A 143,354-nucleotide genomic window follows, 5' to 3' on the forward strand; every position below is an offset into this window, starting at 1 on the left:
TATTACAAAAATATGTGGCTACAGTGGTAATTGAGGTGAAGTGTGTGGAACTAGGTGTGGGTAGGAGGGTGGCTGTGAGGAGGGAAGGAAGCGGCAAAGCAGACTGCCAGGGTGGTGGGGGATCTCCTGAGGATAACCAAGGTCCATAAAATGGGTGGGACATGGCATGTTTTGAAATGTTCATTATCATGTAATTGTAGCTGCACAGGCAGGGAAGAGAAAGGGTAGGAAGAGGAAGGAAGCAGAGAAAAAGAAACAAGGAAAAAAATGGAGAAAAAAGAAAAAAAAAAGAACTGTTTCCTCAGTCCACACGGGAGACACGCCCCGGGATCAGCAGTTCAACGGGCCGCAGGGTTGGACCCGCCATCACCCGGAGCAGCTCTGGGAGGCCCCGCGGACAGGCGGGCCCAGGGGCTCCCCCTCGGCCTCAGCCTGGCCGCCGGGGCAGCCGGCCGCCTCCGCGCAGCCTCGCCCTTCGCTGCCAGGGGCCTGCGGTGGCGGCGGGAGGAAGAGAAGGCGCGGAGGGGGGACGGGCGGCGGGGACACCCGTGTGGGGCCCGGCCGTGCCGCGGGGCGGCCGAACTACATTTCCCGGCGTGCCCCTGGCGGCCTCGGGGCGGTGCGAGGGCAGGGGACGGGCGCCGCTGCGGAGGCACAACATGGGCGCCTGAAGCCGGGGCGAAGGTAGGGGTGGGTGTTGGCCGGGCTGGGGGCGTCGTGGGCCGCGCTCGGCCTGCGGGGCCTGGCTGGTCCGAGGTGCTGGGCGGGCTGGGCCCGGCCCGGCCCTGCCGGAGGGGGAGGGCCGGGGGATCGGGGCGGGGGCCGGGCCGGGCGCGGCAGGGGCCGGGCACCCCGCCCCGCTGCCGCCGGGGGCTGGGTTCGTATGGCCCGGCGCCTCTGAGCCCCTCTCCCGTGCAGTCGGCTGCAGGCGCTGCGAGGAGGGAGGCTGAGCTGAGCCCGCCCCGCCGGACGCGGCCCGGCGGCCGAGCAGCAGGCGGCGGGCGGTGAGGGGACGGGACGGGGACATGGCGGAGACCGGCTCCGTGCACGCCACCAGGTTCGAGGCGGCCGTGAAGGTGATCCAGAGCCTGCCCAAAAACGGTAAGTGCGGCCGGAGGCGTCGGCCGGGGGATGGCCGGGGGCATCGGTGCGGGGCCTGGCCGCCCGCCTGGCACCTGCGAGGCGGGCAGGGCCCCGGGGGAGGCGAGGCCCCGCTCCTGCCGGCGGCCGCTTCCTCCGGAGCAAGCGGTGCCGGGGCAGGGGCGGCGGCGCGGCCCGCCGGGTGGCTCGGGGCAGGGCAGTGGGGCCGCCCTCCCTCAGCCCGCGACGGCTGGAGAACCGCTTGGAAACCTCGGTCTTGGTGCTGCCGTCCGCCTCGCCTGAGAGGCGCCGGCTCGGGGGCTTCCTCGGGCAGGCGCCGGGAGGGGAGGCCGGTCCGCCGCCCGCGGCGCGGGAAGGGCCTCTGCCTCCCCGGAACCCTGAGGTTGGTTTGACGGCTTCGGAGCTGTTGCCATGAGTTCCCTGTGCTGAAAAAGTTAACAGAACGGAAAAGCAAAAAAATCAGAATGCATTTTTTCAATAAGAGTAACAGGGGAAAAAAAAAAAGTTGGTTATTACATACATCGTTAATTCTGGTGTAAGTAAAACTGGGTTTGTTGAGGTACTAAGATAAAGGTCACTATAAACTTTTCCTAATGATGAGAATTGAACCTCAAAGTATTTGATTTAATGGATTGGTTATGAATCTTCCCTGCTAGCTGTTACAGTTTTGTATTCACATTTCCTACCCCTACAAAAGTGTGTTCCACAAAGGAAGAAGAGAAAACAAAAACAGGAGAAACAGTGAAACTTATTGAAAGTGCTGTCAAATATCCAAAGTAAACAAAAACACTGGGTTTGTTATGTGTTGTTTTTTTGTTTTTTGGTTTTTTTTTTTAGTTTTGGGGTCTTTCAGTAAATTACTGTTTGTAACAGTAAAGTGACTTGCAAGATATGTTGTTTACTGGGAGCTAAACCTGTCCCTTTAAACTGAGTGAAAGGACACTTGGTTTATGTTACTTATTATTCTTTTCTTTTTTAATTCTAATTGTGGAATCTGACCTTAGGAGTAGTAAAGGTTATAGTCCCTTAAACTCAATCTGAAACTTGCTGTTTGTAAAGTAAATATTGTCAGTGGTGCTGGTTCATGGTAGATGAAGTAAAGATGTTCTCTGTTGACTTAAATTGTACTGCTGTCAATCAGGCTGTAACAAAATGGAGGCTATTTTCTCACAGAAATACTAAGCTTATGTTAATATTCTTGATTACAATTTAATTGTATTCTAAAATGCTTTCACTAGGTTCATTCCAGCCAACGAATGAAATGATGCTCAAGTTCTATAGCTTTTATAAGCAAGCAACCCAAGGACCCTGTAACATTCCACGACCTGGATTTTGGGATCCGATTGGTAGATATAAATGGTACCTTTGCATGATCTGTTGTTGTGGGGTTTTGGTTTTTTTGTTTTGTTTTGGTTTTTTTTTTTTTTAATGCTTGGAGTGGAGATGTTTAGAAGAGTGGCTCTTGGAGAAAGAGTTTAGTGAGTTTATTTCTCTCTTAAAAAAAGAACATTCACAACCTTTGATGTTTGAATTTATTTTCTGTCTTGTGTTCCAGCTTTCTAGCTCAGATAATTTATAACTTCTCAGAGTTGCAGGTGAAAACATTCCCTCAGGTTCTGCAGGTGGGCAGGTTTTTCTTGGGCAAGCACCACCGTGGTACCTCTGCAGTGTTTATCCCATGTTGTAGAATGAAATTGTAGGTGCTCTGCAGAATGAGTGATGTGAATGAGTGTCTGGAACTCTTCCTTCTCAAGTTTTTATGTATGATGTGAGCCTGAAGTAAACAAGTGCTCATTGACAGCCGTTGATACAGCTTCAAGCTTTTGGGGGGAGGTCTGGTTTATGTATCTTTCTGGTTTGTCTGCTCAGTGGCAGGACTTCCCACTGTCTGTATTTTCATTGTGCTGGGAAGACTTCTGATTCACCAAATTGCCAAGATCTGTCTGAAAAGCCATGTGAATGCTTTGTTTATTATATTTTAATAATGATTTGTCCTGAAGAACAAGTATTATTGGTGTCTTTATGGTCATGGTTGTCTTGGGATCTGTGAAATGATTCCTTTAACTTCCCCCCTCCCCAGTCTCCCCAAGTCAGGGTGAAGGGGGTGTCTTTGCAGAGGACTAGGGCAGTAAGCTTTTACCCACCTGGTTGGTTGTAGCTCCCACCAGCCTTGGGGTTTTGCTGTAAGTAGGACAAACACTCTGGCAAGGGGAAGGGACAGTGTCAAATCAAGTGCAAAACTGAGTAAGGAAATGTCTTACTCCAGTCTGTGTTCTGACAGATTCCTTGTGCAATACTAATAAATTTGATTGAGTTTTGTCTTGCAGAGTTGGAGAGGGTGAGATTTTTCTTTTTTTTTAGGTGTTTTTTTTTTTTTAGCTGCTGTGGTAACTGAGGGCAATGATTAAACTATTTGCTTACTAGACTGATGTGTCTTTCCCCAGTTGCTGAACTCAAAAAGGACAGATTTTTCTTGTAGCCTGTTCTAACTTGCTGGCGACTGTTTGTAAGTGCTGGCTGAAGTGTCTGTGCCTGTTCTTTTTCTGCAGCAGAGGGTCTTAAAAAAAAAAAAAAAATCAGCCTAATCAAAAGTGAAATGAGTGTGTCTTATATCTGGTCTTGTTAACAACTTACCAGGTACAAGATCATAGCTGGTCAGTGGGGAACTCTTCAGTCCCCAGGCTGTTCAGTTTGTTGCTTCTTTGTTGATGTACCACTATGTTGTTATCCTAGCAAATTATATATTTGGATTTAAAAAAAAAAAAAATTGTGAAGTGTTGTTGCGTTTTATTTGCATCAGAGAAACTGTGGGCATTACATAACTGACCTACTTAAGGCCAGGCTGAAAAAATCCAGTAGGCCCTGAAGAGACTGAAGATGTGTGCGGCTTTCTTTCCTAGGGATGCCTGGAGTGCCTTGGGAGACATGTCCAAAGAAGAAGCCATGATAGCCTATGTTGAAGAAATGAAAAAGGTAAGTTTACTAATGAGTGGAAGGGATCTTCTAGAACAAACGTTCCAGAAATAAATTAGGGAACATGAGGAGATTCTTGTTGACTACTACGGCCAAAGCTCCAAATGAGGTATTCCCTATGTGAACTGTTATATTTCAGTACGATACTGTGGGGAGAAGAAAATTATGTAGTTCCTTCCAAAGCTATAGAATTTGGATTGTTCTCAGAGAAATATGAGAGCTCTAGCTGCTATGAAGCTTAAATGACAGAGCTAAAAAACCTGAAGTATTGAAATCATGGTAAAGGGAGCAGTGGGAAAAACAGTGGAACTTAAAGTACAACAAAAGAAAAGCTGATTTACTGCAAACTGCCTCAGTTCTCAGAGTTGAGAGAGGGAGGTGATCCTTATCTTGGAAAGGAAAAAAAGAACCCTCCAGAGGGACTTCAGGAGCAAGTCTCACTCTCATGACTGGAGACATGAATATAATCAAATATGTAAACTTAATTGTCTTTGATTTTTCAAGAAGAACTCAGCAACCTGAATTTTCTGTACTTGTCATGAAAATATTCCTTGTATATTATAGTTGCAGTCAAACAGTTAGAAGTGAGTAATTTGGTCTGTCTTTTTTGGAATAGATGTGTAACTTGTAGACAGTCATAGTTACTATATTAAGCAGGAATTGCAGCATTAACTAAAGTAAACATTCAGAATTAAAGTTTCTTGTCTTTTTATTAACAAACCCTTTTCACTGCAGTCTTTTCACTGAAGGTCTTCTAGGTGGCCTTTCCAGTTTAAAGATTATTTATTGTCAATCTGGATAAAAGTATAACTGTAATCTATTATTATAATGAGATTAGCATCAAGGAGAGAAATTCTACTCTGAATATACCTGCTTTTTTTCCTAGGCCACTACCTTGACATTGAACTCTTAACATGTTTAATGATTGATACAACAAAAACTTACTAGGCAAGGAGCTGGATTCTGACTACTGTTCTTTTTCCTACCTGTAATTTTGGTAATTTAGTTCCTGCTGGTATTACTGTAGCTGCTTTAAAATGAAAAATAAACAACTCCAGAAAATGCAGAAGGCCAAATATTATTCATTTGGTCAAAAATCCCACTAAATTTTAATAATTCCTTTTGAATGCATGCAGCAAGGTTTAGTGCTTCATTTCAAATCCTGGATTCAAAAATGTGTTAATACTTCAGTAGAGAACCTAGTTTTTTTAATGCAGTTATTGGTTTGGTCAGGACAGTAAAACTAAGTGAAACTGCAATGTTTGTTCTAAAAAAAAAAACCCAAGTAAGCTTCCTGCGAGGAAGTCTATTTACTTGACCCTAATGAAGCACAAATATTCCGCCTCTGTACAGATTATATGTAGGGATTGGAGAGCAAATGACTTCTTGCCTTGCTTTAAAACCGGGGAATCTGTTTACCTTGCTTTGGTGCTGTTTCAGCTCTCACATTTGAAATACTAGCTTCAGCTTTTCCAACCCGATTGGTTCTACTTGAAATGTCAATGGAAGTGCATTTCAAATGGATCCACTGGGTTGTTCTATCAGCACATACTGCACTAATCCTTGTGGTGTTATTGTGGGCATTCTGCTGTTGCTGCATAGGTATCCCTGTCTAAGGGGGTAAAAACACTTGTATACTGGTAACAGAACTGTGTTTAAGGATGTCTAAGATTGCCATATTCCCCTCCTGCCCCTGGGGCGTGTCCCTAGCATTTGTGCTAGGGATACATTGTGTATACATGCAACAGATAACCCTGTCAAAAAAGACTTTTATTGTAAACTTGTTTGGTGTGCTTTTTTGCTTCATGTGGTAGCCTTGAAAATTGCAGCTGTTGAGGAATGTGTCTGGGTGAGGTTTTGAGGTGCTGGTGGGAGATGACAAAACATGTCTTGGTCTTAGCTAAGATGAATCTGAACTGAGCTCGGGTGCATTTTGTTTAAGGTTAATTTATCTTCCAAGTAGCATTTCTGAAATTTTACATTGCAATACTGTTTAAGCTAATTTATTTATACTTCAGATATATTGTTTTGTTATATATTAGAAATGAGTGATATCTTAGCATAAAGAAGTGTTGACACTGTATGCTGTTGTAATTTAAAACAAGAGTCTTAATATATGAATTGTCTGACATCCAAAGAAAACGGTAATTCAGGATACATAATAACTTATTTTGCACTTTCAAATTTTAAGATTGCATATTCTGCCTAGTGGCTATATAAGTAAGTAATTGATTTTGTTTGTGGAAGTATTTGCTCTCTTCTTTCTCACGTAAAAGCTAGCAGTTACAAACCTCTTACTTTAACAGAAACTGTGCAGTAAAATTCTAAGAATTGCTCCAAGTTGCAGAGAGTATTTTGCGGTCTGTTTAGAATAGATGAAGAGCAGTTATGTGTAGACATCATAGAAATGAATGTATGAAACAATTTACAGTGCAGCCTATAGAAGTAAATACATAGCAAATACAAGTGTTATTCTAGAATAGGTTTCTTGTTTCTATCAATGCTACTGGAGTTAAAAATAAAAAAAAAAAAAAATCACAAAACTTTCCTGTCACTGGTTCATATCCAGCTCCGTATCTGAGCACTGAGCATTCCTCTCTTAACAGACATGGAATGAATTATATACACTGAATAGATCAGAGAAGTGGCAATGAAACTGCAGTTTGATAGGATCATTGTCCCTTGGTATCCTTGATTGGCTTGCAAGTGTTGACTTATTACCCCCTAGCCTGCCTGGAGCTCCTGCTTTGTGAAGTAATGCTGTAGCTTTTGCTTGTACTGCTTAGTGATGTGCTTGGTGCTTTTGTGCAGCATGTTCTGTGGCAACTTGTACCTTCATCTGTTGCTTTCTTGGTGCTCTTCTGGAGGAGGAGGTGTACTGTAGCTGTTAGTTAGCTTCTACCAGAGTCTTTTCCTATAGCTATTGACTGTTTCAAAAAATAATTTAAAAAGTAGAGGATGAAAGAAGAACAAAGCTATTGGCAAAAAGCTTAGTTGAAAGGACTTAAACTAGAATGGGACAATAATATCATATGCTTTTAAAATAATAATCAATTATTGAATTTCTTCTGTTTAATCTATTTTAGATTTAAGATTTTACATTCCTATCAGATGATCAAAGGTATTGGTTTTGTAACTTAAAATGAAGAAATGTTTGTCAAAGAAAGAGCTCCAAATGACTTCAAGAGCAGAACTTCATTCTAGTTTGCTTTTCTTTTAAGTATGTCTTTGTACTTTCCCAGTTTTGCTGTATTCTGTCCATTTTGTTGTTTGAGTTTAGATGGACCCGGTAGGGCACTTTTGATCTGTTCCTTACATTCCGTTGAAGATGGAAGGGTTTGACAAATACGAAGAATGCTCTAAGAAAAAAGTCTTTCAGTTTCATCTTCTCTGTGGGAAGACTTGTCTATAAAATAAATTGCACTAGATAGCAGCAGCCTGTTAAACTTTGAGTTGGTTGAGTTTGAAATTGCTGAAATAATGGATACCAAGGTCGTCTAATAACATGCTGGGGCTGTCCTTTAGTGTTGGCAAATGCATTAGCTCTCCCATCTTCACCTAAAAAAAGTTAATACAACTAGTTAAGATTCTTGTTTGGTAAATTAGTTTTATGTTGTTTTCCTTTAATTTAAAAAAAGTAAAAAAAAAAAATCAGAATAACGTGTTAAGTGACTTAGTGAAATGTTGCTGAGTTTTACAATGACCAGCAGTTTCTAAAATCAGTTGAAATGAATGAGTCATTGAAATGCTGTTTCATAAGATGCTTCGTATTTTGGACTTGTGCAGATTCTTGAGAGTATGCCAATGACGGACAAAGTTGAAGAGTTACTACAAGTAATAGGCCCGTTCTATGAAATAGTAGAAGATAAAAAGAACAGAGGATCTGACCTAACCTCAGGTTCGGACAAATAACTTCCTTTATACTACTAATAATCACAACTCCAGATTCTTTTGGCCTTGTTTTCTGTAAATGATTTTAAAGCTAAACATTGCATCTTTCTGTTCATTCTCTTTACGCTATGGCAGTTCGAATGGAGAAAGTCTCTAAGTACTTGGAAGGTAGGAATAATAAATTATGTATAAGTCCATCTTTTCCATTGTTTTGGTGCTGTAGTAACTTCCTGCTAACACTTGTGACTTCTGGGCTTGCCACCTCATTAGGCTGGGTTTTGTTTTATTGTGCTTTTGAGGTACAAAACAAAGTTAAACCCAGGAAGCTGCATGTTTAGTACTTGTCTACAGGCTTTTTGAGCTGCTGAAGGAACCCTCTTCGTGAAAAAAGGAGAGTATTTAAAAGAAACAAACAACCTTCCCAACCAAATCTACTTTCTGCCTTTCCATTAATAAAGGGAACAGCTAATGTGTACTGATAGATCCTAATGTAGCTGTGGACTATTGCACTGCATGCAGAGTTGGTAATCCAGCTCTGTCATCTGATCTACAATTAAAAAAAAAAATCCACAATTAAAACCCATGCTTTTTTAATCATGGTTTCTCTAATACATACAGAATATAAGATGGGTTTGTGAATCTTTCAAGTTAAGTTTTCTGAGGCTCAAGTTCATGAAGGGAATATCTATTTAAACATTTTAAGTCTCTGACAAGTGGCAAACCTAGTGGTGTCATAGCTGCATAAAAATCCATGTGGTGATTTTTGTTTAGCAATACTATTGTGAGAATGTTTTGATAATAACAGTTATGTTACAGGTAATGTGTTTATTAGGTTGTAATAAAGGCTTACAGTTGTTTAAATCTGGCTTAAGGTTACAGTTAAAAATTGAAATGTGACAGGGCAAAACTTGAAATAGTTTTTAAAAAACAAACCATTGCACAAATTAATTGGTTTAATGTGTTTAAGAAGTAGGAATCAGCTGGTTAAGTTGCCTTTTTTGTGTGGCTTTTTTTCCCCTACCTTAAAGGAACATAGTTTTGATTTTCGTTTTGGTATCAAGTCTCAGAGAAACAAAGTGGGTTTTTTTGTTTGTTTGTTTGTTTTTGTTGTTTTGTTTTGTTTTTTTTTGAGGAAGGGTAATGGAAGAAGTTTTTAAATGGCCATTTTGAAAGCTGTGTGACTTTTTCTCAACTAAAATTCTGTATGCTTCATGTCTGGGATTTAATGAGCTTGTCTGACAGCTGGATTGACAAGCAAGATTGTTAGAGTATCAGTAGATTCAAGTCAGTGATCTGTGTAATAAGGATTTACTGGGACTCGGTGTCTATTGGCACAGTGCCAAAAGGCACTTCTTAAAAAAGTGACTTATCTAGGCAAACAGAGAATCATGGAAGTTAAACCATACCTGTTTCAATAACAAATCTAGCATACTTGTTTTTTAAAGAGGCAGCTTAAACATAAGGCAGTGTAAGTAAAACACAATAGCAAATTTCAGCTTTATCTTGTTGTGTCAGTGTTGCAATAAATCTGGTGATATGTCATCATTCCTACGGTTTAAAGCTCCAACATCTAATTATGCCACAATGAATTAAGACAGAATTTCAACAAAGTCAGTTGTATGTTATAACTTTACAATTGCATTTAAGACTTTGAAACCCTTTCTTCAGCACTCTTACTACTTGCCTGATTAAAAGTGAAGCTGAAAATGATTGTTATTGTTTACAGTACAGGTCTCAAAATATTTCACAGAACTATGGAGGCCTAGTACCTTCAATCTTCCAGATACATGCTAAAGAATAGAACCAATCTGCCCAAGTCTGTGTTTGAGATAGTGTAGACACTGGTGACAGTACTGTTAAAAATTGATAGCTGGTTATGTTTTGATTGTGTTAGTTCCTCCAGTCCTTTTTCTTCGCCTGCCCCCAAGCCCCTGCTCTCTGTAGTTTCTGGCGTGGAAGGTGTTTTTTCATAGGCAGGCAATTGGTGTGTTCCAGAAACTGGGGCCCTTCTCTTGAGGCTCTTACTTCACACTGTACTCCCCCCATCTTCTGGCCCATTCTGTTTTGAGTTTGCCTTCCATTCTTCTTCCATCAGATTTTAATCTGTATGAAGATAATTATCTAATTGTTTAAGAATTGCATGCTGCTTCCTCAAAATCAACAGTGTTCTTGAATTAGTTGAAGAGACTGTCTGGGAGTTCAGCGTGCATCAGCTATGGCTGGTGTATCATCTCTAGCAGATTGGCCTCAACAGAAAAGTGTAGCCTTTTAAAATTGAATTTCTACTCCTTGTGGTTTCATTGAAAATGTTAAATACAAACCATTGAAATACTGTCTTCCTGAATCAATAGAGCTTGTGGCTCTCCTTAATGAAGAACACTGAAGGCTGACATGCCAGCATTAAAATGGCTTTTAACATCTACTAGACAACTAGGACAAACTTGCTGGATCCATGGGTTACAAATATCCAGACTTGGATGCATTGGTAAAGAAAGGAAAATAGAGAATTCCCTCCAATAGGCTGAGCAAATCTGAGGGGTATTTCAAAAGCATGTAACCTGGGAGTGTTTTGAAAGCTCATCCTGCAGCTGTGTGACAAGCTTAGGTTCTCTGGCAAGTTCAGTGAGCAGTCTCTTTCTGACAGGTATGGAGTAGTTCTTTACAGAGAAAATTATTGACAAATTATTGTCAGGTACTTAAAATACTAGACATCAAAGAAGAAAGTGGGCTCTTAGTCATCGTAGCGCTGCAGAAGAGAATAGGTAACTTGCAGTATTACAGAAGGACCATTTTGTTTGCAGCTGCTGGAAGGGTAGGGGAAGACTGTCAGGTAAGGGGGGGCCTGCTTTAGAAGAGCAACCTTTTAACTTATTGCACTTGCTAATAAATGCATAAGAAATCTGATGTCCAAGTCAATGCTAAAAAGACAAAGAAGCTTCAAAATACTATTGCTCAGTGAGTTTGAAATTTTCAGAATGGGCTTTCCAGCTTTCTTGTTCTTATACCTGAAGAAGCCGAAGGTGGGCTAGAATTGGCACCCTACTGATCTGACACTGGGTGAAAAATACCAAGAGTTTTGGAGCCAACTCATCCTTCTGAATGTTTCCTTGAGAATGTTTGTGGATGTTTTCTTTTTTCTGAATGTGAGTAAATCCAAAGAGGGGCAAGAAAATCCTTACCTGACAGGCCTGCACTAAGTTATCTCGACAACTAAGCAAAATACCTGGAAATTGTTTGCAAGTTCTTCAGTAGAATTTTCCTGTGTACTCTTTCTGCTTTGTGACAAAGCATTTGATCTGTTTTAAAATCCTACTAAATAAAGATGACCCTTCACCTTTATGCCGAATGGTAGTAGTCTTTGTAAGCCTTTGTGAAGACTAAATGTTGCCTCCAGTAATGACAAGTTATGCACTGCAGAGGCTGTGGAAAGTTTCAGCATTATAATACTCCTAAACTTAGTCATCCTAATGAGCGTTTCTCTCCTGAAAACTTTGCTGCCAGCTGTATTGCAGTTGCACCAGATGAAGCCCTGTTGAAGCAAGGTGTCTTGTGCTGCTGCACATGCTGGCTTTGGGCGGTGCTGATGGCAGCATGGCATGTTTACACTAGGAGCCCATACAGGGCACTGCTTCAGTAGCAGCTTGTGTGAATGGGACAAGTTGGCCTGGCTCACAGGCAGACACAGCTATTTAACAATTTGCTCAGTGTCTTCCTGCACTGAGTATGGGAACTAAGTTTAAAAGATGATACTCACAGGTCTGTGTGCTTTTAGAACAAGCAAATACATGTAACCACTTCTATTTCAAAGGCAGTAGTTAGTACAGGACATAAGTAAGCTTGGAGGAGAGGATTGTACTTGAAAAAAGTGAGTCTGTTCTTAGTTATTACTTTCCAGGTAGAAACACTTATTCTAATTCTTAAAATGCAATATATTTTCCAACTGTGCTTCTGTAGATTGCATATGATTAGTTTGTCTTTTCAAATATTTTTATTTTCTCAAAGAGCTTCTCGTGTTATTTTCAACATCTTTGCTTTGTAATGGAGCATTTGGTGGCATGCTCTTCCTGCTTGTGTGTGGGCCTCTTCTGTGAAACACCCTCAGTTTGCTTCATAAGCTCACTTTTTTGTTTATGTTTGACTTCAGATATACTTGCTAAACTGATTTCCTTCCTTCTCCTTCCTCTCTTCCTCACTACGAGTTTTAAGGAACTCAATGGCTGTGAATCTTCTTAATGCTTTGTAATAAGGGGAAAAAGAGCTAAAATCCTTGCTACCCTGAAATTGCTGTGCTTTAGTAGGATATGTTGAATGGGTGGCAGCACCACAGCTGAGGTGCATTAAGGCAGGGCAAGCATGGGGCAGGAGGAGCTGGTGGGTGGGTGAGAGAGGTTATTAAAATTCTGTCCTTTAAACTTTTTCTCTTCTTCTAATTTCCGATGGTAGGTTAACAGCTATGATCAAGGTTACTGATTATATTCAGGGAAGCTAGTGTGAAACTTACTGTACAAATATTTTTGTTAATATCTCAGTAGTTTAATAGTTGACCTTCAGAAGCATCTAGAACATTATTTGCTGTAGAATGGGATTATTATAGGATTAAGGGCTGGGCCAGCAAGTGCAGAAGTCAGTGGAGAGTCTCAATGAGATGTGGATCAGTGTCTCAACAAGCTGTGGCTTGTCCTGTTGCAATATATACCTGCTTCAGGCTTTCCAGTTCAAATCTGAGCCTACTTTGATTCTACTTCAAACTGATGGTTTTATGCCAGTGCTGCCTAATGATGTTGGAAATTAGGGCAGAGCATCAGTGTAGCTCAAGCCTGAGGGTATCAACAGCTCCTCACTCATACAGAGTAATAGAGAAAATACCACCACAGGGTGAGCAGCAGAGTATCCAAATGTGAAAATGTAAGAATAAAAATTGTTTCTTTCAAAGTGGAGGGAGCTAAGAGAAGCTTTCTTCCATGAAAAGAAAAGCCTGTCTGTATTCGGTTTCATGCTGGATTGAATCAACAGTAACAGTTTTTGTGCGTAATTGGTCATCGGACCTGTATTTTTTTTTCCTCCAGCCAGGCAACAGTTCCCTGCAAAAGGGAAAATAAGTTGTCAAAAGCTCTTTAGGTTTTGAGAATCTAGCGGATGTACCCACTTGCGATAAATTGTTGGGAATCCTTGGGAAGACAAACGCCATTGCTCTGAATGTCTCCCCTTCCCCTTCTTCCCCCAGCTTTATATGCCGAGCATGGCGTCATACAGTATGGAATATCCCTTTGGTCAGTTGGAGTCAGCTGTCCCAGCCATGTCCCCTCCCAACTTCTTGTGCACCCCCGGCCTACTCGCTGGTGGGGTGGTGTGAGAAGCAGAAAAGGCCTTGTCTCTGTGTAAGCACTGCTCAGCAGTAACTAAAACATCCCTCTGTTATCAACACTGTTTCCAGCACAAATCTAAAACAGAGCCCCATACTGGCTACTATGAAGAAAATTAACTCTATCCCAGCCGCAACCAGCACAATATCTTACATTTTAGAAGTGTCACTTGTAGTTAAGATCTTGTGATGAGAAAACTGAAATATGGATTTCTTGCAGCTCTGCTCTACAAAGAAGAAGTAGTAGACAGAGGTGTATGGGAGGCTGAGGAAGAACAGATGTAGGTAGTTGTATCTTGATTGCTCTCAGAAAAGTGCCCAGTGAGCATGGGCAGGTGTGTCATGCATGACTTTGTTACAGCAAAAATAATTACTTTAATCGTAGCCTCTAAGATGTGTGGAAAAGCCATCTGTGAGGCTGTGTTTAATATGGGCATTGTAAAAGGCTGTTCAGCTGGTAGGCTTGTAATAGGTGGCAGGAGAATATAATCTTAATGTTATTTCCTGTTTATTTTTTTTCTTGTACAGGGCAAAACAATTTTTGAATCAGGCTATGTTGTTATAGACCAGAATTTCTGGACTATAGGTGACTCAGCAATATGGTTTTCTATTGCTTTCAAGCGTAATTCAGTTTTCTTTATGGGGTTCTGAGTTCACTGTGTTCATGTACTGTATTTTCTGGGACAAAACTCAAGAGTGTAATGCTCCTCTCTACTTGCTATGCAAAATAAAAGTTCCAAATGTTGACTCTATCTCTTCCACACACAAGAGCGCTTAGCAAGTCCTGCTCATTCTCCCAGAGGGAAGTAGGACCAGACATGGGGACATCCTGGATCCTGGAATGATCTTACTATTCTTGCAAGTTACTGTAAATATCTAACAGCAGCTATTCTTTGTGTTCATTCTCACACATGATCATTGGCTAAGATGTTGACAGTAAGTTGGCAAAGCCTGGATCCATTGGTCTCTCTGCACATGCACCATGTAACTGAGCTGCCCGTGCTTGGTGGCCCTGTACTCTGGATGTCCAGTGGCCTTCGTGGAACTTGGTGCCAGTGCTGGGAATGCCTGTGGTGAAGCTGCTGTCTGGGCTGCTCCCTGTCAGGAAATCCCAGGCAGGTTGTCTCTACTGGCAGAAGGCCCAGGGGTGGCAGGGAGTAGTATGTATCTAAGTCAGTGCAAAAGCTTCGTAACCTTATTTATATGGAAAGTATCCTGACAAATCAAGGGAACAGGTACTGGTGATATGGATGGAGATGAGAAACTCTGTAGATACTGGAAAGTGTAAAGGTCCAGGATGGCTGGTCAGTAATCCTAAATACCATACTTACAAGTTAATATAAATGTCTAAGAAGCTGCTATTGTCTGTGTTTGTTCTTATCCACAAACTATTGTTTTGATGCTTATAAATGGTAAAGACAGACATGGATATTGTTGATTAAATTGTTTTTTGAAATACAGTGGCATCTCCTTGAGTGTAACAGCTTGAAAAGCACAAGAGCAGAGAGAGGAATGCTGACAAAACAAGGCTGTAGTCTTTTGGAGTGTATTAAAAGAAAAATAAAAAGGAGGAGAAGCTGCTTTTTCTCTGTTATAGTAAAGTTCAGGAAGACTAAACAACAAAAAAGGAAAACTCTATAGAGGAAGATCTGGCTGCTACGATCTGTGTGCTTAGGGAATACATTTTTCAGAGAGCTTACACTTAATGCACTTAAAAGTGATAAAACAGTGGTAGTTAAAGTAAGGAATTTTATATTTTTCTGTCTCTATTTCTGACAGACCTTTCTAATATCTCTTTTTATTTGTGATGGCAGCTCATTTGAGTATTGTAGAACAGATGTTACAGAGCAGGCTGGGCCCCTGGAAATTTTCTTTGTAGTGTGCTATATTAAAAAGAATGAAAGGAAATGAGGGTATAGAAACTCTTGTTCTTCTAGTTGAAGAACTTATTGCTCCCAGATGCTTGCATGTACCCCTCCTTTCTCACTGCAGTCACTCCTCCTAGTGGACTCCTTGCAGTATAGGGATACATCAGTTTCCAAAAGGAGGTGGACATTTGTGTAAATAAGTGCATTGGAAATGGCAGAATGTGGTTACATAGACTTTGAATTGAAGCAGGGAGCCTACTTGGATCAGGAACAAGCATGAAACATCAGGTTGTGATGGCAAGAAAAGAATTCTAGTTACCTGATTATCAAAACAATTTTGTACAGCATATAGGTCTCTCTGAGACTTAAAAATTTTGACAGAGCTTCAGTCTAAAATGTAGGAGTGCAAAGAGATCCCTATATAAGGTGATAGAAGTGTAGGTCATGGAAATAATCCTTTAGTGGCTAAGGTTTTGCTGCTATTAAGCAGATAGTAAAGTTATGGTATTTTACAAAAGTGTATAACTTCTATTCAATGGTGAGGGCATACACAGCTAGTTAAATGTTTTATGATGTGTTTCACCTGCTCTTGTAGACTGTTTCCTGATCACTGGTATTTGCAAAGAATGAAAGAGGCTGTGGGACTTGTGTGAGGATACTGTGTTGTTGTGGAGCTAAGCATCAGGACAGCTCCAGCAGTACGTGTTAATTTTATGTAAGAATTATGTGCCTGTTCAGAAAACCAAAAATATAAGGCATTTGAGAAAAACCTGCTAGGCTAGGTTTTCTTTGTAAAATGACCCTGGAGCTGGGGCAGATCCACAGAGGCGTTTCATAGAATCGTAGAATGGTTTGGGTTGGAAGGGACCTTAAAGATCATCTGGTTCCAACCCTCCTGCCATGGGCAGGGACACCTTCCACTAGACCAGGTTGCTCAAAGCCCCATCCAAGCTGGCCTTGAACACTTCCAGGGATGGGGCATCCACAGCTTCTCTGGGCAACCTGTTCCAGTGCCTCACCACCCTCATAGTGAAGAACTTCTTCCTTACATCTAATCTAAATCTGCCCTCTTTCAGTAAGCCACTACCCCTTGTCCTATCACTACCTGCCCTTGTGAAAAGTCCCTCTCCTTTTTTGTAGGCCCCCTTCAGGTATTGGAAGGCTGCTAGAAGGTCTCCCTGGAGCCTTCTCTTCTCCAGGCTGAACAACCCCAACTCTCTCTCAGCCTATCTTCCTAGGAGAGGTGTTCCAGCCTGCTGATCATCTTTGTGGCCTTCCTCTGGACTTGCTCCAAGAGGTCCATGTCTGTCTTATGTTGGGGGCCCCAGAGCTGAATGCAGTACTCCAGGTGGGGTGTCATGAGAGCAGAGTAGAGGGGGAGAATCACCTCCCTTGACCTGCTGCAGTCTGGGGATATGGTTGACTTCCTGGGCTGCAAGCGCAGATTGCTGGGTTGTGTCGATCTTCTCATCAACCAACACCCCCAAGTCCTTCTCCTCAGGGCTGCTCTCAATCCATTCTCTGCCCAGCCTGTATTTGTGCTTGGGATTGCCCTGACCCATGTGCAGGACCTTGCACTTGGCCTTGTTGAACTTCAGGAGGTTTGCACAGGCCCACCTCTCCAGTCTGTCAAGGTCCCTCTGAATGGCATCCCTTCCTTCCATTGTGTCGACCACACCACACGGCTTGGTATTGTCAGCAAACTTGCTGAGGGTGCACTCAATCCCACTGTCCATGTTGCCGACGAAGATGTTAAACAGTGCTAGTCCCAATACTGACCGCTGAGGAATGCCACTCGTCTCTAGTCTCCACTTGGACATTGAGCTGTTGACTGCAACTCTTTTGAGTGCAACCATCCAGCCAATTCCTTATCCACTGAGTGGTCCCGCTGTTAAATCCACATCTCTCCAATTTAGAGACAAGGATGTCATGTGGGACAGTGTCAAATGCTTTGCACAAGTCCAGGTAGATGACATCAGTCGCTCTTCCCTTATCTACCAACACTGTAACCCCATTGTAGAAGGCCACCAAATTTGTCAGGCACAATTTGCCCTTAGTGAAGCCATGTTGGCTGTCACCAATCACCTCCTTATTTTCCATGTGCCTTAGCATAGTTTCCAGGAGGATCTGCTCCATGATCTTGCAGGGCACAGAGGTGAGACTGACTGGCCTGTAGTTCCCTGGGTATTCCTTTTTTCCCTTTTAAAAAGAAGTGGGAGTTATGTTTCCCCTTTTCCAGTCAGTGGGAACTTCACTGGACTGCCACGACTTCTCAAATACGATGGATGGTGACTTAGCAACTTCATCCGCCAGTTCCCTCAGGACCTGTGGAGGCATCTCATCAGGTCCCATGGACTTGTGCACCTTCAGGTTCCTTAGATGGTCTTGAACCTGATCTTTTCCTACAGTGGGTGGTTCTTCATTCTCACGGTCCCTGCCTTTGCCTTCTGTGACTTCAGTGACGTGTCTAGAGCACTTCCTCGTGAAGACTGAGGCAAAAAAGTCATCGAGTACCTCAGCCTTCACCATATCCTGGGCAACCAGGTCTCCTGTTTCCTTCCAGAGAGGGCCCACATTTGACCTAGTCTTCCTTTTATTTAAGCTCCTAACTCCCATCTGGGTAACAAAAATTGCCTTGAAATATGTGGGAAGTTAGAAATCAAATACATATTTTTGAGAAACTTGGCCCTGTTATACAGGTCATTGAGAAGAATTGTAGTGCTGCCTTTAAAGAAACGTATTTAAAATTGCTCTTAGGAAATCTCTTAATAGAGCTGACAGAAGAAAATAAACATCTAGTGAAAGCTTGTAGAGAGGCTGTGTGGCTGTTCTTCACATCCTTTCCATCTTGCTATTTTCTTTTGTTAAATTCCTTCTGTTTGCATGTTGTTACTGTTACACAGCTCTTACTATATAGCATTAAAAAAACCCCAACAAACAATTGAGGCTTTTACAGTAGAATACAGGCTTGGGGAGGAGTGGCTGGAGAGCTGCCTGGCAGAAAAGGACCTGGGGGTGCTGGTCAACAGCCGCCTGAACATGAGCCAGCAGTGTGCTCAGGTGGCCAAGAAGGCCAATGGCATCCTGGCTTGGATCAGGAATAGTGTGGCCAGCAGGACCAGGGAGGTGACAGTGCCCCTGTACTCGGCACTGGTGAGGCCGCACCTCAAGTACTGTGTTCAGTTTTGGGCCCCTCACTACAAGAAGGACATGGAGGTGCTGGAGCGTGTTCAGAGAAGGGCAACGAAGCTGGTGAAGGGTCTGGAGCACAAGTCTTATGAGGAGCGGCTGAGGGAGCTGGGGTTGTTTAGTTTGGAGAAGAGGAGGCTGAGGGGAGACCTTACTGCTCTCTACAACTACCTGAAAGGAGGCTGTAGCCAGGTGGGGGTCGGTCTCTTTTCCTCAGTAAGAAGCGATAGGACGAGAGGAAATGGCCTCAAGCTGCACCAGGGGAGGTTTAGGTTGGATATTAGGAAAAACTTCTTCACCGAAAGGGCAGTCAGGCACTGGAACAGGCTGCCCAGGGAAGTGGTTGAGTCTCCATCCCTGGAGGTATTTAAAAGACGGGCAGATGTGGTGCTTAGGGACATGGTTTAGTGGTGGACTTAGCAGTGATAGGTTAACGGTTGGATTTGATGATCTTAAGGGTCTTTTCCAACCTAAACAATTCTATGATTCTATGATAATATAACTCCTTGTACGGCTACAGAGCACTACAGCTTTGATTTAGAAAACTGTCACAAATCTCACAGTTTGGAGTGGTAGGCAGCGAGATTAAAATAATAAACCAAGAGGGATTCTATAGTATCTAAGTGAGGGCAACAGAAAAAGCTGCTAACGTTTTGCGTGCAGTTGAAGTGGATAAACAGAAAGAATGAAGGGGTGGGTGGATGGGTGGGATTAGCATAAAGCAAATAAGGTTTTAAAAGCTTGCTTGACTCTTAATGATATTAAAAGATACATTCCTCAGCAAGTAGCCATTAACCTACCAACAGGGACTGTAGAAGTCACTACTAGTTGGGGCTCTGTTTAGTCTAACCCTATCACCCCCAGTATTAGTCATCGTTGCTGGTTTCTTAGGAGGTACTCGGAGTAACAAGGAGGATGACAGCAACCTTTGGTTTTACCATGTAGTAAAAGCGATTGGGGGTGGACCTGATGAACATAGCAGTGTAAGGGTTCTGAGGAAAAGTACACAATTAAGTGTGGTCTTTCAAGTGGCCAAAACTCTGTACAGTGCTATGTTCTTCAGAGTCTGCATCAAAGTGATGCCTCTTTATGGTCTTTAGGAACACTGTTGCTGAGAATGACTTTGTGGAAGAAACGTGACCCTGATGGATTTCAGTTATTCAGGTGTCCCATGGCATGGTACCATAAATCTGTTACTGTTGATACTTTCTATCAGTTCCACCTCTTTAAATATATGTGATGTATCACTTAGAAGTTTCCCCAAATGAATGATCTCCTTACTGAAATTAAGAGAGAACATGCTTGAATATTCAAAGACCTTCCCTTCAAAAAGAAAAAAATTAAATCTTAAGAAAAAAGCTTATGGTATACCTGGAGCTTTTACAATATCTTTGGTAGGGTGAGGAGGTTTACAGTTTTAATTCACCTTGCTTCGCAGCTAGTGAAGTTAGTTAGGAGCTAAATGTTCCTCCTAGTCTTGTCTTTCCTGTTTACTCCCACGACTGGGTAGGACACATGGATGATTGTGCCCCCACCCTCTTTGTTTCAAAGGGAAGGGTGATGCCTGCCTTACTATGCCAAGGGAGCTGTGTTTGTGCTTAATGCTCATGGTGTGAGGACTTAACCTGCTACCTTATCCTCCTCACACTGCTGCTTCTTAGAAAAACATCTCAGGAACTGGGTTTCACAATAAATAAAACATGCTTATGAGAAATAAACTGGCAATATGTTGGGATTTTTCTTTTGTGAAACAAATTTCCTTGCAAATAAGAAGTGTTCTTCAGTGAGGAGAAAATAAGCATATGATTGCTTATATTCTTGTAGTCTACAGGACAGACAATAGCTTTTCCAGTTCTCTTTTTACAATAAAGAATCATTTTCTTTAATCTTCAGGTAACAGTTGGATTAAATCAATCCAAAACAGTGATGCAGGGTGCTTATAGAAACCTTGCCTTGTGGTAAAACTAAGGTGAACAAGATATTTAGCATATTCATTATTTCTATGTAAAAAGTTAAGTTATTTTGCCCCCTTTTTTTTTAAAGCACTATGGATAAGCTTTGAAACTAGAAGAATGTGGGAAGGCTCTTCATTGCAAGATTAAAGCAGAAAACCCTTAGCTCTAAATTACCATGCAGCAAAGAAAGTAGGAGAGCTGGTTTGGCAACTCCAGTATAATTAGATATTATTTTGCTGTTAATGTTAAGCCTAAACGTAAGAATTAATCTTTCAAGGTTCTGACAAGGGAATGTAGAAATTATGCAAATGAAATGCTGTGGTGATAATTAAAACAGACAGAATTCAGCCTTGGAGTCAACATGTAAACTGTGCAAGTGTCTCACAGAAACTGTCCCCTCTTTGTACCTTAATCACTCTGTCCTAACACAGGAGGCTTAAATGATCATAAGGATGTATTTAACCATATCTTTTTTACAGCAGGTGGTAGAATTGGCCCTTAAATTCTCCATATTTTTTGAGAATGTCTACCTTGCAATTCTTTGTACAGTTAGAGTAAATTGTTTGTGATCCTTTGAGTGATCAAAGATGTGGAAAACAAGGATTTAGCAGTTACTTTGTCTATTTCAAGATTTGTTTTTTAAATATTTATGTAATTAGACATGCAAACAAATGCTCAGTGTATTTATTTCATCGTCTTTTTCATGGCAATCAGAGAATTTATTTCCATATGCCCTTTGCTAGATAAAGATCTGTATAAACTTGAGTCTTCTTACCACATTTTGCATCTGCTTAAATTGCTCCAGGAGAAGATGCATGGGATATTGTATTTACCTTCTTCAGAATCCTGTGGCTCACATAATTGAATAGAATGTTTCAAAATTTGCCTTTGAATTGAGAGCAATTTTGAGGCATTTCAGCCCAAAAGGAAACTTCTATAAAAACGCTGACTTCCAGGTTTAAAAGAACATGGCCACATCTGTCCTAGATAAAACGTTACTGTAGGTATACCGTAAATATGGGTAATAGACTTGGTCTGAGACTCAGTAGTGAAAATGGCCTGCTGTCTCTTTCCAGTAGGCTTCCTCAGAATTATTGAGAGTAGTCAGCCACTCTCTGGTGAGCCACAAAAGAGAAGCATTAAACCGATTAAGGAAGTGCTTACAGAAATAAAGCTGGCATTATTTGGTACATCATCTAATATGGAAATACTTTTGTAGAACTAAGACTAATAGTTGGGGGGGTGGTTGTATGCTGGTTTCTTTTAAAATGCATCTTTTTTTCCCTCTCTGAATTTTTTCTTAGACCTTAGTAATGTCATGAATTCCACTCCAAATATAAAGGCTGTGAATGGAAAAGCTGAAAGTAGTGATAGCGGAGCAGAATCAGAAGAAGAAGGGCTTCATGAAGAGGAGGAAAAAGAACTGCAGCTAAATGGAAAGGGTATGTTTTCTGCACTTGGACCATTGTCCCTTCCAAAGTTATTCTTAACCACCTAAGCAGTAGAAAATCCCAAGGGATCATGAATGCTGTACTTCTTCAGGAGAATTAGATGCAAATACATGTGGATGCATGGGTGAAGAATGGCAGTGTCTCAACCTGGGTTATAAGACTTAGAACTAGTACAAATTTGTGAGCTATGCCATACAATTTTTGACTCGGCTAGGAGGTTCTGTTGGTAGGCTAGCTAAAAGTCTATACCCTGTATTGTTTTGGTTTTTGTTGCCAGTGCTGTTTGTAAGAGCTGTGAATGGCTACCTGGGCTGTAACAGTAGAATTGAAAATCACTTTTTTTCCTTCAGAGAAAATAAAACAGAACTTTCAGTGAGATTCGTTTATGGGGACCATAAAGAGTTTTGAGAAATACCAGGATCAAGTGAAAACCAAATGAAATTACATATTTAGAATTCTATACATGTTTTCTCCTCCAAGGACATGAGGATAATTCTTTAATTTATGAGACACACCTACGTTTGATTTGCTTAGTTATGTTTTAAATATCATCTGCTCTTAATGCAAATTAAATTTTATATTTACACTTTTTACAAAAACAGAACAATCCCTGCGAATGTGAATCTAGGAGCATTTACATATTTTGTTCTGCAGATACATTATGCTTACAGTCCATTAGAAAGTTAGCTACTTGAAGAAATAGGTTTTGAGCTATTGGGTGCATAGCTTTCTCTTTGCAAGGTTTTCTTGTTCTTTTACAGACTATAAGAATGTGAAACCAGAATCAGCAGCTGCTAGGGATTTGGAAAGTATTGTTACTAACGGCTGTTACAAGGACAACTTTGTCCCAGATATGCAGAATGGCATCCAGACTAAATCTGCCCTGAATGGCTTGAACCCGGAGGAAGAAATAAAGAAAACGGAGCCAAGCCTAGAAGTAGCTAATAATAGTGCTCACCAAGGTATTGTTCTTGCAAGACCATATTTTGATTTGCACATATTTTTCTTGGAAAATATTTCTTTTTTTGAAGCTTAATCCTGGGATTCAGAGACTAGCAATGCTGTCTTTCAGTTGTAGAAACCTGAAGAAAGAATACTCTAAAAAAAATCAAATTTAATACCAGTTTAAAGTAAGGCTTCTTTTTTAGGATCTCTTACAGAGAGAGAGATGAATTCAGAGACAGAGAGGCCCAAACCCACAGAAATACAATTGTTTTCTTTTAAAAACATTATACTACCTATGCAAATACTATTTGCCTTTGAAAGCCAATTCGTAGTGAAATGAAAATCACTAATTTCTTATTTGTCTTTCTCAAAGGCTGAACATATTATAAATGCTAGTTTGTTGAAATTGATGTCTAAATATATAATTTTAAAACTAACAGATAACTTTAGGCAAAACTACTTTCTACTGAGCTTAGGAAGAAGACTGGAATGAATAAGGTAAAATTAAAATTATCAACTTATAATGCAGAAATGCCAGCATGAGGTATAGTTTTCCCATTAGTAGAAGTTTTATATAATTCCTATATTAATATAACCTCTTTATTCAGAATCTAACTTTAGGATGACAATGGTAGATAAAAGGGGCATGAGTTGAAGCTCACCTAGACATTTTAACTCATTGCTTTACCCTTTGCCAGGGTTGGCTTGCATTTACAAAGCATGTGTGCCTCTCTCCTTCCCATACAGGTGTAAATGAAGAGAGTACTGAGGAGGTCTCAGCAACTCAGCACTTAACCAGTGATTCAGACAGTGAAGTTTATTGTGACTCTATGGAGCAACTTGGACTAGAAGAGGTAGGGGTTTAGTATTCCTAGGTGTGTTTTGAAACTGGTATGCTTATTTTTAAATAGGTTCCTGTCAGGTGAACCGGGACATGCAGAGGTGAATGAAGTAACTCATGCATACCTTTCTGCTAATTGGACTATCAGTTTTTCGTTCTTTTTATTGTCAGTCTTTTACAACTTGGTTACTACTGATCTAGAAGCCTTGAAATTTTTGCCTCCAGAGAATTTATGTGAGGGGAAGGTATCAAAAACACTACAAACAAACAACTGTCAAGAACAACGGCACAAAGAAACAACTGTCAAAAACAACGGTACAGAGAAACTAAGGGCTGTGTCCACAAATGAATTTAAGGTCTCCTACCATATGTAGGGACCAGAATCCAGCTATCTCTAAGAAGCAGGGAGTGTCTTTCTAACAATGAGCTTTTTGCATGCTCTTTTTCTGGCCTGATGAATCCTGCATTTGTTTATTAGAATGAATAAAGAGTAAGCCTTAGCAGGGGGCCTGTAGGCCAGTGCCTGAAAGCGGCCTAGGTCTAAAGAAGTGCGAGATGACAATGATTTCCTGGTTCTCTTATACTCTCTTCAGCCATAATGTACATCTCTGACTTTGATATAAAAGGTGGGCACCAACGGTGCTGGCTTAGTTTTGATGCTCCTGTTCATTGTATTAACTGTAGTCTTACTTGACTTATTGGCTTGGACCTCCTTCAGAGGTCCAGTTTAAGTGTGGACTTTGTAGACTGTACTCAAACACCTAGTTTCCTGATTCTGGGGAGGAATATATGAATGATGCATGGGATCAGAAAGACCAGTAAGCACTCTAATGTTGCATCATTCTCTTGTCTAGCAGTTTCCTGAGGATCTAGAGAATTCCTTTTAGCAAATCAAAATTTTACCTAGTAATGAAGCACATTGGGAAAGACGATTAGGTAGCAGTGCTGCAAGCTCTCTTATCTACATAATTTCTCAATCACCTTGTGTATTGTTCAAGCTTGTTTGAGATTCTTTAATTGAAGTGGGTGGATAATTTGTCAGAATTTCCCAACCTGCATGAGAAAAGTTCTAGTTTTGAACAAATTAACAAATGTTCAGGTATATGTAAACAAATATACAAGTAGAACTACAGATGGATCAATTCAAACTAGAAGAGGTTCATTTAAAGAATTAAATACAGCTTTTTATTGTATTATTATTACTCTGTCCTTCAGTTTGGATGATATAGGTTTATGAACTGCTATTTGACAAATGGGATTTTGGCAGCAGTTTCCATTTCTTTGCCCCTTCTTTTGGTTATTTTGGCTTTTTCATGGAGTTATTTTCCAGCTAGCTGAGGTCCTCAGTCTGCTTCAGTGTATATTTGTGCAAGTGCTTGTCCTTGCACTGAACAAAGGGTTGCTTGAACCACCTTAAGGCAGTCCTGTTGCAGAACACGTAATTGTGACCTGATCAACGCGTGTGTCATCCATTTTTAATATCTTCCTACAGTACCACAGATTTTGAGTGAGAAGTTGATAGAATACCGTGCCTTCCTTTTGTTTGGTGCGAGGCACAGGGTGCAGCCAAGCTGTCTTGAACAGGTTGATAATAAACAACTCTTTGCTGTGAGTGTAAACACTGCCTACTCAAGGTTGCTAACAGCATGTGACTTTTGACAGTGTGGCTCACGAATCCAAGTTAGGATACCACTTCACTGTCTAGGAAGCAAAGCCAATTTTACAAGGGAAAAATGAACATTTTCAGATCTTAATGTTCTATTTTAGTGATTACTGAGTATTACTATATGTTAGAAATGTCTAAAGTAATTCCAAGTGGTATCACTGTTTTGAGAATATTTGCCTCAAATGCCTTTTCAATATGAAAAGGACGTTTAGACAATAGCAAGCACAAGGAAAACAACTGCTCCTGTTAAAAGAAAAGTCTTAATTCTGGGCAAACTATTTTCTTAAAGTGAAAGTAGAGATGATGCTTCTTCCTTTTTATTGGTTAACTGTCACATTTTACAGAATTTAATTACTTGCTAATGTTAATTTGTAGCCCTTGGAGATCATCACATCAGCTAAAGGATCTTTAAAGCATTCATCCCATTTCTTGGATGTAGATCACAGTCTTCTGTTAGAAAATACGGATTTTCCAAGGCACGCTTGCATGAGTTATGGGAATCTCCAACCTGGAAATACTGTAGAGGGAGAAGCTCAAGAACAAGGCGAAGTCAAGTGTGGAGGAGAAGACGGCAAAGCCAGTAATGGGGGCCCTCACAAGGAGAAGAAAGGTGGAGAAAAAGCAGATTTCTACAGTGTCAGAAGAGGGAGAGGTACTGTGCATGCTGCTTTTGTTTTCCTCACTCTCCTGACTGCCATAAATTACTGGTGCCTGAGAAGCACTTGTCAACATTGTCCAGTAAGATAGTCACGCTATATAGTGCTTCTGTCCTTCACAGTAAAAACAGATAACAAAATCCTAATTACAGTGGTAGCAATCAGTTTTGTCTTCGGAGTGTTTATTTCATCCATAAGAAGTATTACAAAAGGATTTTCTTGTGCTATGGAGATCTTGTATAAGCATATTGGCTTCTTCTGTTTTGGCTTACCTTAAACTCCAGCTGCTGTTTATGGCACCTGCCTTCTTAGAAATGTAATCTTCAAAACCTGTCTATGCTTGAGAAGAGCTTCTTTACAAGTTACGTATTTATTTTTAAATGCATATGCATTTATACCTCTATGGTGTCTTATTTGAAACCATGGAACATCTTGGAAAAGTATCAGTGATGCATTGTTTTCTATATAATTGGAGTGTTAGCCACACCTTTGGGTGATTCTGATACTATCTATTGCGATTCTTAAAACTTAATGATTCTCAATCACATAATAGTCCAGATGTTCAATTTATGTTGGGCCTCTGCTCTTTTTAATTCTGTAATACTTCTAATACTGTCACCATATTCCAGTGGTATGATCTGTAAAGTCAAGGATAAAGTTTATTTTTCTTGTACTAAAAAAAAAAAAAAGCCAGAAAGTATTTATTTATATATAGCATGCCTTTTTGTATGGCACCTATATGTGATCAGATGCAAAAATAAAAAAGAAAATCCAAATATAACATTTATCTTGAAAACTATTATGAAGAACATATTATAGTTTAACCACCTCCCATTCTCTGTTTTGTTTTACTTACGTTTGCTACTTGGAGGCGGAAACATGATAGGCTAGCTGTATATAGTTTAAAGGAGTACTGTAGGTTTCAAACAATTATCTTTTCTCATCACTCTATTCCAGTGTTCTTTGTTTTCTGGTTGGAGACTCTGCCAAACTTAAAATGCATCTACCCTTGATAATAAGACAGATCTTACTTTCTTTTCGCTAGGGCAGAATTTACTGCTGAACTTGACTGGATGTGAATTAATAATTTTTTGCTAAATGTTTATGCAGTTCTAAGACCTTGAATGATACTGTCACAGTGAGGCTGTAGGGAAGCATCTCAAATGATGTTGCAGTAACCTCCCAGTGCTTTTGAACTATCATAATATAGCTTATGATTAGGATTGCCACACTCAGTTTGGGAGGGAGAAAACTGAACTGTTAAAATCAAGTATTTTCCATAAAGTTGGTAGCCCATTCTGTGTTTTATGTATCTATTTTTTCTCCCTCAACCTAGGGCATAGACTTCAGCCTCTAGGAGATGGTTCACAAGGTGGACAGATGGGTAGTGGAGGGGACGGAGAGCGCTGGGGATCAGACAGAGGACCCAGGGGTAGCCTCAATGAACAGATTGCAGTAGTGCTGATGCGGTTGCAAGAAGACATGCAGAATGTCCTTCAGAGGTTGCATATGCTGGAGGCGGTTACAGCATCACAGGTATTATTCACTGAAGTTATTTGATTACTTTCTATTACAGTTCCTTGGATATTTTTATGCTTTTTCAGATTAAAATTTCAGATAATATTTTCTTAAACTGTAAAGACATTTCAGTTATATTTTGTAGCTTGTTCCAACTTAAAATTGGTACCTCCTCTCAGGAAAACAATTCAGGACTCTTGTACATGTGAGCAAAAACATGCATTTTGACCTAGAAATTAACCATATATTATTTTACTGATTTCTGATCAGACTAATATTAGCCATAGCTATTGATACACATTACACAGTCGCTATATGGAGATTCCATAGTTAATATTAGTAATACATGATCCCAGATAATTTCTTCATCAGTAGATCTCAAAGCATTTTCAAGTGAGAAGTGGTAAATGTTTGCAGGCAGAACGTCTGATTCCATTTTTCAGTTAGCAGAAGACTGATTCTTCATAGTGTTCTTTCCCCATGAAGTAATCCAGCTTTCTTGGAATTTCATATCATGTATACAAGATAGGCAAAAGAAGTCTTAAGCAAATGTAGATATTTATTGATGTAGTGTTTCTCTTTCTTTCTGTTTCAATGGAAATACTGTATATTTGGGAGAATAGAATGTGCTGTGAGGATAGTTGAACCAGCAACCTAAAAATGTTTGGTTTTGTTTGACTTGCTGATGTATTTTGATCTACCTGAGGATGAGTGTGCTGTACAAGCAGTATCCTATGGGATGCACACACACCAAATCTAAGGCAGCCAGGGAAAAAGATTTATTAAAACCATGATTTCGCTGTCACAGCTATTCAAGAATCTGATGTTTGGATACAGATTGATTTTCTTTTTTTGCCTGAGCAATATATGAAGAAAGAGTAAAAGATTCTTCCCCAGCAGTTCATGCTGCGCTCACTACCCTTACCTAAAGAGAAACAGAAGCTTCTGTTTCACACTTGCATAAATTAAGAAAGACGTAGAAAACTGACTGCTTTGTTTTTGTGGAAGCACCACAATAGTGTATGGGAATTGTCTTGAAATGTTCCTGATACTTCTCATTTTCTGGATTGCCTGGAAGATTTGGAACAGAGTATGCTCTTTCCTTTATGCTGTTAGACATGCCTGTAGCTATAGCTCAGGGCAGAGTAAAACAGTGCTTTTTGCCTTTGTAAAAACTACTGTTGAAACATGTAATCATGCAAATTAAGCTGCTGGGATTCCTACTCTGGGTTGCAACTGCTGGGACTGGACCAGAGTTGAGGAAGTTGCAATGACAAGCTGGACAGGGGGGGCCTGAAAAACTGTAAAGAGTTCCAGTAAGTGACACTGATTCATTTTTTAACACACAGAGATGTGATAAAAATGCTATAAAGAGTAATGGAAACATGAGAGGTAAGTTGGAAACTAAGTGGTGAAAGGGGGGTTGCATGGGGGTGGATCTGTTCCTTAAACTGTCATATATACAGATTGCAAAGCCTTCACAAGATGAAAAACTTCATATTTTGTGAAGCAGAAGCATTTTAATTGCAGTTTCCTTTTTAATACTTACCAGCCTTTGTTTGTATTTAAAGGCAAAATCTGCAACACTACAGTCAAATTATCAGCCCGCCTCCTCTGTCAAGGTAAAATATTGGTTTTTCTATTTGTAAAAAGCAGTGTGAATGGTGAAAAGAAGACGATATTAATATTTTATATCTAGCTCTTGGTATGTGCTTTTTGTATTGTCTCTCCCTTGACTAGGAGATTAAAAAATAATCTGTGTCTGAAGAAGTTATTTGATAGATTAATCGTTTTTCCTGGCCTTACTAGTATTTTCTACTTTGATACTGTAGCATTTGAAGTGGTTGAGAAGTATACATGTGGTATGCAATATGTGCACGCAGATTGCTGACTAGAATTTTTTTTTCTGTTTTCCTTAGAAACCATCATGGTGGCCCTTTGAAATTTCTCCTGGTATTTTAGCTTTTGCTATTTTATGGCCGTTTATTGCCCAGTGGTTGGTACATGTGTATCTTCAAAGAAAACGAAGGTAAAGATGTGCATTCGATAGGGCATATATACTGCATTTCATCTCTTTAAACCAATACGTAGTATACCGTGTTATTTAGACAGGACATAAAATACTGCCTTCATGGAAAAGAACAATGCAAGGGTATGCTGTCAGTAAGGCTTTGACAGTGTATCTGAAACATCAGGTCAGTATCAAAATGGGGAGCTTGATAGTAATTGCTTTGGTAAATCCTGTTTCCTTGAGTTCTCTGTTTCAAGGCATGTCTTGCTTAATGTTCCGTTGTATGTATTAGTGACTCATAGCTCTGAAGATATCAGGATAAACAGATTGTACAGTAGAGTCCTTGGTATGGTTATGATAGGAAGGTGCGTGTTTCAGTCCCAAGAACTCAAGCCAAATGCACAAGAAATTCTGGAAGCTAGTAGGACTGCTTTCCATTAGCTGGGAATTCTAGGAAGAGACACGTATAGTTTTCTTTGCCTTGAAAGTTTCTCAGCATAAGAAAGTATTGGTTAAATCGACTTTATATGTGGTATGCTGTATATGTGGCAATTTAGGTTAAATCCATGAAGTGTGATGCAGGATAAATAATTTCAGTGAGCATACACTAGTGGGTGAGGCTGGATAGCTTGGAGGCGTCTCCATGACATTCTTTGACCCTCTCACTCCCAATATCCTCTTGAGCCATTCTCACTGCTTCTGGACTCCCTAGTCCTGTTGTGCCATGAGAAATTTTTTTCCTATCAAATCCTTTGCAGAGTCCCATCTGTCACCTATTTCTTATTTAACATCTACTAGCACCTTACTACGTTATTTTTGTAATATCTGCTTTGGCTTCCTTCAGCTGGACAGTTGTACTCTCATCTTACCTTTTCTCAACTCTGTAAGCATTAGAAGATCGAGTGAATGTTCTTGAGTTGCTATGTACTTACTTGAGCCTCACACATGACTTTGGTAGTTTAGTATGCTCTTAAGTTTTTTCCTCTCTGTCAGTCTGCAGAGAGTCTGCATGTGTGTAGATCTTACTAGAATTAGCTTAAATTGTTCTACTTTTTTAATGTTTGACAGTTTCCATGGCATAGGTTTCTCTCATATGGTGAATCACAGAAACACAGAATGGTTGAGGTTGGGAGGCACCTTTGGAGGTCATCTGGTCCAACGCCCCTGCTCAAGCAGGGCCACCTAGAGCCAGTTGCCCAGGACCGTGTCCAGATGGCTTTTGAATATCTCCAAGGAGGGAGACTCCACAACCTCTCTGGCAACCTGTGCCAGTGTTCAGCTCTCCTCATAGGAGAGATGCTCCAGTCCCTTAATCATCTTCATGGCCCTTTGTTGGACTCCCTCCAGTATGTCCATGTCTCTCTTGTACCCAGAACTGGACACAGCACTCCAGGTGTGGCCTTTCTGGTGCTGAGTAGAGGGGAAGGATCATCTCCCTCGACCCGCAGGGAGGAGGGGTAATGGACCCTGCAATACCATTGGCTGCCTTTGCTGCAAGGGCACGTTGCTGGCTCATGTTCAGCTTGGTGTCCACCAGGGCCCCCAGGTCCTTTTCTGCCAAGCTGCTTCCCAGCTGGGCAGGCCCAGCATGTCCTGGTGGCTAGAGTTCTTCCTCCCCACGTGCTGGATTTGGCGTTTCCCCCTGTTGTACTTCCCGAGGTTCCTGTCAGCCCATTTTTCCACCCTGTTGAGGTCCCTCTGGATGGCAGGACCACCCTCTGGCCTATCAGCCACTCCTCCCAGTTTTGTGTCATCTGCAAACTTGCTGAGGGTGCGCTCTGCCCCATCATCCAGATCATTAATAAAGACGTTAAACGGGACTGGACCCAGTACCAAACCCTGGCATATGCCGCTGATTACTGGCCTCCAACCAGCCTTTAGTCACTGACCACCAGCCTCCGGGCCCAGCCCATGGTGTGGTAAACAATACAAGGCCCACGAAGGCTATAGGGCTGCCAGGGAGTTACCCCATCTCTGAGCCGTCGGCAGCAGCAGCACTCATGTTACTTGCACTGTCTGATGAAACTGGAGGTTTCACTACTAAGGCTTTTAGGCAGTGGCACACATTTTCCTTACTTTCTGCACTGGTACATGGAGATTTCCATTTCATCAGCAAGGACAACGTTTTTAAAATCAATACAATTTTTTTAGTATCTTATGTGAAGCTCCTATGAGCTTTAGTTTTCTTTAGCTAATAGCTCTTGAATGGCCATGTTCTCTCTCTCTGAACAGAATGCTCTTCTTGTAAACCTTTTTTGATCGTCTGTTCTGACCTCTGTAGCACCCTCAAATCAATTCACAGGTTCGGTCAGAAATGGGTTTTTAGAAAAGCACCCTTTCCAGCAATTTTTCTAATATATTGTTCTAATGATTCAGAGCTTAAATGAATAAACAAATGGTACATTATTTTTAGTTTGAATTTGTCTAGCTTCAGCTTTCATCCACTGGATTTTTCTAGATCTTTATCTACTTGACAAAGAGCCCGCGATGTGTTTTCCATGGGTATTTTATTGCTATCGCCAGGTCATCTCTTAATCCTTTCCTTAACAAAACAGATGGAGCAACTGGAATCTCATTTTAAAATTGTTTTCTGGTCTTGGGATGATTCTGGTGGCTCTTGCCCGAACGCTCCACAGTTTATCAACATTCTTTTTGAGTTCTGGACACCAGGATTTGTACCACAGTCTACTAACGGTAATACCAGCATCTCTGTGAGCCACAGAGATAGCATAGCCCCAGACAGTCCTTGTTTTGTTTACGCATTCATGGATTGTATTAAGAAGAGATGAACTTCAAGAACAGAAACAACTAAAGAAATGTCTGTGTTCTTCAGCTTTCCTCTTTGTTTCTGAAGAAATCTACCCATAGCCAGAATTTAAGGACTATCTGCTTCTGCATCACCCTTCCCTCCAGAGTTCCATCTCCTTTAGCGATGGGTGGGAAGCTGATCAAGTACATTCAGAGAGAAAACGGAATTGCGAAACATGAGTCCTTCTCTGTTGTCCCATTGCCAGTTTCAGCTTGCGCTCTGTTAAGGTGTGTAAGCTTTTAGGCAACAGCTGTACACAGTGCATGTATTGACCATATGTTTGTACTTCTGGCTTTAAAATACATAAACTGTCCTGGAGCAGAAGCCAGGTCTGTGCTACCACGTGAGGTTTTCTCATCGTGAAGCTGTGGAGCCATGACTCCTGAACTCCTGCACAGTGGAGCAAATTCCATGGAACCGGTAGAGAGAAGGCCTTCTGTAGCCAACAGCTTTGTGTTTAGCTCGCATCCCGGGGAAGGGGCAGCTCAGCTCACTCTTGGCACCCTCCTGTACGGCGTTCTGGCTGCTTTAGGTCTCCTTCTGAGCCTCTTAACCTGTCTCCTTCCTTTATAGGGAACTTAACGCTGAAAATCTGGGTACTCGTGTTGGAGAAAGCTTGAAAACCTGAATCCTAAGGGCTCTCAAACCAGATCACAGATGATAGAAATACATTTTTAATAATAATTGAGAGTTATTTAGATTCAGCTCACAATTTTAGAACGTTCTGATTGCATGTTTTCTGGAGTCACTGGAACACCAGCTCACAGGTGTTGCTCTGCTGTGAGCCAGCAAACCACCGACTGACGTGGTCAGGGACCGTTCTGAGGGATTTCACCTGCAGGCCAGAATTCTTAGTGATGTTTTGAACTCCTCGGCGTGGGTTGTGCCAGTTCTGTAAAACTTGCAGATCGTTTTGTAACTTAAGAGGGTGTATGTACAGGTATCCTGAAGCAGTGTTGTATTTTAATGGATTGGAAATCATCATTCACATGTAACCTTAATTGATTTGTTTGTTTAGATAAATGAAAAATCATCTCATAAGTGAAGGTACATTAATTTATTTGGTTCCTCTTCTAGAAAACTGAACTGAGAATTCATGACTTTGCTTAAAGACTGCTAGGAGAAGATGGCCCTGGGAAGCGAAGGAATTCAGAATTCTCATAGAATCTCAGAATCTGGGATTATGTTCCTTCTGTTATAGTAGTATTTTGTACTACCTTTGAGCTAAACATTTAAGGACTAATGCTATTGAAACTTGAATGATTCACAGCTCCTAGGTTACAAATAAATTTAATAATTCCAGCCTCAAAACCATATGAACATTAATTGTTTTGGAATGTGCTTGTGGATGGGCCTTCAGTAATTACTGGTCTTGCTGATATCAGATGATGAAGAGAACATCATCTTTGTAAAAGAATAAGTAAGTGAAAAATACGTAAAACTCTCACTTTAATATAGAAATGATTTTACAGTCACAACATCCCTGCCTGTTTTTCCACAGGGTTACATATTATCAGATGTAAGCACCAATAAAGTATGAATTCAATACATTGTAAGCTGTTGGAAAAATACAATATAGCTCTGAGGAATTCAACTGGTTATTTTTGCTGCTAAACAAGTGTGGGGCAAATTTCCATGCAAATTGGTCAGAAATGAAGTTTAAGCCTTCACTTATCCTTTATGATTGTAAAGGAGATTTGGGAATTGATATATGTCTTGAAAGTTAGAGCCATTAATGACAGAGGGACTGTCAAACAGAAGTAAGTTTGGAAACAGCGAGTGGTACAAGGGATCCATCTAAAGAGGCTGCACCTTGTATGTTTAACTTTGATAATTGTATTCTTGTTGACAACAGCTTGTTTTACCTGAAATGCATAGTTTAGGCACAAGGTGTTTTAAAGCGAGATGAAAGCTAGCTCCGTAAGTATATCTATCTCGTCAGATTTTAAAAAGCTCAGTGCACTGTAAGTTTTCTGTTGTCAGTTTATGTTAAATTAAAATAAGATTTAATCTAGCCCTAATCTATTGTGGACTTTTCCCAAGTCACATTACGAAAAATATCAGTTCTGGTATTTCTTTCTGTCTTTTATTCTTCTACTTCCTTTCAAAACAAAACTTTTCAGCTAATTTTGGGGTTGATTCTCTCCCCCCCCCCCCCTATTTATTAACCAATATATAGATAGAGTTACAACCTTGTGAAGTTTGCTTGATTAAAGCATGCTTTACACTTAATTTTAAAATAAATTAATATATAAGTAAGTTGTCTATATATCTGGAAAAGGGAAATGCACTAAAACTAGGTTTGACAGAAAACTAAGACGTTGAGTTGCTATAAAGAATTACATCATAACATAACTCGTGTTTAAGATCTGAATCTTCAGAAATTTCACCCTATTATTGATATGCTTTCATTCTCCACCTGGACTACATACTACAAATAGTTTTTGAGGAAATTTATTTTTTGTCCTTCCTGAAAATCTTTTATAGTTTGGAAAACATTTTTCATACAAGCTATACTGTATAAAGATGTAATCACAGAATGTAATGTTTGTTTTACCAGAGCAATTTTAATCTTGTTTTTAGTTGTGTGTTTTTTTTAAGAGTTACTTTTCCCCTCTTCTGATTTTTCTTATTGTAAAGCTGAATTAAAAAATAAAATAATCAGAACCTCTTTGAAGACTGCTGTAACGATCAGATGGTTTCACGTGCCAGAGATGAGTTTTGCCGTGAGAGGTACTGAAAACTCAGGTTTGAACAAAGCTTGTGCTGGAAGGGAAGTTCCGCTGGGACCTGAAGCCACTGTGCCTGTAGCTTCAAGTTCCTCGAGTGATTGACTTCTTTTATCATTAAATGATAGAAATGATCATGCAGGAAGGATGGTCTAGCCTGAAGGTCACTTTAAAAAAGAAAACCTCCTGCAGCAGCATGTCTTCTGCCAGGAGGAGGCACCCTGCCGTGCCTCCCCCCTGTCCATAAGGTACTTCACTGTTAACTTCCCACTGGAATAAATGTAGGCGTGTGCCATCCTTGTTATTTATTCATGTTTCAATAAATCAATCCCTTAATATTTTGTATTTTATCTTGAACTTTCTGAACGTCAGTAACTGCTGTACGTTGGATGCTTTGGCTGTCCAGAAGAGCCTGCTGGCTACATTGTGAAGAAGCAGTCTCATTCTTAAAGTTATCATACAGAACAACATCACTGTTAAACATTTACTTGTAACTCATCACTGGGCCTCAGCTGCTAGGGCTATCTCAAACTCACTGTAACTTGAACAGATTCCTAGTTAGCTGGTATTTCAGCTTAAAGGTAAGCAGAAATTATTTATTTTTTTATAATTTGCCCAGGTACAAGGAGACATGGCTTTAACTTGGAGAAAGTGGCATAAGCAGATGATTGGAGCTCAGAAGTGGGATATGTTGTTCTAGCTGGTGCTCTCCTCAGGAGGGCTGGCAGTCAAAAACAGTTCTGCCTAGCACTGGGAACATCTAGACCCAGCTCAAAATTGCACTTTTGAAGTAAATATCCAGCTAGTTTCCTGCAGCAAATCCAACTTCATCTAAAAAAGCATAGGTTTGCTCTGGGTGAAACTAGACAGAAGCTGTTCCACCTACACCCAGGGGCTCAGTGGGGGGGGGGGCGCAAGCTGTTTCTTTCCTGCTCTGGGCCTGTGGAGCCACTGTCAGCCTTGACTCCTTTTGGTTACCACCGAGGAGCAGACTCCCAGCAGGAGTTACAGATGGTCTAAGGACTCTGCTCTCCTGCTACTAAATACACAAGTGTAGCTTGTAATAAAGACTGCAGGAGGGTGTTACCAAGTTAAGGGCATACACACCTGTATTAGGCGTTTCCCTACTTACAATCACTGTCTTTGCTGGGGCCAGGGGGAAAACAGTCAGGGTTTCCATGTGTAAAAATCCACCTCCCACACCCCAGCAGGGTCAAAAGTATAATACAATTTAAAGATTAAAAAAAAAAAAAAAGCAGAAGCAAGCAACAGCAAGACTACAGTATTTTATTTTATATATTTACACAAAAGTGTGCAAAGTAAATATTTTGAGAACATAGTAGAGAGGAAAAGAACACATGTTACTCTAAGAGTAACCCGTAGGTAAACCTGATCATGCTGAAACTGGACCTACTAGCTCAAGAACACGCAGCAGCATTTTAGTATCTTGGCCTCCTTGCTCAGTGTGTAGGTGAGCCTAACAGCAAGTTAGTGGTAGTAAGAGTTGTCCAAGACTGCTATTTCTGTGTAAGAAAGTGTGACAGTTACTAATCTCTACAGTTTTTAGCACACTTGTGTCCAGCTAATAGCAGATAAACTGTCTCCCAGATGACCTAGAAGCTACAGAGTTTATAGGTTAGGCACATAAAGAAAGTTTAGGCCTTCAAGAAACACCGTGTAACAGCTAGAGTACTTGCCAAGTGGTATTCCACAGCTTCTAAGGACCAGAAACTTTTGCCAGCTTACACAAGTATTTGTAGTTGGTTACTAATGAGAAGAAGCTTTAATCTCTTTCAGCTGCTACATCATAGCTTTTTATACTTTTCCCTGGAGTATTTCAAGTCAAGCAATAAGTGGGGCAAAAACAATGGCATTAAGGAATTCCATATTGAAGAATAAAGCTAGGATTCACCTTTTTAACCACACAAACAAAACCTCCATGCCACTACAAAAAAAAACTAAACAAAACACAAACCACAAAAACCCCACAACAAACAAAACTACACCACAAACCCCAGCAATCTACTTGTTAAATTCAGCTCCATGTTTGCTATGATCAGGATAAATGCAAGATATTGTAGAGAACGGGGTATTGCAAGGCTTCAGGGCTAACTGTGCAGGATTTAAGAGTTCTGGGCAGCAGTGTAGTGGTAAATGTTTAAATTAGACATTCTGATTTGTCAGTTGGCCTATTTATTGTTCTACAGAATTTATGTTTTTTATTGCATTATAAAACTATGGTAGAAGAATCATAATTTTCTTTTAGAATAAGGTTTTTATAAGAAGGTTTGAGGTTTTCATAAGAAAATAGTAAGTTAACAAGATTCTTTATGCCTAATGTTTTGGTGTACTACCACCGCTAGTTCTGTATATGCTAGCATTAGATTACCTAAGACTTTTTAGCAGTTCTGTAGTTCATTGTGATGGGTCAAGAAAAAGTTCAGGTAGAAGCTGACTTGACCCTTGCAGCTGATTAAGAACTATTTCAAGGGGTTAGAGGTTAATCTTCAGAATGTCATACCACTGTAATTTTTTCTGCCTTGAAGGGAATGTATCATCCTGCAAAATGGGAACAGGTTGTAACCATTTGTGAAGTCCTGAAGACACAGAGCTGTTGTGGTGTTCAGTTTACATTATTTCCTAACACATTTTTAGAGTATTTTCCTCCGTATGAAACTGAGGTTCATTCTTGTAAGACTAGTTTTCTTAAACCAGATTACTAGAAATGGAAAAATAAATTGCATAAAATATCAGCGATTACTTAAGGTATTCCTCCTCCCCCAGTTTATATATTCTAACTATACACAGGCAAAAGCTGAAGAACTTCCCATCATATTCAGAGAATGTTGTCTATGGATACTGCTTCAGTAATGTATTACATCTGATTGCTTGCACCTTTTTCATGTAACATTAATTTTGGTAAGATTCAACAATTTAGAAGTTTTCTGAAACAGAAGTCCTTCACAAAGGGAGTGAGAGTCACTGTGTGTTTTGCAACCTGCCAAGATTCTGTTCCACTGTTTGAGCTATCACACCTAGAGCTGGGATTTGTCATTGAGCTGTTAAGAATTCGCTCTCTTTTGGTCCTAGGAAACTTCCTTTTTCCTCCACCATTCCCCTTCCTTCCCCAGCCACCTGAGGGGACAGCAGGAAGCCTAGCAGACACTGTTTGCTCAGAATTCCATCAATAAATCTTGTTTTCCAGGAAGCAGGGCAATGAAGGGACAACTCGCTCCCCCTGCAAGAAGGGTCAGTTCATGAGACTCAAAAGCCACTTGGCAAAAATCACTAGCAAAATTCATCGCTTCTGGCACATGGCCCCTGGCTGGCACCACCATCTAGCACAATTGATCTTAATCTAGCACTTACAAACCTGAAAAATAAAAATCTTCAGTAAGGCAGCTGAGAAAGATACCTATGCAAGAAAAATACTGAAGATAATTTAAACAGAATTACCTATAAACAAACCTCTAAAACGTAGCAGATGCAAGTTCTGTGTTGCATTTGAAAATAGATTTAAATACACTTCTCCCTAATTAGGATTTATAACACTGAATATACACTTGTAACTTAAGTTCTAGTAAAATCTGAGATCTGGTTGTGAGTTTACAGAACAACAGCCTGTTAGTTTGCAATGCATTATAGTCTTTAATGTATAGCAGCTTCAGTATGAATAATACTTGACTTGTTAGCTAACACTCAGGTGATTTTTTGTTTTCTATCATCTGACATGAGTAAGCCCAAACACATATACTCAGCGTTTTCTATTTGAAACAAGTAATTGCTAAAATCTATGCCCTTCAGTCCATCGTCCTACAGCGTTAAGTGATTACAAGGCAGCAATTTAAACAGACTCGCCCCAAGTATCCTTTCCCTACCTCTTTGTCTAGGAAAGGATAATAACCTGTGGAACTACTGTCATTCTCGCATGCCACATCTAGCCAAGTTAACTTTGAACAACACTGTCTTTTAACCCTTCTTGGGATAAGATAAACAGAAGTAAGACATTTCAGTGCTGCATTAAGATTTCAATTTTCCACCTCGAATAAAAATACCAGTTTTGCACAGTGGATAGATATTCAAACTGGTCAGAAAGGACTACTCCTAAACAAGACTGCCACCACACTGAACCACTAATAGGTAATTATAATTAGATACAAGTAGCATGCATTTATGTCCTTTCCCTAGCATGCTTAACTGGGAAATAACTTCACATCTCCTAACAGGAGTTACTTATTGCTATTAAAAAAGCCCCATCATTGCCAAGTGTTATTAGCTCCAAGAAATACAACGCTCTGGCCTCTTAGTAAGGTGCAGTAAGTGAGATAAAAAGTAGCATGGAAGCACTTGATACCAGCTAAGTTTTGTACAGTAGTTTCACTTTAGAATAAAGGATACAATAATAAAAACAGGCTGATAACTTAAAACACCTTCTAAATTTGGCAAGGAACCTTAGTTAAGACCAAACTAGTGTTATAGGACAACCTGTAAGTGTGCAAAAACATGGATAAAGTTCACTTATCTTGATGTTATAAGCTAAATCCAGACACAGTGAGGTGCTGAGCATTATTCCTAGCTTCAAAGTAAGAGGTATCAGTTTCATCATCCGGCTGAGGTATAAACGGCATAGGTTGATTCTGGAGATTATCCCAGTCCACACCACGAAAGAGGGGGTGATGTTTCAATTCTGAAACAGAAGTTCATATAAACATTAGAACCTTCCTTTTGTCCAAGCCCCATAGTCACTTTGTTCCCTTGATGCATAGCTGTCAGTAGATTTGCTCTGTTTTGCTGTTTTAGAAATTCACAAAAGTGCAAACTGCAATTGGGTTTTGATTACCCCCGACCTCAGTGGGATCAAACTATTGTCATGCCACCTAACCATCTTCCCCTAGCCGGAGAACCTATTCTACACAGCGCACATACTGGATCAGAGGTGCCCTAGGGGCATTTCTCACGATAGGGCACCACAGAAATTTTAAGCATCACTTCAAAGTCTGTTTCTAATTTTGCCAAAGTTCTGTGCTGAGTAGACAGGCGGGAGTCACTCCCACCCTTCTCCACTCCCGGCCACCTGCCTTTTGCTAGCTCGTGGAGCGGTCCTCCTCTGCTTTGTGCAGTCCCCTTTGGCCTACCACCAGGCACCGCAGTCTGAACACCCTTATGGTGAAGTTACCACCGATCACCGGATTCCTCTTTCCCAGCCTGGCGGTGGGATAACTAACCAAGCCGCAAGACTTTGACTCAAGGAGAACTCCCCTGCCCTGCCTGTTCTGACCAGAAAACGACTCCTGGCACACAGGATCGGATGCGTCTTCTGCATTTCCTGGGAACACCACTCCCTGATGAAAGGGACTTTGCTACTTTAACTCAGTCCAAGAAAGCACCTTTTCAGCCAAGTGGGATACAAACCCATGTTTTTACTACTTGCACCACAAAAATCAAAAGCAAATAGAAAAAATAGGACAGGTTAAAAAAAAAAAAAAAAAATCAAACCACATTTAGAAGGAGGTGGAAGTTCAACCAAGACAAACACTCACTACAAATTTTAATTCTAAGCACATACCACAGGCTTTTAGCTGATCAACTGCAATACATTAACACTTATTATTTCTACATTTCCTGATCAAATAATATAACACAATACTAAAGTTTATATTAGACAAAAGGCAATAAATCAGAGGGTTAGTCTTCTAACTCCTTCTAATGGCTTCAGCAGGACACTGCACAGATCCACTATCTCAGAACTGTGTGTAGCTCTGCTCTTAAAGCTCTCACACACTGAAAGTTGTCTTCAGCCAAAACGGTAAGCAGACTTCATTGTCTTTTGCAAAGAAGTGATGTGTACCATAGCCAGCGGCTCCTGCCCACGTCTTTGAAGAAGGGGGAAAAGAAGCAAATCCAAACTTTGGATACCAGCGTTCTCTGCCAAATACTGCTCTAAAGCTTTCTTATCTGGAAAGACCGAACCCATAGAAGCACAGCACTAGGACATGACATAACTGGGATTTCTCAGTAAGTTAGGCTTCACACTGGAAAAACAGAGAGAGGGAGAGCACGTGTATTGGGGAGGGGGGAGAAGATGACAGTGATGGAATGAAAAAAAAACTTAACGGTTGTCCTGAAAGCTACTCATCCAGCTTCACTTCAGTGGCCTATAAATTGGATAAAGAGATCGGATACAGTTAAAAGGTCCTGACAAAGAATGAATTTCCAGAACTTCAGATGACATAACGGTTTCTTCTAATCTAGTTTAAATTTCTATGCATGACAGGCAACTAGATTTCACCCTATTATCCAGGAATAAAGACAATAACATGTTTAACTAAAACACCTTCAAATTAAGACATTAGAGGCTTTTTAGGAGACACTAAAGAGCCATAGAATGCCCTGATGACATCATGATCTTCATTTACAACTGTGTGCCTGCTCCAGTTTGAATTGGCCTGGTTTCAGCTTCTAGCCTTTAGTCTCTTTATGACTAAACATTTCCATAATAATTTCCTTCTCTAGTGATTTCTTGGGCAGTTTTCTCGTAAGATTTCTTCCTCTTTTTCCAAAATATTTCACTCTAAGCTTTCTTCATGTTACCTTTTTTTTTTTTTTATAAAAATATAGTCGCTGTTACAACAGCAAATATTTAGTCATAGAATCATAGAATCATCAAGGTTGGAAAAGACCCTTAAGATTGAGTCCAACCATTAACCTATCACTGCCAAGTCCATCTATACCATGTCTTCAAGCACTGTATCTATCCGTTCTTTAAATGCCTCCAGGGATGGAGGCTCAACCACTTCCCTGGGCAGCCTGTTCCAGTGCTTGACCACCCTCTCAGTGAAGAAGTTTTTCCTAATATCTAACCTAAACCATCCCGGCGCAGCTTGAGGCCATTTCCTCTCGTTCTATCACTCATTACTAGTCATCCCACAAAGGAAAAAAATTATATAGACCCTGTATAGTATATACTGTGTAACTCTGTGTTCCCCTATACATTCAGTAAAGACAGGCCGATTCCTAAGAAAAAGCTCCTTCGAATTAACTTTTGTAGGAGGCTTCTCTCCCAAACTATAGGCTTTTAATGAAGGTTCATAAAATCTATTAGGTCAAAAACCCCAAATACCTGTTACTGAGTTAGATAAGAGTGAACTTTGGTACCTCAGATGTCAAACATTAAACATCCATAGCAAAACAGCGTTAAAGCAAAACAAAAGTTCAAGAAAAAAACACCACCCCCCCCTCCAAAAAATTACCTTATTCAAAAGGGCAAAATCCCACAAGTAATACAAAAAATACCACAACTTGTTAAGTGTTCTGGCACTATACATAGAACCTAAAAAGGCATTAGTTTATTAGTCTAAGTTGCAGGAGGACATCACCACTTTGAACTTTTTAGTTAGTTGCAAAGAACACAAGAGAATTTTAATACTAACCCTTCAGTCCAGCTCTCTTAGTGCTGTCAATTGTTAGAAGAATATCTATTGCATTTTGGGCATTATCAGACAGCTTTTCTTCACCCTCAGGCCAGGGAATATCTACAGACAGAGACGCAGATGAGTCGGTAACTCAAACCATAAAACAAATGTTGGATATACATGCTTTCCCCGATTACTGAAACAGATTACCTCTTTTCAAAATATTTTGGAAGACCTGTGTTGGTGTTTCATCATTGAAAGGTGGAATTCCAGTTAGAAACTCAAACAGACAAACTCCAAGGGCCCACCAGTCTACAGCAGAACCTGATAAGAGAAATCCAGGTCATTACACTAACACAAAGGTTTAATGATATTTGCGAAGATTTGAAGATAGCCATGGCAGAAATTGAAGAGTGTTTAAATCCTGCAAAATTTCTTGGAAATGAAGTCAAACCATTGAACTTAATTTTCATTTGTCTAAATTTATGTCAAAATATTGAAGACAGCTTGCAGAATGAACCAGCACACAAGAAGCTGGAATTACTTTCCATTACACTAAAGTTGATTAGGGCAGTGAATAGCTGCTAGGTCTCTATCCTTTGTTTATTTAATAATTTTGGTTTGCCATGTGCCAGGGTTTTTTTGCCAAACCCATTTTATTAACCTACTTAAAAACAAGCAGGCAAAGCAATCCCAGACAGCACTGCATGCATTCTAAGCTTTCTGCATCTTTAAGCCATGCCCACTCCATTGTATAAAGAATAGATGCCACACTTGCTGCAAGAAAGTCTTTGAAAGAGAATAAATGTAGTTTTTCTTGTCTTTTTTGGCATATAAAAAAATTAAGACACCTCCAAGTTAAGAAAACAAATATTTTGAGCCATTTCAAAAGGACTATTAACTAAGTTTAGAAATGCTGAAAACTGAAATGTATAACTAGTAATCTAATGCACTTTTAGCAACTTTTAACAGCAGTAAGAGTGCCCCACCAAGCTAAGCATATCAAAGCAGTGAGATCACATCCACTGTTGTTAGAGGTACTTGGATATTCAGATAAAAATTTTCCCAGCTTCAGTCAAAGTCTAGTAAGATCACAACTCTGAACAATGTAGCAACACATGTTTCAGCAGCAATTTTTCCCACCCGAAGTTTAACAAAAGATGAGATTAACTCCTACCATATCCCTGCTGAATCACATCTATCAACATTTGAAACAAGAAACAGAAATATCGGGTCTTGAGCATCTGAGCCTTCTTCACCCATACACAGAGTAATTCAGACAGATCACAGAGTGAAGGGAAGCAATGAGAAAAAGTCTCTCTGGTTTATTTCCTGTTACACAATGTCTAAGAATGCCGACTTTACTCTTGAAGTACAGGCTTAAGTGTGATTTCTGATAGGCTAGTCACAGTGATACTGATGTTTCCCAAATCATTTGTGGAAGTATCACACGTTCTCATGTGGGGTGCATGTTGGACAGATCTTTCTACATAGAAACATTGTTCGCCCGAACAATTTTCTTGGGAATTGTGATCTAGTTATACTTTGACTGTTCACAGTTATGGCTGAACACTCCATTTCTGCACAGTATATAGCAAACTCACCAGAGATCAGAGTCCCTGTGTATGAAAAGACAACGAAGCAAGAACATTACAATTATTGAAAAAACCTAACAAACATCAACTATCAAGTGTGATTCTCTGAAGACAGAGGAATGCAGATCTTTTTCTTAAAGTAGTCACTCAACGATAAAGAAAGATGGCAATGTTAAATCTAATTTAGAAACAGAAAATAGTTTTGTAATGTGATTATAGTTCAGGATTACAACTACATTTACAAGCAAGTTAACACTGCCAGAAATATTTAGCAAGGGAAAGTTTTGAGTTCTGAAGCCAGAAAACCCTGGCTTCACTGAAGGTAATGGGAGATTTGTAATTTCCTGACATAATACTCAGACTTTTTGCGAGTTATCACTGGAGTCCTGAAAACACTCAATAATTGCATGGAAGTCACCTCACAACCAAGTTTCACATTGTCTAAGTAGCATTGATTACATTTCCAAACTATTATCCAGTTTTAATGCCTGCCAAATAACCAGGATTTCTAAATGGAAGGGCAAAACAACAGCTACCTGTGTTTAGTAGTTTTAGTCGTTAGAGTTAAATTGTTAAATCTCTTCATGCAGTTAGTTAATGTATATTGGCTGCATACAGCAAAATTCCACGGATTAGTAATCACTATTTCTCAATGAAGAACTCATATCTCAGATAATTTTCCTAAGACTATTAGCTCTACAAAATAAAAGTATACTTTTGAGATGAAAATAAAATGTAATTATAAGTACAACAAATGTATCAGGGATACATTGCATTTATTTTTTCTTAATGATTCTTGCAAGTTAGCAGGAAAATATTTTAGACTTTTCGTTGATCTCAGTGGAGCTCAGGATTTGAGCCAAAGAAAGTTATGCACTACAAAGTTGTGCTATTTTATTTTCTTGTAGTACTTTGCAAAAAATCCTTCGGCTGGGGCTGCACGGCTAGAAGGCGCATCCCCTGGGTGGTGGATAGGGGATCCCTCTCTGGAGGGTGCACCGGATAAAATTGAAGAAGGTGCCGCGAACCAACGCATCCTAAGGGAAGGCCACCCTGACAGAAAAACCACTGGCCCTCCAAGTCATGGGGGTTGGGCAGGAGGCCAACTACCTCCTCCCAGAAAAAAAAAAAATAAGAAGTTGCAGAAACGACAAGCATCAACTCGGAGATGGAGAAAATCAGTAATGAAGTGAGGAGGAGGAGATGGAACTGGATCGGTCATGTCTTGAGGAAAAAACCAACAGAAGACTGCGCTGTGGCCCTTGGGACTCCAGAGCACGCAGCCGCAGACCGATCGAAGTGGAAGAACGATGTTCGCGCCTTGTGTGCCTCCTGGCACTGAGAGAATTCAGATTCAGATCAGACTTTGCAAAAAAAAAAAAAAAAAACTTGATGGCTACTACTGTCCACTTATATGGAAGATCCTGCCAGAAATCTTAAGTGTTGAATGAGGTCACACAACTCAATAACTGACTTTAATGTAACATTATAAACTTGTCTGGATGCACACAACACTTTAATATCCATAAACACGGAATACATTCTATATTCTATTGGAGGCTTAACCCTTTCATACTAAATTTCACCAAGTTCCCTCTCCCTACCCTGAAGAATCTTTAAGGACACTCAGAACGACCAATGTGTGATTCCTAAGCCACATACAAGTCTCAGGCTGCCTAAGTACAGCTTCCAAAACATTAGATTAGCAGGAGGCAAGACTATGCTGGACAGTCAAAACCTCCAGTCATGCGAAACAAATAACTGGAAAGAGCAGCTGAAGTGAACACAGACATCCATGTTGGCAAAAGCTAAGCACTAGGTATTTTTAAAGAAGTCACTATCCTATTCCTTGAAGGCTTTAGAGCTCTAGAGCTCTTTTAGAAATGTAAATATGTCACCTTTCAAGTATTTCCAGTATTTCCACTTCAAGTATTTCCAGTATTTCCATTTCAAGTATTATTATTTGTCTTACCATGAGGCTTTGTCAAAAGCAGCTCAGGTGCCAGGTAGTCTGGGGTCCCTAGGATGCGTTCACCTTCTACTGGGGCAGCTCCTCTTCTTACACTCTTTGGAGTTCTATATGGTGTGCCAGCATCTCCCTGATGAGGTGTCTTAAGATGCAACACAGATTTCAGATGTCAAACAAAACCAGCTGAGAAACTCACATCTCCAGGTTTAGTAACAGGTATAACAGTTGATACTTAAGTTCAAGTCAAGAACATGTCACAAAACATACATTCCCTGAAAAAGTATGTGTGAAATGTGCTTCTATTTCTTAACTTTTTATGCTTCAAGATGGTTGAGGCAAATTGATGCCTACTCTTTAAGAAAATCTTACTTAAGTTCTTCCTCCACTGTCACATCCATAAGTAACGTCTCAAAAAAAAAAACAAACCCAAAACAAAAAAACCCCAATCTTTCAAAATCTTTCAATCATGAAACTTCTGAAAGTAATTTGGGACATTATTTGAAGATAAAACATGCAGGCTTGCAGAGAGATCAATAAATTCTCACAGCCAGTAGGCTGACTGCAGTGAAAGATTTCCTGTTATGACCTGGAGATACTACTAAATTATTTTGCAGAGACTCTCATTCTTTATTTTTCAATATACCCTTAATTCCCATATATCTAGTATAATTTTGTTTCCAACTTCATCTTCAGTGCAGCAGAGGTCAATCCATTATCACTATGCCATAAAGGCTACAGAATCCACTATTAAACAGAAAACAGGTAATCAGCTCACAATTATGTGACTTTAAAAAGAATCACAAAAGTATATAAAAAAGGTATCCTCCTGTGCAAATCTAAGTTACAAAAACATATAATGCCATCAGTCATATACTTCTCAGAAGATGCAGTGCATACTACTCTGACTCCATTTCAGCTGAATGGAAGCTAAGTTTCATAGTCAATTAAAATTTTATGCAGCTGAAACAGATGCTAGCAATTCAAAAACATGAGAAAAAATGCTTCCCCAAAAATAATGTTTTGAATGTCCCCTTTTGGTACACCAAATCATTCAAAATGCTGCCAGTTCTGTCAGAAAGCTTTAAATCCTACAACTATAACCTACATAACTAGATGAACATCTTAGAAAGCTATGCCAAAATGAAACAGGAAACGCTGATTGAAAGGTATACTTTTGCTTTTCCCACATTGGGGCTCTAATTTACTTTAGGACAAGATTTTTTTACTTACTATCAGAAGGATTAAAAAGGTCAAAGCAAAAACTTCATAACCTGCAAGCAGCTATTACTGTTTACATCAATCTTTAACAGGCTTGTAATTGCTACTTGACAGTACACGTTACACAATCACTTTTACCAGGATAAAAAGAAAAAAAGAAAGAAAATACCAAGCACAATAGCAGTTAGAGCAAGCATTTGCAGACCATCTTGGGAGGGATGCAGGATTAAAAAAAAAAAAAAAGAAAAAAGAAAAATCAAAGACTACCCATTACATCAGGAAACCTATAATTACTCAAAGGAAGTACCACACTGCACTAAAAGCAGGATGAGACAAAACAGCACATGCTTTCTTTACCAGTTCACTGTAAGAGCAAAGATTTCTCAGAGACGTGGACAGACAATGCACGTTGAACCAGAGGCAAACCAGCAGACACATAGTTATTGCTAAGCTCTTACAGAAATTATAATTTTGGCCACACAAGTGCAGTAAGTGAAAGCCTGTCACCAAAGGTCACTTTGACAGACTACCTCAAACTACTTCAATTTTCTGTAAATTAACAACAGAAGTAATTTCAGATCTCTAATGTCTAACGCATGCACAGATTCTACATGTCTCCTTACGTACCTGATAGACCCTATATGGTCTTCCTTTCTGTAATGGAGTAATAGCTGTTGGGTAAGAGCCACTACAAGCAGGTGAAAGATCCATTATATCTAAGGAAGCCATGCTACATGGCTCAGATACATTGGATATGTTAATCGGACTATTATAACTTCGAAAAACAACAGCATTTTTTTTGAAGAGATTCAGTGCTTCCATCATCTTTTCTGAAGGAGAAGATACTGTGTCAAGGTAAGTTTCTTTCATGTGTTTTTGGTCATTATCCTTTTCATGATGTAATGGCTTGCAGTCCTGGACAATATGTGCTTCCTCTCCATTTTGCAAAGCATCTCGAGACCCTGGTGATGTTATTAGCATGCCTTCTGTTTTTGGTTCCTCAAAGGAGAGGTCTTTAACACTTTTGTCCAAATCTAAAAGCTGCTTTTCTATGTGGCTTTCTGTAACAGACATTTCAGGAAATGATAAATCAGAATCTGCACTGAGGATTCCTAAAGGTTTTTCATCATCAGTGCCTAAAAAACTTGAGTTCATGTACTCCTTTTTATCATCCTTTTCATAGTCTGTATCCAGATAACACATAAGATTTTTGGCTATAATTGGAGTAAATGATTTTCCTACAGTTTGCTGGTTACCAATAAAATGCTTAACTTCCATGCTTTTGCAGGTGTCATGTAGGCATCCATCATCACAAAGCATTAAGGACTGAATTTCTGTTGTCAAACCTGTCCTTTTGTTTGCTGGAAATTCTGAGATCTGACAGCCACGTTTATATTCCGCATTACTTTTTTTAACATAGTTAAATTCCTGACAAGGACTAGTGTCCACTAATTCAAAGCTTCTTTTTACACCTGGCTTTTCAAAAATTTCTTCCTCTTTGATAGGCTTGACAGGCTCATTCTGCCTTGAAGGTGACTGTTGTTGATTGGAAGTTTCTGCTGTTTCATTAGTCATCTCTCTCTTATTTACGAAGAGTTTTTCTTCCCAAATCTTATTTTCAGAAAGACATTTTCTGACTATGCCTTTCACATCCAGTGTGGTCACAGGAGTATCTGTTATATCGGAATGTTCAGTTCCCAACTTCTGCCTACTCCCAGAATCATTGCTGCTGATAGGAGAAACGGCAGACTCCAGTTCTTTTTTCTTTAAAACTTTAATACCTCTGCTATTCAGTAATTCTACATTTGAAAGGAGAGCTGACCCACTGTTACTTGTTTTGCCTGTTGCAGAACATAGTTCATCTTCACTTTGCTGCAAATGAGCACATTAAGTTTTAAGTATCAAGAAAAACAGGATTAAAGCATTATAGAAATGTGTCCTTTAAAATACCTTATTTCCACTTCTATGAAGAACTGCAAATTGGCAAGCATTACTTATTCTTTAAAACCACTGGTAGTGACAAATGTGACATAATACATTAAAAAAATCAAAACTAAATTAAGGATAATTTGACTTTTTTTAAGACCATAAAATAAGCTTACTAGAATACAATAGAAAATGCAGTATTTTTAAATGCCTGAGGATGAAGAAATATAGTAGTTAAAGTTGTATTTGTGATTCTATGTTACAAAGTTAAGCTATGGAAGTTCTCAGTTTCCAAGAAACCCCAGATCAAAGAGCCCCATCATACTACCCTGTGGCATATTATACTTCAGAGATGACGAAATGAAAGTCTGATATTACTACTATTTTGGTATCACAATACTAAAAACAAGGCCTTGGGAAATGGACAGTTAAAACAAAGAATTATAAATTGTTTTACACATAAGTTTTTGTGTGCAATCTAAATAGGAATCATGGCAAGGGACTAAATAGCATGGCAGCATTTTGGTTTAGGTCTGTATTTGTACTGAATGTCATTAACAGTTTAAAATAGGAGTAAGTATTTTGTATCAGCTATAATTACTGGTGTTAGGTTAGTTGATACAAAACCCTTCAGTAATACAAACATTAAACTTCACAGTTTTTAATAGCTAGTAGAAGTTTGAAATGTATTTTGTTTATTATTTTTCCCAAGTTCTGCCTTGTACAGAAATTCTTTTGTCTGCATGCTGAGCTAATAAAGCTATAGGCATAAGGTCAGCTTCCAAAGAGGCAGTGCCCTTAGCATTGCCCACTTTATGAGGAATAGGGCTAAACCAGTGCCACCCAGTAGAAGCCTTCTCTTTCACTTCTTTGCTGCAAGCTAAACAGCATTTGCTTTTCCTGTTATGTTGCACAGGACTACTATTTTTTTTTTGAAGAAAAAATAATGCTAGTTTGATCCAAAACTCCTATTCATCAAGGATTACAACCCCAGCTCCTTCTCCTGTAGGAAAGCTTCTCTACATGTGAAATAACTGGGGGAAGTAAGTAGAGGAGATCTGCAACAGTGCATATACAAGTACAAACTAATTTTCATTTATAGTGGGAAGATGAAACAGTCCTGACCTCTACATCTTTCTCCCACCTGGAGCTGCTGGAGCATTCTGATTCCATACTGGAAAGGTATGTGTGTGACTGACTACTGGCACTGGAGGTACCAAACCTTTTTCTTGATTGAAGAAGAGTAGGAGTTAAGCTTCTCACTGGCATCACAGGAGTTAATTGAGAAGTATCAAGATCTTAAGAGGGGGAAAAAAAAAAAATGTTGATACAAACAGGCAACATACATTAGACAGCTTCACCCTATGTCAAGCTTTCACACCAAAGGAAGTTATGGAAAGCTATGCGTGACATCATAATTTCTCGTCATCTTTCCTGCATAGTCAATTCACTCATTTTTTTTGAAGTAGGGACTTGCCAAGAATTGAAAAGCAACATGAACATTAACACTATAATAGCCTTCTTTCTTATTTCAGGTTAGAAATCAGAAAGCAGCCAGGTAAGACAATTTAAATGAAAGCACACATTGCTATATTAAATAATTTTCAATGAAAGCATGCCAAGAATTGACACTATTTCTGTAAAATCTTAAAAGGGTCATTTGAATTCAGTGGTTATGCATTTGAAAAAAAGTCAAAAGATGACATAAGTAGCGTAGGTGAAAACATGTCAGACCTTAAGTACTGGGGAAACGGTAGACAGCAAGTCACTGATAGAAGCACACCTTTTATCAAGTGGGCCCAAGCTACTCTCATCAAATTAAAAGACCACAACCTTACAGCCAGAGTATTACTTAGTACGAGGCTTGGTATACTCACATGTTTTGAATAATTTAGTTGAAAGAGGGGTATTTTCCTTTTGGACCATAGGTAAGGGAGAAACCACTCCATGCAGACTGTCAGATGATTGACTTGAATTGCACCCTGGCATTTTCATTCCAACAGGAGTATACTATCAAGCGGGAAGAAGCATAGTTAAAAGTTAATGGAGCCTGAACAAAACATCCAGGATTGAGAGTGTAACTTCACACATTCTTTATCACGTTTGCATTGGAGCTTAGCCATGCCCATTCACCAAATTTTTTGAAGCACAACTGATAGTCAGCAATTTGAAATATAGTCCAAGGTAATCACTTCAGAACTTCAAGGTACTGGAAACATATAATAAATCATTCTACCAGCTGGCAGAAGAGGTGCAAGAATAGCCTTATCACTCCTATTATTACATTTAAGATAGAATCATAGAATTGTTTAGGTTGGAAAAGACCTTTAAGATCATCAAGTCCAACTGTTAACCTGGCACTGCCAAGTCCACCACTAAATAGTAAGTAAACCAAAAGAATGAAGTACTTCAAAGACAGTGAAAACTACTTACAAAACCCAGAGAACTGATGAGAGACAACAATTGTCCTGGAGTACGTGAATAGTCTTGTTTTGGCTTTGCCATTGATGGTGTAGTAAGGATATCTATCATATTTATCTCTACAAATAGACAAAAAAAATAGGAAGCAGGTCAGGTTTTCCTTCTGCTATTAAATAAGCAAAGTTACAGGCATTTACTTAAGTTTTGTCAAGAGGGAAAATTTAGTCACATACTGAACAAATATACAAAAGAAACCACCAAACCCAAGTGAAAACATACCCATACATTCTTATTCAACACAAGCTGTTTCTTCCTGTACATCCATCATAAAATTACAGTTTACAAATACAGAAACTGTAAAAGTCCAGAGTCTTTCCCAACATACTATCTTGTAAGTGTTACATTTTCTAACTTGATACCGGCTTTGGTTTTTAGGTAGCAATTCCAGCCTATGGCCTGTGGGCTAAGATGGTAAATTTGATTCAAAGCCTGCTTTGTCTCCCAAAGACACCTCAAAAAAAACCAGACAAGTTTTTCACAGGTGAAAATTTAACCTTAGATGCCATTTTTTGGTCACTAGAGGTAAGTAGGCTTATGGCTTACATATTGCATTCAGCTAGACACAATAATCTGTCCCATTAGAACTTATCAATTAAAGCATTATATTATAGAAAACACAGCACACTCAGGATTTTCCTCTATACTCTTAAAACCATGAATCAGAAACTCCACAGACAACTCTGAATTTCTGCATTCCTTTAACTATATAAAAAGGATGTACCTGCCAGCAGCTGTCTCAAAAAAACAAACTGGTGCTTTGCAGCATTAGTTTGGCTGATACGGCTAAGGGGCTGGAGGCACAAACTAGTTCAGGAACTGGCTATTCACCTTAAGACCTGCAGCCTATTGCCAGTGCCAGACAGCCATTTAACTATTCAGCTATATTTTTTTGCTACCTGAAAACAGCATGTTCATATGCTAAAGCACTGATTTATAAACTTCTGTTAGGGACTCACCACCTCCCCATCCTTCACGTTAATGTCTGGAAGGTCCCAGTTCAGGTTGGAAATTAATATATACAAGGACAGAGAAACATGACTGAAGGACAGAAATAGCCAGAGAAACATCAAGAAAAAGCCAGAACTATTCATTCGCCCATTGAATTCTCTTAGTGGACTTCATAGAATACTTTGAAATCCATACCCCTCAAGAGAAATGGCTCTAGATCATACTTCATACACCTTTGTCCCAAAGAATAAATACCTTAGCTTCTGAAATGCAATGCATAGAGCAGACCCTTTACTAGCATGTAACTTGTCAGTACTTACCTACTAGAAATCAGATATTAGTGCAACATTTGGGCTTATTTAATTGAAAGCCCCCCTCTACAGGGATGGAAAGCATTCAAGAATATGGGAATGTGACACAAAAATACATTCTAATACAACCAAAAGGATACAGGCGACTCTTACCTCTGTTCAAAGTAACTCTGGAAAGCCCAAAGTCTGTCAACTTTATATGGCCCTGATTAGAAATGAGCATGTTGTCTGGCTTCAGATCCCTGAAGAAATGGATATAGTCAGCAAAAAGATAACTGACCAATATTAAGAAAGTTAACTGACCAGAAATACTCAATACAAAAATACATTGATTATAGCTGTTTCTCAGTAACATCTCTGAGCCAGCAGAAGATTCCAGTTGGAGGAATACACCAAAACAATTAAACATATCTAGCACTAAATATTGTACAAATGTCTCAGGCCTTCTAAAACCACCATGCATATCAGAAAAGTTGCACATTTTGTGTTTCAGCAGGTTTAATAAGTGTTCTTCATGAGTACTACCATCACAACATTTACTATTGTGTAGCTCCTACACATGACAGTACACATGACAAGCAAAGGTCTAGTAAGAGTTTCCACGTGTGTTCTCTGTAGTACTACTGAATGCAGCAAAGAGCTCTCGCTACAGGGGGAGCATTAGAGCAGTCAATGTCCCTTTGTCCTAGTTACATGCTTGCAGTATCCAGAGGGTTCCTGAACTAAGAGTCATTTAAAAGCCACAGGGAGAGGGCACCTAGAAGGCAGCATAGCTGCTAATACACCACTGTACTGGGGGAAGAGCATGCAGGCAGGGGAAAGCAGTGTATATTTGTCTGCTTAACATATATGGACAGATTTTATTTTAGGTGTTGTTTCATGACATTGCTGCAGTGTACACATGCAAAAAGAGCTTCCAGAAGCTCTAGCAAATGAAGTAGCTGTTACTATGAAATGGTGATTAGTTATGTGTTCAAGTGAAAAAGTAATAACCCAAACTACCAAATACTTATTTGTAAGAAAAAAAAAAGTATGTTTTACCTGTGGATTATCCCATGCCTGTGAAGATAGTCAAGAGCCAATGCTGCTTCAGAAATATACTTAATAGCCATTTCTTCATCAAAATAGCCATAAATATGGAGAAGAGATTTGACATCTCCACCAATAAGGTACTCCATCACCTGCCATTCAAGTGTTTTAAATTGAACATTTTAAAAACACATTTTAAATTTGCAAGTAAAATATAAAATAGCTTTCACCCCTAGGAAAATATAATTTCAAAGAGCAGAAGCTGATAGAAGCTTCCTTGCGCGAACTTAATCTACCACACAATACTTTTCACTCAGATAAAATAATTAAAGCTTCACATGACAGAGGACATGAAACATTTTCTTTTAATAGACCATTTACTTATTTTATATTATTTGCCTAGCCTACTTTCTGTAGTCAGCTCTCAAGTAACTACTATAGTCAGTTTTTTAATTAACTTCTGAAAGATTTTTATATTATAGAAAATAAATTTCAAAGCACTTATGTGGAACTCAAGGCCTGAAGCCAAAGACCACTGATATTTTGATTTGTATAGAACAGGTATCTAAATGATTTTATTTCCCAAGTGTTTATAGACAACATTAAATTCAGACCTGAGCCCTGTGAAATAAGTGCAAATTTCCAGAAATGTATACAGTGAGAGCAACTGTGCATATAAGACATGAAAAAGTATCTAAAAAATACACACATTAAAAATTATGTAAACCCACACATTATTATGGCGCATGTCCTATTCAAGATAAAAGAAAAGTCAGAGAGGTTTTAGAAACTCATTCTTCAATGACAATAATGAATTGATGGGGTTTTGGTCAAGAAATCTCACCAGTACTTAGATTCCAATATACAATACTATTCCATATATATGACTCTAGCATCTCCTTTACAAATCGTTCCCCCCTGAACTCCTCTACTCCATGCAGCAGTTAACAGAGATTCCAGGAAAAGAAGCCTTCATTTACACTCAAAATGTATTGTAGGAGTGCACAGCAACCTCACCTCAGAAGTTAATCAAGCTGTTCACTGTGTGCGCTTACAGCAAACCAGGCAAATTACACTAGACCCTTTGTAGACAGGGGTCTTAATCCATACTGCCTTTATGTGGAGGCAGTACATAAAACCATATTCAAGTCCTACTGAACTCCACAGTGCTCCATATAGACTAGCACTTTGCTTTGCCACTCAGTTATCCTCTTGTCATCTAGCCCAACTATCATAATGAATTTTGAGCAGGCAACAAGTAAACCAGATTTCCTCTAAGTGAGCCACAGGGTATCTTTCAGTCACTTGGATTCTGCTTGAACAGAATGGTTTCACAGAATGGTTTCTTGCTTTGTTTTCCCCAAGATTTCTACATATTCCTAAGACAGACTAGCTATTAGAAAAGATTCTCCTGTAAAAAAAAAAAAAAAAAAAAAAAAGAACACAAGTGGAAAGATCTCAAAGGTATGAGGGGAGGATAAATATTTCACTTGTTCAACCATTCTGAAAAAGAAGAAAGTAAAAGTGATTAAGGAATACCCACTCACTACCATAAAAATACATTTTCAGACATGAATATACTTCTGCACTCCATTTTCAATGCTATCATAAAACACCAGAGTCATTTATTTACTCACTAAATAGATGTTATTAGCTGACTGAAGTGAGTAGTATAAGTGCACAATGAAAGGACTTTTACTGAGAGCCAATGCATCCCTCTCTGCCTGGACCTGGTGAACCATGTTTTTGTTGATCATGTCTGCTTTTTTCATCACCTGAAAAACAAAACAAAATCAAGTAGATAAACATTCTTTTCTTTGCTCAACCCACAGTTCTTTAGTCAATTCATTTATTGAGATGTTGTGGATGCCCCATCCCTGGAAGTGTTCAAGGCCAGGCTGGATGGGGCTTTGAGCAACCTGGTCTAGTGGAAGGTGTCCCTACCCATGGCGGGGGTGCAACTAGATGATCTTTAAGGTCCCTTCCAGCCCAAACCATTCTATGATCTCTACACTTTAAGCTTGCATATATATGTGTATATACACACACATATATAAAACAGAGCTATAACTTCATATACAGACAGGTTATTAGAGAACCTTTTTCATTGCTCTCCTTCTAATTCAGTCCTGAATGGAAATCACACTACCAATATTTACTGCAATTGCACACACCGGAAAATGAGTGTTTAGGCTGTATGTGAAGTTACACTGCCCTGAGTTAATCCTCCTATCCACAGTACACAACTCAGAGCCAGGAAAAAAAGCATTCAATGTTTATATACACGCTTGCTGACCAAGTCTTTCCATTGCTTCAGAGGCTGAGATATATGGCCTGAGGATTGGAAATAGAGTGCAGCAGTAAGCCATCGAATCTTGGTGTCCTCAAGAGCAAGACTGCAACTATTCCAGCCTCTAATTCTTAACTTTGCAGAGAAAGCAAGTGAATTTTTTGCTTCATTTAAAATTTATAATCAAGTCACCCAACAAATATTTGTTTCCTTGGGATGAAGTCTCAAAGGCATGCAACTCACAGTGAAGAAATAACTAGCTTAATTGTGAATTAGGCTCTAATTCATTCCTGTATTGACTTACTCCACCATATGTTGATGCCTGCTCAATATTAATCTTGAGCAGAAGATGAATAATAGCACAGCTGATAGGTATTTAGGCAAGCATTGCATATGCATTGAAAGCTTGCCCACTTTCAACGTCTTTGGTCCAGATATGTATGGTGATATTAAAGCAAGTTTAATTTATCCATTCTCTATGCAACACAACTCTAAAAAGTTGAGTCTACAGCTACCAGCACCATTCAATAGCAGAATTTGATAACATGTAAAAATAGCAAGACATAAGAAGTGTAATTTGATACCTTTTATGTAAGTGTTGACCTTAACTGTAAAACTATTTAGCATATGTTAAACTCAGTAGCTTGAATAATCCATAAATCTCACTGCAATAGGGATAAAGGATTTACACGAAAGCTTTTTGGTCACAATACTTTCCATAAACTTGTGTAAGATACTACAGTAACACAATTGAGCTACTCAATATGCAGCACCTAAACTGTAGAAAACTATTTTCCACAGCTACCATCACTATTATCAAAGTTGATACAAAAAAAAAAATTCAAGGCATACACAAAATGCATAGAACTACGCTTTTAATTAGTGTTGACCATAACTGTACAAATATTTAGCACGTTAAACGTTGTAGCTGTGAACAATTCATAAACTCCACTGCAATAGTGATAAAGGATTTACACAAAAGCTTTCACCTCAAAATGCTTATGTGTCTTAAGTAGACATATGTAGCTCTGAAGAGCAATGTCTATTTTGAATGATTGTTTTTACATTTCATTTTTTTACATTTCCTTTTCTTTGTGTGCTATGCAGCTGGTTATGATCCTTTTAATTCCAAAGTCAAGCTTGCACAAACCATCAGTAAATTTTTTCCTACTGACAAGCTTAGCTTTTAGTCCTTTGCATATCAACATAGAAAATGCAAGTTTTTTTTTTAAATGTGTACTCAGCAAAAACCCTTTTTATAATTTGCTCTCTTTATACATCTTGGAGGCAGACTTTTCATTCAGCAACAAATGTGAGGACGCCCTCCCAGGGGCACGACAGCTGAACGCATTCAATTATAACGAGTATTTACAAGCAAGAAGCAAATAGCACACTGACGCATTGGAAGGCTTTTGGCGCAGCTCCCTCGACATTTAAGGCACTTTTAAAAGCAGCTGTTATCAGATGCCTCCTAGCCAAAGCCTCCAGGCGAACAGGAAGGCGAGGAGAAAGCTGAGCACAGCCGTGCGGACAGCACATCTCCAGGCACCAGGCTCCTGCCACAAGAGCGGCAGCCCCCCGAAAGCCCAGGTGCCCGGAGGCTGGGGGACTCGGCCCACGGGCCTGCCGGGGCAGCCCTCCGCGGGGCGCCTCCCCGTCCCCTCGGGACGTCCCCTTCCCACGCGGGGTTAAAGGAAAGCGGAGGGCGGCAACAGGCAGCGAGGGGGGCCCCGAGGGCCGCAGGGGGCGGGGAGGCGCCCCGCGCGGCCCCTCACCTTCACGGCGTAGAGCCTGCCCGCCTTGCGGCCCAGGTACACCTTCCCGAAGGCGCCGCGGCTGATGGGCTTCACGATGGTGAACTCCTCGATGGAGGGGGGCCGGGGAACCTCGACGCGCCTCGGGCCGGCAGTCGTGGCGGTGGCGGCGGCCCCCTCCTCCGGCCGCGCCTCGGCCGCCGGCTCCACCGTCCCCATCGCGCGCCCGGGCCCTGCCGCCCCGCGCCGATTCAAAGCGGCGCCCGCCCCGCCCCGCGGCGTCACCGGCCAACGGGCGGGCGCGGGGCCGGAGGGCCGTGCTCTCGCGAGAGCCCTCGCGCGGCGACCGTTGGGGCGGCGGGGGCGGCCCCGGCCTCCCCTGCGGCGGGCCGCCGCCTCCCTCACGCCTCCCGGCGACGCCGGGGCGCTTCGTGTGCCTGCCCCGGAGCGCGCCCGCCGCCGTTAGAGACGCCGTGGCTGCGGGGTGGCGGCGGCTGCCGTGATCTCTGCCCTCCGGCCTCGGCCGTGCGGTGCTGCTGCGGGTGGTATCTGGTGAGCGGTGCGCTCAGTCTTGCTCACAGCCAGGAGGAGTTCAATGTTGGTTATTGACACAGGCAAGCGGAATGAAGTTGGTTGCAATGTTACCTTCAAGGTTTGTGAGTGTTGCTCTGGTGCAAGTATTTCTGATAGGCTCTTGTCACTATCTCTGGCTAGAGCGTATTGCCTCATTACAGCCTTCCCAGCTTAATCAGAAGGGCCCCTTAAAAATTCCCTCACTCTCTTTATTGTATATAGCAATTAAAAAAAGGACCCACCGCATTCATTCTGTGGTAGTTTGTTTGTTTGCTTGTTTTGTTTAGAACATTAATTATGAGAAACTGGCAAAGCTGTTCATTTGACTAATAACTACTCCATTTGTCATCTAGGTTTCTAATTTAGCAGTAGGTTGTTACCTGCTCTGAGCAGGTAGACTGTCCTCTCATTTCCGCAGGATGCTCGAAGGTATAGGAATTCAACAGATCTCGGTGTGAGACATGAAGGAACTGGAAGGTAATATTTACTTAGAAAGAAACAACTGATTTTGGTCCCACATAATAATTTTCTCATATGCTTCACTCACATTTTCTCACACTTGCATATTTGCAAGCTCTAAGAGTTGTGCGTCCAAATGGCGGTAGCTGGGGTGGCTTGTGTGCAAGCGTGTGCCACCTATCCAGTCCTTGCTATCGCTGTTGAGCCCGTACCGTCTCTTAGCATCCTCTGGATTGGTGATGACAAACTTCTTTCTGGGCAGGTCTTTTATGATCAGGAGTTAGAATAATGTCATCTGTTGCTTCCCTCCAACTCTTGATTACTTCAGCCTCCATTAATCTTAGGCAGGGTTGCTCCCTGTTTTCTTTGTTTCCTTATTTCTGATATCTCCATGGCTACATTCTGTCTTCCTGTTGTGACAGCAGGGGCAGGGATGGCGTTTACAGCGTGCTCTGACCTTGTTGCCGTCCTCCTGTTCCCAGAGCGCAGGTGTTCTGGGAAATCACCTGCGATAGCGCCTTATCAGAGTGTGGGCCTTCTGCTCTCCGTTTACACAGCACAGTCCTCAGTGTTTACCAGTTTTACTGCTCTCAGCTATGCTCTTGGTCACTCTTTTAACCCTTGCCTTACTGCTTTTATGTTGCTTTCACATATACATTGCTGTTCATAATTCATTCACACCACTCTTCATTGTTCTGTTGCAGTCCCTACATCAGCACAGAGCTAGCTCTGTAGGGCTCAGTGCAGAACTATGCACTCAGCTGACGCCGCAGATCGGTCTCTTCAGGCCCTCGTTCTGCTCTAAGATACATCGCTTACAATCTGATACTGCGCAGGGAGCACTTGCTTGTACTTGTGAGGGAGTGCTGCTATCCCACAGATCCCGGCAATAGGTGCAATTTAATGAGCAAATGTAGAAACATGTTTTCAATTAGCTTTCTATAATGGTATTAAATACAATTTATCATTGGCTGTATTTCTCATTTAACTCTGCAGCATTAGTTCAGCTGTGTCTTGTCGGCAGCGATTTCAGCAGAGAAGCCCAGCTGAGAGCAGGAGGGATCACTCCCTTTGGTGACATCGCACGCTGACATCGGGTTACGCCAGTTGTGAAGCTCTGCCATCATCCGGCGTGTATTCCACCGCAGCCGGAGCTGATCCAGGAGAGGACCTCCCTTCCCCGGAGGCAGCGCTAGCCGTTGTGCAGCTGTGTAGGAAACTGCTTCACGGGTGGATCCAGGCAAACGTTCATCACCTTTTATGGTGGTTTTTTGTCGTTGGGCGAGGTTTCTGCCAAGTCGGCTACCTGAGCCTCGCGGTTGCGCTCGGGAGAGCGCTAGCGGAAAGCAAGAGATGCGCAGGAAGGCGGGGGAGGCAGCGCCGTCGCTGCGCTGATCCGAATCGGCGTAATTTGGTGTGGGATGGCGCTTCCCGTGAGGAAAGGAAGAACAGTGAAGAACAGTGGTCAGGTGGAAGAAAGAAAATGCCAATAAGACCCCAAAATAATTGGAGAGCACATGGAAAAATAGCACAAGGCATGGAAAAAGGATGACTGTCAAAGACCAAATTCTGCCCTATGTAGATGCATGTGGCTGTAGAGTCTTCATTTAATTACATTTTAACTGAATGTGAATATCAGTATTTAGGTTATTGATACATAATGTAATTTATAAAAGTTTCTTTTTACACGCGGTATACTCGGACTCCCTGCAGAGTATTTTCAGTGCTTCAGGAAGGCGTCCCGAGCGGCGGTTGTAAGGGCTGTGACCTCCGTGACGCGTACTCTTGCGACTTTGTTCCGCGTGGCGTGGCTACGCCGCCGGCGATCGTCCTGCGGATGCCCGGCGGAGCCGCCCGCGGCACCGCACCGCGGCGGCGGCGGCAGCGCCCCGGCCCCGCCGCCCCGCGTGGAGCGGGCGCCCCGCGGGGCCCTCCCGGCCCGGGGGATGGTTCGCCCCTCGCCCCCCCGCCCCCGTAACCGGTGGTGTCATCCTGCACGCGGCGGAGCCGGGAAACGGGGGTTGCTAAGCGACCTGCGAGCCAGGCGGCGGCTGCGCGGGGGGGCGGAAACAGGGAGAGGCGACCCGGAAGCTCTACCATCTCCAGCCGCTTCCGGGGCCGCTTCGGGGCTGGTCACTGGCGGCCGTAGGGGGCGGCCATTTTCCCGAGGAGCGGAGCCGCGGGGCTCTCCTGCTGGCGGCGGCGGCGGCGGCTGCCGCGGCGACTGAGCGGCCGAGGCCGACAGGCGGGCACGGCTTCTGCGTCTGGGCTGGGAGGCGGAAGAGGCGCCTGTGGTGGCCGCCGCCGCCGCCCCCGCCGGGAGGATGTTTTCCTTCTCAACCGTGCAGCCTCAGGTGAGGGGGCTCGCGGGGCGCCCCGGCCCCTTGCGGTGCGCCCGCCTTGGGGCCCGCTCTCCGCCGGGCTGCGGTCGGGGGCTCGTTTCGCGTCCGGGTAGAGGCAGCGGGAGCGGGGGTTGCGGGCCTCGGCGGGAGGACCCGAGCTCCCGGCTGCCACGTTTCTGGGGCTCTGGAGAGCGTCGGCCGGGCCTGAGCGAAGGAGGGGGTGCCGGCTGGGCGGCGGGGGGTACAGCGGGCCGGCGTCCTTCCCCAGGAGTACGTTAGTGGGGGGAAGAGGGAGGTACGGTGAGAGCCTGTGAAACCTGGAACGAAGACGTAACCCGGAGATGGCGCTTTTTAGTGCCTGTTTTTATAGCAGAAGCAAGGGGCGGGTCGTGTTATTACAGCTAAAGTTAAGCTGTGCTGTTAATTGTCACGGGTTGTTGTGAAAACCAGAAAGAAATGACTTAGGAATTAGGAGAGTTAGTGGAGGAGAAGTCCCTCAATTACTTGTTACATAGCACAGTCTGGATGCAATCGGGAAGGCATCTTTTATCAGATAGTGAGTTGGGTGGGACTAGCGGGTTTTATGGACTTTGATCTGAACCAGTCGTTTTACTTTTGTTTTGTGTTAGGGGGATTAGTATGTGCTAGTCTTATGCCACAGTGGGATTTGATTCTTCTTTCCAGATGTGGAGAATGTGTTAATTGCTTTTGTTAGCGTAGTGAAAGGACAGAACTTGTAATGATATTTTTAGGAATGTGTCATTCTGCCTCTTCGTAGTGGGAAATATAGGAGGAAAGCTTGGTTAATGGTTGGGTTGCTGGCTTTGACCTCTGGAGGCTTTATGGTTTTACCGCAAACTCACAGAGTTTAATTATAACTTTGGACAATTAATTCTGAGGCAGTTTTCATGTCTCTCAGCATTGTCTCTTGGTCTTCCATCTAGTCACCACAGAGATGGAAGTTCTTGCGGACGGGCATTCATAGGCAGAGGCTTAATCAGGTATTGCAGTCAGGTATTGCCCCAGCAGCCAGAGTTGCACCCCAGCTCTTTTCCCTAGTGACGTGCAATGAGACTGAGGCGTTTAGGAAGTGTTGGAATTATTTGTACCGTGTATTCACAATAGAGAGAGTCATGTGCTGGAGGAGGAGCCCTGATATGTGGTGCACCTGGGCTTCTGTACTGATTCATGAGGTGATGGCACTGAGTTGACCGAGTGCTGCTGAACTGCAGAATTGACTGTGATATGTGTATATGCTTTGTATAGGTTAGTCTGGTACTTAGGCATGTTGTTAAAGTGGGATCCCAAGGAAGAAAGCATAAATGAAACTTTTGGGAATAACTTGTATAATGCAGGAAAAAGTATAGATATTTCAAGTTATAAAAGTATTACTTTATAGATGAAAATAGGTGTTCTTTGGAGAATAATACAGGAGTCAGTAGTACTTAAGAACAGTGGTCTCTGAATTAGGAAGATGTTGATAAATCCTCATGATTCAATGCTATTCAAAAGCAGCCACTGAGCTTTCTGTTCAGGTTGGTTCAAGGGGAAGCAGCTTGATGAGATCTGTTGCTTGGATATCTGTCTAGGGATAATCTAGAATTTACTATATTATAATATTTCATACTAAAGTCTGAAATTAAGGCCTACCACTAAATAGATGGAGTACCTCATTTACCATTCTTTTTCTGTTCATGTTGTTTAAAGAGCATTACTTCTCTTCTGTAGCTGTGTTGTGAAGTCTTATCAGAATGGTGTTCTTAGTTTTGTCTTGGCGGGCACCAGGACAGGCTCAGGATTATTTTAAGTGAACATTTCTTCCAAAGCAGAGAAAGTTCCTGAATGACAGCAACTATAAACATGTTTTAAATATTTCAAGAGGTGCCGTCAGCTTGCAGACTTTTCAGTGTAGAACTCATTTGCTATTGTTTTTTCTCCCTGTATTGATTGTGTTTCCTTTTTTGTGTCTTTCATTGCTATGTGGGGGAAAAAACACCTACTTGGAATGTAAGTTAATTGACTGTGATGGGGCCGTGTTGACTACAAGGGAAAAACATTCAGTTCCACAAAGTTACGTATTTTATTTGCATGAAATGATTGTGAAGTTTGTAATATTTGTCAGAAGACAGCAACAATCCTTATTGTTATGTCATCAGGTTGCAACAGCACATATCTAATACAGCAAACAAGTGATAAATAAAAAAAAAAATTGAAAAAATATTCTGAAGGAAGTATTAAGTGTAGTAGCAATTTTGTTTCCCTGCTCTTTTAGCTGAGAACAATCTATAAGAAGTTGTCTATTTTTTTTTTTTTTTTGTAACTAAACATTGTCTTAAGTGCAAATTGAGGGCAGTCTTTGCATCTTCTAAGTGTTGATGATCTGTACCTGCTTCTGTATTTGCAAATGTAGCGATTATTTTCTTTAAACCGTGCTTATGTTTGAAGACCAGGAAGTGTAGCCTCTTTTTTTTTTCTTCCCCCTCTTCCAAACTTTGTGACCTTCTAATGTCATGCATGCTTAAACTTTCTTTTTTCTTTAAATAGAGGTATCAGCTTCAATACCACAGTGTTAGCTAAGTTCATGTGGTTTATTATGAAGTCCTCAGGCAAAAGGCAGTGTACAAGATATGCAATTATAAGTCAGGGTTTGGAATGGAGATATGTTTAAATAGTTTAAACAAGCTTAAATCATTATCTGATTTTTATTTTTCCCCCCAGGCTACTGTTCCTCTGAGTCATCTTATCAATGCCTTCCATTCACCAAAAAGCTCCACTGCTACTGCCAGCGCAGCATCCGTACAGCCTGTCCAGAGGGACACCTCCCCAGAGCATGATCCTCAGAAGAGTGAGGTACTAAAAACCCTTGGAAAGAGCGGTGGTTTGCTTTTAACTGAATTAAATCAGAATAATATCAGTTTAAGTAAATTTAATATTTGACTCGCTTTATAAAACAATGTAATGTGACTAAATGAAACAGAATGTTAACACATAGAATGTAACCTTTTGACAGAACTTCACTCAGTGCTTTGGCAGTAAGGATTCTGCAAAAATACAGTATTTCATTAATAAGAAAAAAAGCTAGTGCTTGTTTCAGTAGTAATTTGCAAATGAGGAGGTAATTTGTTTTCACTTTCAACTTAATGTTTCTTGCTCTAAAGTAACAACTTTTCTGTTGATAAACGCCTTATTGTCACTCTCTGAGTTCGAGCAAAGTTTGTTTCATTATTGCTTGTGAGAAAACAGACTGTAACTTAAAATATGTTGAGGGATTTTGAGAGATTAGGTAGCATGCTAGCATGTTTTCTCATTTATTAACATATTTTTCATTATCATTAGGTATTTTTTGTTCTTCACATTGAAAATCAAAATACAGAAAGTGCAAAGTATTATCAGATTTTGCCACTTTTCTTACAACAAGTTTTATAACTAAGAAAATATTAAACCATGTTTAAACCATGTGTAAAAGTCCAATGATGTTTAAAAATGTATTCGTACTTATTTTGAGTATAAGTGGACCAGAAGCAATCTACCCTAGCCTTTAAAACAGAATACTTTGTTTACTTAAGAAACCTGTTTTAAAAAATAAACTTTGAATATGGTGGTATTCTGGATGCATCTAGGAATCTGTTCTAAAAATGCTGCTTCTGACATTTTATTCAAGTATTTTTCGTGTATGTCTTTTTATTGGAAATCTAGTTTTACCTTGAAAGTAGATCAACATAAAGCTTACACAAAAACAATTTAGGAAAAACAAAAATATAATCCATAATGTTCTAACAATCAAAAATTAAATATCTGTGCAAATACATTTAGAATAGAATATTTACTTCTCAGTTAAGAAAACGTTACTGCAGAAGCAATATTGAGAGGCTAATAGATATTTTAAAGGGTCCAAACCAATACGTATTTTTAAAACATACTCTCCCATAAAAAGATTTTTTCCTGTCTGTGAAATACCTTGATCAAAGTAATTTTAATCTTGTTACTTCTTTTGTAACTCAAGTGTATGTACCTAACCTCCTTGGTTTTTTCATAGTTTCTTTGCTTTGTAGGAAATCCCAGATCCTAGTACTTACCCTTTTCCCCATAGAAACTTTTGCCTTTCATTGTGTGTCTATCCAGCTTGTGGCTTTTTAAGATTTTAACTCTGGGTATTGTTTCTAAATATCCAGTCTTTGTGCTGCTGCTAAGTCTGCGCTATCTGCAAAAAGGCTAGCCAAAAAAAAAAAAAAAAAAAAAAGACGTTGGGGGGATTTTTCTGTTTGCTCACTTGGATGAAATATAATGGGTGGCTATTGCTGTACGTCTCTCCCCCTTGCAGTCTCCATTTGCTCTATCATAAAGAGTAGAAAGAGTTGGAAAACTGCATTTTTTTTTTTCTGTGCCTGCTTCAATCTAGGAGCAGAAAGGTGTTAAAAAGACTGAATTGGGAAGAAAATATACTTCTCATAAATGTACTGTGGCAATGAAAATATCAGTGTGTGCAAATGGAAAAGTTATTCCACATTGACAGTAGCAAACGTTCTTTCTTTAATCATGTTCTTTCCTTCATTTATCTTCATTTAGAATTTCTTTGTTTCAGTCTGAACTGTGAAATAGAGATGCTGTATAGAGCCAAAAAGTTAACTCAATTATTCTTTTTTTTTTTTTTTTCCGTAAGGTAATCTTAATTAAGTTTTGAACATTTATTTCTATTTTGCAGTCTGTACTTAATTTAAGAGACCTGGGTTTATCTGATTTGAAAGCTAACCAGTTCAGAGAATTGGTGAACAGGTTGCTTCCTGGCTACTGTGCAGAAAACAAAGTCTCTTCGCAGTGGCATACATCGTACATCTCTGCTGAGTCCTTCTTTGAAAATAAGCATGGTATGTTTCAGAGTAAAGTGCATATGAGAATTGATAAAGAGTTAAAGGTGAACACAGTTATTCTTTAGTTTAATCTCTTGTGCTGTAGATAACTCATAGTTTTAAAAAATCTTTAATAAAAGGAGTATTGATGTATTTGTTATTGTATACAGGTTGTCTCTAGAGTGGTGCTTTTGAATCTTGGGAATTTTAGAAAATTCAACCCAGATTTTGGAATTGTTTCTTCAGATTCAGATTTGAAGTTAGCTGTAAAGTTGACTGAACTCAGCTGTAGCACAAGTGCACTGTCTCTTAACGATGAACCTGAGCTATGAATTTTTTCAGCAGTTTGTTTCACTAAATAGAAGAAATTAGATTTTGCTGATCTACTAATGTAACACAGTCATGAACATCTCCAGTTTACGTTAAGTTATTCCTTTTTTGCTTGAAGCAACATTACACGAGGACATTAATGAGAAAGGAATTCAGGGTAAGCAACTGTTAACAGTCCGTGTAGAGTATTTCATTGCTGAAATAAACCAAGAGTGGTTCCTTACAGATAAAGATGGTTTGTTGGAATTAGTCTAAATTACAGGAAGCAAGGCCATTGTAGATGCTCAGGAATGTGTTAGAAAAAGAAGCGTATAACTGACATTTGAGATACTACCTATATAGTATTGCAGTTGGGAGAAAGAGCATAAGAATATATCAGGGCTACTATTAGAGAAAAAGTATTAAATTGCATTGTGATGTGAGATACAAAAAAAATGTGAAGAAAAAAGTTGCAAATGCTTCAGAGCTTTGATAGGTTAACATGGAAGCTCACCAGACTGGTGGTTTCACTCGCGGTTGAAAAGGCAAGGTTATAGGTGGAAAACTGCCACAGGCAAGGGAGATACTAAATCTTCAAGAACATTCTTCTAGTGTAGGTGACGCTGCGTGCTATGGATGACTATTACTATTGATATGTGTATGTTATGCATATACTTGTGCATAAAGTGAGGAGAGTATTTATATATTTTTTTTAAACTAATGTGTTCATAATTATGTTGTATTAGGTTAGCCAATATGCAGTATTGTAGAAGACTGTGGAATGTACAGCATTGTAGAATTAATAGCGAATAATTTTTTCTCCTTCCCATAGTTCCTCAGTATTTCAGTTGTTAGCTTGTAAGCTGTTATTATATAACTTAAAAAAAAATATCAGGAACTTTCAGGGTTCTTTTTTGCTGTCCTAGATGTATCTAACTGATGTAATAACTTTCTCAGAATATGTAAAATAAACAAAACCCCCCACCCTTTTTGTGATGACATTAGCTTCTGAATTACTATGGACAAGAGCATATGTAGGCTTGGCCTCGATTTTTTTCCCTTCTCTCCCCAGGTCTCTGATGTTTCTTAAATAATTCTTACGTGCTAAATGAGGATGAGTTCTTTGAGCTTTTGGTAACTAAACAACAGATAAATGACAGTCCTCTTGTCTTGCACTCTATAGCGTCCTTGAAATAGTATCTGCTAATAACTTTTTCACTGTGATGCTCATTTATTTGTTTGTTTGTTCTTGTTTCTGTGTTGCTTAAGGACTGTACAATTAAGTAGACTCGGTATAGTTTAAAATGTTTTCACATGTTATACATACTCTGTTTTGAAATGCCCATGCGCAATCTATTCTTTAAAGCCTTGGAAACAGAATGATTTGTTGAATGCTGGTCCTTCAGCTTCACGAAAGTCTTTGGATTCCTGTCCAGTCTAGATAACTTTATTCAGCTCTGTACAGATATGCAGAGTTTTCGATCCCAGATACAGCTTCAAATTCGAGATTCTGGGTACCAATGTTTTTTGGAAGTTCTAATTAGAAAAAATTCTGGTGTGTTGCAAAGTGCCTGACATAGGTTAACGCAAAGAAGTTAACTATCTGTGTACTGGTATTGGTTAATTTGTTTAATTACAGATGCCTGAAGGACCATAGTAAAATAGAACTCATATTTAAGAAATAAAAAACAACCTATGCAAGAATTAATGTTTACTTGCCGTTTAATATAGAGTGTATTGACACTTTGCTGTATCTTTTTACAGGTTTCGTGGATGTTTTCAGTGCTTTACGTTCATCTTGTTTGTACAGACAGCATCCTAATCCCCTCCAAAATTTCTGTTCAGATGTTCGGTGTTGGCCAGGTATAAAACAATAAACGACACTGTTTTTAATCTCTATAGTATCTTTCTAGTCTGGGAAAGTATTTTTACTTTTGTCTTAGAGGTGTCACTTGGGAAATACCCCTAAACTTCCAGGAGGAACTTTACATTGATATTAACACTTTAAATCACAAAGTTATTTTTGCATTTGAGTAGTATGTTTCCAGAATTAAGTTAGTAAACATGGTGTAACTATAGAATCTTGTTCAAAGTTGTCAGTATTTGTGGATCGTGTTCTTAAAAGATGATGGATGAGCTGACTACTTCTGAATGAATAAATATGTTGAATCTGGTATTCATCCAGATGAACTTTCTAAGGTGCTTGGTGACTGATTTAAACTACTCCTGGATGTGTGATGGGTAACAGGGCTGCATTAGCAAGAACACAGTCAGGAGCTCAGGGAGTTCAGTTTTTGTCTTCTATTCCGTTCTTCTGATGCTGCATCTGGATATTGTGTCTGGCTTTGTGTCCCATGCTTGAGAGAGAGATGCTGACAAAATGGAGATAGCCCAGTGATGGGCCACAAGGAAGGGTGCAGATTTTCAAGCCTTTAGTGTATGGGGGAAGCCAAGGGATCTGAGATTTTAAAGTTAGTAGAAGAGAAGGCAAGGAGTGATCTAATTGCTATTGGAACCGTATTAGTTACCCTCCTCTGGTACACCTCAAAGAAGAGGCAACAATTACAAAGAAAAGCAAAGGAAATTCCTGTTGGAAAATTTTCACAACGGGAATGGCTAAGTTCTGAAACAGATTATCTGGAGAGGTTGTGTTGTCTTAATCCTTAGAGATTTTCAAAACTGAGGTGGACGAGGTCCAGAGCTACATGATCTGATGTTGAAGTTAGACCTTTTTTGAGCGGGGGTTTGACTAGACCACCTCCAGAAGTTCCTTTCGTCTGGTGCTATTCTATGAAAACAGAAGGCTTAGTTAAACCTATATAATTGACTGGTGTTGGTGATTATTTTAAAACATGGTATTGGAAGAAGAGAAATAATCTTGGCTTTTGTGATTTATGGGATAAAATCTCCATCGCAAAGTTTCTGATGTGATAGAAGATGGCATACAGTGCTGTAAACTCACAGTGTTTAAATGGTCTCATTTCTTTTGTCAGTTTCTAAGTTAACAGCACACCTAAGCCATTCCAGATCTCTTCAGGGCACCTTATCAGCTCAGCTTTTAGGCAAAGCTTATCTTAGAGCAGGAACCTTCATTCCCATACTTCTGGATTAGCTTCTGAAACTTTCATGTTGTCAGCCTGCCTGGATTTAATTTAGCTGTATGTCTCTTCTGTTCCCTGAGACAGTGATAGTGTTGGCCAATTATCTATAATTCACAACATGAACTCCTGATTATTTTAACAAAAAATTTTCTGGGAAAAATATATTGTGAAACAGTAAGCAGTTTGCCTGCAAGTTTAGATTACAAACATGGTTCATGATCGCCTAACTATCCATTTACAGTACTAAAATTTATTGGTTTATTTATCCAGTTTATTACTATTAGATCCAGAAATGTCTTTCATACTGTTTTCTGTTTTTTACATTTTTGGTCAGGCATCTTAAACAGTTTGCTGTTTGCAATTCTCTTCACTTTCTACTGTGGATATTTTGGGAAGGTTATCTTCAGTTCAATCACAATAGTCTTTTTCATATAATAGTTCCTGAAATCTTGTAGGCTTTTTTTTTTTTTGTAGTGGTAGTAATGGATAGCTTTTAACTTTTTTATTTATTATTACTATTTTAAGTTTACATACAATCACGGACCTTTAAGACTTTGAGATCAAGAGCAAGACGTCTGCAGTCAACATCTGAACAATTCACAGAAACAAAAAATTCACTTTCTTCAGTTTTGAAGGTAAATACGAGTAGCATTATGAAGTTGTTTTGGGCTTGTTCAGACCATTTCTGTCTCTTGAGTGAACCTTCACAATTTACCAAGGGGGTGTGTTTCACCAGTGTGAAAAAATGTCTTCATTCTAAAACTTGAGCTAATGACATACTGTTTTTCTTACTGATACAGGGATTTGTTTCATATATCATCAATATAAAGATTGTTTGAATGTTTTAGGATAGTAGTTTCAGACTTTTAAACTCTAGACATGAAAGTCTTCGTATTCTGTTTTTGTGGCTTTGTTAAAAATAGCTTGGAGTCAAAGTATTTGTTTAAACAGAAATACAGCTATTTTAACATGCAAGAATGTGTATTTTTTTTAAGCAGTTCAGCATGTGATTAATGCTTTAAGAATAGACTTAATTGTGGCTAGTATATTTTTAAGATACAAAAATTTTAAACCAAGTGTTTTTATGGGTTACAAACTCACTTACATACTTTTAATTTAGCAGATAACTATCCAGGCTTGGGGTACCCAAACCCTTAACAAGACCAGGTTAATCTGGGTACTCTTTGTTTCTAATTGGTGGTACAGAAGTCAGGCTAATGAAAGCATTTGATCTTACTGTGTGTGTAAATTAGCTTTGAACTCTCCCCTTCTTCTAGGCATATGTGGTTTATTTCATGTGGGGGCTAGGTATACCATGGATGAAGATAAACCAGAGCTAGCTCTATGCAGTGCTGCTCTAAAATTTGGTAGGGCATATGAGATGTATTTGATCAAGCTCTATCAAAACTATACTTACAAAGATATTTCAGATTTGAAAATAATTTAAGTTGATTTTCTGAAGCAAAAAGCTCAAGCTAATAACTCCCACTGAATCCAGTGTACAGAGCTAGCTGTGTACAAATCTGCCTTGGGCTGCCTTTACTGTTTGGAACTGGGGTCCAGGAGGGCTCTGAACCTGGCCTGTCTTGCAAAAATCAGGGTGCCCCTGCTTGGAGCCATTGTCATTCCACACTCAAGCTACGGCCCTGTGTCATCTAACTAACCCCATAGCACCTGAATTATATGCTTTTGTTATTTTATTTTTTTCCCTCTCACCCATGCTAGCCAGGTAGTAAGTTAACCGTGTATCAAAACTTACTGTATACTAATGCTGCTGTGGAAAATATTTTAGGGCTTTATCCTGAGAAAGCGAAGGATTGATGTTGAAAACTTAGATACGCTAATGAAAACAAAAAACATCCCAGAGGCACACCAGGATGCTTTTAAAACTGGTTTTGCAGAAGGCTTTTTGAAAGCACAGGTATTCCTGCAAAAAACACTTGGTAAGTTGTTTTAGTTGATGTATCTTGTGTTTGCATTCAGAAAGTAGTTTATTTCAGCCCATTTTAAAACTTTCTTTTTTTTTCTTTTACAGATTCCTTAAGAAGATCACGTTTGCTTTCTTTCTTTCTCTTTGTTCTTTGTTTTTACCTTGCTATATATTCGTCATTTTTACCTGGGAAAGGCTCCTTTTCTGATGCTGGTTAGTTAACTTTTTTTTCCCCACTGTTTCACTTGCATTTCTTCCAGCAAGTTTAGCACAAATTAAATGTGTTTTGACATTATGATTGTTTTAGGATAACATTTCAATGTAATAATGAAAGAGAAGAGTTATTTACTGCTTTTGGCTACAGCCTTTCAGACAATAGTGTGACAAAATGTTTATGGAGACAAAAAAATTTTCTGTTAGTATAATTATTTTAATTCTTTTGGTGAAACAGTTACATGGAACCAAGCAGAGAAGAAGTCAGACTGTTCACCAATTATGTATTTGTCTTTGAATTTAGATGATGTGTTGTCTACGTCAGCAGTAGGCAGAATGGTTTGATTTTTATTTGTAATCACAGCCTAGTTTATAGCAACTAGGTACTTGCATGGCCAAATTATTGTCTTGAGGAATCTATTGGAAGTAGTGGAATGATCAAAGGCTGAGCTAATGTACATGGAGAATTTCAGCTTCATGCTAAGTTGTCACCTGCGTCTCAAGAAAGTTAGGGTATGTGCAGAAACACTGAGGAAGAACTTCTAGCTTTGTGTACCTGCTTTTGGATGCAGGGCTTTCTGTACTACAAATGACTAAAAAGCACTTAAATCACTTAATTGACTGCAAATATTTTAATTTTTTTTTTTTTTAAATCTTATTCTTGCTGGACACTTGTAAATGGAAACATGCGCTTTTAAAAGGACAGGTGTAAAGTTAGTGGCTTAATGGTATGCATTCAAGTGCAAAGTTCAGTCTTGGAATGAAATGACTTCATGTGTAAATTTGTTGTTCATCATCTGCTGTTTGTGATTAGTACGCTTTCGAACATCGAGTATCTTTGATGCAGCAGTTGATCCAATCCAGTTGAAAAATGTCACCTTCGAACATGTAAAAGGGGTAAGTTCAAAAGCAAAGTGTGTGTGAGTTCTTGCTTGACTAATCATTGTGAGCCTGAAGAATGTCTTACTCTGTTCAAGAAATTTCTTTGTATGTATATGGCCTTATATATATTGACCACTCCAAGATCAGGGAGAGTTTTAACCACTCTTGTTCTATGTTATGTCTTTGTGGCATTTAATACTTTATAAAAGGTGTATTCTCGACTTGTCGAATCACATTTTTAAAGGCTAGAATAGCAAAAGGCAGGCTATCCTTTAGCAAAAGGCTAGAAGAACAAAAGGCATGCCATAAGTATCCATGTTAATCTATTTTTTGCAGAAGTTGACCAATACAAGAAGATGGTAATACCATTTGATCATTTCTCTCTTTAGTACCTTTCAAATATCTGATATTAGAACAGGAGATACAGAGATTCCCAGAAAGAAGTGGACATGTCACTGCTGATGGGATAGCTTTATTTTTTCTGTTCAACTATTCTTTGGCTGCCAGTGGCAAAATGAGGACCTCCCCCTCTCCTTCCCCTTGGACAAATAGATAGAATTAATCTCCTTTTAACTAATTAGGCTAATATCTTGATGTAGAATTTTTGATTCTGTATTTATCTTGTTGGTCAGATGTGGTCTTGAACTGTTTGGTTATTCCTTTAGTATTATTAACTTTAGTGTTTACTGATTATTTCTGTGAACTGTTCTGGGAAATACATTGAATTAAACTCATGGACACTTGATGTCCACACGAATTGTGCAGTAATTGTGTAATAATGGTGACAAATACAATTAGGCTTGTCTAAGTCTCTAATACAAAACTCACTTACTAAAAAGGTGCAGTATTTTATAAATGCTTAGTTATATTTTGTGGCATGTTTTAAATGTGTAGGTTGAAGAAGCTAAACAGGAATTGCAAGAAGTTGTGGAATTCCTGAAAAACCCACATAAATTTACTGTACTAGGAGGTAAACTTCCAAAAGGTAAGAATCGTTGCTCAGCAGAAGTGAAAATCGTAAGTAGCCATGGCTATCTTTGTAGCTTTGTTCTATACTGAGTGACTAATTTACAGCCTAGCTTCTGAATATTTTTTCCTTTAGTTAGGGAATCAAAAAAGTATATAACCAAAATGGGCCTAAATGCTACTGTTGTATTTAGTTTGTATTTGGGAAAAATAGTGAAACAATGTTAGACATAGGTAGTGGATTTCCTTGTTTGTTTAAAATATTTGAGGAACAAATTAATCTTCCAAGAGAGGTGCGAAAGCTTCTTTATTAAAGGATACCCTTAAATGAGGTACTTGGGGATGGGGGAGTGAAAGTTAAGGTCATTATGTTGCATGCTTCCTGTCTTACCTTCAGTTCCCCGTATGTAAAAATGGGTCGTTACCACCTACCCCCACAGAGAATTTGAGGTATCTGAGATATTCGGATAGAAGAGCAAAGATGTCTGGATACATCTTATATTTGGTAGAAATTCAATAATAACATTGGGGTAATAAGCTGTGACAGTGCAAAGCAGTGGACTGTAGATTGCAGGCAAAAAGCCTTTCAAAAATCAAACCTATGTTTATCATTGTTAGCAGCCTTCTTTACAGGGTTAAGAATCAATATTTCTTTGAAGTCCCAAGTAAAGTTTTTAGAGATGATGTACTGAACTACAAAAATTCTTCTACTTTGTTACTGAACATAACAGAGTATTAAAAAAAAATTTACTGATGAAGTTATGCATAATTGGTGTTAATGCATTTTTGAGTGGAACTTTATGTAGCCCAGAGGTTTTTAGGTCTGTATTTTTTCCCCTCCTTTAACTGTCTCTATAAGGATATCTTTTTTTAGAAGTTAATAGCTTCCTGTCATCAAAATTTTTAATTCTGTTGTACCTTTTCTCATCTGAGAAAGATACATAAGTTTAGTCTTGAAAACTTACCCAAGATAATGCAAAAATGTCCAAAAAAGAACCTGTGTTATGCAAATGAATATGTTGGGGTTAGACAAAACTTACGGTGCCGCCTTTAGTGATTAAACCAATATACAGTAGTCCTTTATCTTGAAAGGTAGGGTTTTCATGTAACTGAACTCTTAAAAGTCCTTTATGTCTTCTGTATGGCTTTCAGCACCTTTAGTGCTTTCTAACTGCTTTAGACAGTTCAGAAACAAATGTTTTCATTTAAACAGGTGATTAAGCTCGATGATAGTAGAAGGCCAAGTGAATCTGAAATATGTAAACCTGATAGTCTGTTTCCTGCTAGTGCTTCACACGGTTTCAAGTGAATTATTTGGAATTATTTGATTTAAAAAAAAAAAAAGTTCCACTTTCAGAAACGGCTAGGAAAATGTTAGTTTGAAGAAGACACTATTAGGGATTCAGCTGCTAAACTCAGCAGTAACTCTCTAGAATACTTCAGGCTTCTGGTTTTATTTTACAGTCTTACAAGTCTTTGTTGTTTCCGTATGGATCAGAGTGTATCTAGATCTGTTACAGGAAGCTTCTTCAGGCTGCAAGTAATGAGCAGTATTGGAAATGGGATGTTAATAGCTTTTTGAAGCCAAGTGTAAATTACTACTTCTAATGCATGGAAGAAACAGTACCTGTATAATAAGACTGTGTGGCTTTGGTGGTTTTGTTGTTGTTTGGGTTTTTTTTGTTTGTCTTTTTAGGTATTCTGTTAGTTGGACCACCTGGTACTGGTAAAACTCTTCTCGCACGGGCTGTAGCTGGTGAAGCTGATGTTCCATTTTATTATGCATCTGGATCTGAGTTTGATGAGATGTTTGTTGGTGTAGGAGCTAGTCGCATCCGAAGCCTATTCAGTAAGTTAAATGTTTGTGGTTTTGCAATCTTTTAACCTGCGAGGTTAAGTATTCAGTGTTGTTTAGAAGGTTTGATTAGGTACAGTTCTGGTTACTGGAAAGTAGTAGTGTATGACTTTAATTGTGTAGGTAAATTCAGAATTCTGTGAGCATCAGTTAACTGTAGAATCTTGTTAGTTGTCAGATGAAACTGTAACATCAGTTATAGTTTTTGCTACAGCACTCCCAGAGAGAATAGAAGTAATTTAATTAGAATGTAATGTCCTGTAAACTAAATGGAGTACTTCAAATTGTAATTTACTTACTGTTGTACATAAATTATTGTAAATTTGAATTAAAGTGTAAACTTAAGATAAAAAATAGTGTTAACCTTCTCAATTACTTCCCACATATTTTTATATTGTCTTTTTTCTTTCTCTAAATTAGAGCTTTATGGGATCACAGTGTAGCACTAAGCTGAGATTTCCTTTCTCATGCCCATCAACAGGCCCAGAATAAAGGGCACTATAATGAAACATTTACAATTTATGTTTAGATTGATAACTTCCATAGAAGAGGCTTTCTATTTTAAGTATGCAAATAAATATTATCGGGGAGGGGGGAATCCAACTTCTCTCTTAAATGAAAGATTGATAGCGTCAGGCATATACAATGTAGGAAGCAGTTTGCATTTGCAGAAGAAACGTGACTTGCTTCACATGGAAGGGATGCAAAATGTAATACGTGTTGTACCTTAAAATGTGCATTTCTTTCTGTTGACTACAGAAGTTTAGGTGACTGACTTGTACATTAATATCAACGTTACAGATATGTCTAGCTGGCTGAGATGAGTTGCGTCCTGGTATGCATGTACCAGTTGGTGGTCGCAAAGTTTATTATTGCGTTTTTGTTTTGTTTTTAATACTTGTAAACTTGAGGGTGAGGTCTTCACTGTTAAATAACAAACAGATTCTATTAAAATAAGTTAGCGTTTAGACCCATCACATTTCATATTATTTTTGTTTAATAGGTCAATGTTCTCTACGCAAGCCTATGAAATAAACTGTTGTTGGGAGTTGATACAAAATACAACAAATTTCTTAATCTATTTTGCTAGTAATTTCTTGTAGTGTAATAAGAATAAGCTAATGTGGAGATGATGAACCTTGCTTCTCTTTGTATTGATTAATTTCAAAAATATATTTAATTTTTTTAGGCTAAAATCAAGACAGTTCTGGTGATGTCTAATAGAACACTTTATAATCCAAGAATAATAGAAATAGTAGAATCCTAAATTACATGATTTGCTGACTGTTCTTTTGTGTGGTTGAAGTGTCCTTCTGCTATTTCTCTTTTGTCAGGGGAAGCAAAAGCAAATGCACCATGCGTTATATTTATTGATGAGTTGGACTCTGTTGGTGGGAAGAGAATTGAATCTCCAATGCATCCCTATTCAAGACAGACCATTAATCAACTTCTTGCTGAAATGGATGGGTAAATATATGGATTCTGAGGGCACAGAAGGTGTTTGACTGACTGGTATTTTGAATATTTGGATGAATTTTTCCTCCTTCACAGCTTTGATGTTTCTTGTAATTCTTTTTGTAATGCTTTTAAGGATATAAATTTAAGATACTCTTACGACCACTTTCAAGTACTGCCAACAGTAGCATTAATGGCTTTACTGTAAAGAATATAGAAGCTTCTGAGTTGTAGTAGCACAATAGCTGCAATTATGTTAAATAATTTCTCATTTTTTTAGGCTGGCTGTATATCTAAAAGAAGAAGTTCAACTCTGAGATCAGGGCATGATTTTAACCAGTTGCTGGGTTAAACGTGGTCATTCTTGGATCACATGCTGTGCTTTGGCAGCGTGTTTTTGACTGGCCAGTTGAGATCATCCAACATAAGAAAGAGAAGTAGTTATTGACAAAAAAAGATGTAAATTCTGTCTCCAAAAAAACCTCAACACTCTCACTCTTTTTTTTCCATACAGGTTTAAACCTAATGAAGGTGTTGTTATTATTGGTGCAACAAACTTCCCTGAAGCGTTAGACAAGTGAGTATAATGCATTGATCATTTCTACAGAGCATGTATTAAAAAACAAACAAAAAAGCCCCCACAAAAACAACAACAAAGCTGCTTGTGATAATCTTCAAGTATTACAGTGTTATAGCTGGGGTTTTTCCCTCTTAAAAAGGATGTGTATTGACCAGTTTTTGGCATTTAAAAGGTTGTTGAGTTAAATACGGAGAAATAAGTAACATGCTTCTAAGTATCTAAAATTTCTGGAAGTTTTTCTACTTAAATTGACTAGCTGCGATCGCAATGCAAAATTTTCAAATGCAAAAAAACGTTTAAAATGGGTTGGTAATAAACATCTTTCATCTGCCTTTTTTACAGATAAGAAAAATGTATTCTTTGCATTTGCACACCAGTCATAGTCTATGTAAATGTCTTTAGAAATACCAGATGAATTTTTGTTCCTTATATATGTTAGTAACAGTTTCCTGCAGCATTTTTAAGTCAATGTGTTAAATTGTCTTTTCCCTTAGTGCTTTAATACGTCCTGGTCGCTTTGATATGCAAGTTACTGTTCCCAAGCCTGATGTAAGAGGTCGTACAGAAATTCTGAAGTGGTACCTCAATAAAATAAAGTATGATCCATGTAAGTAAACAGTTTACTGTAATAGCTTTTTATGTAACAGTTTCTATACTGGATCAGCCCACTCATGTATTAGTCCTTTAATCCATCAGCAATTGTGGCTTTACCATCTGTCTCAGTAAAGAACACAAAAATTGTCTAGTATGTGTTGTTACGACAGTTAGTGTTGAGGCAGTGTTTCTTTCTAGTCCCAAACAGTTCATAGTGTCTTAAGAATTAGGCTTCATTTCTTCTAAAGCTGAAAAGTTTTTGTTTAACACATTATTTTGAATAGAACATGATTCTTGCTTGTAATTCAATCATTTCTTGATATTTCTTCGTGATACAAGCTTTTTCAGGAGCAGCATGGACCCTAATGACAAGTTTGTTTGTTTTTCCCCACAGCTGTTGATCCAGAAATAATTGCACGAGGCACAGTAGGATTTTCTGGAGCGGAGCTTGAGAATCTTGTAAATCAAGCTGCATTAAAGGCAGCTGTTGATGGAAAAGATATGGTAACCATGAAAGAGCTAGAATTCTCCAAGGACAAAATTCTAATGGGTAGGATTTTATACAAGAGACATACATGTATGTTACAGTACACAGGGGTTTTCTTGCGTGATTAAGACTTTTACAGAGAAAGAGAGAAGTTTTTATGCTGTTGGGGTTTTTTTTGTTTTTTTGGTGTTTTGTTTTTTAAACAAATAAGTCTTCTGTTAGTTTATTCTGAATAGAACCGTTTGAGACCAGAGAATAGTATGTAAAATCTAGTATGGAATACATTCTTTAAGACTTCATGCCTTTTTTTTTTTTTTTTTTTTTTTTTAAATCAAAAATGCTGCATATTGTACTTGAGCATAGAGGAAGACACCACATTCATTTCTTATCCTTCCCCTACTTATTCCTAAAGGAAAGGAGAGAATAAATAACCAGAAACATGGAACTTCTGTTTAACTAACTTCTTGTGTGATAACACAAAACTTAAACATCTGAGACGCATGCACTAAAAATCTGGTCTGTTCATACTGGAGAGAAGAAATGGAATTTTCTCAGATACTCAAACTGTATTTTAAATCTGTTCCTTTAAAAGAAACTTGTCTGTAGATTATATTGTGGTCCATTTTAGACATTAAAATCCTACTCAAACATTTTCTATTTAATGAGTGTTAGTTAATTTTGCTTGCATGCTGTTCCTCAGCTACTTTGTACTCTGAGTATATGTAATGTGTGGATTGTGGTGGTCAGCTGTACAAAAAGGTTTGTTTAATGTTCCTCTGTTTAAGGACCTGAACGTAGAAGTGTAGAAATTGATGAGAAAAACAAAACCATCACTGCTTACCATGAATCCGGACATGCTATCATTGCATATTATACCAAGGATGCAATGCCGATCAACAAGGCTACAATCATGACACGAGGAACAACGCTTGGACATGTGAGTATTGCTAGAATTTTATGTTGGTTTAGTGGTGTTGAGGAATTTGCCAACAATGCTATTTTTTGTAATTATGTTAATGCATATTGTAATATGTTGAAATACTCAGTTATGAGCAATCTCTCGGAGAACTCGCTGGTCATCTTTTCTGGGTGATAGAAAGCTTTCTTCCTTCATTTTGAAATAAAATAGCATGTGCTAGTATAATAGTTCACATATATAAGGAAAGAAATGTAAGTATGTTTGATTCTGCTGCAATTAAAATGGCACCCAACACTGAAACTTTGAAGATTGTCTAAAGGACTGGAAAGTAGAAGCACTGCTGAGCTGTACTTTTAACACAAACATCCTTTATCAAGCTGTTCTTTGTCCTATGTGACTTTTTCTAAACCTAATGGGTTACCTACCTTGTTTCTAGCATAGATATCCCGAAGTTTTTCTATTCTGCCTTTAGCTGCCAAGCATTTGAACAGAAAAATATTTCTGTCTGTTTCTGTTGAGCTTTATCCAAGTTAATGCGTTCAGTTAAAGAAAATCATTGGCCCCCAGGCAAGTTGATTTGTGCTCAATACAAGTCTAGGGAATAAGGAGAAATGGAGAGAACAGATTGTTCTGTTTCTTCTGGTGGTAGGTTTAAGTTGCTTAATTTTATGTGGTGCTCATGGCCTGTAAGAGGCTATTTCAGCTGGTAGACTAAGGACCTCCAAGCAAACCTGATGAGTGTGTAAACTAGGAGGAGGCCCAGAGCATTCCAATTGTTGCATAAAAGCCTTTATATCTGCTTTGGATACAAATAAGAATATTTTTTGGATTATTTCAGTATTTCTTGTGTTTATTGTTACCTGACCACAGTTCTGTGTCTTACAGGTATCTTTGCTCCCAGAAAATGACAGATGGAGTGAAACTAGATCCCAGTTGCTTGCACAGATGGATGTCTGTATGGGAGGAAGAGTAGCAGAAGAGCTCATATTTGGAAGTGATCACATCACAACAGGTCAGCTGATTGGTAGTTAGCAGAATTTTTGATCAAAGCTTGTGGAGTGGCATGTTTAACTTTGTTTCAATAATGTAATTTACATCTGTTTGCTATCTAGGTGCTTCCAGTGATTTTGACAATGCTACTAAAATTGCAAAACTGATGGTGACTAGATTTGGAATGAGTGAGAAGGTAGTATCTTTAATCCTTACGTATTTATATGGTACAAAGAAGTGTTCTGTAACTAAATGCCTATTTGGCTGTCAGCGATCACAGAGACTAAGTAGTTCTGGCAAAAAAGAAAGTAAGCCTTATTACTGGCCCTGCTATAGAGAAGTCAACTAGAAAACCTGTATATTTGACAGTTTAAAAATCAACTTGCAAGATCTTCACCTCAGAAATTACCTTGAAAGTTACTAATGTCTGCAGAAAATATTTATAATAAAACCAAACATTTTGGAATTTAGGATAATCTTGGGTTTGGCGGGGGAGGGGATGACAACATTGAGTTTTCTAGACTTCTAAAGAAACCTCTTTAGTTTAATCTTTATTACCCCTCAAGTGTTAGTAGTCTGGGGATTTTGTTTTTTCAATAAGAAAATGCTTAATCAGGATCTGTACTGTGACCTGTTGAAATAAAACTCTGCAGTGACTACATAACTGATGAACAGGCTTCTTGTTTTGCTTCTGTTGCAAGCACTTCAGCAAGCATTTGATAATGATTTTGTTTGTTTGCACATAGAAGCAATAGTGATGAAGCTCTTAGTGTACTATGTGTATTACTGCAACAGTGGCAAGATAAAGATTGTTGTTGTTGTTGTTTAGCTTGGTGTTATGACCTATACTGATACGGGGAAAGTTAGCCCTGAAACTCAGTCTGCAATTGAACAGGAAGTAAGAACGCTTCTACGGGTAAGATTCTCTCTCCCTCCGCACTGAGTCCAAACGGTTGGACTTTTCCAACCTTAACGATTCTATGATTCTATGATACCTTTATTTTGAGATGAGTTGAGCATCAGCTTGCTTGATTATTCAGTTTGGTAATGTATACTGGTGAAAACACGCAGGTGGATGGAAGTACTCCCAAGTGTTTAACGTAGCTGCAACTTTGAACCTCTGCATATCAAAACTCTTTGGTGATTGTCATGCACAAGTAGTGAGAAACAAGTTGGTGGTGTGAGGTTCTTTAATACACGCTTTAACACTTCCTCTTACATTTGGTCAGGATTTGTATTTTGCCTGTTCAATTCACAGGAAAAAAGTATGGCTATAAATTGTTGTAGAACAGATGTGCATGTTTTGTGTTACTCCTACGTTTCATAACTTGCAGCTGAATCAGTTTGCATAGAATGGCAGGAATGGCCATCTCGGATCAGAGAGTTGGCTCTTCCAGTACCCTGTTCCTCGCCGTGATCAGTGTCAGATGCTTAGGGAAATGTGTAACATTTGATAATCGCAGAACTCCCAGATCACTGTTCTGGTAATCTGAACTAGTTTGGTACAGGCAGGAGAATTATTTATATCATAACATTTAAACAATTAACACTTTTGCTGTAGCTGTTTTTGAACTGACTTGGTTATGGAAGAACTATCTATGTAGAACTAAAAGTTAAAGTTGAAGCTGGTAGTGCTGGAAATGTGCACCTACTTGCAGCAACTGGTAACTTGTTGGGTAGCTTTCAGCTTTCTAAAAGTACATAATACTTTGAGAGTTTTATAAGCTTTTAAAAACTTCGGTGTTTGAGGAACATTCCTTGAATGCTGTAGCACTGCTTATAGTGTAAAATCAAATATATTTAATTTAATCAGCAACTTTTCAAATCTAGTAAGTCTTTTGTAAGTCATATGTAAAAATACTAAGGTTTGTCTCAGGATTTTATATTTAGTCGAACTTCTGCAAAATGCAAAGGTAGCATAGTTTGGTGTTTTGTTTTGTTTTGTTTTTTTATTAATTATGCCAGCTAGATTTTAAATCATCGTGAGAGGAGCTGTGCTAGCTATGAAACGTAAGGCACAACTTTAATGTTAGTTTCAAGCTGTATTTACCTGGAAACAATTTTTGAAGTGGAATCTTGCTGTTGTTTTTGTTCTAAAGTCTTAAAATCTCCTTCCACCTTTTTTTAATTTTAGGACTCATATGAGCGAGCAAAGAACATCCTGAAGACTCATGCAAAAGAACACAAGAATTTAGCAGAAGCTTTATTGAAATATGAGACTTTGGATGCCAAAGAAATCCAAATTGTTTTAGAGGGAAAAAAACTAGAAGTAAGATGATAACTTCTGTGATACAGTAACTGATAATTTGAAGAATGTACATCTAGCAATGCAGTAGTCTTACGCAGCATAGCCTTTTTTTCCCTTCCTGATGTGTGTATGGCATTAGTGACACTTTAATAATATTCTGTCTCTCGTGAGCGTCTGTTACTCATCTGTTATTTGTGTCTCATCAGAGTAAGACACACAAAATAAAGCAAGTTCCTCATCCTCTGCTCCCTATACTCTTCCCGCGAGAAGTTATTCAGAAGGATAAATCTCAGGGTTGAATTCAGCGTTTTGGTTTAGTCAAACGTGCTGAAGCTGAGAAGAAAAACATGCAGATATACTGGTGTGTTTTGGCGTAGCTTCCTGGGTCATGCTGCTACATGTGCGTTTGAAGTGATACCCCACAATATGTGCTATGGAACGTTTTACGGATAGCGACAGATTGATTTGTAAAACAGTAGTATGTAGTCTAGCTAATGCTCATACTCTGAGGCTAGAGATCGCTTTTAAAGACGACTTCTTTAGCAATGCAACAAAACATCTCTAAGAGCGAAGCAGCTGCACAGCGCATCTCTATTAAAGGGAGTTGTGGGAGCTCCATGTTAGACAAAAGCGTTAGTGACTGTGTTTTCAGTGCTCTTGGGGTTAAAATACACACATGTATGGCTGGGAGAGAAATTTTAATGCAAAACCAACAGGCTAAACATGTCTAAGCCTCTTTGGACCATGTTTTGGGCAGAACCATGGCAGGGATAAGAGAAATACCTGTGACCTCTGATGTGCTGCTGACAAGATTCTTAGATTTTTTTATTACTGCAGTAGATGGATGACAGTGCTTTGATGACAGTGCTTTTACACTGCTGAGATTCTACAGAACAAGTTTCTGCTAATACTATGTATGGGCGTTTGATAATCCAACAGGTAATTTCTTCAAAGAGGGCAATATTGCTCACTAAGGAGTAGTTCAGAAAATGTTTGAAGCATGTGTTGTTTCAAATAACATTCCCAGTTCTGTTCTACAGTAGAAGTAGGGAAGTAAAACCTTTTCTTTCAACCCTTACAGAAACCTCTGGAAATTCTAAGATAATAAGAAAAAGTTTTTGAAAACAAAAGCCGTTTCCAATCAAGTGGAAGCGAATGCTAGCAATTATATGCCAGTATTCTTCTGATCTCATGGAACTGGTTTTTAGGAGTAACACATCTTGATCGTAATCGTTCTGCACAATTAATTGTAGACTCTTGGGACTATAAACTTCTGTTGCAGAGAGGGCCTTTATTAGCATATTAATGTTGAAGGTTACCATACTTGGACATTAAAATAGTTGGGCCGGTGCCAATAAAAGTGAATGGAAGTTGGTAGCTACACTTAAAACTAGAAGTAACATAGTATTTTAGAATTTTCTGAGTGTAATGCTTGATTATAACCTAGTTTTTTAGTAAGAGCACATGCATTTTTTTTCTTTCAAAACCAGGATAACTTTCTATTTGCCTATTTTTGTCAGCTTACTATAATGACATCCCAGTGCACTGTGGGAGAACTTCCAAATGTTATAAAACAGTATACCAAATGTCTAGGCTGACTAGTTACAGTTGTACATGTATTTTAGAAATATGCCAACAGAAACAGAAATATACTGCATATTCGGCATCTGTTTTTGGAACAATAAAGGTTAATTTTAATTATGCATATTGGTTTTCTTTTTATTCACTGTAAATTGTTATAAAATGTAATACCAAGTTCCCTACTATGTAAATTGAGGTGTATAAAACATTTGAACTTGTGAATAAATTTAAGAACGATGGAAAAATTGCACTCTCTCTAATTAGGTTTCTAGGGAATGTTCTCCCTAGAAATTCAGACCTTTTTTCAATTGCTGCTTCAGTAGTGGGACTTGGACGGGAACTTTTCCAGCTAAATAACGTGAATCTGCACTTAGAAACAAAAGCAAAAAACTTTTCCCTTTTGAAGTCACTAAAATCTGTATTGCATGATCCAGTTCGGGGGGTAAGTCCTTGAGGTCTAACTTACTTTTCTCTTTCAAAAGCTTGCTATGTGCAACGAAGTGAGCACAGTCTCAAAAAAAAAAAAAAAAAAAAAAAAAGGTGATCTCTCTTTGGGTCGTGAAAGAAGATTGATAGAGATTAGCCATCACGTGTAAAAGGTATCTTTGGTTTTTGGCCAGCTTAACAGCAGAGGTGTTACTGAAGAGTTTACTGTCATACTTACGTGGTTGTGTGCATGCAGTATCTGTGGGGCCTAAAGAAACTTGTCTGTTGGGGCACTGGGTTTGACCTCTGGTGTTCTCGGGTGCATCTAGGAGCTGAAATTCATCCTCACGTAATCACTGGACAGAGGTAGGAGACCACAAAGGCAGCTTCCAAACATCAGTCAGGTGGCGAGAAGAACCCGGGTTCCCTTGAAGTACACAGCCTCGTGTATGGCAGAGCTAGGTGCCGTGATGGGCTGTTGGCTTTTTAAATAGCCCTACACTGGTCACGAGCATGGTGGCACGTAAAATAAGAACTTCAAACCTGGGCATGATTCTGAATTTTCTGCATTCCCAAGGCTGACTTACACCAGAATTCTGCCATCAGACTCAATACAAAGAAAATGCAAACTTCAGTGAAAGACGCGGCCTGCTCTTTCTGGCTGCTTCCTACTGTGCCATGACCTGACTCAGCTGCAATGTCACAACGGTTTTCTAAATCGTGATCCCTTCAGCTGGCTGTGAAAACAGAGCAGTCAAGCCAGTGGTAGCTGTCTGCTCTCTTGATCTGCTCAGAAACCCTTCCTAGCAGCAAGCAGAGATATTTTTGCTTCTACAACATGGCCAAAGAAGAGGGCGAGAGGTGAGAGTGCTCACTTGAAGTAGGCCACTTCGCTCAGAAGTAGGTTGCCATTCTCTTTTTCCAAGAGCATGACTCCTGTTCCTTCTGCCTAGTATTTACTAAGATGCCTTCCTCTGGTGTTGGCCAGCGCGAGTGCGTCACCTGCTCCTTTGGCAGCTTCATCAGTGCAGAAACGGCTGGATCGTTTGCTGTAATAAAAGCACTAATACAGACATCGAAACATTTAATGGGAGAAGTGAGGACTGGTGCATAGGGTTGGAGGTTTTGTTCTGTTTTTTGGTTTTGTTTTGTTTTTCCTAAATCTCGCTGTGTGGTTAGTGCCCTGTCCTTGGAATTCAGTGCTGCTGGCTATAATACTGAGATTCAGTGATGTACCATATGGGCTGTAGTAGCACTGGGTTTTGACTTCCACCTCAGGAGCAGATTTCTTCTAAGATTGATACTAGTTTTCAGTCTTTGACTACTATTTCAAGAACTGCTTCTCCTTTTATGAACAAAACTAGCTCTTCAACTTTGGAGCGTTGTAAGACCTGTAACTTCTAATCGACCCGTTATTACAGAGCTACTTTCACAGCAGAACATTCAGCTGCCTTAGTGATGAAACAACACACCCGGATTTGGTTTGAGTGTCCTTCCAGGTAGGAAGGTTCCACAGAAAAATGGGAACGCGAAGGAAACATAGCATTATTTGGAGATAGAAATTTGCAGGAAAGTTCCGGATACCTTTCGGAAAGAATTTCATGTAAGAATTGTCAGGCTGTTGTAGGCAGAGGGGTGGGTGGTAGGGCAATTGGTGGTGTGGTGTGGTTTGGTTCGTTTTAATCTCCACAAGCAAAAAAGCCTATTGCTCTAGGACCTAGGGATAAAAGTAGGCATGGAAAGACGCATCAGCTGAAGTGCACTTCTGTTTTTACACACATTAAGTACTCCTCCAAAAAACAGCTTCATGCTTGATTTCATTTTGCTTTTACAAAGGGATATGTGACGTGTCTTAATGATGGCTGTAGTTGTTACTCTTCAGAGCATCTCTCTAAAGGTTTTATTTTCGTCCATCACTGTAGGATCTGAGCAATGAACAACGCAGCAGTCATATATTCATGGCAAAGTTTCAGGCAAACCCCATGCGGCTGCTGGCACGTGCCCCACCCCAGCACTCCCCCCCTCCCCCCCAATTTGCGAAGGCGTGCACAGAATCAACATTTTTTGAGAAGTTTTGGGGTTTGATTTTTAATTTCCTTTTTTGTGGTAACTTGGTTAATCATGGCTTTTGGACAGAAAGTTGCCAGTGTTCTTTGATAAATGCTTTTGTTGCAGTCCAGATTCAGCCAACATTGAGTAACTGGTCGCAGAATTTCTTCCTGGCTGTCAGTGATTTATCTTGAGCTTTGTGATGTAGCTTTCATAGTGACTCTAACTGGAAATTAATTTAATGCCTGTAGACTGAGATTCACTGCTCTGAAAATTGGTATCAGTACTTTGTCCTGGAAGTGAATTAGTAATTTCTGAGTGACTTGTCTTCCAGTCTGTTGTCCCCATAAACAGAGACATCATGAAGGAAATGGAAGGATTCTGCCCGTCTGCTGGCTCTCGTACAACTGGTCAGAAGCCCCACGGAACAGAGGCAGACCCAAAATTACAAATACCAGTTACCACCACTCATTTGATTTCCAACAGGTAGCTCATTAAATTGGCAACAAATTACGTACTGTCTTTTCACCCAGTGTCTTGTCCCTACAGGTTAAAAGACCACCTCATATATTCTTAGTTCTTTTTCAGTGAAAGCTCCTCTGCTCTATGGGCGCATCACAGGATGGGTTGTCACTGATGAACACAACAGAATTTATGGGGTTATAGTTTTAGGACTAACGGCTTAAACCTGAGTTGCTTTTCCACTTTGTCCCGAATCAGGGCATGATTCTCTCTAGTGAATCCTTGCCCTGTCATGCCACGGCACAGCGTCTTCCATGGTGGTTACCCAGGAGGTCCGCCCAAGTTCAATCGCCTACAGCATATCCCTTCGCAGACTGCAGCCACCAGAAGCTACGCACAATCTTCTAAAAGCTACATGATGTTTAATCTTAGCGAGAAAACGGGACACCAAGAAAAGGAGGATTTGAATAGGAAATGTGAGTCAGTTTGTCTTCCCTGACGGCTTCTCGTGCTGCATTAGGAGCCTAAGCAGACTTCGTCTCCTGAAGGCTTATGAATCACCGAAGTCCCAGGCAGTTCTGACCTCTTGTAACCTTGCTGTAAAACCTCCAGCTCTGAGCCTCTTGGGCGAAAATTGTCTTCAGGCTCAGCATTGGGCTGAGTTACAGCATCAAGGTAAACAGGCAGGAAATGCAAACCAGTGGGAGTTATTCTTCCCTCCCATCTACATTGCCTGCCAAACCTGTAACATAGTCCATTAAGCTGATGGCGTGTTCAGTGTTTATGATAATTTTAATACATTCGGTAAAAAAGTCACAAAAAAACATTTCACAACATTGAAGTGTTAGTCAAGCACACACAAAATGAGAAATGCAAATACATTCTGTGCACTTTCATTTCTTGTTATTTTTCTTGCCTGGCTTTTCTGAAGCCTTTGCTTCCCTGTTGTGTTTATTTTTCTGTCCTTCGTTTTCTTTGTGTCTTTTATTCCCTAAAAGTCACTGCATTTTAATCTACATATAATAAATATATAATACATTACATTTAACTTAGTCATGGACAATCTTTATCATTTCTAAAGCAAGTCTCTGGCTTTTTAGGTTTGGTATTGTGGGGTGATCTGCCAAAGTTTCCAAAAAAGGTTAAAAACACCGGAATAAAAACAAGACCGTGAAGAGCTCCAAACGAAATAACAAGGAACATGATCTTGAAAAATGTCCTAAAGATGTAGGCTTTTGCTGCAGCCAGGACAACTACTCCTAATATAGTAGAAACTGCACCTTGTAATACTGGGTAACCCAGCAGGGACAGAGCTTCGACTGCCCTTTCATTGGCTGATGACTCTCTGCTCGTAACAAAGGCATAGGAAATATGAGCAGAAAAATCTACTGAAAACCCTATACAAATGACCAGGTTGATCATGGATATGGAATCTAGATTGACGTTCCAAAACGTCATGAAACCAGCAACACCGACTATAACAGAAGCTATAGCAAAAGTCACCCACAAGCAACACAACGGGTTGGGAATAAGCAAAAGGGAGACAACGAGCATTGCCCCGGCAGCAACGAGAACGTTCTGAATGGTGTTCTGCACTATTACCAGGTACTGATCGTAGTAGATGAACGCTGGGTGGTACACCATTAATGGAATACTGCACTGCTTGGCTGTCTCTCTTAACTGATTGAGAAGATTCTTCTCATCAACCGCTGAGGTCACGTTCACCGTCTGGATGAAGAAACGTGAAGCTTCTATTTTATCCTGAGTCTTGTTAATGTCCCACTTAAAACTGGGAACAATGTCAAACAGTTTAGTTAAGTTACTAATGAAAACAGTCTTATCGTTTATATTTATGGAAACCCTTTTGGCAAGTTCTGAGTATACTCTCAGCCATGATTCTGAGAGGTTCTTATCTACATAGGAAATGCCCTCTAAATTCTGTGTGCAGTTCTCAATGCCAAGACGAACAGTCTCATTCCAGTAATCTACACTTTCAGTAATGACAACCATGACCCTGGGTCCATAGGCTGAGAAGTACTTGTCATCATCATCATAGTATGGAATAACGTAAGAGCCGTCACTCGCCAGATTTCGAAGATCGATGCCTTCCCTGATCTGAATACATCCATAAATACTGCCACCCAAATACGTTCCGTACAGCAACACCACAAGTAGCTTGATCCATTTATTTGTAAAAAAAGGACCATAATATTTTTTAAAGAATATGCTCATTGGATGTTCACCTTCTGGCTGAGATGACTCCCTAGAGCAGGTGCCTATACAGCAAGCATTGTACAAGCAGGACTTCTGAGCCTGATCTCCTCCCACACGCATACAAGTTAGCCAGTGTCGGTTTCCTTGCTCCCTTTTATGATTTAATGCAATAATTGCCCCAAAGAAGGTCATGGTATATATATAGCAGAAGACAAAAGCAGTGCCTGTATACAGGCAAAATGATCTCACAGATGGAAAAGCAGTCCAGGTGCCAATGAAGAAGGCCAAAACATCTGTGAGAGTGGTGATGGTCACAGAAAGTGCTGCTTCTCCATAAGTCTCAGCCAACCGAGATTTAACATCGGATTTCACTTTTTTTCTTGAACTTTGTTCCCAGGAAGCAATCATGATGAACATGTCATCAACACCAACTCCTGCAGGAGGAGAAAAAGTTAATGCTGCATTGCAAATGGCAGCTTCCACTAACACCCAACAGAAGTATGAAATGAATCCTCTTTAAGTCTGCATAAAATTTTGAAAAAGAAAGTTAGGCGTGTAACATTGCTTTAGTGCTGATGGAAGTTAAACAGATACAGGAAAACAGATCCTTTGTGTGTAGCTGAATTTATTACATTTCAGAAACTCCTGGTGACCTGATGGGTTGTTGATCCCTCACCCTACTCTGCTGAAGGACTGAGCCCACCTAGTCCACCTGCGACAAGTGTGTTGTATCTGCTGTCCAGGTGTCCAGTGATTACATAGATTTAAATACATCGCTTCTTCTGATGCTCAAGCTCAACTACCCTTATCACTAGAAGCGTCCCCCACTATCTCTGGAATCTCTTCTTTGTCACTGCAGCAAATGAGACCAATAATTTCTTGCTCTGTGTTCAGCAGACAGGGAGAGCAGTTGCTATCACGTGGGAGAACAGCGATCCCAGTTTTCCAGTAGCTTGCTTTTTTATGCTCTTTGCTCTCCACTTACCTTCTCTCCAGTTTATCTTTGAGCATTTATTCATGATTTATTATTCATTTATCTTCACATTTATACTGATGTGCCTGCATATATTACCCACCAGAGTCCTGAGAAACCCCGCCAGGAAGACTGAGTCCTGGGCTAGAGTTTTTGCTAAGACACAAGAGTAAGTAAGTGAGCCAAAGTTCAAAAAGGAAGAGCCAATGTGCTTCTCTCAGCTCTGCTAACTCTCGAGATTTTAAATCACAGACCTTTCAGTATCTTGCCAATATTACTCTACCAAGGTCTCTTCTATTTGCTGAAAATTAATCACACAAAAAAAGGAAGCAAGACCACATGACCAGAGGAGCAAGCAAAAATTATATAGCTAAGCATAAAAGAATAGATGAAATTGCTACCTGCTGCCTGAACAATCAATTGCCAGTAAACACGCGAAGATGAATTATTTGTAAAACTCGGTAGATGTCTTGAACAAAGGCGTTCATGGAAAGCACTCGTACAGTGCTAGTCAATGTTTCAATCAAGAAAACAGAAAATACATTTAAATTCCCAATGACGTCTGGGAAAAGTTCCAAGCACTTCAAGGGAGTACGATCAATTCACAGCAAGTTTGATAAACTGGAGAAATAAACTGGAGAAATACTAATTTAATTGCTTTCAGAATTGCAGCAAGTGAATGAACAAAGCACTCCAGAAATAAATAAATGAAAAAGGACTGCACAAATAGAAAATGGAGAATAACTGGTTAAGTGGCAGAAAAAGATCTGGGTGGAGGGAGGAAGGCCAGGAAATGGAAGGCTGGATGACAAACATAAGGGAGCACCATGTGCAGAAGATCATTAGAAGCTATTAGCAGGAAAGATATATGGATAGGTGTGGGTCCAACAACACAGGTAGTGGCAGGTGGCTGAAAATACTTTCACCTTTGGCTGTCTTCCCTGAACCTCTCCCAGAAACTGCATTCTGCAGAGCAGGTACAGCTGAACGTAACAGCTGACAGAGTTAGATAAACCAAACCTGGAGCTGCCCTACTATGTCCGGCTTTAACGACACAGCAAATGAGAAGCTGCTCTAAGTGAAGTTCAGCTATCCCTACTGAGCAAGATTGTGTCCAGAAAAAAAGGTGGGCCAGACAGGCCCTATATCATCTCTTTGATATTAATCTGTTTGCACACTTGAATATTCAACACTATGGAAGACAGCACGATAACAGTCCTCTAATGAATAAAGGACTGTTGAAAAATAATAATAAAATCAACTATCTTCATGTATGTGGAAGAACAAGGAACAATCAACTTAAAAATATCAGGGAAGCCTCAAAAGTTCTTGAGATAATTAACTACTACAAACACTTTCCTGTTTAATTCTCAGCAAGTTCTTAAAACGTTTGCCAGGAGCGGTTCAGTTAGCTCCTGCCTTGCAGCAGGGAGGGCGACCTCATGAGGCTCCCTCCAGGCCCCACCTTCTACGATTTTGATGAGAGGGTTTTCTTGAAAAAGCCGCTTCTAGCATGCTGGGATTAAGTAGCAATCTCATTGCTCAGCCCTCCCACTCATGCCTATTCCTTATAACTATGAAAGAAAGTTTGAAAATGTTACCTGAACAGACTGTAAAACAACCAACCATGCAAACCCACAAACCAAAAAAAGAAAACACACAGAACTGTTATTCTAGAAAAGACTCATGATTTTTAACCAGGCCTATGACTTTTGCATGCTTGGGACTGACTCTTGGATCTCAGAAGATCAGGCAGAAACCAGGAACAAGATAAGCAGCAAGTCAAAAGGTAATACTGGATGGTGGTGAGCCAGACCGCTTCCAGAAAGCAGGCAGGCTTCAAAAGCAATTAATCTAATGTACTAGTTACTTGTTTGCTTTAATGCAAGGAAGACAAAGGTCTGCATGTTATTTACAGAGATCTAAAGAGAGTAGCTTAACCTCTTCTCCAGGTATACAAAAGGGTCTTTGTGAAATTAAGCAAATGCATGAGCATGAGCAAATGCAAATGATAAGCAAATGCAAACAGAAAATGCATTTGAATTATGCAGGAAACAAAGAAACTACACATGTCCTAAGGAGAATTTGCATTAGACATATAGTATGAAGCAGAGCCTCTATCAACCCAGGAGTTCCATGTGCTTTCCTCAGCATGAGACCAAGACCAAAAAAAAAAAAATTACATGAATTTATCATATAGAAGACCAGATAAGGATTTTAAAAGCAGTAACTTATTTGCAGCAACATTATCTAATGGTATTTGGAAAGTTCAGCACTGGCTGTCAAGCAGTCCGTGCAACTGTGATGCAACGATACTAACTTCCTCGCGTTTTTGGGGGGAGCTGGTTGCACAAATGGTGCATCACTTCAGTTGTATAGCTAAATGAGGCTGTTTACTACATAGTCATTATATTGCAGAGGAAATTTCACATCTTAACAAAATGAGATGGATTTCTTATTTGAAATTACAGACAGTCCTGCTCATTGCTTAAGCCTTATTCAGGCGCAATTTTATCTGACCGAAGACTACACTCTGAAAATGGGATACAAAAACTTACGGTAACTTACTTCCCATATTCACCTCGTAATACAGGTACTGGATTAAGTCAGTGCTAGTGTAGCATGAGCTGCACACTGGACACGTGTTCCACGGTGCTGCTGCTGAGCTACCCTGAGGCTGACTAACAGTAGAGAAGTAGGGAGCTCTCACTGTACTCCAAAAAGAGGTGGTCAAGAGGTGGATGGTTTGGGGAAGACCTCTGCACCTGCTTAAATTGCTGACAAATTCAGCAGTCCCATAGAACAGTACTAACAGCAAACTGTTTTGGGGTGAACAAACTTATCCAGAGCTAATCAGATACGTAAATGGTTACAGTACACCCATAGAAAACAGCAGGGGATGATACAGAGGAATACAGTGACAGAACCCTGTTGAGCCCACCTCAAGGACTAGTGCTAGTTAAGTAAATGATTAATCAGCATGGCTAAATTACCAGGGATGCTCAAACAATGCCAGAAGTGCCAACCTTACCACCGTCTCATTTATAGTTTTCATGCCATAGCAGTGGAACTACAGCAGGTATCACTTTTTGGGAAAAGCTGCCCTTCTGCCAGAGCCCAGCTCCAGTCCCAGAGTGCTGAGCTGAGCAGCTCACCCGCCTGTAGGAGCTCAGAGTCTCCCCTCCCCTCGCTGCAGGACGGAACTGCGCGTGATCTGCTGCTCATATCATTAAAGAGCAACACCATCGGGTTGTTTTAACTCCACTTTAGTCTTCGTATCTGAATCCGACTCGCTTTTTCTACTTACCTAGAATAAGAAATGGTGCATTTGAGACAGTGACCACAAACGGCACTCCACAGAAGAGCATCAATCCAAAGCTGCTTAACACAGCTAAACCGGAAGAAACCACTCCACAGCATGCAAGCCAGACATTATTTCTTACACAGCTCTGTCTGAAAATATTTTAAGGAATATCTTAGTTACATGTCAAATATTTCACAAAGATGTTCGGCATGACAAGTGAATCTTCTTCACAGGTACCGACAGTATCCTGTCTGTGAAGAGAACTCTTGATGAAAGCTGCTATTTGCAGGCGAGCTCCCAGGTGTCAGCATTGGACGAGATTAATTTATATAGGAGGTGCTAAATACATTATTACTGCTGGCCAGTTATATACATAAGCGTAAAGACGTGTACTGATCTTTGCATCAATAACAAGAGAGCTGGCAAAACGAAGATACGTAAGCTCTACCAGTGAGAGGCTAGATGTAGGGTGACCCAAAAAATTACGAATTTTTAGAAGCCCTTTCCTTTTACACGGGTTCTTGGTGTAGCATGTCGGTGTAGTATGGAAGCACCTCCCAGGCAGTAAGTGCTGTGTACAGAAGCTTTCTCAGCAGACAGACTGGCTAGCAGCCATTTGCCAAGACGCCCCCGAGGGCTGGCTCAAGGATTCCCCATGAAACACTTCCCAGTGGGAGACTTCGCATGTGATGCTATTGACAGCACCACACTGAGGGGGTAGAGAGCTGCCTCTTGCCTGATTAGCAATATTTTGCAGACTGTAGACCACTTCTGAACATTAAGAGAACCGCTCGCTTCCAAGGCAAGAAGCGTGTGTTGGTGGAACCATCCTTGCTCTGTCTGCGCTCACAAATGACTGGACATGAGACAGCTGATATCTAGAAATTGTATAGCCTAATGGGCATGATGCTTGATGCAAGCGCTAAACCAACAAGCCCACCCTCAGAGTAGAACTTTATTTCTGAAGCACAGCATGGTTGTCAAATGTACAATGGTTCACCTTCCACCAGCAAAAAGAAAGGGCAGGCTAAGTTCTTTGTGGACAGCAGGTAATGCTCAGACTCCACTAGCAAGCAGAATACCTAAAGCCGTACCCCGTCTTGCAGTAACCTATGAAGCTAGTGCTCATTCATCTGTACCTTACCTGAGCAGGTGGCAGAAAAAAGGTGCACACAGATCTTTACATGGCATATTTCCTCCTCCCTCCCCTGCTTCCTTCCCTTTTTTAACTAATCTTTACAAAGAATTAGTTTTCTTGCGGGCAGGATGAGGATAGAAGCTACGAATGAAACAATAAAGTAGTAGAATAACCTTAGCAATAGCACCACTTATTCCTTCCCTCCCCCCAAATGACAACTTTTCTGTTTGACTTTTATGCATCTTTTTGGTGAATGTCTCCACTGGGTATGCCAAGTTGAGCTGGTAGGTTTTATTCAACAGAAGTGCTTGGGCAGAATTCTGCTGCTGCCAGGCTGGCGAGATCACGCTTCTGGCCCCCTTCCCGCATAGGGTAAAGTAGAACCCTTTCAGAATTAAAAGCGTTTACTTTGCAATAGTGTTTTTCAGCGCCAAAGCTACAGCACCTCAGACCTCTTAATAAGGTAAAGAGTAGGGGGGTTGTTTCAGTTGTTTACATAGTGCCAAACTATGCTACAAATAGTGCTACAAATAGTGCTACAAAAAGGATTCTCATGAGGCAGGGACTACAGAAATGACTAATGGCTTCAAAGAACAGACGAATGGACACTAGCATTCAAGCTGTACATGTCTGAACTGAACACTTGTTCAGGTATTCGTCTGGTACTTATCATGAACCGCATTTAAGCAGGTATGAAATACACACAAGAAGGAAAGAATCAGCAAAGAAATACATGTCGCCCATTACTACATGAAGCCTGCAGCTTCAAGAATAACTTCACTTTACAAGAGCAGAAACCAATTTAGGCAAGGTAAAGAAGAGTGGAGGTCACTCCTCATCGACCCATAGCTTAGAAGACATTTTACCTTAGACAAGAGACGATTGAAAAGGTTATTGTCAAGAAATACGTTATGGAGAAGAGTGGGATCACGCTCTCGGTATTTCCTTCAAACTCCTGTTGTCTGGACAGCGAGGTAAAGTAAGTCATCTGCCGTTAAAACAAGGAAAGAAAAGATGAAGCACTTCTACACTTTTTCTTGGTCTTTATACACACGCACAGGCAACGCTAAACATCACGTTGCCACTAACGCATCTCCGTGGCCCTCGCTTGCAGCAGGCAGAGGGCAAGGACGGTGCACTGCAGTAGCAATGGGGCGGGCGACAGCGGAGGCGCCGCTCGGGGCGCGGCAGCCAGGCCTGCCGGCCGGCCCGCTCCCCCCACCACCTCCCTTCTGCCGACGGGGCAGCCCCGGCACTTCGGCTCTCGGCGGCCGCCCGCACGGCTGCGCCCACCGCTGCGTTACCTGAATGGAGGGGAAGCTCAACGCCGGGAAGTCCCGCAGGAAACCTTCCAGCCACCGCCGGCTCTCGGCCGCCGCGGGGCCGTCCTCCCGCAGGTAATACACCAGCTTCAGGGCCCGCGCCGCCTCCACCCGCCCGCCGGCGCCCGTCTGCACGCCGCCCAGCGCGGCCCCCAGGAAGATGCCGCCGCTGACGGGGAAGGTGAGGCTCTCCAGGACGGCCGCCCCCGCATCGCCCAGCCAGGGCAGCAGCGGGTTGGGGCTGGCGCAGACACCGTCGATGCGGGCGCAGACCTCCTGGTAGTCTCTGGTGCGCACCGCCTTGTCCAGCTGCAGCACGTCGTGCCGCGCCGCCGGGGCCAGGATCGACTGCTCCCCCGCCGCCACGGCGATGACGGCGGCGTAGGCGCCCTCGGTGGGCAGCCGCGAGGCGGAGAAGCGCTCCGTGTCGTTGGTGGGGAAGTGCTGCCGCACGAAGTCGCGGTCGATTTTGGCGGGCCCCGACGTCGGCGTGAACTGCCTCTCGATGTCGTTCGCCTGCCGCTGCGGGAGGAAGAGAAAGCCGGCGCCCAGCCCGCCCGACAGCAGCAGCGGCACCAGCACGAAGGGCCAGGGGCAGGCGGCCACGGCGCTCCCCAGCCCTTCGAAGAGCCGCCTGAGCGGCCGCTCCACGCAGTTGGTGTTGCAGCAGGAGCAGCCCTCGGCGGAGCGCCGCGGCTCCGCCATGGGCGCGGCGGGGGCAGGGGCTGGCGGCGGGGGCAGGGGCTGGCGGCGGCAGCTCCCCCGCCGGGCGGCGCGGCCTCTGGCAGCGCGGGCGCCGAGCCGCCTGTCCCCGCGGCCGCGCAGGCAGTGAGCGCTCCTCGGCGGCGCGGCCAGGGCCGTCCCGACGGGGCAGGCGGCCGCCCCTCCCCGCCGTGACTCACCGTCGCTGCCGCCGCGCCCCCGCCCCGCCTCGCCTCCCCTCCCGGCTGCGGCCCCGGGGGCCCGTCCCGCCGGGGCCTGGGGGGACGGCGGGCGTCCTGCCGAGCGCTGCCGGCGCGGCGGGGGTGCCCGCTCTTAGCCTGCGGCCGCGGTGTTTCCAGCCGCTCTCCCATCCGCCACCTCCGACCCGTGCACCTCGGTTCCTGCCCCAGTCAGCTGCCGTGGCTGTCTCTGAAGGTATGCCAAAAGCCAGGATCTGGAAAATGATCTGCCGCAAAGCAAAACAAAGTGCCCTTTTGCACAGAAGAGCGTGAGGGATGGGCGCTATCCTCTCTCCGCTGCGGTCGGTGCCATGTTGTTTGACAGCTGTTGGAGCCACTTGGTCACGCTGATGGGGAGTCCTGCCAGCCAGGTGCCTTCACTGCGCCCTTTCCTCTTGCTCAGGCACTTGCCTGGCCCCTCATCTGCCATACCACTGTACTCCTGCAAAAAGAAAGTGACTTTCTGAGGGTGTAAGGAGCTGAACAAACTCACTGGGGAGTCAGGTGAGTGTCAGGCCCGTGGCAAGGGGAAAAGTGAGGTACGGCAGGAGGGAAGAGTACAGCTGGTAGCAAGACTGTGTCATGCATGGTTGCCTGATGAAAGCTCACGCGTAGTGGACAGCTGGGATTACAAGTAATTCTGGAGTTTGGGTTTGCGATCTTGTGTCTTGACTCCCTGTAGTAATCAGGATTAGTGTGATCCTTGGGTACATGGACAGAGGACAAGCCTAGGGAACGGACTTCCACGGTATACAATGGAATCAGTTAAACTGGTGCTACGATATTAAATCCAGATCTAGCTTCCATGTTGTAAGAAAGAAGCTGCAAAATTAAAAAGCGAGGGATAAGGTGTAGCAATCCTGAGCAGGAGGCCATTGCCTACCGAGGAGGTAAGAGATCACACACATCAGTGAGCCCCTGCTGTGCTGCATGCCCAGCGTGGCCCTCGGGCTCTGCTGTGCTGCACCAAACCCTTGCCCGCAGGATAACCTCAGCCACCCCATGGTAACAGGAGCCTGCAGGCAGCTCCCACTTGGTACCAGCGATTAGGCAACCTAGACTTCTTTTTCTTTACTGTTTTCGCCAAATCTGCTGCAATTGTTACTTCATCACTAAGGATTATTCTTCTGCCTGGGAGCAAAATATAGAAAGTGGTGATGTACATCTTGCTGTGTTTGCTCTCTTGGTAAACAGGTTTACAAAACAGGGGAGTGAGAGCTGAAGAAGTAAAAGACTTGGAAACAAGGTTTAGCGATTGCAGTGGGCGAGCCACAAAAACCTCAGTGGTGTGGTACGCTAGAGCTTTCTGCAGTAACAATGATAGACCGCATCTTTCCAATGCCAAAAAAATACCCTGCAGCCTGGTATTCTTGACACTGGTAAGTGACAGTGATTTGAGTGCCCTCTGGCTGAGAAGAACATTAAGCTCAGATCTGACACTTCTGGAGAGGTGTCTAGCCAATTAACAAAATCGTCACAGACAGGCACTTCTTCTTGCCCTTCTTTGAAAGAAGCAACTCTCTTCTCTCCTGCTAGTACTTGCAAAGAAAAGCTGTAGTTATTTCCTCTCTGTCATCCTAAGGAGACAGGCTTGGCACCTGTGGGCATAAAACAGCCAGCCAGGCTCTGAGCAGCACTACAGATCTCCCACTGTGCCCAGCATTTAGTGCAGGTTGGATCCTGGTGATTCCCTTTTCCGTGCACAGGTGTTCTGAGGAGGGTACATCAGTTCTGAATTTCTCTCTGTGAGAAAGGCACTCAGAAGCTATTTCATGTAGCTCCTAACTTGTCAAACTCTAAGTTTTTAATGAATCTGACTCCAAATGGATAGTTTCTCCCACATTCTGTTCTCAATTTCCTTGAATGGATTTATACCATGTTAGACTAAGAGCTCTTCACATAGGAGGAATCTGCCCTCAGAAAAAAGGGGTAAGCTGTTTGATGTCATGTAGACATTTGATGAATTCTTGTCAAAGAGTTAGCCAGCTGGATAAGATAGCCTCTCTTATGTGGAACTAACTCCAGAGAAACACAGAGCTGTGTCTGTGAATAAACTACAGAGATACACCTATCCTCATAGCCAGACACTAACAAGACTTCTAGGATAACCTGGCAGTGGACTAGGTTGTGGATGATCCATTGACATTGCAGCAGACATGAGGAGAAGGTGTCCAGCTAAATGCTTTCACTGTAAAAAACAGCCGTAAAGGGTTATTGAATTTTTTAGACTCATCAAGACAGAAAATAAAAATTGAGCACATCATGTCTCTAGGAATTTATGTTCCCAGTTGGCAGCCAGTCACAAGTGGTGTTCCCCAGGGCTCAGTATTGGGGCCAGTTCTGTTCAGTATCTTTATCAATGATCTGGATGAGGGGATCGAGTGCACCCTCAGTAAGTTTGCAGACTACACCAAGTTGAGTGGGAGTGTTGATCTGCTGGAGGGTAGGAAGGCCCTACAGAGGGATCTGGACAGACTGGATTGGTGAGCGGAGGCCAACTGTATGAGGTTCAACAAGGCTCAGTGTCGGGTCCTGCACTTGGCTCACAACAACCCCATGCTCCTCCAGGCTTGGGGAGGAGTGGCTGGAGAGCTGCCTGGTGGAAAAGGACCTGGGGGTGTTGGCTGACAGCTGGCTGAACATGAGCTGGCAGTGTGCTCAGGTGGCCAAGAAGGCCAATAGCATCCTGGCTTGTATCAGGAATAGTGTGGCCAGCAGGACTAGGGAAGTGATCGTCCCCCTGTACTCAGCACTGTTGAGGCCACACCTCGAGTACTGTGTTCAGTTTTGGGCCCCTCACTACAAGACAGACATTGAGATGCTGGAGCGTGTCCAAAGAAGGGCAACGAAGCTGGTGAAGGGTCTGGAGCACAAGTCTGGTGAGGAGCGGCTGAGGGAGCTGGGGTTGTTTAGTTTGGAGAAGAGGAGGCTGAGGGGAGACCTTATTGGTCTCTACAACTACCTGAAAGGAGGTTGTGGCGAGGTGGGGGGTCGGTCTCTTCACCCAGGTAACAAGTGATAGTATGAGAGGAAACGTCCTCAAGCTGCACCAGGGGAAGTTTAGGTTGGATATTAGGAAAAACTTTTTCACTGAAAGAGTTGTCAAGCACTGGAACAGGCTGCCCAGGGCAGTGGTTGAGTCTCCATCCTTGGAGGTATTTAAAAGACGTGTGGATGTGGTGCATAGGAACATGGTTTAGTGGTGGACTTGGCACTGCTAGGTTAACAGTTGGACTTGATGACGTTAAATGTCTTTTCCAACCTAAATGATTCTATTGTTCTATGATTCTATGATTTGCTGAAGTTTCTTTGTGGCTCCTCAGGAGCTGGAGACAAGCTCTGGTAGTGATCAGGAGGTAGGAAATGGCCTGGTGACAGGAGCCACCCAATCATAGTACCCAGTACATTGGGCACAGGTAGGTGCCTTCAGGTTAATCTTTCTGGAGTCTCACTTATGGCATGGGAAGATGGCTCCACTAACTCTCAATTCAGAGTAGTCTTCAAGCAGGAGGTACATGCCAGTCTTCTCTCCAAGAATCTGGATTCTTGTCCTTGTTCCCTGGCCTATTAATGCATTTTATATTAACTTCTAATAGGTTAAAATCTGAAATATTCATTGGGGCAGGGCCAGGAACTGGACTACAGGACTCCCAGCAAGTCATGCTTTTTCTGTATTTGTAGAGGAAGGCACAAACTCCCTCCTGACAGTTACGTTGTGTTTACTGGATCTAAGACTACTCAAGATGAAGAGGAAACTGAGCACACATCCCCCTTTCAATGGACAAGTGTTTTCTGCTAGCCTAGTAGATAAAAAAAACCCAGGTGCTGCTGCCACCTTTTGCTGCCAGGCTTTGTAAAGAAAGCAACTGTTGTTCTCTTCCTTTCATAATACAGTTGGTGGTTGTTGGGTGTGTGCTGTGATTAACAGAGGCATTGGGTCTTCAAGGAGACTTCACATAGTTTGTGTTTCCCACTGGCTTAGAAAGGATTTGGAGGCCGGATGCCAAGTCATGATGGTTCTCTGTGTATGTGCACAGAACCGTGGGACTTGGGTCCAGGTATTTTAAAAGATTAAAGACTTGATGAGAGAATGAGAGAACTCAAACTTCCTGGTTAGAACACTGATTTTGAAGTCTGATGTTTAAACTGACTTATGATGTATGTTGGCTGTAATCTTTTTCTCAATAGCGAAAACATAATCAAATCTTATCTTTTGTGTGAATTTGCGTAGCTGAAAAATGCAAGTTGAAAGCACCTCATGAGGACTACGATAAAATGCAGATGTGATTTCATCGTCTGGATGCAAGGCACTGCAAATGTCTTTGCTGTGAAATGCCCAGGGACTTTTCAAAGTGAGGTTCCAGTGAATTACAGTTTGGGAATATTGTCACATACATAAATATTCACAATGCCACATTTCTTTGTGTTTCCCAATGCTAATGAAATGGTGACAAGCAAAGCAGACATATACCTGACATGCCAAGAAGAGAGCTGAGAGGGACAGCTGGTGCTGTTCCTGCCTCTCGACAAGATCTGTGGGGACCTAGAAATACAGTCAATTCATTTCTAATATCCTCAGTGGCCTCATCTCTAGATGATGTCAGAATGTGCTTAACACGGGTACACCATCCACTTCAGGCCCACATAAACCAGTCAAGAGCAGCTGTAAGAAACCAACTGATAAACAAACAAACAAACAAGCACGGCCCGTTCAGGTGACCGAGTTGCCTCCCTGTTGCACAGAACCCACAGTCAGACCATTTCCCAGGAGGGCAGGAGACCTGGGTTCAACCCCATCCTCAAACCGAGGTGCCAGAACCTTCTCTCTTCCACAGCAGGGCCCACCGACCAGCACTGGGGCATTTGTACCCTGCAAGAAGCAAGGAGAAAGAAGGAGAATTCAGCCCAGATCTCCCTCAGGCACAGCCCAGGAAGGCTTGCAGATGCTGACAAGGCTTTGGTCATGGCTTGAATGTCACGATGGCTCCAGGGCTGAACCAGCTCCTAGCTGGAGATAGCAGGGCGAGCAAATGCAGTTTCTAGCATGTGGGACTTTCTGCACAGTGCTTTGAAATTAGGAAACAACCTATGCTCGGCTGGTGGGACTCCCCACTTCACAACCTTTTTTCTTTGAAAGCTCTTTCTCAGTTTGCCTCCTCAGCCTCCATTTCCCTCTACTTAGAACAGGATCCATCTCCTGCTCTAGCTGTGCTTGCCTGTCTTTTTTGCTCACAAATTCAACGTAGAATAATTATTTATTGTGACGGGTAGGCTGTCCTCAGTAATGCAAAGACAAACATGTCCTGGTCTGTCTGTGTATTCCTCTGTCTTCCAAACATTTACTGAGATGGGAAGTGATTCAAACAATTTTGTAGAATCACAGAATAATTTGGGTTGGAAAGGCCCTCTGACACTCATCTCATCCAGGCCCTGCTCAGAGAAGGGCTGGCGTGGGTGGTAGGCCAGGTTGCTCAGGGCTTTGTCCAGCTGAGTTTGGAGTACCTCCAAGGACGGGGAGTCAAGAGCCTCTGGGCAACCTGTTACAGTGTTTGACTTCCTTCATCGTGATTTTTTCCCCCTCAGAATTGGCAAGGTTTTGGTAGTGGGGCTGCAGGGGTGGCTTCTGTGAGTAGAGGCCAGGGATTGCCCTGAGGCGGTCACAGCCGGTTCCAGTGGGCTCCAACAGACCCACCGCAGGGCACGGCTGAGACCACCCTCAGGGGGAGTCTTGGCACCTCTGTGAAAACGTCTTAAAGTAAGGGTGGTAAACACTGAGCAAAAGGAGAAGCAAGGCCAGAGCAGGAGGAGAAGGAGGAAGAGACCAGGCTGGAGCAGGAAGGAGGAAAGAGAGAAGACCATGCCTGGGCAGGGGCTGGAGCCAAGTCACTGCCTGAGCAGGAGCTGAGAGGTGCAACCCGAAAGGGGCTGCTGCCGGTGAAGGAACCACCATGCGCCTACTGGCCCCAGTCTCCTGCGCCGCCCGCCGCCTCACCACAGGGGCTGAGCAGAGCGTGTGGTGAGGCAACTGAAGAGCAAAAAGGGTGGAGGGAAAGACATGTCTGGAAGGAAGCAGGGGTGTTTTTCCTAAGGATTGGTTGCTTGGTTTCCGTCTTCTTTGATTCCATAATCTGTAATATATTGTTAATTGGCAAATAAATTACATTCATGGAAATTTCCTGAATGAGTAAACAGTTTTTGCCCATGACAATGTCTTACTAGAATTTCTCTTGATACAACTTAAGACTGTTGGTCCTTGCCCTTTTGAGGACAAGAATATTTTTACTTTCAAATTCTCAGACAGAACTGAGATGGCTTATTTCTGCCCCTCTCTTTGAAATGCCAGGACAGAGGGCCATTTCTGTATCCAGGCTGCCCATGAAAAGTGCTTTGCCAATTGTTGAGATGCACTAGACCATGGAATAAAAAAAGTGACATCAAGAAGTCTTTTATCCCACTCCTTCCACCGTAATGCAGCATCAGGTATGTCTGTGCCATTTCTGAAGGAAATTTGACTAACCTGTTCTTTACAGTGCCCACCATAGTACCTGACAATGACAGGGAAGTTGTATCCTATCCTATCCTGTCCTGTCCTGTCCTGTCCTGTCCTGTCCTATCCTATTCTTTCCCTCCATCTGGATGAGGCAGGAGTGCTTTGTGGGCTGCCTAGCTACTGCCTGTTTGCATGCATGCCTGGGTGAAACAATAGGACTTCCCTACCTCTGCTAGGCAGTGACAGTCCATGGCCCCGAGGTTACATGACTGCAGATGATGTGGGAAATGCAGCACTTCAAAACCCCTGTATCCAAAGCAAGCAGTCTAGTTGTCAAGCTACGGGCTATCAGTTGGGAGATGTGTGCCCTCTGCAGCCTCACTAGCCAGTGGGCAAGAAAGAATCGCATTTCATGGGCCCTTCAGGAAGTTGCCTACAAAGGAACGATGGGCATGGCCTGGTGATGAGGGCAACCAGCTAGGAGGTGAATTCCTGGTTTCCTCCAGGGTGGCTTATCAGTTTAGAATATACAATTCCAAAGAAAACCCAGAAGTTATTCTGGTACCAGAACCCGGGACTGACAGATGCTTATTCATGTTGAAGGTCTGCTCTTCCTTGCTTTGGGAGGACACAGTGACTGTGAAATTGCCATCCGCTGAGCGCTGGCACGATGAGTGGCTGCTGCTCCTCTGCTTGATGATAAGACTGGTATTTGCTGTGAATATGGTAACCTTAGGCATTATGTAGGAGGGGGCAACATCAACGCAGAGGCAGCCATGTTGTGCAAAAAGCTGTCGCTGCCTTACATGATGTCTCCGATCTGTCAATATGTGTTAGGCATGTTCTGAGGCCATCTCGGTGTGAGGCTCTTCAGGAATTTCTATGTTCATTTGAATTTTCTATTTTTAGCAAGAATGAAGTTGCCTAAGTGTTTTAACTGTCTGGGTGATATGCTGTTTCTATTGTACATTACAGAGATGGACAGAATTTCAACTTACCAGTGTAGGATACCAGAAAGTCAAGGTGAGCTGCCAGATTTTATTACTCTAGCTCCAGGAATATTTCTTTTCGAGCTGACATTCAAGTTGCGTAAGTGTTTTAACTGTCTGGGTGATATGCTGTTTCTGTTGTACATTATAGCGATGGACAGAATTTCAACTTATCAGTGTAGGATACCAGACAGTCAAGGTGAGCTGCCAGATTTTATTACTCTAGCTCCAGGAATATTTCTTTTCAAGCTGACATATAGAAAAAATTCCTATCTCCACTGTGATTTCAGAATCATGGGGTTATCTGTGAGGACCGCTCTAAATTATACTTTTATAACCCTGGAGTGCTATGAGTACAACGTAATGTGAGGCTACTGAAAAACCTAATCAATTTTTGTACTTTTACTTCCTTATAAGCATTGCATGACATTTCGCTTTCCTTAATGCATATAAATTATTTCACAACTTACTTACTTCTATGAAAACAGTAAAAAGTTTGCCTCTTTAGTCAGTGTCTTATATACTTAATAAGGAGTATGTTATCTTTGTAGGCTGCTTTTTTATTACATATATGTTTATAAGCTTCTTCTTAAAATGGTCAGTCAGGTCTTGAAGATCTTCAGGAACTGTAAATGCATGTTATTTATGTAAAAAAACTGCAGAGTGAAACTACAGTGCCTTTCTCTTACTCTTGCTTTGATCAGCCAATGGCCTCCTGAGCTTTGTAGTTTTTTTAGTTTTTTGAAACACTAACTTATTATTTTGAATATTTATGTGTCAGAGAATGATCTGAGCACAAACTAAACTTTGATTCAGCAGAGCTGAGATACACAGCAAAGATATCAAAGGGGCTACCGTGAGCATTTATTCTGTTATCCATATAAGGGATGGCCTTTCATAACCCTCCACATTTTATTTTCGGGAAGGTAATTTTACACTTCCTTGAGATGGAAGGTTTCTGCCCACCACACAACCAACGTAATCATTGCCCTTCTGCACCGGTGTTTCTGTGCCAATAGGATGTTAGAGAATTTATCTCCTTATGTCAACCCAGGGTCTCCTGCCATTTATTAACTATGGGTGTGCTGATTAGAGTAGTATCTCCTGTTGCTGTTGCACACACAGAAGTCTGCTTGCATGGCTTTATCTGTGCCTATGCCTACATATTTTTATCAACATGTGGATTTAAACTTTTTTGGGGAGCCAGAATATTTGCAGAAATCTCAGTACCCAGTTAACCTGCTTTATATACAATATACCAGAAACCCATAGAGAATTTCACCTTCTTGAATTCCTGTAACTTGGAGAGCATTTGGAAGTCGTCCTCAGTTGAACCCCTGTTTGAACTTATCCTCTGGAGCATTTATTTTCAAACTTAGGTTAAGGAAGATCCCTAAGCAGTATTGGATTTCAAACCCAAAGTCTTCCTGGGTCTCTTGTGCCCACTGCTCCTTTTTAGCCTCAATTAATATGTGTAAATTTATTCTCTTGGAAATATTGTGGTGCAGCTCTGTCTCCCGTCACAACATCTCATAGTAACTGGCTGTTGGCTACAAGGTGTAGGTGGTGTGTTTGGCACAAGCACAGGATTTTCAGCTCAGCTCAGAACATCAGTAGATAGAATGACCACATCAAGTACAAAGCCACTTTACAAATCTCAGTGTTTGATCTTCTGTTTGTTTTTATCTCCCTTTCCCCCATATTTTCTGCCTCCCGTCTCCTAAAACGCTTCTGGTAATTAAGTAGCAACAGATACTTGTGTGCTTCAAATCACGGATTTCTATCTGATGTTCTATGTGCTTTCTTTTCTCTTTAAGAGAGGAAGTACATTTTCTAGGTATATTTCAGTATCAGCTTTGTTTTGTGGTACACCAAGAATGGAGAGGTTTTGTATGGTTCCTGTTTGTAAAATAATTGTCTCACAGGAGCACTCTGAGTGTGAAACAGTTGATATTTTAACATTAGCTAAAGTTCCTGTTGTAAGGCAAACTTCCTGTTCCACTCTTTACCTGACATGCAGTGACAGTGAGAAAGGAGAGCTGAAGATAAGCTAACGTCAAGAAGCAACCATAAATGTCCTGCCATCACCTACTATGGGAAGTCACACGGACAACTAAATAAGAGCTGACCAGGTGATTTGTACTCTGCCTGAAGCATACGTCCCAGAGACAGCAAGGCCAGGAACTTCACCAAAGCCCCTCCAGTTTGAAACCTTAGCCCTTGCGCAGATTTTGAGTGAGAGGTACAGCCACAAGGAAAGAGTCGGTGTGGGCCCTGAGCGCATCCCCGCCAGGGGTTTGGCTGCCACACGATGCACGGGCAGAGCTGAGGCCGACCCCGTTCCTCGGGGAGGAGGGGAGAGGCTCCCAGAGGGGCTGTGCGGAGGCTGTGGCCAGGGTCCACCCCCAGACTGTGGAAACTGCCTGCGTCTGGCTGTGGCTCCTGACCTGGGTCCGGACCCTGCCTGCGGGCCGATGGCCTGGCCTGGCCTCGGCCTGTCCCCATCCCCACGGCCATGCCTGCTGCCGGGGACTGGGGCTGCCCCCACTGCCCTCTGGGCTGCCCTGCTCCCTGGCTGGGGCAGCGGGACAGGCCCCAGCTGCCTGCAGGGAAGGCTATTGCCGTGTCACTTCGCTGGAGAAAATAAACTTGACAAAAGGCCTTTACTTCTCCTCTGATGGCCAGATGAAAACTACCAAAAAGCATTTTCTATGCAACAGAAATTCCATTTCCAATCAGCTCAATTCCTGAGCATGTATTCCCGTTCTCATACTGAAGTTTTCTGGACTTGGCCATGTCACTTTGGTTTGCCCCTCCTGAGAGAAAGGAGAAGCTCTTGCCTCTGGAGAAGCATTAGCAGTGTTTGTGATGTACAAAGGGTTGAAAAAAATGAAAAGCCAGAGGCAAATATTATGGCCACAGTATCTTGGCTGGCTGTACTGGGTCTGGCTGGGATGGAGTTGACTTTCCTCATAGTAGCCCATATAGCGCTGTGCTTTGCGTTTGTGGCTAGAATGGTGTTGATAACTCACCAGTGTTTTGGCTATTGCTGAGCAGTGCTCACACAGCATCGAGGCTGTCTCTCCAACCCTCCCTCCAGAGGCCAGTAGGCTTGGGGTAGGCAAGAGGCTGGGAGGGGACATAGGTGGGACAGCTGACCCAAAATGACCAAAGGGATGTTCCGTACCATATGACATAATGCTTAGCAATAAAAGCTAAGAGAAAGGAGGAGGGAGGGGACATTCATTATTAAGAGATTTGTCTTCCGAAGCAACCACTACATGTACTGAGGCCCTGCTTCCCAGGAAGTGGCTGGACATAGCTTGCTGGTGGGAAATAGGGAATAGATCTTCTTTGCTATGCTTTGCTTCTGTGTATGATGTTTGGTTTTTTCCATTAAACTGCCTTTATCTCAACCCATGAGGTTTTTTCATCTTATTTTCTCCCCTTCCTGCTGAGGAGGGGGAGTGACAGAGCGGCTTGATGGGCATCTGGAGGCCAGCCAAGGTTAACCCACTGTACTCACTTTTACGAAAAGGAAAACCTTGGAAATGGAACCCAGAACATGAAGAGGCAGTCAAAACCCTAATACAGGAATTAAAAACATATCAGTCACTGGGGCCTGTACACCCCCGCAACCCTGTTATAGCAGAATGGTGGTTTGCAGAACATGGTACTTATTGCAATCTATTACAGACCAGACCAAGCAGGCCAAAAAGACCTTTAATGTTTATTTCGACCACATTTAAAGAGACAGAACAGAGATGTTCCGAATGGGAAAAGGGACTTTTGTCTTTAGTCCGAGCTGTTAAACAATTTGAGCCACTAAGGAGTAACTCGTCCAGAAAAACCCTGCTGAGACTTGTATTGTTTTCCCTTTCCAGGAATGATACCGGGAATGATACCAGCACACCCTCCCTAGAGACTGGGTCAACCATCGAAGGATTGCTTATCCTTCTCGCAGGAGTAATCATTGCCAGCATGAACCAAATTCGGTTCACACGTCAACAAGCTTGACCCACAGCGTGGACATCCTCACTTATTTATGCTAATCAATGTTGTAACTATAGTACATTGTGCACCATGCATGTTTCTCAGTTGTGGGTGTCATCTACTGTAACAGCAATTATAAGGGAAGGCGATGAGGGCACCTTGCCCACTGAAATTCGAAAGGTAATTTGGGATAATGCAACTCAATTTGAAAAGGATTTCCAATCTTGGTAGTATTTAGTTAATTTCACTTACAACCCCACCGACAGAAAAGCCACAGCTTTTGTTTTGACAATATGCAATGCTTCAGTATCCACCATATACTCAGTCATTGCACTGGGATTAAATCACAGTGGAACCGTCCTCTATCCATTAGAACATAGACTATGGGCCCAACAAAATGGGGGCAAATGGCAAACCGTCGATGTTAATGCATGTGTTGTACAAGAACAACAGGGATTTATTTGTGAAAGTAATACCATTAAGGCCCAAGACATTTGTCTTGACACTGAACAAAATGTTTGTCATTTTGAAATACATCCTGATGAAACCTCTGAAACTGTCATGGACGAGTGGTTAGGTTGCTTAAAAAATCACCATCAAAGGTATTTGCAAATACTGATTTTAATAGAAACCTATATAAGTGTGATTGAACAGAGTTCGACGGCAAGGTTCACTCTATTATTAAATGAATGGAGTATATATATATAAAGAGAAAGAAAGAGGGAATTGAGTTAGAAGAAAATACAAGGAGGAAAAGGAGAGCCTTCTCATTGAGTCACAAGATTCAGAATGGACCCCCTTGCTTTCTAAACTCCTCTCAGACAGGAGCCTAGGTGCAGCTGGATCCAATCCTAGTCTCAGACTTGGTCAGCAGTTTATGTCTAAGGATTATATATGTCTAGCAGCAGTTTAAGGTTTGTTCACAGTTAAGAGAGAATCACAGGAATTTAGCAATAACTAATCATTGGTTAATTTAGATCTACAAGGTGATTAAATAGGGTTTGCTACAATATTTGTATAGATACACACACACACAATAGGCCTAGTAATTTGTTGTGACTTTAGTGAAATACTCACAATATACATATATAAAGGTACCTAGTAAAAATTCCACTTGAGTTCAGTGAAATGTATCAAATGATTAACTCAGCGGGCGAAGGTTGAGTCTCGAGGGGTGAAAGGCACCGGAGATCAGCCCAGGTCCCTGCTGTCAGGCCTCTGTATGCAAACTTCAGAGTTCGCAGCTGTGAGAGGCGTCCCACTCAGAGGCAGATTCTGGTGCAGCCGGCTGCAGTCCAGGAGAGCTCAAAGGGTCTCACTTGGTACTGCTGTTCGTAGGGTCACGAGATGATTGACTTTAGGCATCAGCAAATTTCCATTCTACTTTCACAGCCCATGTTGGAAATGACTAAAGTTCTCAAAAATTCCAGTGAGACTGGTACAGATCATCCCGAGTCACAGCCCAGATAAGATAGGCCCCAAGGTTATCAGGAGGTGACTGATATAGATGAAAAATACATTCCAAGGTTGTCAGGGCTGCCTCTCTGGTACAGACAGTGCTCCTCCCACCTTAGCCATGTAAGAGTTTCTGGTACGGTCAAGGGACGCTTAACTGCCAACTCATTACACAAAGGCCAAGTTTTGATGGGAGTTACTGAGGTTGTAAAGCAGCTTCGCTTCCCGTGCTCCGCCAGGTGCACAGGAGAAAAGGGGCAGGGGGAATGCACCACCACAGAAACTGTACTTATATATGTTGGAAATGGGTGTGTTTGTGTGAGAACCCTGTGTGATTCTATATTCACAGACAGCACCACTGCAGAGACATATAGTCACTCAAATATCTGCATTTGTAATTTTACCAAAGTTATGAGATGCAACTTTAACTATTCAGCTCCTGTCACAACCCACCAATTGCTACAATCTAACTCTACATTGTATCAAGATTTATTGCCTACCCCTATTGGAAGGAATCTTACATTGGTAAGAAAGCTATTACAGAGTGGTGATCTCTACCAATTGCTGAAACAAGTACAAGAAAATGGACAAAAAACCCCAATTACCATTCATCATGACACAAAAGAAATATACCATGTTCTGGAAAGAGTAAAAAAGGTTGGAGAACTTAATTGGTGGGATACCTTATTCGGACGGTCACTGACAGCAACAGGAACTTTGAATTGTATGCTTCATCCTGTTGTGATTTTATTAGCTCTGGCATTATTATGCTTATTACTTATGATCCTTCTGTATGTAAAGGTTTGGTACATAATGAAGCAAATACGCCTTGTTCATCATGTGAAATCACCCAATAATGTACAAAATGAAATTAATAGTAATATTTTATACCAGAAATGTTTGCTTACCGTGGATCTGCAAGAGTGCCAACATGGTATATAACTAACATTAATTATGACACTTAAACTAGACAGCTTATCAAATAATTTGACTCTTACCACTGATCTGTAACATGCCACATATTTGTGACATAAAGGCAAGAGGTAACTGTACTACCACTCTGTGAGCTGATAAAATGGATTGACTGTGGTCACAGGGTGGAGTGTGACGGATGCACTCGACCCCTTAGCCAAACTAGCGGTGGTTTGGTAAAGGCCTGAGCTGTAGCCAGGCCAAGAAGGCCTGTAGTTTCAACCTGTTCTCCGAAAACCCACAAAGGAACAGAGTGACACAGTAAACATCAATACATATGAGTTTGGAACACTGGCCATGCGATTAACGCATAAATTAAAGGTGGCTTTTCCAAGACTCATTTATCAAGGAACAAAGAAAGTTGTGGGTACAAGGAGTCTCATGCCTACCTTTCCATCGCATGTGATTTGACTATGAGCCAACCATTTTATCCCATAAATATGACAGCCTAAGTGAGCCTTCTTTGAGCTCTCCCTGCTGGGCAGCGTGGCTGCATGGCGGTGATCTCCCCTTGAGGTGGGACGTCTCTCAAGGTTGCTCCTCGAGGCAGAGAGACCTTTTACCAACAACAGATCTTTGGATGAGCCAGATTTGAGCTCCCCCTGAACTGACTGCTGTCAAGTGACCCTCCCCTTGAGCAGGGATGCCTCTCAAGATTTGAGATTCCTCACCTGAGACTCAGAGATCCTTCCTTGCCTGAGGCAGAAAGATCCCTTACTCCTTGATGTTGAGATCCCTTATTCCTCGGCATTGAGAGATTTTGTGCCGCAACAGATCCTTGGTAAGTGACTAATAGCTTGTTCAACTTTGTAATTTTCGCTAACTCAGTTTTCCTTTGTATGCTTCTTCCATGCAGAAATTAATAAGGTGAACCTTGCCATCAAGCTTATTGAACCTTAGTAAACCACTGTCAAACTTTGTTAAATTCCATCAAATTTACTGAACTCTGCCAAATTATTATTTTACCTCAATGAAACATATTGCCGCTTCTCACTTTTGAGTGAGGTGCATTCCACTCATCCATGACAGAAGTGTCTGTCTGGTGATACAATATGGGTTTTTTTCTGTTGTTAGTGATGGACACATAAATATTTAAAGTGAACATGCTTAGATAGAATCATAGAATCATAGAATCATAGAATCGTTAAGGTTGGAAAAGACCCTTAAGATCATCGAGTCCAACTGTTAACCCAGCACTGCAAAGCCCACCACTAAACCATGTCCTCGAGCACCACGTCTACCCGTCTTTTAAATACCTCCAGGGATGGGGACTCAACCACTTCCCTGGGCAGCCTGTTCCAGTGCCTGACTGCCCTTTCGGTGAAGAAGTTTTTCCTAATATCCAACCTAAACTTCCCCTGGCGCAGCTTGAGGCTGTTTCCTCTCATCCTATCGCTTCTTACTGAGGAAAAGAGACTGACCCCCACCTCGCTACAGCCTCCTTTCAGGTATTGTAGAGAGCAGTAAGGTCTCCCCTCAGCCTCCTCTTCTCCAAACTAAACAACCCCAGCTCCCTCAGCCGCTCCTCAGAAGACTTGTGCTCCAGACCCTTCACCAACTTCGTTGCTCTTTTTAGGACACACTCTAGTACCTCGATGTCCTTGTAGTGAGGGGCCTGTTTCTATTTATGTGTAGATTTAAACTCTACTAGAACCAGAATATATCAAGAACTTGTTTTACATATATCATAACAGAACCATGAAAAGCATTTCAAACTCTTGGATCTTCAAACATGGGGCTGCAGATGCCCATGTCATCTTTTATCATTTTGGATTGAATTCCTAACTAAATATAAACAGGCAATGAAATTAGGCAAGAAATTCTCATTAGGTGTAAGGAAAAACTTTTCCATCATCAGTGTGGCCACACACTTGAACATGTTGCCCAGAGTGGCTGAGTGATCTCCATTCTTGAAGATATTCAAAAGTCAACATGACAGGCCCTGAACATCCTATTTAGCTAGCCCTTCTTTGATTGCTGGAGTTGGACTAGATAATCATGAGACATCCCTTCCAGTCTAAGTTATTCTGTGATTCTGTGATACTTCTGGCTTATTCCACAGCCGTACATGAAAAATCATAAGCAGTTTGCTACCCTGTTACCCTGTCTTTTTTCCACTTAGGCAGCATAGGAGTATTTATGGGAGACGGGCTTTAATTTAAAAACATGTCTGTTTTGTTCCTTATGACCCAGTATTGCTGTATTCTCCTTTCTTCAAATTTTAAGCAGGGTTAAGTGGCATCCACTCACTTGAATTTATCAGCACACCTGCTGGGTATACCTTTGTGCAAGCATGAATGGAGTCCTAACTTCATAAGTAAGTTCTGGTAGAACAGGCTGCCTAAAGAGTGGCTGAACTCTGACAGACCTGTTTTTGCTTGCATGAATGAGTATTTCTGCCTACTCTCTCACTGCAGATACTAGAGTTTCTGTTCCTCTTACAAACACAAGTAAACCTTGGATAATGCGAATTAGAACTGTTCCTGTAATTCTGACACTTCTATATTCATTTCAGATTCAGGTGTGTGTCTCTGTTTCACCGTGTACTTGGCCTCTCCCAAAGTCTAGGTACCTACAGTGCTTCAAAAGAATGGAATCTATCTATCCCACTGCTAGTCTTTGCAAAAGTAGCCAGAAGGAGAGGGGGTAGGTAATTTTCCGTATCAGTCTAGAGCCTAGTGCACTTATCTCACAAGCGTGCGATTACAATTACAGTCCCTTCACAAACAGCCAGAATTCATCCAGACACCTCCCAGGAGTGTGTCCCCTCTATCAGATGAGAGGATTGCTTCCTTGTGAGTGGGCACCCTCCATGCCTGCTGTTAAACATGGGCAATGCTGCAAAAAGAACAAAACATACATGGGGTCAGAAGGATGCAGGAAGAAGTAAGCTCAACTTTTGACCACTTGGATAGGGTACTTTGATATCTGCACAGGTAGCTGAAACAGAATCTCTGGATTCTGGTCCTTAGTCCCAGAATTGCCCATCCTTTTATGTTAAACTATCTTTGGGTAAAAAACAAAGTTGTCTTGGGTCTAAGCATTGAAAACAAGAACACTCCTTTTCTATTTGCGTGCTGCTTCACCATGCTTTCTGGAGAATAGCCTAAGCTGTGAGACAAGAGCACCCCAATAGGAAAGGTAGCATGGCATCCCTTCATGTTCAAGAAGAAGAGAAAAATGAGCCTGCATTGCCTGCTATTGAGCATGTGCTTGAACTGCTTAGTTAATGTGTAAAGGGAAGGCAACCCCACCAGGTAATGTCACCATGCTTTAAAAAGGTAACAGATTTAACCGCTAGAGGTGGTGACACTGACCTAGTTGGTGTGGATTTGGTCACTGGTGGTTGTGAGTACATTTTTTGCCCTGTTGCTGTACTTGCAGGGAATTTAGATGGGACTTAGATATCAGCTGCTCAAACTTGAACTCTGGTGGTCATGCTTAGAAATGCAAAAGGGAAGGATCTTTATCTGTAAAAAGAGAGGTCTCTTGTCTTAGTAGGTTTCGACACTAATAATCATCACTTATTTCATAAGAATTTTGATGGTACGTGACTACCTCTGACCTGAAACGCTGTTCACAAATCCAGGTCATGCTTTTTATACCAATCACTTATTATTGATAAAAACAAGGTTGATCTCCTTGTTAATAAAACCAAACAGAACCAATGACCTTCCCACCACCCCAGTTCAGTGTGCTCTTTTTGAAAGTGGGTATAAGTGGTAAAGCTGAATGGTATACCAAAGAACAATTCACTAACATGGTATCTATGGAGTTCCTGGCTTTATCTATTGAGTAAGGACAGTCACACCAGAAACTGCCTTTCATTAATAGCTCAAGTTCTATTTAAAAATATGGCTTTCCTGGCCTTCTCTTCCTCTCTGGGGAACTGTCCTACTTCATTCTGGAATTAAACACCTCTTGGATCAGAAAGAAAGCTTTTTCAGCTAGGCGCTGGTTCAGCCCTGGAGCCATCGTGACATTCAAGCCATGACCAAAGCCTTGTCAGCATCTGCAAGCCTTCCTGGGCTGTGCCTGAGGGAGATCTGGGCTGAATTCTCCTTCTTTCTCCTTGCTTCTTGCAGGGTACGAATGCCCCAGTGCTGGTCGGTGGGCCCTGCTGTGGAAGAGAGAAGGAAGGTTTTGGCACCTTGGTTTGAGGGTGTAACCTCACTTTGGAAGGCAGAAATGTCCCTGGGCAATGATACTGACAGTGCATTCTACAGACACAATGAAATCATATCTGTGAATTCATTGCATTTCTTCCTTCTTTCACTCTGAACAATTCTCTGCTGTTTTCCAACTTTCATACTTGCTGGAGGTGGAGTATTCCTACTAACTGCGTAACCAGTGTAATCATTGCCGTTCTGAGCCTTTATTCCTGTGACAACAGGGTGTTAAGAGAAGCACGCTCATTCTCATCATGTCAGTCCAGGCTCTCCTGGCATTTGTCTTTATTAATTGTGGGTGACCCTGTCTATCAGAGCGGTGTATTATTTTAATGCTGATTCACACATAAATGCATGAAGTCTGCTTGCTTGGATCTATTTGTGCGTCTATGTTTTTATCAACATGTGTATTTAAACTTTTTTGAAGAGCCAAAATGTTTGCAGAAATGTCAGTACCCAGGTAACCTGCTTTATATACAATATACCGGAAACCTGTGGAGAATTTCGGCTTCTTGAATTCCTGTCAGCTTGGGAGCACATTCCCTAGACTGCTGACATGTCAGGCAGAGACTGCATGTCCTTGGGAAAAGACCTCTTTGGTCCCTGAGTGGTGACAGCCATGTTAGATATTACTTCTCATAAATGAACCAGAGTGCATCCTGATGCCACCTTGGTCTTCCCCTGGTACTTTCATCTTTCTTCACCCTTTTCTTTTTCCCCACCGGCTTAGATGCTCATCTCTGGTGTAAGTAGATGCTTATACTGTCACCATCTAGAGTAGGTGGGCAAGAGTAGTGGTCAAGGGCTCAATGTCCAGATGGAGATCAGTGATGAGTGGTGTCAGTCAGAGTTCCGTATTGGGACCAGTACTGTTTAATATCTTCATCAATGACACAGACAGTGGGATTGAGTGCACCCTCAGCAGATTTTCAGATGACGCCAAGCTGAGTGGTGCGATTGACATGCCTGAGGGACCTGGACAAACTCAAGAAGTGGGCCCATGTGAACCTCATGAGGATCAACAAGGCCAAGTGCAAGGTCCTGCACCTGGATCAGGGCAACCCCAAGTATCAATAAAGGCTAGGGAATGAAGGGATTGAGAGCAGCCCTGCCAAGAAGGACTTGGGGGTACTGGTGGATGAAAAATGACATGAGCCGGCAATGTGCTCTTGCAGCCCAGAAAGCCAACCGTATCCTGGGCTGCATCAAAAGCAGCATGGCCAGCAGGTTGAGGGAGGTGATTCTGCCCCTCTACTCTGCTCTGGTGGGACCCCACCTGCAGTACTGCGTCCAGCTCTGGAGTCCTCAGTACAGGAAAGACATGGACCCGTGGGAGCGGGTCCAGAGGAGGGTCACAAAAATGATCAGAGGGATGGAACACCTCTGCTATGAAGAAAGGCTGAGAGAGTTGGGGTTGTTTAGCCTGGAGAAGAGAAGGCTCCAGGGAGACCTTATTGTGGCCTTTCAACACTTAAAGGGGGATTATAAGAAGGATGGGGACAGACTTTTTGATAGGGCCTGTAGTGATAGGACAAGGGGTAATGGTTTTAAACTAAAAGAGGGTAAATTCAGACTAGATATAAGGAAGAAATTTTTTATGATGTGAGTGATGAGCCACTGGAACAGGTTGCCCAGAGTGGTGGTAGATGCCCCATCCCTGGAAACATTCAAGGTCAGGTTGGACGGGGCTCTGAGCAACCTGATCTAGTTGAAGATGTCCCTGCTCATTGCAGGGGGGTTGGACTAGATGACCTTTAAAGGTCTCTTCCAACCCAAACCATTCTGTGGTGATTCTATTTCAAAATCCCTTTGAGGTATCATGCATTATTGTGAATGGGCTGAGTTAAAAAAAATCAATAAACAAAAAAACAACAAACCAACCCATTCTTCCTTATTGAGGAGGACTGTATATTGATGTGGAACAGAACCTCAGCAGGCAAGCAGACCAAAGGAGTGATTAGTTCTGGCACAGCAGTACATTATCGTTCCTCTCCCAAAGTCTCCTTGAACATCTGTAATTACCTGTCTTCCTTTCTCAGCTTTGTGATTGCCCTTCTCAGAGAGTTCTTGTCATGCAAGAAACGCAAGGTGGGGAGTGCCCTGCTGAGAGAAAAGCAAAGTTATCCTTTCTTAGGGGGATATTGGGTCAAGTATGCATCATATTCTTTATGCTTTCATTTGGAGCAACATCATGATATCTGTCCCTGAATGGGATCTTTTCTGTCATTTTGAAGGTTCAAAGGGGCGTTTTGATTCTCCTTCGTTTTTTGTTGGTGTTTTTTTAGGTCATGCAGGAAAACATGCAAGTGACAAAGATTAGATTATGATTCCTTCTAGATTAATTTTCCATGACACAAGGTGTAAAGGAATGCCACTTCATTTGACACTTTGAACCTTTTCTATAGCTTTCAGAAGAAATCATACATTGTTTGAACTTTGTCCAATACTTCAGTATAATGAGCAAAATAACCAACTCTCTTTTCGGGAAGCTGTTTTATTTTATGTGACTTCGGTATTAAGTCTGTAATTATGGCCATGGGCAATTGTAAGTTTATGACATTTTGCACTTTAAAACTAGCTGTATCAACATTGAATATTATGAAGGTTTTGGAAGGGTATGCCGCATAGAATTTGTAAACCAAAGTATGGTATAACTTTATTTTACCTTCAAAGAGAAACTTCTTTATGTAGGGCAGACCCAGGTCTTCAAGGCAGCATAATGTGATGTCTTTGTGTTTTATGAATGTAGCAGAGAGAGTTCTTGTGCTCAGTCCAGCCTCTGTCACATCCGTAACATGGCCTTGGCTCAGAAAAAGGCCCACTGTAGACTGGGAGAAAAAATTGCCAGTGAATTTTTGACACTGTGGGAAGCCATAGGCTCTTTTCTTTTATATAGTATACTATGTAGAAAAACATTGGTATCAGCTGAAGTCTGAGCCATAAGAGGATTCATGTTTACAAGCAACACCAAAAGTCGAACTTGTGGAACTGCTGCATCTTTTGCCTGAGACGCCTTGACCATCCACTTCAGGGTGACTGCTGAGCTACACATACGAACGGGGAGGGACCTAGATCTTCCCCTTTACTATATATCTATGAAGGCTGCATGCAGCCTTTTGCTTTCCCAACTTTCTTCCACCCAAAAGTCCTTATGCTCTGTGGCAGACCCCCGTGCCGTGTTGGTGCATTGTACATGTATGTGGCCATGTTCTGGGTCTGGTTGGGATGGAGTTAATTTTCTTCATAGCAGACCGTATGGTGCTATGGTTTAGATTTGTGACCAACAGGGGTTGGTTATTGCTGAGCAGTGCTTGCACAGAATCAAGTCTTCCTGTTTCTCACTCTACCCCTCACAGTGGTCTGGGGGTGGGCAAGAGGCTGGGAGGGGACACAGCTGGGACAGCTGACCTGAATTGACCAAAGACATATTTCATACCACACTCAGCAATAAAACTGGGGAGAATTTCTCCAAAGTAGCAGTTGCTCAGGGACTGGCTGGGCATCAATCTGCTCGTAGGAGGTAGCAAGTGATTGCCTTTGTATCACTTGGGTTTCTTTCTTTCCTTTTCCTTCACTTATTAAACTGTCTTTAACTTGCTGTTTCCGATTCTCTCCCCCATCCCACTGGGTGGAGAGTGAGCACGTGACTGAGTGGGGTCTTAGCCGATGGCTGGGGTCAATCTGCCACAGACTGTCACATTTACCCAGTTATAAAGAAAAATGACTGTCTAGTTTTGCCATGGCAGCAAGAATTGATCTCTGCAATTTCAGATTATGAGGGGCAGAGCTGAGCTGCTTCTGCTCTGCTGCCCACTCTGGAAATCTCGCACAGAGATTTTTCTTCATTGTGGTTCACTTCTGAAAAGTGTTGAGTTTCTTCTGTGAGGTACAGAGATGTCTGTCACATTGTCATAGTATCAGAAGGGAATTTGAAAGATCAGCAGTCTGTTGCTCTCCACAGGGTAGGATGAACTGTGTCGGTAGTATTTCTGAAGAAATCAGAAGTTATTACTACTAGCCTTTTCTAAAAAACTTCAGCGAGGAAGATGGGCACTTCTCTTTTGGGTTTTATCCTGGGTGAACTGGGAATTTTTGGAGGAATTGCTCCCTAACTGTACCCGATCAGCATCCTCTGTCCATTTTCATACAGCTTCTTTGTGTATGGGGCAGAAAAACATAACCGTGCCTTGCACTTAGGGCCAGAGAAGCCCTGCAGGAAGAAACAGGTGACTCAGAGGCACTATCAGTCATCTTAGCCTGGTGTGGAGTCAGTAAAGGGATAATTTGCTTTTCCAGAACCATGGTATATTCCAGGCCTCCTTTTCTAATGTTTTTTGTTTGGTTGGTTGTTGTTGTTGTTTCTCCTAGCCAGTAGAAATTTCCAGATATTCGCAGCACTGTCTGAATTCTGTTGGTAGACCCCCACTGATTCTAGTTGGAGAAGGGAACGGTAAATCAAAACCTTTGGGACCTGTGTCATTTTAACCTTGCTCGCTGAAGAGAACTGTGCATTTATAAGGAAGACTATAGCCAGAAAGAGGGATAAACTGTCATTTGGTGGGTAGGTCCACTTTAGGACTTGGGTGGTGGACATTCACCTAGCTGATAGGTTTACAGCCTTTAGCAGTGAATCCAGAAGCTAAAGGTAGGTGGCTATAGTCCTGCAGTGGGATGAGGAGACAGGAGCCTCAGATGGCTGAACAACAACAAATGCAGAGATGAAGGAGTGGGAAGAAGTCCTACCTACCAGTAAACAAGAGGAAATGACAGCTGTGGGTGGCACTGATCATCCATGTTTTGCAGGCTGTGTACCTGGAGTTAAAAAGAAGCAACCAGCAACAAGGTGAAGAGGTGCCAACTTCTTCAATAACATCATATCGGTACAGCCCCTATCCAGGAAGGGTAGAGCATGGGTATGAGTCCATTTAGCTGGGTGGCTGCATAAGGAGAATGAAGAGGATGTCAAGAGGGCAAGCACAAAGGAGTTTGGCTCCACAGCCTAGAGGCTAGGGTGTTCATTTGGGAGGTGGAAATGATTGATTCTGGTTCCCAGTCAAGACTAAGGGTTTTATCTGAAGCAGTTACTGACTCAAATATCAAAATAATTCAGGGTAGAAGGTCCAAACCTGCCTAGTGATTCCCTGGTGCCTAGAGGAGCATTGTAGGACAGATGACTTGGAACCTCATCATGGAGAACAATTTATTAGCTCTGGCTAATCGCTGAAAATGAGTGTCACCATATCCAGTGTCAACCAGAACAAAGCTAAATGTCATCAGTGCTGTGTTTTGAAATGGCCTACTCATGTTGGTTGAGACAGGTGTGCTCTGGACCTGCTAATCAGATTGAATTAATAGGAGGACACAGTGTGTAGTGTGTCTGCCTAGAATCTCATAGGCTTGTCTAGAATGTGCTGCTTGCTCTTTCAGCCCACAGGACTTTTGGGTGTGAACAGGATGGCAACAACAGGAGTTCAGGGATCTTTGTGCTGAAGATAGAAGCATCTTGTCAGTTCACCTCTGAATTAGATGACTGCTGAGTGAGCAAGTTTTTATTTTTTTTAATCAAGTTGTATTTTAAGTGCCTAACATTCACTTAAATCCTGGTGTAGCTGTTTTAATGTCTTGGTGGACTCAGAAATATTTTGGGACTATTTGTCTTTTGACAAGGCTTTTTATGCTTATATATTTAAATGCTCCTGATCGGTAGAAGAATGCAGCTGTGGAATCAAGCATGAAACTTAGGTTTTAAGTTTATAGAGACTTTGTGCTTAGTTGTCACAAATGGTGCTTCCAGCTACTTCATGGCAAGGATATCTCCAATTTATTGTTTTGCTAGTTGCAAGTAGTTAGATAAGTCAGTAGTTGGATAAGACAGAGATTTTACTCTTGTCGTGGTGTAAAACCTGATTTCATCAAGAATTTACTACTTCAGGGAAGTAGTTTTGAACTTTAGTCAGGGCCACTGGTGAATCACTAACTCATTTGCTTTTTTTCCTTTAAAAGGCATTAACATTGTCACCACATTTTAGCATGCGTATTTGAATAAGAAACCTCACAGAACCCTATATAAACAACTTCCACAGACTCAGCCTATTAGTACACCCTACTGGGATGATATAAGGTAAGAATTACATAGCTCACTGGACAACTCTATAGATGCCAAAGACGTATGTTATGTTAAAATCAGAAGGTCCTTATTTTTCTATTATATGCTATTTAAGTGCTAACTTAGGAACAACGCTTAAAAGTACCTTTGTGATAAGAGTATCTATGTTGGGCTTTGCAGCTTCAGGTTAGCAATGAAATTAAAATATGAAATAGAAAAAACATAGAAATCGTAGACAATTTTGAAAGAACTAAAAGAAAACAATTTTTATAGCATTTTAGAATTTGTATTATTGGTAAAATAGAATTTACTCCTAGAGAGCCAGATTCTGGTCTCCTTATTTTTGCCAGGTGGCCTTTTAACTTTCTCTGTCTTATTTAATGGAACCAAGAAGTAAATTTTTCAGAGTGTGAATCTGAGCAGTCGTTTTTAATTTCATGTTTCAAAGCAAACCTCCAAGAAATGGTAACTATGAATGATGTGTGGGCCTGCAAAAAAGCCTCATCTCTGCTTCACTGCCATCAGTCAATAACTTAGAAGGGCTCTTTGGGACCTACTGTAGCATTATTGAGATGAGAATCTGTGAATCACCACTACCAAGAATTTCCAAAAATCCCTTTCAACATGAATCTTCTCCTCTTTATGGGTTGAAGCAAGTCCAGGAGGACTGAAGGGTTCTGAGGTGGGCATCCTAGTGAGTTCTAATTAATTGAATTGAACTGATTTTTATCTCACAAGTTCCCTTCCCAGAATTAAAGAAAAAAATCAGCTTTAAATTCTATACTGAAGTATTTAATTTCATCCCAAACAATTTTTTTTCTTTGCCATGTAATTTGTTGGAAAAAATCTGCATTTTATTTTGAGTTGCTTCACAACAAAAAGCTTTCCCTGTGAAGCTGCAAATGAGCTGAAACGCCAGTTATTCCTATGGCTGTAGTGGGGCTACCTGGAGACTGTGCATTGTCAGGAAGACAGAGACCTTGTTGGTGTCTTTGAGCATGGTCTGTGGGGGTTAACCTCTGACTACAGAGGAAGCTGATTTACATAAAAGCTACAAAGCCTTGGGATCCAGCAAAGCAGAGCTCTGAATAAGGTTTTTCTTTCCAGGCACTTTTCCAGGGTGTGGAAGATGCACCTTTTGTTCCTTCAGCTACTTGATCGTCTGCTGCCTGTTTAGGTGGTCTGATTTTAACTGGGAATTTGCAGAGTCTGTTTGGGAGATCTGCTTGTGAATAGGATAGAGATGATAGAGCTGAAAGCGTGCCTTGGTCAATGCACAATTCACTTCTGTACGCAAGAAGTGAAGCAGGATTGATCTGGGGAGAGGCTCAAGAGCAAATCAACTGGTGGCAGTAGCAGAGGTTAAACAGTAAAAAGGAAGTGTCTGTGAATGAAGTAGTCTGGGGAATTAGTCAAGGATTTCCCTCTAAAAGTAAAGGCAACAGGGAAAATACCGCGCAGCTCTGGGGAGTGTCATTTCTCATCACAAGCAACAATAAGTCATTCAAGATTAATCCAGCTTTGAACAAGTATGTACGCTTGCGGGAAGGTCACTTTTTAGCCTAATATTTAGTTAAAGATTAAATAATTGTTTGAGCTGGCTGACACTTATACCTGTATTGTGCAGCCCAGGAGATGGAGATCGAGACGGCAGATGAAATTGCTATTGTGGGAATAGGATGCAACTTTCCTGGAGGTAAGTTTTCGGTAAAAGCAAAGCAGGCTGCAGATGAACATTGAAAAGCACGGTCATTTATTAACGTTGAAATGGAGGAAAACAACACGTTCCTCCCTTACTTCGGTAGAATTCATTGCTTTGCTGCTTGCAGGAGCTTTTTAAAAGGTCATGCTGTGGAGGAAACTAGTAGGCTCAAATTTGTCTGCTGACAGACAGACCTGCAGTGCTGGCTGTGGGCAGGGCATTGAGCTGCACACATGAAACTCATGCGAATGAACTGGACGGGTCTGGGATGGTTTGAGCTTTTGCACGTGCACTGGCCGGATGATCGTGCATTGTTGCAGGACTCTGCATCCATAGGGACAGGACAGATCAAGGGCCTGTCAATATCACCAGCTCTGCCTGTTGTAGGTTGGGTCTTACTAAAAGAAAGCTTCCTGCTTTATTACAGTATAATAATCCAGGGAGTGGAATACAGTTCTGTCCTTGCAAGTCGATGCTCAGCCCTAAAAGTGACCATGCTAGGCTCTCCCTTTCCTTGTTTTCTTTCTTGCCCTCACCACATTTCAGTTCCTGGCTTCACTTTGTCCAAGATTCAACAGGTATATGTGGTACAGTGATAACTATGTGGCCCATAGCTAACTGTGAGCAAACATGAATGGTTCTCAATCTAGTAAAGTGCTGGTAAATACGTAGCCCTTCTAGTGTTAGGGGCTGTCGTGGTTTAACCCCAGCCGGCAACTAAGCACCACACAGCAGCTCGCTCATTCCCCCCTTAGTGGGATGGGGGAGAGAATCAGAAGGGTAAAAGGGAGAAAACTCATGGGTTGAGATAAGAACAGTTTAATAATTGAAGTAAAATAAAATAGAACAGTTAAATAGGCAAAGCAAAAACCGTGCACGCAAACAAAGCAAACCAAGGAATTCATTCACTACTTCCCATGGGCAGGCAGGTGTTCAGCCATCCCCAGGAAAGCAGGGCTGCATCATGCGTAACGGTTACTTGGGAAGACAAATGCCATCACGCCGAATGTCCCCCCTTCCTTCTTCTTCCCCCAGCTTATATATACTGAGCATGACGTCATATGGTATGGAATAGCCCTTGGGCCAGTCTGGGTCAGCATCCCCCCGGCTGTGCCCCTTCCCAGCTTCTTGTGCCCCCGGCAGAGCAGGGGAAGCTGAAAAGTCCTTGACCAGTGTGAGCGCCACTTAGCAACTCTTTAGCAACAGCTTAGCACTACTTAGCAAGAACCAAAGCATCAGTGTATCATCGACATTGTTCTCATCCCAAACCCAAAACACAGCCCCATACCGGCTACCAAGACGAAAATTAAGTCTGTCCCAGCTGAAACCAGGACAGGGACAAAGGATAATGCCTCTGGCATTGTCCTGGTATTTGTAAGCTCAGTCTGTCTTCAAAGAGCAAATGTCCAGAGATGACCTTTTGCTGCCAGTGGAGCTGCCTGAGGAGTGGTGCTGTACAGATACAGAAAGACCTCATCGTATCCCTGTGGTCATTAAGGACATGATGCATATATGTAGAAGATGCAGTGACATGGTAGGGAAATGGGGACAGCAGAAAGTTAAGGATTTTGTGGGGTTCCCTCACTTTTACGCACGCAGTGAAGCGATCAGTCATGCCTTTCCATTTTCCTTTCAGCAAAGAATGATCATTTCTTTCTCTGGTGATTCTACTTGAGCAACCTAGATTTATACATGGGAGTTCCTCGTAACTGAGTGTGCATTTCTGAGCCTGCATGGGGAGGGGGAGTGCATAATTTAATCTACTTTAAGACCTTTGTCCAACAGGTGATGGAATTGACAATTTCTGGAAAGTCCTGGAAGAAGGCAAAAACTGCACAGTAGAAATCCCCCCTGAGAGATTTAATGCCAAAGAGTGGTATGATCCAGATGATAACAAGCCAGGAAAAATACGTACAACACGAGCTGCTCTTCTCGATGAGTGAGTCTGTTACTACGTGGTGCCACCGATTTTTTTTTGTACTTAGAATAACACATCCAGCCTTTCAGAAGGTGGAAGGCACAGGGAGAGCTTATAAATGGGACCTAGGAACTGGCTTTCTTTTCCCTCACACGATGAACATACAGTTGTCAAAGCGCAGGAATTCCTTGTGCGTGACATCGATAAGCAAATTTAGTTGCAGGCTGTGTTAAGCACAATTGTACGTGGCTGGGAACACATATGACCTTTGATCACATAAACGAACATGTATGTACATACCCCACCATGTGCTGAGATGTCACCTGTCATGTGACAGGGGTGTCTGCATTTTGGGTACACAGAAGTATGCATGCATTATGCATGAGGGGTTATATATTGGATCTGAGGTGGGCTCCTGCCTGCCAAATAATTCATACTGTCTATAGTACTATGGACTGTGGAGGAACGTGGCAGAGTATGGACTCCGAGCTGTAAGAACTGCCTGGTAAGTCTCCTCCAATTTCAGCCTGAAGGTTAGCCAGCTTTGCTGGACCTCAGGACCTAACCCTGTGCTTGTGGCGACAAGTAGCCCTAATTCACGTGCAGGTGTGACAATTTAGAGACAAAGTAAGGAAGTCTAGTTTTCCTAGATAGTCAAGAAGGGGATCTTGTGCTTAATTTGAGTGCTATTCTTGCTTGTAAGCCTGAACTATTGATAATTTCATAATAATCTTGCTTTTCTCTGGGCTCATACTGTCATGTCTTAAAAAAAGAAAGTTTTGCTTTATTCTGAGTCACTCCTCCATAACACTGAGGGATTATGTATGTATAAGTATCAGGTAAAGATACTAGTGTAAAGAGAAATCCTGGAGGAGCAATATTTGTTTAAAACTTGTTGGCTAAGACCACATTACAGCAGAGGGAGTTTCATTCTGCAGATTTTCATAATCTGAGGAGTCCTGTTAGTACTAGTGGGATAACCATGTGAATAAAAATTTCTAGGAGTGGGCTTGTAACTCTGAAATGCAGAATTGTTGATAAAAATACATATTTTGTGGTGGGACACAAAGCACCCTTGGTCTATAAACATTTTCTTCTGAATTTTATAAATGGGAACTGTGACCACTCACTGCTTTGCTTTTCATGAAATTGCAAAAGATGTGTACTTTGAGTCTAGAAGTAAATGCCTATTCTATATATATTGCACCATTTTCTGGTCTGGGTATTTTAGATTTAATTCGTTTGACAACCACCTGTTTGGGATTAATGATCTGGAAGCTGAACGCATGGATCCACAACAGAAGTTACTGATAGAATGCACCTACAAAGCCCTGGAGGATGCAGGAGTCCCTGTAGAAGCTGTCAGTGGCACCAAAACAGGTGTTTTTGTTGGTAAGATGAAAATTTCATGGTCAAAAATGTCTGTTTGAACCTCACAAAGATTGGAGCACTTCTTCATAAACTTTACATACATATCTAGCACTGGAGAACTTAAGGCTACTGTGCTACACTACTGGTTATTTTTGCTAAGGATTGCTAGGCTAGTCTAGAAGTTCATTATATAATTCACGTATCTATTTTGGGTGCTCCTCTTAGTGTCTTCAGGCACTGAAGTTGAAGCAGAAAACAGTTAAACTGCCTCCCCAACCCAGCCCTTCCCAGGAATGATACTCTCAAGCCAGGTCTACACTTTTTTCCAGTATACTGTTTTCCAGTATAACATTGGTTAAGGTGTTGCAGGGGTTAAGATGCTTTTAAACCAGAAGAAACTCTCATGTAGATATTAGTATGCTACCAAGGTGCACTTGTCCAACTGCTTATTTTGCCAAGGAGCTAGAATAACAGCACATTTTTGCTGGTGTAATCTGTGTCTCTTAAGAGGAGTTTTCTGGGATAGTTAGGCTGATGTAACTATAGGGGAAAACTCTTTAGATTAACTTTTAGTCTGAAACATGCCCTTCCTTCACAGAGGAGACTATTCCTTGCTCTCTGAATAGATGTACTGCATTTTCCACAAATGCATGTGGACTTGATGATCTGCTGTATTTCAAGCATATGTGTTCTCAGAAAGAGGACACGACTCCTCTCACAGGCCTTGTTCTTCTTTTCTATTTCTGTCTTACTGGATCACAGTGAGAAAACCAAAGATAAATAAAAAGTATTGGATGTAGCTTATGCTGTGACCTTTAACTTGGTACATCTGAGGAACTGAAGCTAATGTCTTGTACATTTATATTCCAACTATCCTCATCGTAACTTCTTAATATATATTCCCATAACTAAACCAAAACAGCCACTCCAAACTGAGATACAGGAGTCTAAGCAGGCTACACAGACCTTAACTGCATGATACAATGAGCTAAGCCATCAGGAAAGGCCTGTCATTTACTGTGCAGGCAGAAATTTCAAGTGTTAGGTATGTTTGTGTAAGTTGGGTCCAGAGGAAATTGCTGGGAGTTTTGCCTTTGACTTGCATTGAGACAAAGTTTCACCATAGGAGCACTGATGCCATGTAGTTTACTATTAAAACAGAAAACCAAAACACGCTATCAAGTTTAGAGCTGTACATCCCTTTTGTTTGCTTGGGTTAACATGACACATATTTGATATTTTTACAGGTCTTATGAATCGAGACTATGAAGTCATAACAAGCAGAGCAGTGAGGGAAATAAATCATTATGATGGTACCGGAACAGCAATGAGCATTGCTGCTAACAGGGTCTCATTCACATTTAATCTGACTGGACCATCACTGGCCATTGACACTGCATGCTCATCTTTTCTTTTTGCTCTGCACTACGCCTTGCGAGCAATTAAGTCAGGTAATGGGACTGAAGAGATGCTGGACAAAGAAATTAGGATTGCTACTGTTTCTGTCTATTATCTCGGACATCTCAACATGAGTATGTTTCTATTTTACTCCAGGAGACTGTGAGGCAGCAATCTGTGGTGGAGTGAACTGCATAATAGATCCCTGCACCTTTGTATCTCTCAGTAAAGCAAAAATGATCTCTCCAGAGGGAATGAGCAAACCCTTCTCCAAAAAGGCAGATGGCTACGGAAGGGGAGAAGGCTGTGGTGTTGTTTTCCTCAAACCACTGAAAAAAGTAAGATTGCTTGTGAAGCAGCCTGAAATAAGACTGCTTGCTTACCTGAATTTTGTATCTTCAGCTCTAATAATTACTTTTCCAGAAAAGATTTTCCAATTCAAGCTCAAGATTAATAAAGCATTTATTAAGCATTAAGCATTTATGCACTTCCCTTAGCATAGGAAAGGGATCGTGCATTTAAATGTTAGTATTGTACTCTGTTCTTTATTTTGTTGTTTTGGTTTTTTTCCTTATACAGAGAAAGCGTGAGATTATTAAAGATAATTTTACCTTTTTATGAAACAGGCAAAGGAAGACTACAGCAAAATCTGGGGTGTTATAAATATCAGTGGAGTAAATCAAAACGGTAGGTCCATAACTCCAATCACAAGACCGTCTCGAATGGAGCAAGAGAAGTTACTGCGCAGCATTTATGAAACTCATGTGGATCCCTCAGTTTTGCAGTACATTGAAGCACACGGTACAGGAACTGCTGCTGGGGACCCTACTGAAGCTGAAAGCCTAGGTAGTGTCATTTGTAAAAACAGGTCTTCACAAGTTCCCATTCTGAAAATGGGTTCAGTGAAAGGAAATATTGGCCACACTGAATCAGCTGCTGGAGCAGCAGGGTTAATCAAAGTGCTTCTGATGATGCATCATGGAAAGATTGTTCCATCCTTGCATTACTCAAAGGAGATGAGCAGCATTGATACAGAGAAATTAAACCTTGCAATTCCCACAGCTGTAGAGCCCTGGGAAGAATCCAGTGAGTATGGAAGAGTAGCTGGAATCAACTGCTTTGGATTTGGAGGAACCAATGCTCACATTGTAGTCAGGCAGGTTAAGCAGCTAGAGCTTCTTCCTGCCTTTAAGAGGCCCCTTGAATTAGTTCTGCTCTCAGCAGCATCAAGTAAGTCCCTTCAGATGACAATGGCCGATACAGCTGACCAGCTGAGCATAAGAAACTCCATAACTCTCCCAAGCCTGGCCTATACATCTGCCTGCAGAAGAAGCCATGCCAACTACAGGTACCGAAAAGCATTTGTCACAAATTCTCTCCAACACTTGCAGCAAGAGGTTATGTCGGCAGCGAGCACTGAACTTGCCATGTCAAAGGTGGAACCACAGCTGGTGTTTGTGTTCTGTGGCAATGGCGTAACGCTGAAGGAGTTCAGTGAGGCGCTGCTGAGCTCAGAGCCAGTGTTCAGAGACAAGTGTAAGGAAATAGAAGCACTTTTTCAGAAACATGCTCCCATCAGCCTCCTGCCAGCAAGAGGTCATAGCCCAAAGGATTTGTTGAATCCAGAGCTTTCCCAGCCCTTGCTTTTTACCCTGCAGGTTGCCTTGGCTTCCCTTCTGAAATACTGGGGCATTAAGCCAGTCGCTGCTGTTGGCCACTCGATAGGGGAAGTTGCTGCGGCGCATTTTGCTGGGTACCTTTCCCTGGCAGATGCAGTCAAAGTGATTTATCACCGGAGCAGGCTGCAGGCAAAGACTGCCAGTGGCAGAATGTTGGTGGTTGGGAATATCCCTGTTCAAGAGATTGCTGAATGTCTGCATCGCTACTCGGGAAAGGTGTGCATTGCAGCTTTTAACAGCCCAGTTTCCTGCACCTTGTCTGGGAATTCAGACTCTGTGGATGCTGTCCAGAGAGATTTAGCTCAAGCTTTCAGCCAGAGAAACATCTTTCTTCATGTTTTAAATGTCCCAGCTGCGTACCACAGCCCCAGCATGGATATGATACTTGGGGAGTTGGAAGAGAGCATACAGTCTTTAGAAAAACAGAAGGGGGAAATTGAAGTTATTTCAACGCTGACTGGGGCAGCTGCTTCTGAAGAGGACTTTGCTCAGGGCAAATTCTGGGCCCGGCACACTCGTGAGCCTGTTGCTTTCGCTCAAGCCATCAAAACTGCAGCTAGAGACAGGGAAAACGTGATGTTTGTTGAAATAAGTCCTCACCGAGCATTGCAGCGAAACATAAAGGAAACTCTAGGAAAAGGCACAACGGTGTTCTCTTCTTTGCAAACTGATGCAGAGTATCAGACACTCTTCACCCTGCTCGGAAATCTGTTTGAACTGGGATATAATCCCAACTGGCAGCACTTTTATAATGGGTATCAAAGTGTTCCAGTGGCCATTCCGCGGTATCAATTTGATCGCAAAAAACTCATGGGCCATCTGGATACCCATCAACAAGCAAACCAAGGAGGTGTCAGCTCCAGTCATCCTTTGATTTATGGCATGAACAATGACAACATGGAGTTTGGCTGCCTGCTGTCTGAGGACACAACGTCGTACTTATATGAGCACAAGAATAATGGTGTGGCTTTAGTCCCTGGTGCTTTTTATGCGGAGCTTGGTCTGGCCTCTGTGATGAGCAGCTCAAGACCTAAAGTGCCTCTGAGTGCTTGCCAGATGAGTATCGCTTTTTCTGCGCCGTGTGTTCTCACACAGAGTTCCCAAGTTTTGAGTATCAAGCTGAGTCCACAAAAAGCAGTGATAGCCTTTGAGATACTCTCTTCCTCCAACGCAGTTTATGCTGCAGGCCAAGTTACAAAGGGGTATGAAGCTGTGGTGGAAGAAAGCACCATCTCCTTCCAAGACATCTATCAAAGATGCAGGTCAGTGGTTAGCAGAGAGGAGGTTTATGAAGCACTGTCTCAGGTTGGCTTTCAGTATGGCTCCATATTCAGGCAGCTCAGTGATGTGCATTATTGCCAGGAACTAAAGGAAGCTATAACAAGCATAAAGGTGAAGGAGGAAACCGTCAGAGAGATGTACAACTACTGTATCCATCCAGTGCTGCTCGACTGTTTTCTGCAGATGACCGCTGTCCTGACCTCAAGAACATTCCAGTCCAGAGCAGGCTTTCCTTCAGGGATAGGCAGCCTGGTGGTGCTCCGACCACTGGAGGAAGAAATGATGATATATATGAGAACAAGCAAATCCATTGGGAACTGCCTAGAGGTCTGTGGATGCTTTATGGACAAACGAGGCTCTGTTTTGGCTGAACTCAAGCGTGTTGCCATCACTTTCATGAAGCAAGCATCTTCCAGAGACAATGAGTTCATGTTTGAAAACAAGTGGAAAGAAGCCTCTCCTTCACAGAAGATTGGACATCTGGGGACTATGCCCAGAGTCCTAGTGTTTGCTGACAAATTTGGGATAGCTAAGCAGCTCAAAAAATATTTGCATCCTGATTCCAGATATGTTATGTATGAAGACTGGGAAGCCCTCTCGGAAGGCCATGCACAGAAGAAAATGAGAGCAGAAGTTAAGGATTATGATGAAATTCTGTTCCTGTGGGGTATTCAAAAGTTAAATGAAGATTTCCCAAACGAAGTGGTAGACCAATTGGCAAAGTGTTGTGAAGCCTATCGCCAAGTTATTGTGGCATTAAGAGAGAAAACGTCCCATTGTTCAATCAGAGTTATCACCTACAGAGCAACAGAAAGAAATGTAGACCACGTTAACTGTGGGTTTGCATTTTATGGCATGACCAGAACTTGTGTTGTTGAAGTTCCAGAAATCATATTTCAGATGATTGACCTCAGCTCTTCCAGTTCCCTGGACATCTCAGTGCTAGCAGATGTTCTTATCAAATACAAAGGTACGGACTATCCAGAAGTTTGCATCAGCCAAGGAAGAATCTATGTGGCTGAAATCAGACGCACACCTTTTGTAGATGCAGATTACAGCCAACCCGTAAGATCTCTCCAAAAGTCAGAAACATTCACTTTGTACACTTCTGATCCATACATGGCAAAAGACTTGTCTGCTGAATTATCCACCAGCACTGCTACTCAGCTTGACAAACAGAGCATTGAAATTCAAGTGGATAAAATATGTCTCCACTCAGAAGATTATTTTCCCATTAGTGTTTCTAGTTACAACTTTGGTAATACATTGTATTGGAATTCACAAGCAGTAGACAAACACGGACTTTTAGCTCTTGATTTCAGTGGCACAGTAACAGCAACAGGCATTGATGTGAAGAAAGTTAAAGTGGGAGATCGTGTCGTTTCATGTTACCCAGCCGCTGCGTCATCCAGAGTTCAGATTCCAGGAGCAGTTTCTTTCAATGTAAAGAAATTCCCATGCTTTCAGAATGTCCCTTGTGTGTCATACTTTATCATTGCATGGGAAATCTTCAATCAGAGGTTACCCAAGGGGAAACATGGCACAACATTGGGTATTATTTCTACAGAGCCATCATCAGTTTTGTGCCATGTTCTTTCTGCGGCAGCAGCAGAGATGGGTTGGAAAACAGTACTTGCAAGGCCCACTCCTGATAAGTTCCAGTATATAAACTTCTGTAATGCCCTGGTTGTTCTTCCTCCAGTAAACATGCTGTCTCGGGAGGATCTGGACCACATGTACTCTCTTAAAGATGTGGTGATAGTGTGTGGCAATCGACAGTCTGAATGTATCCAGAATGTCAGTGGAATTGATCATGAAAATATCAGCTTTCATATCCTTACACTTGCCAGCATTTTTCAGAAAGCATCTCTAAAGGAATTGCAAAAGACTGTGCATGCATGGATCAGTTCCATGGACATGAAACGGTTTAGAAGCCTGACAGGTTCTGTTTTTCAGCAGACTGAGAACTTTGAAAGAATGAGCTCTGTGATGTCCTATTTTACCTGCAAATCTGTCCCACTTGCTGTACTGAGAAGGCAGAAGGACACCACCATGCTTTCAGAAATACCATTGTATGAATCCCAGAAGAAGTTGTTTAAGCAGAATGCTGTTTACATAGTAGTTGGGGGGCTCACTGGGCTTGGCTTTGAAACGGTGAAATTCATAGCCGAGAATGGAGGAGGGTGTATTGCAATATTCTCCAGGAAAATTCCAAGCAATGAGAAGCAAGAAGAGATTAAGGCTTTGCAGCAGCAGTATGAAGGGAGCAAAGCAGTGTTTGTGCAGTGTGATGTCACTTCGACCAGTGATGTTGAGAAAGCTTTCCAGTCCATTGCGAAAATCTTTGCAGGGAGTCCAGTCAAAGGTGTATTTCAAAGTGCTGTTGTTTTACACGATGGCCGTCTTGAAGTTCTGAACTTGTCTGACTTTCAGAAAGTGCTAAGCCCAAAAGTAGCAGGGACCCTAAATCTTCATTGGGCTACCAGAGGCCAGGAGCTTGACTACTTTGTGTGCTACTCCTCTATTACCTCCTTTCTGGGAAATTCCACCCAGGCAAACTATGCAGCTGCAAACTCTTTCTTGGATGTCTTCTGCCTCTACAGAAGGAACTGTGGGCTTTCAGGCCAATCCATTAACTGGGGTGCTTTGAACCTTGGCATTCTGTTAAATCAAAACCATATTCAAAGCATTCTGGGATCCAAGGGCATAGACGTTCTGCAAGTGCATGAAATTCATGAGTATCTCAGGAAGAGCTTACTTATGAATAACCCACAGCAAGCCGTCGCCAAATTAAATTTTCAAATTTTATTTAATCATGTTTTTTCTCGGATTCTGTCGCTGAAAAGTCGCTTCAAATCACTTATGTCAGAAGAATTCAGGAATAAGCTTGAAACCTCTGAGGAAACTCAAATACAAGCCCAGGATACTGCCTTAATCAAATCTGAAGACTATATCACCTCACTGGTGAGTGACCTCATTGGATTGAGCCCAGATGAACTAACCATGAATACATCACTTTCATCATTGGGCATAGACTCTATGTTAGCTATGACAATTCAGAACCGTGCCTTTCGTGAGAGAAAGGTGGACATACCTCTTCTGAAACTGCTTGATCCTCACACAACTCTGTCAAATTTGGTAGTAGTTTTAGAAGAAACAAGCAATGGAAATGGAATAGTTGAGAAAGCAGATGCTGCAGTTGTAAGTGCAGAAAATGGGAGCTGGCTATAGGAGTCTTCTCACTCAGGAACTGTGTAACTTTGAAGATACCCAGACTCTTTGTAGTATCTCAGAATATGTCATTGCAGAGAGGGCAGAACATCTGGTGATGCTGAATGTACTCTTCTGTGTCGACCCAGAAAAACCCACACCAGGTTCTTCTACCATTGCAGTAGCTGTATTAATTTCAGTCAATTGTTGGACTTGTGACTTCCAATATTTTGCACCTTAATTTTTCAATTTTTAAACTGGAAATAGGTAGGTTAATATATACACATTTTCATTTGGTAAATTTGTGTGTTCAATCCACGTTGCATTTTTTAAACTGTATTAAAGTCTTGATGAAACTAGTATGTTTTAATTTTGAAATGATGAATGTACATGTAAAGCAGCATAGGATTATCACTATATTTGTCATTATTATATTCTTAATGTATTATTCTTTTCTGAATATTACCAAATGTGTATATATACAGGCATCTTTTTGAAAGACTTGTAGATGTTGTGAATTTCAAAGGCTTCTTCTCAAAAAATTAAACTTAATTTTTTCTATGTCTGCAAAAATATTAAAATTTATCAGTTGCAAAGCATACAGTAAAGCAACCGTTTTTCTTTATTAATTGACCATCTTTTATGAAAGCCCAAATAAACAAGAATAGTAAAAAAGTTTAAAAAGCAAAACTTAAAGTGTATTTTGTCTTATTTTAATTTTTTGTCCCTCATCTGCTCTCCAATTTTAAATTTTCCTAATCCTAACACCTGCCCTTATTTTATTCTAGTGAGACCTACCCCACACTTTTGAAAGCAGAGCCCACGGAGGGACAAATTTAATGATACTTATGTAGTAGTGATCCAATTCTGGAAATTCCAGCATACTTTAAAATGTATTACGATTAAAAAATCAGAGCATTGTATTCAGTTTCAAATCTGACTATAATAAATCATTTTCATACTTCTAAGACAACATTTTCTATTGCAAACTTAAAAGCAAATCCTCTGCATCGAAGTCAAACACAGAACACAATTTGCATGCATGCAGTCATTACCCGTGACTTTATATAAATATCTGAAATTCATTAAGAGATGACGGTCTTATCTAGCACTTCAAACACAGACCCCCTTCAGTTAGGTTCTTCAGGTCAGACCAAATCATTCTAGATTAGTCTAGGGTGAGAACAGTACTTTGTATTACACAGAGGAGGTTATAAATGCCTTTTATCAAGAAGGAATCATCATTTTAGATTCAGCTTTTCCTACAGGACATGCTAATATTGTTTAATCCTATATTGTAAGATAAATTTACTGTTAAAACTTCTAGCAAATTAGATATAAAAGAGAGACTTCCAAACCTTCTCACCAATTTATACACAAATAACATCTTCCAGAGACTCACCATTAACATCACTGGGATATATATTCAAGAGGAACGAAACAGAGCAAGAATAGTACACTAGGTGAACTGTGAAATATTTGCTCTTTATTAGGGAAACTCTTATTCTTCCTTACGCTTCCTTTCTTTGTAAGAGAAGTATTCCTTTCTTCGTAGGAGAGGAACATCACTTGTTACTGATCTCCATTTGGACATTGAGCCATTGACTCTTCGGATGTGTCCGTTCAGCCAATTCCTTATCCATCCAGTAGTCCATCCATCAAACCCATTTCTCTCCAATTTAGTGACAAGGATGTTGTGTGGGACTGTGTCAAAGGCCTTGCAGAAGTCAAGACAAATGACATCAGTTCCTCTTCCCTTATCTACCAACACAGTCACTCCATCATAGTAGGCCACCCGATTATTCAGGCATGATTTGCCCTTTGTGAAGCCATGTTGCCTATCTCTAATCACCTCCCTGTCATCCAGATGCCTTGACATAGCTTCCAGGAGGATTTCTTCCATGATCTTACCAGGTACGGACTAGTCAGTAGTTCCCAGGGTCCTCTTTTTCACCTGTTTTAAAATGCATGTGATGTTTCCATTTTTCCAGTCACTGAGGACTTTGCCTGACTGCCATGAATTTTCAAATATGATGGAAAGTGGCTTAGTGACTACATCTGCCAGTTCCCTCAGGACCCTGGAATGCATCTGATCAGGTCCCCATGGACTTGTGTATATTCAGGTTCCTCAGATGGTCACAAACCTGATATTCTCCTATGATGGGTAGGACTTCATTCCCCCAGTCCCTGTCTTGAGATTCAGGGACTTGAGATGTGGGAAAAGCAATTGCCAGGGAAAGCTGAGGCAAAAAAAGTTGCTGAGTACCTCAGCCTTCTCCATGTCAGTTGTTACCAGATCCCCTGTCTCCTGTATCAGGGGTGGTACAATTTCTTTTGTTTTCCTTTTCTGACTAACATACCTGTAGAAGCCCTTATTATTCTTCACATCCCTTGCTAAATTTATCTCCAATTGTGCCTTAGCTTTCCTGATCCCATCCCCGCACTCCTGGGCTGTATCCTTATATTCTGCCCAGGACGCGTGTCCCTGCTTCCACTGCCTATGCATTTCCCTCTTGTATTTCAGTTTGACCAGGAGGTCCTTACTCAGCCATACTGGTCTCCTGCCTTCCTCGCCTGATTTCTTGCACATTGGAATCAATAGTTCTTGCCCTCTAAGAAAAATGTCTTTGAACAGCTGCCAGCTTTCTGCTGCTGCTTTATCCCTGAGGGCAGTTTCCCAGGGGGGTTCCATCCACCAGTTCCTTAAACAACTGAAAGTCCCTAAGGTTTAGGGACTTGCCTATACCTTTTGCCTGGCCTATATTACTCAAGATGGTTAATTCCACCAGAGCATGAGCACTGCAGCCCAGGCTACCACCAATCTTAGCCTCTGCATTGTTGAGCAACAGATGCAGTAACTCATCTCCTCTGGTTGGGCTTTCTATTACCTGGATTAGGAAGTCCAAGAATCTCCTAGACTGCTTGCAGCTAGCTGTTTCACTTTTCCAGTAGATACCAGGCTGGTTGAAGTCCCCTAGCCAGATCAGGGCCTGTGAGCGCAATGCTTTGTATAGGCTTCCTTTGTGAGCTTGGCCTCTAATTTTCACCCATAAGCTCTTGACCTGTGCATTGCTGTTTTTCAAAGACAGCTCTGTGCAATCAGTCTTTCTGTTTTTTTAACATAGAAGGCAACCCCCCCCCGCCGCCCTTTTCTTCCTTGCCTGTCCCTCCTGAACAGTTTGTAACCATCAATCACAGTGCTCCAATCATGTCATTCATCCCATCAAGTTTCAGTGATAGCGATCAAATTGTAGCTTTCCAGCTGCGTAGTGGCTTCCAGCTTCTCCTGTTTGTTACCCATGTTGCATGCATTGGTACAGAGACACTTCAGTTGGACTGTCTCACCTTTTTGGCAGAACCTTTTTGGAGGGCTGGGGGACATTCCTCAATATTCTGGTAGGTGCGCTCATCCACCCTGTCGCTTGTGAGTACAGAAGTGTCATGGCTTTGGATCCCATCCCCCAAGTTTGTTAGTTTAAAGCACAATTCATTGTCAGCCAATCTGCTAGCAAAGATTCTCCTTCCTCTTCTAGACAGGTGGCTCGCATCTCTTCCCAATAATCTATATTCATCAAAGAACGTCCCATGATCATAGAAGCAAAAGCCCTGGCTACAACACCAGCCACAAAGCCAGGTGTTGATCTGCCTGATGGGTCAACTTCTGTGCGCACCTCTCTTTTGACTGGCAATATTGAAGAGAAGATCACTTGGACCCCTGTCCCCTTCACTTGTGCCCCCAGGGCTCTGAAGTCCTGCTTGATCTTGCCCAGGCTATGTTTTTCCCTGTCATTGGTGCCCACATGGAAAAGAAGTAGGGGATAGTAGTCTGTGCTTTTACCAGTTGTGGCAATCTCTCCGTGACATCCCGGACCCTGGCTCCTGGCAAGCAGCAAACGTCCCTTGACTGTGTGTGTATCAGTCCAGCAGATGGGTGCCTTGGTGCCTCTCAGCAGAGTCGCCCACTACTTGCACTTGCTGCTTCCTTTTGCAGCTTTTAGTGTGCACAACTGGTGTGGTTTCTCCCTGTGAGTCTTTTTCATTGGCTTCATCCACGGCCAAGGCTTCATATCTGTTGCTGGTTGGTACCTATGAGGAAATGGAGGGAAGTGATACGCTGTTGCCACCAGTTACTAGATACCATGGCACCTCCTTGTCCACTTACCGTTTGCTGTTGATGCTCTTTGTCTGGTAGTCCTTGGAGGTCAGCGCCACAGGGCCCTAATATTTCTTCTTGCAATACCTCAAATAATTATTTTCTATTTCTTGTTCCACCTCCCTAACACAGCATAACCTGCTGCCTTCCTCCTGCAGCTCCTCCACCTGCTGCCCGAGTGACTTCCCCAGAGCACACCTTGCACAGGCGGAGCTTGCACCCTCCTCCACCCAGGAGCGTGGTCTACGGACTTGACAGCCCTCCACCTGGACAACAGCTTTCCTGATATGGTGGCCATCTCCACTTGATTCAGGCTAGCCTGGCTACGTAGACGGTTCTCATCTGCTGCAGAGCACCATGCTTCCGACGATCTCAAAGCACTGCCTAATAAGCCCTTCTTCCCTGGAGACCTCAAGCTGCGGGGCAGGTTTGCACAGCCACCCGCAGCCTAAGCCTGTGGGTGAGCAGCGCAGGCAGCAGCTCAGCGGGCAGAGCACAGCGCCCTTCCCAGCATCCTGCTGGCTGGCGCTCCCGCGGGCCCGTTACATGCGGCTTCCCGCGGTTTGACTAGCCGGCGCTGCCCAGCTCTCGCCCGCTCCTCGTGAGGCCTGTCACCCGCCGGCCGGTCCCTCCGCACACGCAGCCCAGGGGTGCCCAGCAGCCCCCTCAGATGCCCCTCAGGGGCCTCACAAGCCTCGCACCCCTCTCAGCAGGTGGCAACTGTCTCTGCCGCCACCGCCAGCCTCGATTTCTTGCGGTTTGAACTAACATAATTAGATAGACATAAAACTCATGACTGCTCTCCTGAAAAGCTATATCCTGTTTGCAGTGTCTGTGGACAGTATCAATCCGGACAGGATAAACCAGTTCTGAACTCAGAAGACTGGCCTAAAGCCAGCTGGAATCAGCATATAAATGCGCCTTACTCAGCAGAAACTGGAGTCCCTCCAGGATCACTGGGCCTGGCGCTGCTGGTGATGTGGATGGACAATGTAGTCAGGATTTAAGCCTGGAACAAGGCTTGAGCCAGGCTTTAAGTGAAAACATTTCCTGCTCATATTGTATTGAGATGAAAGATAGCAAATACTTGCTGCCATTCAGGTTCCATGCTCAGAAAGTGTGATTAAGTGTTTGCACCGCTCTTCATCTCTTTGTGTCCCCTGTGCAAGCATAAAAGGGATTTCATATATTCAATTTTGGTTATGAAATAAACCAATTACAGACAAACTACTTAAATCCCTAGCAGAGATAAGAATAGCCGACACACCTCACAGAGCAGACAGGCTGCTTTTTTCAGCTGCAATGTTAGTTTTGACAATTTTGACAACAGCATGTGACTCTGGAAGAAAGAGGCTGACCTATTCTTGTATCATTTTCAAGGATGGATTTAGCAGAGGGTGACATCCTCAATGCAAAGTTAATCACCCCCCAAAAAAGAAAACCTATCCCAGAAAAAACGTGAAATAAATTTGAAAAGCTGTACTGTAGAAAGTCTTTGAGGCCAGTAAACTCCCATCACATCATTTGCAGCGCACACCAGTCGTGTATTTCCCAGACATGGACTCCCCCAATTTGTTATGACAGACTGCAGTCTGGCAGACTAAATGTGGAAGAGACTGTGGATTTCAACATGCAGCCCGCTGTTGCAGGTATCCCCAAACAAGCTGTTTCAGGAAAATGAATCCAGTATGGCTCAGACTGTTCAAACAGATGCACCATCTGGAACAGGTACCTTTAACCAAGGACTGTTGCCAATTCCCTGCGAGCCGAACTTCCTGATGTAGGACAAAGTGCAATGGAAGACAGATGCTGATCTGAGCATACGTAAATCAGCCTTATAAAGATGTCTAAGTTGTGTTCATCATGCGTGACTGGCATGCCAAGCCCTGCAGCTGGGGCATGAGTTTCACATACAGAGTGGCCTCAGGGGCTGCAGTAGTGAAAGGAACCATGCCTCACTCAAGGCAGTACAAATGTCAGAAAAGCAGACATCTTGGAGCCACGTGAGGCAGAAAGAGTCAATTTTCTGCCAAAGAAACAGTGTTGCTCATGTCAAGTCTACATTTATCAGCCCTCAGCAGAAGCATACCTTGTCCATGCTTGTGGCACAGATGGCAACTGGTGAAACCACTTGAGCCACAGCACTGGTTTAGAAAGGCACCCTTACATTTCTCATACTGAAGTAAAGGAAGATTTCATCCAGGTGGTGGGTTTCTTTTCAATACTCAGAATATGAAGAAGAGGGTCCTGTGCAGAACTGTAATTTCTTGTCATTGATGGAATTTATTGCCAAACCATTAGGAAATCCAAAGAAGGCAATGTTTCATATTGACATAACGTACCTTTACTTCTGTATGTGAACTGAGGAGAAAATAGCTGATTATTCTGCTTTTTAAGTAATTAAGCCAATAGGTGGTGGAACTGACAATTTCTGGAAGCAGACAAAATTCATATGGTGGAAATACTATTGGAAAGATTTAATATCAAAATATTATGATCCAGGTAATAACCACACAGGGAAAAAATGTGCACAAACTCATGGGGAAGGCTCTTAAGGTTTAAAAACACAAGAGCTGGCCTGTGACTAGCAACAAGGTATTTTTTTTCAGCAGCAGAATAGTGAATATAATAGCCCAGGTCTTCAAACATAAGGTTATGTTTTTCAGAAAGGGATTTCTGACTTAATGGCGTTAGCTAGTGTTTTGACTAGAAATGAATATGCAGCAATTCCCAGCACACTCTCTGGTGGGAAGAAGATACTGTGGAAGTCAGGTATTTTTCACACATGCAGCAGCAAGACATTTGGGATTTGTGACATGGGGACCAAACATACAGATCCAAATTTTTTTTTGTCATAAAGTCAATAGTCTCAGAGTGAGAGACAGAGGTTTTTTACAACTTGAGACATGTATCCCCTCAGATACATAGAAGTAATTAAAATCTAGGGAAACACTAGAGTTGTTGAACACTAGAGTTAAAACCACCATGGTACGAACAGCTTCGATAATTCTCATTGACTTTTCTGAATGACTATTATGGCTGTATTTTATAGATCGTATGTTATAAATACTAGTGTGGCAAATCAGAACAGATGGCCCATACTCTGGTTGCAAACCCAGCTCAGCTTCAAACAAGAAAGCTCCTTCTGCTCTATTTATCAAGTTGACCATTCATCAGTTGAGCAGTCTTCACAAGTGCTTACTCTGAAGATTGACGGTTAAAAATCAACTGGGGTCAATTAAATTTGCTTCTAAGGAAGTATATATCACATCAGTGAAGAGATTGTTCAATATTTGCATTCCTTAAATATCTGTGTGGCAGAGTTACGAAGAAGTGAAACCTATTTTCAGCATCTCTATGCAAATAAGAAGAAGCTGGTGAGTTGGGACAATAGGGGGTTGAGCAGAGCTAGGTTTAGGAGAAAAAGGTCTCAAATGGCTTATACAAACACAGGCTGCTCCTCCCTGTAGAGGAGTACTGGAATTATTTCGCCTTTCTGCACTTGAAAATAATACCTCAAATTGACAACAGAAAACAGCTGAGCAGCTGAATGCAAGAAATCAACTGCTCTCTCCAGACTTGCCAAGTTACTTGCCCATAGAAATGCCAAGTTTACTAGTGCTTTTCAGAAATAATTGGTTTTAGCATTCAGCAGAAGAAATGTCTGTCTTCATCTTTTAAATGTCCCAGTTATGTTCCACAGCTTGAATCCAGTACTAGAAACCATGGAAAAGAAAATACTGAATTTAAACCAACAGAAGCGGATTCAACACCACCTGGGATGGCTGCTTCTGCAGAGGAGGTCACAGAGAAACGCATGAAGAACTTGAGGTTTTGTTATTTTTCGGCAACCAACAGCACACAAATAGGAGAAAGAACAAAGAGTTTGTAGAAACATGTCCTCAAAGAGAGATTAAGTGATATCTAAAAGACACTCGACCAAAAAGGAGGATTACATGCACACGGACATTGAATATCACAAATCTGTTTGACCTTGGATGTGGAACCTGACTGGCAGCCTGCCTGTGCATCATTTGCTTTTTACCTGAATCTTTTATGAGAGTGTCCCAGTGGCCACAGTATCTGTTAGATCACAAAGAACTCATGGCCTGTCTGGACATTTCTGCTGCTGAGAAGTACTGACTCTTGAACTGTCAAAGGCTCTTTCATCGCTAGCTCTGGACTTCAAAGGCAGAGCTGCAGCAGCAAAAATACAAAAGCTAAATAAAAAACTGGCATTTTGATCAACTTAAATTCCATTACTACATTTGTCAAATAAAGAGAAAGAACACGTGCAGGACATGTGAGCACTAAAATAAAATTTGTTGAACAGTTAGGGTTGCTTTTATGGGACAGAGTGGAAACCTGAAAATAGTGGCTACTTCCAGTCAGAGCATGCTGCCTTCCAATTTTCATGGAAGTATTCCTTTTTTTTTTGGAGGGGGGAGTGCCTTCAAGTGTCAGACAGGCTTCCTGGATGGCTCCTTCTGATGCATGGAGAGAGTTTGTGTAGCAGGAAGGTGGGGAGGGGTGGGAGAGGGCAAGGGACTTGGGACACATTGGTGAGCTCAGGGGCAAGTGTTGTGAATGGGTGATTTAGATCGCTTAAAGAATCACTGACAAAAGTATTAACAAAAGTGGTTTTAATATGATGTTGCAAAAGTGCAACTTAACAAAGTTCGATGGCAAGGTTCACTCTATTAGTTACTGCATGGAAGAATCATTCAAAGGAAAACTGACTTACACTCGAGTTAAAATGATTCACAGAGAGACCGTGGACACAAAAGGATTTGTGCCTAATGGAAGAAATACAAAGAGTAAGAGAGACCCTTCTGTTGAGTCACGAGGTTCAGAGGAGACCCCCTTGCTTTCTAAACTCCTGATGGAGCTTAGGTGTGACTAGGTCCAATCTTAGCCTCAGACCTGGTCAATGGTTTATGTCTAAGGGATTGTACATGCAAAGTTTATATAATGTTTCATTAGCATCAATTCAGCATGCAATCAAAGTTACCAAGACAAAATCAAAGTTACCATACTACAGGGTTACGCGCAATATCAGTTGCTTACCAAAGATCTGCCGTTGGTAAAAGGTCTCTCTGCCTCGAGGAGCAACCTTGAGAGACGTCCCACCTCAAGGGGAGATCACCGCCATGCAGCCACGCTGCCCAGCAGGGAGAGCTCAAAGAAGGCTCACTTAGGCTGTCATATTTATGGGATAAAGTGGTTGGCTCATAGTCAAATCACATGCGATGGAAAGGTAGGCATGAGACTCCTTGTACCCACAACTTTCTTTGTTCCTTGATAAATGAGTCTTGGAAAAGCCACCTGCTATTCATGTGTCAATCTCAGGATTGGTGTTCCAAGCTCATATGCATCGATGCTCACTGTGTCACTCTGCTCCTTTGTGGGT

General features: G+C 41.4%; 5 protein-coding genes and 1 long non-coding RNA gene across 13 annotated transcripts; 4 read left to right on the forward strand and 2 right to left on the reverse strand.

The window, feature by feature from the left end:
* The first annotated feature begins 604 nt into the window (after positions 1-604).
* Positions 605-35,289, forward strand: ACBD5 (acyl-CoA binding domain containing 5). 8 transcript variants are annotated; one of them, XM_082322916.1, is made up of 14 exons: positions 605-684; positions 919-1,101; positions 2,340-2,460; positions 4,002-4,074; positions 7,861-7,972; positions 8,101-8,133; positions 21,644-21,781; positions 22,552-22,752; positions 23,483-23,589; positions 25,618-25,894; positions 27,235-27,434; positions 28,988-29,038; positions 29,336-29,445; positions 32,810-35,289. In XM_082322916.1, exons 2-14 carry the CDS (start codon positions 1,026-1,028, stop codon positions 32,862-32,864), a joined length of 1,554 nt encoding a protein of 517 aa, XP_082179042.1. In that variant the 5' UTR covers positions 605-684; positions 919-1,025; the 3' UTR covers positions 32,865-35,289. The 8 variants fall into 8 exon arrangements, with proteins under 8 accessions (XP_082179042.1, XP_082179045.1, XP_082179047.1 ...); XM_082322919.1 differs by having other exon boundaries at positions 33,314-35,289; XM_082322921.1 differs by having other exon boundaries at positions 34,877-35,289.
* A 3,241-nt stretch (positions 35,290-38,530) lies between these two features.
* Positions 38,531-58,114, reverse strand: MASTL (microtubule associated serine/threonine kinase like). Its single transcript, XM_082326513.1, has 12 exons — positions 57,920-58,114; positions 55,492-55,629; positions 53,867-54,006; positions 52,979-53,067; positions 51,519-51,625; positions 50,963-51,095; positions 50,211-50,383; positions 47,787-49,031; positions 45,945-46,083; positions 42,588-42,701; positions 42,396-42,497; positions 38,531-39,652 (listed from the first exon to the last, which is right to left on the reverse strand). The coding sequence occupies exons 2-12, from the start codon at positions 55,624-55,626 to the stop codon at positions 39,495-39,497; spliced, it is 2,535 nt and encodes an 844-aa protein (XP_082182639.1). The 5' UTR covers positions 55,627-55,629; positions 57,920-58,114; the 3' UTR covers positions 38,531-39,494.
* Positions 58,115-58,311: 197 nt separating this feature from the next.
* Positions 58,312-60,623, forward strand: LOC309590702. Its single transcript, XR_014228193.1, has 2 exons — positions 58,312-58,948; positions 59,927-60,623. It is a non-coding gene; the product is annotated as an uncharacterized lncRNA (long non-coding RNA).
* Positions 60,624-61,043: 420 nt separating this feature from the next.
* YME1L1 (YME1 like 1 ATPase) lies at positions 61,044-84,423 on the forward strand. The gene is made up of 19 exons (XM_082312085.1): positions 61,044-61,284; positions 63,991-64,122; positions 65,975-66,137; positions 68,193-68,291; positions 70,055-70,164; positions 71,322-71,472; positions 71,565-71,672; positions 72,487-72,569; positions 73,449-73,539; positions 75,217-75,369; positions 76,710-76,842; positions 77,345-77,407; positions 77,905-78,017; positions 78,399-78,554; positions 79,277-79,428; positions 80,296-80,422; positions 80,523-80,596; positions 81,230-81,316; positions 82,535-84,423. The coding sequence occupies exons 1-19, from the start codon at positions 61,255-61,257 to the stop codon at positions 82,676-82,678; spliced, it is 2,169 nt and encodes a 722-aa protein (XP_082168211.1). The 5' UTR covers positions 61,044-61,254; the 3' UTR covers positions 82,679-84,423.
* A 3,796-nt stretch (positions 84,424-88,219) lies between these two features.
* PTCHD3 (patched domain containing 3) lies at positions 88,220-96,822 on the reverse strand (the record flags this gene model as incomplete). Its single annotated transcript, XM_082309554.1, has 4 exons — positions 88,220-89,814; positions 93,661-93,806; positions 95,662-95,783; positions 96,100-96,822. The coding sequence occupies 4 exons, from the start codon at positions 96,820-96,822 to the stop codon at positions 88,220-88,222; spliced, it is 2,586 nt and encodes an 861-aa protein (XP_082165680.1).
* Positions 96,823-122,867: 26,045 nt separating this feature from the next.
* LOC309598790 (mycocerosic acid synthase-like) lies at positions 122,868-133,812 on the forward strand (the record flags this gene model as incomplete). The annotated part of the gene is made up of 6 exons (XM_082329720.1): positions 122,868-122,928; positions 124,720-124,873; positions 126,084-126,244; positions 127,471-127,674; positions 127,778-127,959; positions 128,248-133,812. The coding sequence occupies 6 exons, from the start codon at positions 122,868-122,870 to the stop codon at positions 133,810-133,812; spliced, it is 6,327 nt and encodes a 2,108-aa protein (XP_082185846.1).
* Between the last annotated feature and the right edge of the window lie 9,542 nt (positions 133,813-143,354).

The sequence above is a fragment of the Platalea leucorodia genome, assembly GCF_965183815.1.
Source record: "Platalea leucorodia genome assembly, chromosome: 1".
Taxonomy (NCBI): domain Eukaryota; kingdom Metazoa; phylum Chordata; class Aves; order Pelecaniformes; family Threskiornithidae; genus Platalea; species Platalea leucorodia.

What these genes read in the sequence shown, in the direction of transcription:
- ACBD5 (XM_082322916.1), top strand. Translation starts at nt 1,026, where the DNA reads ATGGCGGAGACCGGCTCCGTGCACGCCACCAGGTTCGAGGCGGCCGTG. An exon ending in ATGTTGAAGAAATGAAAAAG is followed by an intron (nt 4,075 to 7,860) that starts GTAAGTTTACTA and finishes GGACTTGTGCAG; the next exon opens with ATTCTTGAGAGTATGCCAAT. An exon ending in TATCTTCAAAGAAAACGAAG is followed by an intron (nt 29,446 to 32,809) that starts GTAAAGATGTGC and finishes CTTCCTTTATAG; the next exon opens with GGAACTTAACGCTGAAAATC.
- YME1L1 (XM_082312085.1), top strand. Translation starts at nt 61,255, where the DNA reads ATGTTTTCCTTCTCAACCGTGCAGCCTCAG. An exon ending in ATGATCCTCAGAAGAGTGAG is followed by an intron (nt 64,123 to 65,974) that starts GTACTAAAAACC and finishes TCTATTTTGCAG; the next exon opens with TCTGTACTTAATTTAAGAGA. An exon ending in CACTTTCTTCAGTTTTGAAG is followed by an intron (nt 70,165 to 71,321) that starts GTAAATACGAGT and finishes AAAATATTTTAG; the next exon opens with GGCTTTATCCTGAGAAAGCG.
- MASTL (XM_082326513.1), bottom strand. Translation starts at nt 55,626, where the DNA reads ATGAAAAAAGCAGACATGATCAACAAAAACATGGTTCACCAGGTCCAG. An exon ending in CAGAGTTACTTTGAACAGAG is followed by an intron (nt 51,626 to 52,978) that starts GTAAGAGTCGCC and finishes GTCTATTTGTAG; the next exon opens with AGATAAATATGATAGATATC. An exon ending in AACTAAATTATTCAAAACAT is followed by an intron (nt 50,384 to 50,962) that starts GTGAGTATACCA and finishes CCCCCTCTTAAG; the next exon opens with ATCTTGATACTTCTCAATTA.